Source organism: Pteropus medius, unplaced genomic scaffold (genome assembly GCF_902729225.1).
Source record: "Pteropus medius unplaced genomic scaffold, Ma_sr-lr_union100, whole genome shotgun sequence".
NCBI classification, from domain to species: domain Eukaryota; kingdom Metazoa; phylum Chordata; class Mammalia; order Chiroptera; family Pteropodidae; genus Pteropus; species Pteropus medius.
Window position 1 is genome coordinate 18,726,127 of NW_024349796.1, and position 104,435 is coordinate 18,830,561.

The 104,435-nt window shown below is 55.6% G+C and overlaps 6 protein-coding genes and 1 pseudogene across 21 annotated transcripts in view; 2 read left to right on the forward strand and 5 right to left on the reverse strand.

Annotated features, from left to right (window-relative positions):
- The window catches only part of KLHL12 (kelch like family member 12), a 24,711-nt gene extending 9,314 nt beyond the window's left edge, over positions 1–15,397 (reverse strand). The window contains exons 1-7 of one of the 4 annotated variants that reach the window (XR_005657479.1): positions 15,311–15,391; positions 13,447–13,680; positions 9,699–9,852; positions 9,392–9,478; positions 6,400–6,617; positions 3,408–3,557; positions 2,099–2,213 (exon numbers count right to left, since the gene is read on the reverse strand). Coding sequence is in view for 3 of the 4 variants with exons in the window: in XM_039883605.1 (XP_039739539.1) it covers positions 2,099–2,213; positions 3,408–3,557; positions 6,400–6,617; positions 9,392–9,478; positions 9,699–9,852; positions 13,447–13,641 (919 nt within the window). In the remaining variant the exon portion in view is untranslated. Of the gene's footprint in view, positions 1–2,098; positions 2,214–3,407; positions 3,558–6,399; positions 6,618–9,391; positions 9,479–9,698; positions 9,853–13,387; positions 13,681–15,310 lie in introns of those variants that run through there. The other 3 variants (XM_039883605.1, XM_039883606.1, XM_039883604.1) reach the window with 3 other exon arrangements.
- A 3,868-nt stretch (positions 15,398–19,265) lies between these two features.
- On the reverse strand, positions 19,266–31,791 carry ADIPOR1 (adiponectin receptor 1). Of its 2 annotated transcripts, XM_039883608.1 has the most exons (9): positions 31,648–31,776; positions 31,264–31,461; positions 26,347–26,584; positions 24,987–25,100; positions 23,435–23,606; positions 22,852–23,038; positions 21,720–21,907; positions 20,374–20,567; positions 19,277–20,114 (listed from the first exon to the last, which is right to left on the reverse strand). In XM_039883608.1, the coding sequence occupies exons 3-9, from the start codon at positions 26,485–26,487 to the stop codon at positions 19,986–19,988; spliced, it is 1,125 nt and encodes a 374-aa protein (XP_039739542.1). In that variant the 5' UTR covers positions 26,488–26,584; positions 31,264–31,461; positions 31,648–31,776; the 3' UTR covers positions 19,277–19,985. The 2 variants fall into 2 exon arrangements, with proteins under 2 accessions (XP_039739544.1, XP_039739542.1); XM_039883610.1 differs by lacking the exon at positions 31,264–31,461 and having other exon boundaries at positions 19,266–20,114; positions 31,648–31,791.
- A 2,099-nt stretch (positions 31,792–33,890) lies between these two features.
- Positions 33,891–39,081, reverse strand: CYB5R1 (cytochrome b5 reductase 1). The gene is made up of 9 exons (XM_039883623.1): positions 38,932–39,081; positions 38,547–38,696; positions 38,354–38,426; positions 37,756–37,862; positions 37,383–37,512; positions 36,648–36,731; positions 35,534–35,619; positions 35,003–35,102; positions 33,891–34,685 (listed from the first exon to the last, which is right to left on the reverse strand). Exons 1-9 carry the CDS (start codon positions 38,944–38,946, stop codon positions 34,513–34,515), a joined length of 918 nt encoding a protein of 305 aa, XP_039739557.1. The 5' UTR covers positions 38,947–39,081; the 3' UTR covers positions 33,891–34,512.
- LOC120619378 (uncharacterized) lies at positions 35,964–36,082 on the reverse strand (annotated as a pseudogene).
- Positions 39,082–39,537: 456 nt separating the features above from the next.
- On the forward strand, positions 39,538–56,828 carry TMEM183A (transmembrane protein 183A). 5 transcript variants are annotated; one of them, XM_039883618.1, is made up of 10 exons: positions 39,538–39,776; positions 40,794–41,281; positions 44,255–44,676; positions 44,794–44,883; positions 45,667–45,834; positions 49,513–49,672; positions 50,541–50,721; positions 53,029–53,109; positions 54,665–54,820; positions 56,144–56,828. In XM_039883618.1, exons 3-10 carry the CDS (start codon positions 44,568–44,570, stop codon positions 56,327–56,329), a joined length of 1,131 nt encoding a protein of 376 aa, XP_039739552.1. In that variant the 5' UTR covers positions 39,538–39,776; positions 40,794–41,281; positions 44,255–44,567; the 3' UTR covers positions 56,330–56,828. The 5 variants fall into 5 exon arrangements, with proteins under 5 accessions (XP_039739552.1, XP_039739553.1, XP_039739554.1 ...); XM_039883619.1 differs by lacking the exon at positions 40,794–41,281; XM_039883620.1 differs by lacking the exons at positions 39,538–39,776; positions 40,794–41,281 and having other exon boundaries at positions 42,615–44,676; positions 49,516–49,672.
- Positions 56,829–59,403: 2,575 nt separating this feature from the next.
- PPFIA4 (PPFI scaffold protein A4) lies at positions 59,404–95,925 on the forward strand. Of its 8 annotated transcripts, XM_039883617.1 has the most exons (30): positions 59,404–59,548; positions 67,192–67,790; positions 70,041–70,142; positions 70,459–70,623; positions 70,907–70,981; positions 71,202–71,291; positions 71,731–71,919; positions 72,209–72,355; positions 72,619–72,753; positions 74,509–74,592; positions 74,880–75,011; positions 75,294–75,356; positions 75,968–76,059; positions 77,366–77,474; positions 78,727–78,917; positions 80,212–80,446; positions 80,822–80,857; positions 80,998–81,131; positions 81,367–81,524; positions 83,106–83,199; positions 83,584–83,665; positions 84,034–84,234; positions 84,838–84,900; positions 85,722–85,748; positions 86,726–86,901; positions 88,322–88,419; positions 88,923–89,098; positions 90,709–90,777; positions 93,610–93,727; positions 93,965–95,925. In XM_039883617.1, the coding sequence occupies exons 2-30, from the start codon at positions 67,557–67,559 to the stop codon at positions 94,012–94,014; spliced, it is 3,525 nt and encodes a 1,174-aa protein (XP_039739551.1). In that variant the 5' UTR covers positions 59,404–59,548; positions 67,192–67,556; the 3' UTR covers positions 94,015–95,925. The 8 variants fall into 8 exon arrangements, 7 of the variants coding, with proteins under 7 accessions (XP_039739551.1, XP_039739545.1, XP_039739547.1 ...); XM_039883611.1 differs by lacking the exon at positions 85,722–85,748; XM_039883613.1 differs by lacking the exon at positions 85,722–85,748 and having other exon boundaries at positions 81,421–81,524.
- Positions 95,926–98,628: 2,703 nt separating this feature from the next.
- Positions 98,629–101,275, reverse strand: MYOG (myogenin). Its single transcript, XM_039883654.1, has 3 exons — positions 100,743–101,275; positions 100,269–100,332; positions 98,629–99,799 (listed from the first exon to the last, which is right to left on the reverse strand). The coding sequence occupies exons 1-3, from the start codon at positions 101,247–101,249 to the stop codon at positions 99,678–99,680; spliced, it is 693 nt and encodes a 230-aa protein (XP_039739588.1). The 5' UTR covers positions 101,250–101,275; the 3' UTR covers positions 98,629–99,677.
- Positions 101,276–104,435: the final 3,160 nt, after the last annotated feature.

Consider the following 104,435-nt stretch of genomic DNA (forward strand, 5'->3'; position numbering starts at 1 on the left):
GACGCCCCACGCGGCCGCGACCCGACTCTCCACGCGGCCGCGACCACTCCCCACGCCGCGACGCCCCCGCGACCCGACGCTCCACGCGGTTGCGACCACTCCCCACGCGCCCGCGACCACGCCCCGACGCTCCTCGGCTCCATCAACCACTCACTCCCCTGCGGATGAGATTCAGGTCGTGGTCCTTCCTTCTGGCAATGTTAGCATCTTCTGCGAACATTCTCACACGCGGCTTTACTTGAATGTGACTACTTCCATAAAACATGTTATTTCCATGTAGATCCCCAGAGGTGGGGCACAAAGGGCGTAATGTGTCACATCTCACTTCATGTCCAGGCCTGCTGGCTGGCGGCGCCTACCCTACTGTCCACTCACCCTCCCCGCCCTCTGTGCCGCCTGCACATCTCAATCTTTACCAGGTTCCTGTTCTTTTTCTTATTTGTGGATCCTTTTAATATCAAAAATATTAACCTTGTGTCATATATATTGAATATATTTTCTCCCAGTCCAAGTCTTTTGACTTTGTCTTTTGCCATCAATTGGGGGGAAAAAAAAGGGGCAGTCACCTAACCTTGAAAAGTTCTAGGCTTTCGTTTTAGTTGAAAAGGTCCCTCCCGGGGTGGGGGGTGAGAAGCCAGACTTGTGCTGTGACGGGTCTGATTGTCAGTAATGTAAGGTGAAGGGCCCTGGGCACTGGCTGCTCTACGATGTGAGTGTGTTTAACACTACTACACTGTGCATTTAAAAATGATTAAGCTGGTAAATTTTAACAATTAAAAATAGAAAACAGGCTCCCACCTAGAAGTTATGTATTTTCCTATAATTTCTCCTAATTTTATCACGGTTTTTCACCCTTAGTCCTTCAATCTATCTCGTGCTGACTGTGTATCTTTGTACATAGTATGTGTTACAGACCACGTTTTATCACCTAGTAGAACAGTGTCACATACTACTTCTTTAAGAGTTCTCTTAAAAAAAATAGTAATATCTCTAAATGATGGGATTATGGATGACTTTTATTTTTTGCTTCTCTGTTTCTAGAACTTCTACATTGACATATAGTACTTACACCGTTAGAAAATGCAGGGAATAAATCATAATTCTACTTAAATCTAGCAGTGAACAGCTTAATTATCAATTAGCACCTTAGCTTTCACACACTGTAGCCAGGCTCCTGAAGCAGCGGAACAGGGAGGACAGGAATGGAAGAGTATCTGATACCATGTAGTGCCAGCTACGCCAGGCATCTCTCACAGTGGGCGTATAACCGCGACCGCAGGCTCAGGTAAAGGGAAACCTTGCCCAGAGTCACACAACCAGTCATTGGTGGGACTGGGGCTTGAACCTAGGTCTGTTTGCTAAAATAATAGCTAACATATGTAGCACTCACCATGTGCCAAGCACTGTTCTAAGCCTTTTACATGAATTACCTCGACTATTCTTCATAATGACCTTTGAGGTAGGACCTATGCTGACCCCGTTTTATAAATGAGGCAGTCGAGGCAGAGAGGTCAGGTCTCCTGGCAAAGTCAGTATGCCCAGTAGGTGGGAAACGGGGGCCTGCACCCGCGGTCCGGTTCAGAGCCTAGGCTCTCACCACTGCGTGCCGCTGCCCAAACACCTGTGCCCTCAGCCATGCTGACCCTGGACTTCACAGTGCACTGCTGCTTCTCTCCTTCCTCTTTTCATCCAGAATGGAAAACACACAGGGAGAACGGGAGAGGTGGGTGGGACCATACCACTTACTACGTGGCATTTGAAATAATTTCCAATTCACAGATTCCAAATATATTGAAATAAAATTACAAACTTAGAGTGCATAATACTTGACAACTTTCAAAGTGCTTTCACACACCCCATCTCATTCAATCCTCCAGAGAGACGTAAAATAGGGAAGTATCCTTGGTTTATAGGGGACGAAGCTCAGATGGCAAAGTGATTTATCTGAGATGACACAATTAATAAAAGATTAAAAACAGATCTGAAACGAGTTTTTTTTCTTTTTTTTTTTTTCCAGAATGTTCTTTTTAACTATGTCATGCCACCTGGCGAGGGGAAGTTGAAAAATGTCCCCTCTTGTGCCCAGAGGCCAGCTTACCTAGACGAGCCCGCGTCCTGGGTCCTTGCATCTGACTTCGCAGTTCAGGCCTCAGATGGAACTTCTTTGCCTCATCGACGAGGTCCCTGCACTGCAAACTGCAGCGAATGAAGGGCTGGAACAGAGCAGACAGCAAGGTGGGCCACCGGGGCCACCTCCAACGTTACAGGTGTGAGCGGCACACTCATGATTGAGCTGCAGTTCATTTCTTAATACGGAAACCCAGGACGGCTGCTGGTGATAACCATGCAGGATTAAAAACGTTTTGGAACAAACTGTATGTTACCTGGTTCGAAAGTCAAACGCTCTAAGGTGTACACTGGGAGCATCCCCACCCAGGGTGGCACTGACAATAACCGCTCTTCTCTGTACACCCTCCGGTGACTAAGCGAAGGCAAGCACGTCACGATTAACACCACTTTTAAGAGAAACCAAAAGGCTTGTTATTTCCAGGGACGACAGAAGAGGCCAGTCTTGTCTGAGGCTGCTTTCCTGAGGCTCGCGGCACTGTCGCACTGCCTGGCAGACCACCGCACTGCTGACCTCCCGTCTCCCCGGATGCACCCTGCACCTTCCCCGCGCTGCGCAGGGCCGAGCCTGGTGCCCGTGAACTGCCACAGCGCTCCCGCACCTCGGGCCCCCCCACCGCAGGCAGCTGGTGCCTTTGGGGTCTCGGTGCCAAGTCTGTCTCGAGAGTCCAGGTCAGCGGCATCCGGGTGAGTTGTAAGGGAGAAATCTCGAGGAGGGAGGAAGAGTGAGAGGGGAGCCTGGACGTTCTCACATGGACAGCCGGAACCTGTGTTTGTAGGGAACTCTCAAAGAGACGTGGGCTGGTCAGAAGGCGACACTCGCTGACCTGGGCCTGACCCATGTGTCACAAGCCAACGTCCCCCAAGATATGGTCCAGGTAGGCCAGGCGATGCGGAAAATAAAGTTATATTGGAGAAATTCTTTTGTAAATAAACTAAAATGCATCAACCAACTTTCACCTTAGCTTCGCCAGAGACCAAAAATAAAGAAACCTGATAGCAAAGTACCTTTTTCAGGGCAATTTGGAATAATTTGTTTAATGAAGAAGGGGACAAAATTTATCACCCGATGTTGCTTATGTAAAACAAAAAGTCAACAAAGCAGAACGTTAAATTAAACCACAGATTTTCATCTGTGTCAGCAGCTGACTCGCCAAGCAATGGCCGGGAGACTCCCTAGCGCCACCCTCCTTGGCACTCCCTGGAGAGGGCGGCCAGCAGCCCTGTGCCTGCAGAAGCAAGCTGGGGACAAGGTCCTGGGCCCTGTGGCGGCGCCTCACCTCGGCGTCCACCACGTCGGTGATGTAGCGGGGCGTCAGCAGGGGCATGCGGACGTACTGCAGCAGCTCAGGCAGGCACTCCTCCCGCTCCTTCCCCGCGTGCTTCACCCAGGTGAGGACGGCCTCGAACACCGGCTCTTCAGAGTCCACCTGCGAAGGCACAGTCACACGTCCCAGGCCTCTGCTTCTCCAGTGGTCTCACACCCACGACAGTAGCCATACTTGCTTCTCCTGCCTGGTCCCCACCCCCAGTCACCACGGTTTCCCATCTTCCAGGGACAGCTGGGTTCTCAGGAAAACAATCTCTTCCAACATGACTCACCAAGACTGGGAGGAAAATTATAATCAAATGGGGTAAAATATCGAAGATAGATCATGCCTAATAAACCATCAGTCACAGGCTGGTTTTCACTTGAGAATTTTTCCCATTTTGCAACTTTTTTCTGGTCTCTTCTGAAATTTTCAGGGAGCGGGGGGAGAAACTGTTGTCCTGTTCAAAACTGACTCTTAAAATCACTTTTGTGTGTCCGAGATGAGTGATGACCGCCAGGCCTGCCCCTACCACCTGCTCGAGCCTGTGGGGCTGGAACCTCTGTACGTCACTCAAGGCATCATCCATGGGCACCTGAGCAACCGCGGGGTACGAGGCCTCCTGCTACTTGAGGTAACAGGCCTGACAGTCACTCAGGGAGCTCAGGTCTAAGCTCATGCAGGACAGAGCGTAACCCTGTGACACCCCTGAACAGCGTTGGGCGCAACGACACCAAGGACCTTCCACGGAGACACACCAGGGCGCAGGTCCTGCGTCCTTCCCGCCAGCCCAGTGGATCTGTCCCGAGACGCCGTCCCGCGTGTGACAGCACCCGGGCAACGAAACCACCTGTGACCGCTTTCTAAGAAGTAGAAACACGGAAAACGCTTTGAGGGGTTCACCGACCGAGTGCCGGGAACCAGAGACAGCGGCTCATTCGCCGGTGTGCGTGTCACACGTGGGCACCTCCACGTGGGAGAGAAGGCCAGTGGAGAAAGGAGCATGTGGCCATGCCACACCACACAGGAGGCAGCCTACGAGGCAGAAAACTGGGGTTTCCTAACCTCGACTGAGGGGTGCAGGGATGGCCTCCCTGCAGAAGCGGCAGTTTCCAATCTGGTGGCGGAGCAGCAGTTAGCGGGGGACAGTGGGGAGAGTCCTCCAAGGCAGAGCACGGCACACCCCCGGGGCCGCACTGTCCCATATGGGGCCACCAGCCACGAGCGGCCACATTCACACAAGGTAAAACCAGCGTCACAGCTCGGCTTCTGAGCCACACCGGCCACGTCTCGGGCGCACAACTGCTCCGGGTGGCTAGTGAGCTAAACGGCGCACTCAGGTCCTCCCGTCCAACGGCCCTGTCCTACACAAAGAGCTGGCAGCAAGGGAAATGACAGAAGGCTGGTGCAGTGCAGCGCGGGAGGGAGGGAGGAAAGTGACAGATCAAGCTGGAGAAGTAAACAAGGACCAGACCGCATCACTCTAAGAGCACCTGGATACCACGAAGACGCCCCATGCAGGCTGGCGGTCTGATCGCATCCATGCTGGTACACTCCCCTGGGGAGCACGGGTGGGACAGTGGACAAGGACTGAGAGCTGCGAGGCACTTGGAGGCTCCTCTGGCACTCTAGGCAAACGGTGGCGGTGCACAGACTATGACAGTGGTGCCAGAAACCTACATGCCCTTTGCATGGGAAGCCGAACCAACCCAGCCTGACGGATTCCACGCAGGGAGTGCAGAGCGCTGCCTGGGATTGTCTTAAATTTTTTTTTCAAGAATGACAGGCTGATCGTTTTAAATAGCTAACTGCACGCTAGATTACGACACATTCTAGGTTTAAATCAGACACGTCAATTTAAAATGGGATTTTTCAATCCTTGATCTTACTGAAAACAGAACTAGAATTGCAAAAGGACAGCTAAATCAAGAGGGGAAAACCCCAACATTCGTGCTTTACTGGGGAGAAATTTTTCACAGAGAATTCTTTCAATGTGTCAGGCACTGACGCTCTTACTCAGCGCTCAGAACAGCCCTGGGGACTCAGCACCAGTTACCTACATTTTAAGGGAGAGGAGACTAGAGGTTGGGTGGCACGTGCCACACAGCCAGAGGCAACCTCCATCTGCTTCCAAAGCCCTCGCTGATCCAACCAACATGCTGTGCTGCTTCCCACTGGTTCAAGTGCTATTGTCTTACATAACAGGAAGCGTGAGTTAGCAATGGAGAGTCAGACATCTGGTTCCTATTTCACGCTAGTCTATGAAAAGGAAAAAAAGGTGTCATTCGCTGTCTTCTTAGACAGATGCAACCATACAATGGCGTTCTCAAACTGTTTCTTCTCAGCTTCTGAATAAAAAAATAGGTTAGTATTTGCTCGGCCTGTTCCCAAGTGTATAGATCTGAAACATGAGACTTCTGCGAGCGCCCCTGACTTGCTCAGTTGGAAACAGACTAGCCCGGAGACCAAGTCAGACTAGTGGTTGAGGGAAGAGCCTGGACCAGGCTGCCCAGATCTGAGTCCTGGCTCTACCACTTACTGGCTGTGTCTGATGGCTGACCTCGAAGCCTGTTTCCTCCGCTGAAAGATGGAGCTGCTTTGGAGAATAAGATAAAAAACGCCAAGAACGGTGCCATTAGAATGGCAGATGTCAAAAGATGATTGTAAAATGAGCGGATGGGTAACAGAAAAATCTGGTTCCCTTCCAATTCATGCTTAATCTGCACCGTGCTGAACAGCAATTCTTACCCTCTAGGCTCATACACTTTAGCAAGGAAGGTGGCGAACTCCCGCCCAAACACATGCAAATCAGCCTGGCATGTGATTCAGGGCCGTTGAAAGGGGCCTGTGGAGCCCGCGTGGGTGCGCGCCTGAGAAGCCCGGCCACAGGCGCAGGTGCCTCCACCAGCCACTCCGGACGTCCTGGCCCGGCCCGAGACGCTGCGGGGCAGCTGGCGCGCACCTGAATCTCGTCGCACTTGATGAGCTTCTCCACCTCGCCCTGGCTCAGCAGGATGAACTCCTCGTGCTGCACCACCTCCGGAAAGTGCTTCTGGCTGAACACCTCCGCCGCCTGCATGAGGTCAGCACAGCCGTGCGTCTCGGCGAAGTCCCGGATGCCCAAGCAGTTGGATGGGTCCAGCTGGCTGTCCAGGAACTCGCAGCAGGCCTGCTTCACACCTGCGGTGACAAAGACGGCGACACTCAGGGCGCCCATCTTCTCGACATAGGCCGACACCCAAAATCAGACGAGAAATCACCTTTTTATTTGCTTTTTAATCTCCACTGCGTCTATCTGGGTCTACAGGCACGCGCACATGTGTTTGAGTAAAAGACAGAGAATTTTATTTTTGGCTTGTGTTAACTTCAACGGAAGTAAATATGCATGAGGCTCACTGGTAAACACGAAGAAAATACAGTTTTTGACAGCGAGATAGCTTCATAGTGAAAATGCTTTGACCAGTTATCGTTTCTGATATTTGAGAGGATACACCATGGAGTACTGTACAAAATGTTTCATTTTGGACTTTCAGATATATCTTTCAAATAGATCTATCTACCACAACCTCACCACTAGAGCCTACGTTACGAAGAAAGCAAATCTACGTTAAATGCTGTCAAACACACTGGCCAAGAAGCATAAACAGCTTTGTCGCAACCTTTTGCCTGGGGATACCCTATGCGGTCTTCCTGCCGCTTAACTCGTGTTTAGAACGAAAGGTTAATTTTAAGACTAATACGAGAGATTAGGACACTGACATGCACAGAGGAAAGACCATGTGAAGACACCAGGAAAGGATGACCATCTATAAGCCAAGGAGAGGGGCCCTCAGAACCAACCAACCCTGCCAACACCTTGATCTCAGACTTGTAGCTTTCAGAACTGTGAGGAATGAAATTTCTGTTCTTTAAGCCACTTAGACTGTGGCGCTTCGTTGTGGAAGCCGTGGCAAACTAACGCAAGTACAGTCTCAATACCTGGCTGATAAATACGACATGGCCCCAGACTCCAAAGTGCTCCGAGTCTAGCCACTTGTCACAATCCTCCGGAGACACTTTTCTCCAGGCAGGGAGCAGTATAATTGTGAATGAGGCCATGCCTAAATCGAGAATTCTGGAACTGCCTGCAAGGATGGAGCTGGATACCAGGCCAAGGCCAAGTGGATCGTAAAGGTGGCCACACCACAACAAAGCATCAGGAGGGGTGCCAAGTCACAGAACTGCAAGCAAAACAGGGAGGAGTTGTGCTGGATGAGAAACAAGCCAAATGATCCAGTCAAGAAGAAGGGCCAGGTCACAGAGGCAAAGGATAAAAGGCAAAGCCCAAAGGCACAGGGCAACAGGAAAGGGTCAATAGGACTGCTTTCTGGGTCCGGAGCCCACCTGAGACCCACTTGGCAGTAACGTCCAGTTTTAGAAAACATAAACTGACTTCCCTTTCATGCCTCTTTATCTGAGTAAAACCACTGCATTCAAATTAAATTCTGACATCCCACCAAAACATGGTTGAGTGATAGACCGATCATAGCTGTGTCATGTTGGGTTCCCTAGGAACAGAGGCTGAGAGGAAGATTCTGGAACACAGTAGTTTTTAATTTGAATAGCAGAAAGAATAAATCTCCCCTTATTTTCTACTTTTTCAAAAACATTTTTGGCCATTTTGCATATTTTGTTTTCTTATATACATTCTTAAATCATTATTCTCAATTTAAAAAGAAAGCCTGTTGTATTTGATTGAAATTGCATGAAATTTATACAGTTAATTGAAAAAGATTAACGGTTTTATTACGTTAAGACTTTTAATCCAGGAGCATGGTATATCTCTATATTTATGCGGTTGTTTCATGTCCCTCAAAATTCACAGCTCTCTAAAATAAATCTTATACTTTCTGTTAAAAAAAAAAAAAGACTACTACAAGACATTCTGATAGTAGCAACAGCAAACAGCCTTGCAGCACACTCGAGTGACAGCTTCTTCTGTAAAGTGAAGAAAAATGACAAGGCTGCAGAGTGGAAGTCTTTTGTGCCACACTGTTATATTTACTTATGAAATACTTCTAAATGACCACAGGAAAGTGCGCATTTCTTTAACAAAAAATGTCAGGTCTAATATCCCATGTACTGATTAACAAAATATATTTATATCTTCCTAAGGACATCTGAAGTGTTAAGCAACCAACCGTTTTTTGTTGTTTTTTAACTTTTATAGGAGTTTATGTGAGCTTAACTGATGACACAGGCTGGGAAGCCGGATCTCAAATGCTCCTGAGATTAGAAATCTCATGCTTAAGAAATTCGGATCCCATTTCTGTGCCTGGTACGATGTGCCCTCCACAACAGCTTCTGCTTCAGCGTCAAAGCAAGTGCAGCCAGACCGCTACTTCCCAAACTCCGGCACGACGCCTATAAAACTCTTGGGACTTAAGCTATAAAACCAATTACAACACAGCACTATGTACCTAATTTTTACTCTACACGAAGATTTACTCCATAAGGAATACAAACGTTTAACCACTATGCTGTATAACTGAAACTAGTATAATGTTGAATGTCAACTGTAATTGAAAAAAAATTGTTTTAATTTACTAGAAGACTCCAGTGAAGAAAAAAACAGGATACTAGCAACAAGCTCATATTTCTCTAACTGAAAAGTTCAGAGTATAAATTTAATTTTACAGCTGTGCAGTAATACAGGAGCTTCACAGCTTCAACCATGTAACTAAAACCGAAAATGTTCAATCATCTGTACAGAAAAACTGGAAATAATAGAAAATAATCATTGGCAGTTAAGAAAGACAGACTGGGAGGTGGAAGGGGAACCGCTCTGCTCCCGTGAGAACTTCTACTTTCATTTTTGTGTAGCAATTAAAATTTTAATACATAATTTACATGGTTCAAAAAATTAAAGGTACAAAAGGCCTTACCCCAAAGAGCCCCCTGGCCTTCCTACCCACCTGGCGTCTGGTCCCTTCCATGGGGGCAATGGACAGCGCCAGTTTCTTGTTTCCTCGTGGGGCTGTTTCCATGTATTATTTCCTCCTCTGTTTTTTAAAACACAGAACTGGTGTAAATGTTCTGTTCTGAAGAACCCAACACTCACATCTGGAGAGGTCCCTTTCTACCGTGACTGAAATCTGACCTTCCGTGCCTGGGTGGACACACGATTGCCGTCTGTCTCCACGACCCCGTGAGTAAGGTGGCCGTTCATGTGAGCATGTGCAGGCCACCTTGGCCTGACCGATGCAACTGCAGCATCTGTACCTTTCAGCTGAAGCAGACAGGCTGCAGGGAGCAGCTCCTGCACATTCTCCACGGTCACGTGCACCGTCTCCGTGTACACGAAGTCCAGCAGGATCTCCATGGTCGCAGCGGTCAGACCTTGGATGTCCACGTACGGTTTCCCCTTCTCTGAGAGCTGGAGATTCAAAGGGCATGAGTTATAGCTCCACAAGGTCAAAGCAGCATCTCCTGTCCAAGAACCTGAATGGACATTAATAACACTAATTGAATACGCATCTTTTTAAAAATTATGAGGCATTCTGTTTGATTTGTATAAAGCAAACATGGCACGTAGTTGAAGCTGTTCGAACGGGGGAGGAACAGTATGTAACCCAGGAGCATGCAGTGCGGCAGCGCCCCCCGGAATACCAACCCGACCCGCGAATCGTCTGAAACACCGCTTTCGTAGTAAACATGGCTATATCACTGAGTAGAATGTAGCGGTTCCACAAACACACCCACAGTGTCCCTGAGCTTTTAAGGTAAAGCGTGAAATTTCAAAGACATTTCACGTTCGGAGAGGACCCTGCAAGATTCTCCAGTACTGTCTCATCTGTCCTTAGACGACATTTGGTAATGATGAAAAGATACATGCAGGTCACCTTAAGGGCCGTCTGCTGTGACACTGAACACGACCGAGTTGTCTGATCCTTCTGCAAGGCAGTGGGATGTTTCCACTTTGGGATTACTGAGTTGTGGTGGGATGTTTAGGCCATGGTACGCTGTTGGAGGTGTGCTTCATGAGGCTGGTTAATCACGGGAAACTAGCTCAGGTGAAAACCCTCAAGTTTATAGGACAGTAAACTATCAGAGAAACTGATTACCTTAGGAAAATTTTACTAGATCATAGAAATTCAGATTACTCACAAAACTCCAGGGTACTTCTACTCTGAACTAAATGTCTTTATCGGCTTTGATCCCTACATCAGCCCAGAATAGTCAAAAAGCATTCGCTCCGAAGACCAAGACCAAAACCAGTCCCCAACACTAAAGTCACTAGTGCACTATTTTTGGAAAATATATTTTTTTAATTTATTTAGTTTCAAGTATACAGTACATTGGTTAGCTATAGGGTTCATAAAACTATCCCTCCAATTGCTCCCTCCCTCCCCGGACCCTCCACCGAGCCAACATATTAATGCTGACTGCATTCCCTATGCCGTGCTCCCCCTCCCCGTGACCATCTATCAACTAGTAATTGGTACTTCTTTAACCCTTCGCCACATTTTCGCTGCCCCCAACCTCCCTCCCCTCTGTCCATCACCAAATTGTCCACTATATTTGTGAATCTGTTTTTGATTAGTTTGTTCTTTTTGTTCCTTAGATTCTGCATATAAGTGAAACCATATGGTATTTATCTTTGTCTGTCTGACTTATTTCACTCAGCATGATAACCTCTAGGTCCATCCATGCAAATGGTAGGATTTCATGTTTTTTAATGGCTGAGGGGAAAATATTTTATTAACATGTAACAGTATAAGATTTATAATCAGAGACATATAAGAACACTTATTCCAGAAGTTTCTTATTCAATAAACTATATTCACATCCACCAAATAGCTTAAATATGGAAACTTCACTGAGATAACTTAGAGCAATGACGGATCATCTCACATTTATATCCGCTTTACAAGTTTTCAGAGAGGTTCCGATTCACTATTACTTCATCTCGTTCTCGCAGCAACCTGGTAAGATAGTCAGGTCTGATACTGTTGCCACTCAGGACATAAAGGACCTAAGGTTCAAAGAAGTCATGTGACCTAACCAGTGAGAGAGAGAAAACTTGCTTGGGCCTCACTCTTGTGGTCTTTCAAATGGACCACACTGAGGAGCATTTCAAGGCTAGAAGAGAACAATGAAATCATCTGGTTGAATCACTTTATTTACAGATCATCCGGTGAAGTTACACGGTTGCCAGGCTCATATAGAATTCCTAAGAGAATCAAGCCCAGAATCCAGGTCTCTGGATGCTCACCTTTATATTAATTCTCTTAAAAATAAAGACAAAACCATCTGGTATTTTCGTGCCCAATGTTAGATTATTATTTTTTTTTTAAAAAAAAGACCATAATCACTGATAAGAAAAAAATAAGAAATCTTTTTCATAACTCCATATTAAAGTCTGAATGTGGAGAGAGTGAAGACCAACGTTTTCTTCAGGCTGACAAAGAGGCTGCACAGCAGTGCTGAGCAGGCAGTAGTTCTAGGCCATTAGTTTCCTGCTCAGCAGCTGCTGGGTGACACGCTCCCTACCCACTTGACAGCCAACTCCTGATGCGCCTGGGCAGACACCATAGGGGACAGTAGAGGATGGGGATCTGTAACGTTATATTACACAGGACCATTTAGAGCTAGCTTGCATTAGCTGGAAGCATCTGTCACGTTTCCATGTTTCTCCTACCAGCTATGTGACTGCACACTGGCTCTTACTAGCAAACAGTTTTGGCTTTAAAACTAGATTCTGGAAAACAAAAATCCATATTTCAGAGGCTGAGGAAGTGCGGTAGTTAAAAATCGTTTGAGCTTTAGAGTCAGAAAAGTTAAGATTAAATCCCACCTCTACCATTTACAAGCCATGTGACTTTGGGCAAGCCATCCACTATCTGAGATATGAAAACGAGAACCACTGCTTCGTTCGGACAACGAGCGGTAACATCTAGCCCTACGGCGGTGAACGAGCTCAGCAACCCGCTAACACGGCACCTGGCCCATAAGAGGTGGTTACTGTCATTGTCATGGCACTACCTCTCCTCTGCAGACCCAGCAGCAACACTAAGGTGATGGGACTAACTAAAGAAAATAAAGAAAACAGTGGTGGTTAAAAAGGTTTTTAAAAAAATGTTCCCATCATGAAACATTCCAGGCGTATGTGTAAGTGTAGATAATTGATATAATAAACACTGGTGTCCTCGTCACTCAAGCTTAATAAAAGCCAAGATAACTTATTTAAAAATTAAAAATCAGAGTTGAGATCTTGAAAAACGAAAAAGTCACAGTGCTCATGCACAGACTGCTCTATGACCCTGAGGTCATGGAGACCCAGCCAGACTGACCGCCCGATCCGTCGGAGCGGCCCCCCGCCGTCCCCGTGACCCACTACGCCCCGCTCTGCAGGACATCGTTGGTACACCTCCTTAATAGTCGCTGATGGCGACGGCGCAGTCAGCCTCCTTCTTTGGTCTCTCGTGTCTGGGGAATTTTCCCGACAGTGCTCTCCTGCTCAGCTCTCTGAAAGCACCTCCTAATGTGTTCAATACCTTTCCTTCACTCGTGTTTCGCCAATTACTAAGGCAGCCTTAATACTGTGAGCCTGCCTTTTCTCTCGTCAGGCCAGCTTTCCCTGATCCCCTCTGCTAACTGCTTATACTCCAGAGACAGCCTCTCTTCCCAGTCGGACTCCACTTGGCTGTACAGTCACTCACGGTCCTCTTCCTCCCTCCCGAAATTACTCTGGAATCTACACTGGTAGAATGAATCCTGATTTTCTTTACCTATTGTAAGGAGAGATGGGATGAGGACTGAACCCCACGCCTGTCCTTCCCTCCTATCACCCTAGCGTTCACTTTAAAACATTAAACTCTAGCAAGAGAAAAACAGGAAAACATTTAAAAAACAGCAAGTAAAACCCAACGTCAGAGCCTGCCCATGTACCCCATGCTTCAGAAACTCACTGTCACATCCAGGTGCACGATGTGGTTCCGGGAGCGGGCGACAGGCTTCCGTGTCTTACCTCGCTAGTGAACATGGCGCAGAAGTAATCGCTGCAGGCCGCCAGCACGATCCGATGGGCCGGGAAGTCCTTCTGCTCCACTCTCAGCGTCACGTCACAGAGGGTGTTGCTCTTCCTGAGGGAGTTCATGGAATTGAGGATGGACTTAGCATGAGTGTTCGTCATGATGTCCTTGGGGGCCATAATGCCTCCCATCAGGCGATACGGAGAAAGAATGGAAGGGGTCCTTGGACTCTGCCAATACGAGAAGAAAAAACAATCAGTACATCTATCTGAAGGACTGGGGACAAGGAACAGTTCTGATTAGCTTTACAGCTTAAGGAGGCTTCCTCAGAACCACCCACCAAGTAGAGGGCACCCCTCTTCCCGGCATCAGCCCCACAATGCAGCAAATCCAAGTGAAATGATCTCATCTCCTCTGAATTGTGTGATCACTGAGTGCCCCTACCACTTGACATTTAATATAATCAGTACCAAATGGTATTGTAAATAGGAACTATACACGTCCTGCATATCTTCAGAAGACTGTCTCAAATCATAAAATAATGAAACATAAAATTTCTAAAAGGCATGTATCGCTATTACTTAATATCCATAAGAGATTAAATGGGTTAAGTATTTAGAAAGTGGGGATCCTGTTTCATATGCTTTTTCTATCCGAACAGGTGTACACCAAATGTGCAGTAAATGAATGCAAAAGAAAAATGTGCATTCAACTTAGAGCAGTAAAAGCCAGTCAATGAAAATAAGTTTTTTTCTAAAGTATGCAAAGAATTATTTATGATGACTTCGAAACATATCTAGAGTCCTCTTAAAATGAAACTCCAGATGAAGACCCAGTATCTACACTGAATGGAAGCCATGCAAGCTGTCCGGACTGTCACTTGATTAAGCTACGGAAGCTCTTCCTACTCCACGTTACTAGTAAGTGCCCATCAACATTGGCAAATCAATACTTGCAGTAATTCTATACTGAAAAAAAGAACCTTATTAGGATAGAAACTTATCGAAACTCCACTACTCATTTTACTGCCACAGTCACTTAAATGAACTGTTACAGATTACACATCAAAAAAATCAGTGTAAGAAGTATTTTCTTGATTATCGACAGGCTTTGTCACACTATTTTTTCCTTCAGTGACAAGTTCTGGGGGATGAAATGAGTGGGGTAGTTATTAAGAGTCAAACTTATTCGGAATTCAAAATTTTCTGAAATTATCCAAGAAAAAAAAAATGAAACCAGGGTCTTCGAGAGTCCAAAACTCACAACCATAATTTTGGACTAGTAAAAACATCCTAAATTCTCATCTCGTCCTGTTTACAGTTCGCTTATCACTCTGTGGGCACTCTGGATAATCCCTCGAACTTTGCAAGATCCGTTTCACAGAAAAGGAGATGAGTCATCAAAGCATATGTTTTTCAAAAACATTTTCCTGAAGTCAACTTAATTGCAAGTGCGGAGCCGCAGAAAGGTCTGAACGAACGCCCACTGCCTGTGAAGACCTCCCGAGGGCCCCGCGGGGCTCGGAACGACTGGGGCGCTATCCCTGCGAGCTGACATAACCCTCACGCGGCGTCGGGGTCTCGGACCTTCCTGCGCCCCGCTGCCGAGGTGCTCCGTCCTACGGCCTCCGAGAGCACCTGGCAGACACCGGAAGCGGCGACGCGTCGCGGAACCGCGGAGCCCCGGTGGGAGACGGGGGAGGGGCCCCGCGACGGGACGGGACGCCGGCCGGCGCCGCAGGCGCAGGTCCGAGCGCGGGGCGGACTGCGGGCCGCGCCGCCGCCGCCCCCGCCCGCGAGCCGCCTCCCCGCAGAGGGAGGCGGCGTGGGGGCCGCCGCGCCCCGCTCTGCGCCCGCTCACCTGCGGCCCCGCCCGTGGGGGTGGCGGGCAGACGGGGCGCGCGGCCAGCGGGCGGCTCGGGAGGACCCCAGGCGCCGCCGCCGCCGCCGCCGCCCGGACCCGGAGGCTCGCGAGCCGTCCCCGCGCTCGTCCGGCGCCGTCGCCGCGGCCGCGCGACGTGATGACGTCGCAGGGCAGGCGGCGCCCCACCCTCCGCGGGCCGCGTCACGTGAGGCCGCGGCGTCACGTGACGCGCAGACTCCCGGCTCCCCGCTCCCGGCTTCTGCGGACCCGGGGGTGCCGGGCGGGGAGCGCTGGCGCCCGGTCTGCCGCCCGAGGACCCGCGGACGGAGGACTCCCGGGCCTCGGCCCCGGGACCGAGGGCGGGCCGTACGGCACCTGCCGGGGCCTGGGCGGCCCTCACGTCGACGACTGCGGAGCCTCTGGTGCCTTCCAGGCCGTCGCCGTGGAGAACCGCGACCTCAGCGTTCTCCGCATCACAGTGGGGCCCGCCACCAGCCCGAGGCGACCCTCCTCTGCTGCTTGCACCCCAGGACGGTTAAGTGGAAGGAACTGAGGGTCACCAGAAGCTGGACACTGAGGGGGCGTGCAGAGGGCTCCTTAGAAGGCCCGGGGGTCATCTCCCCTGCTTGTCCGCCGACGCCACCAGCTCGGGGGTGTTGAGCGTTCGCTTTAGGGATTCAGCTCCTGATCGATTTGGGCACACTTACCGGACGGGCTCACAGGGAATGAGGTTCCGGCTCTCAGTTCCCGTCCCTGTGCCAGCTGTTGCGTTTAATCTTACCATTTTCCTCTGGGCCTCTGATTCCTTAGGGGTGAGACCGCGGCCAAGCGGTTAGCAACCTGATTTTACAGTGTTACCACCTTTCACACCGCCTCTGATCTAAAAATCACCCCGTATTTACACACTGGGGGTGGGAGTGCAAGATAGGTGCAAGTTCTGTCGGGGGCATTTTGCAAAAGTTCACCGAAGTTATGAATGCAGAAATCCTTTAAATTTTTATAAAAATATTCTATATATATATATATATATATATACTCTTGCACATATGACGTGTGTGGTGCAGGGTCGTTTGTAGATTAGATTGAAAAACACCTGCTACTAGGGGGTGTAGTATATGCACACACCATGAAGCTGTGAACAGTGTGTCTTGTTTTCTATTGTATAAAAGGCTGGAAGAACATTCATTTTTGCATGTATATGTATAAACGTGTTCGAAAAGATAGGCAGTAAAGTGGTAACTAGTGTCCTTTAGGGGAGCTGGTCTGTTGGGAGACAGGACGGGAGGGAGGTTCCCCCCCGCCCGCCCCGTCTTTTTGTGCCTTTGGAACTTTTCATCATGTGGATTAAAAATCTGTAAATTTAAAATGTGAAAATACTACTTGTTTCCTGGATGTGGATGCTCAAATTTCTTTCCAGTGATGGAGGGAACTTAATAAAAGAGACTTTGTTTACAATATGCCCACCCCTTTCCTGGGAATAGAAGATGGAGAAACTGCCAGCTAGAAAGCCCACACTGAGGAAACTAGTTCAGGCTCCTCCTCTTGTTTCCAGGGGTACAGTCCTAGCACGTTTTGGGTCTTTAAGTCATGGGGACACTGTCCTTCCCATATCAGACTATTTCCAGTTATGTGGATATCTGACCCAATGCCCTATAGCCCAAACTTATTTTGAATTCTTTAGGTCCATTCTGGAGGGCTGGGTCTGGGTGAGGTGAGTCAGCTTCTGTGCAGCGCCTTGCCTTTATGGTTTGGACACCTGGGTGATTCATAGCTTCTGAAGGGTGTCAGTAAAGGAAAACGAAATTTGCTTTGGAACTCTCGATCAAGCATAGAGTACAGGTTTAATCTCTAAACCAGCTAGGCAGAATTGCATGTTCGTACCACCAGAGTGCAGCAGACAGGAGGAATGTACCTCTCACTCACTGAATATAATCAAAGCAGGGCTGTTTTGAAATTTATCATTGTATTTGCACCCAGACCCAGGTAATGCCAAGGGCTAGTTCTTGCTGGACTGAGGACAGCAAATACTACAGCACACCTTTTCTAGGGGAGGTGGGCCTCCTTTGTCAGGTGACTTTGGGTCAGGGACGTCTCCCAGAGGACTTTGCTGAACTGGCTCCAATCTTATCTGTGATCTCAGGGAAAAGTCTTAGCCTTTTGCAACTCTTTTTCCTATGTGGAATGGGATAATGCTACCTATTTCACAGGTTTAAGGATAAAAAGCTATGACATACGGAAAGTACAAAGTGTGATGCTCAATAAATGTTCTCTCGGATCCTCTCTCTGGTCCTGTCTACCAAAAAATGAGCACACACACTAGATTGCACCAGTCTCCATATCTCCTCATGTAGGAAATGGATGGAGTTGGATCAGATGGGATACAAGTGGTTGCAAACTCAGACGCCTCCAGGGGCTTGGCACTGAGCACGGTGACCTGGGGAGCACACATCCCCCACGAAGGACACAGCTGTCACTTAGCCGCAGTTGATAGTTTCCACTGCGCAGGCCAGACAAACCATGTTTGTGAATGTTTGTGTGAATGTTTGCAGCCTGCAGGTCACCCGTTTGTGACTTCTATCAGCGCAAGTTGTTTTTTAAACTTAAAAACTTTTAGTTAAATATACTTAACACATATGCAAAAAAAAAAAAAAAAAATCGTGGTTTCAGGAACATCCAGGTACTCACCACCCAGTTAAACAGAAGCTACACTTGGGAAATGACCTGTGTCCCTCTCCTCCCCCGCTGTTCTCACCTCTTCAGAGGTGACCAGTTTTCTGTATTAACATTTCCTTTGAAATTTTTTACCAGATTTATATCTGAAAAACTTTTCATAAATGCAATCTGACCAGATATATTATCAGTTGCTTCCCTCCTTCCCCCTAATTTTGAGGTTCAACTATTTTTCACTGCTAAACAATGTTTCATTATATGAATAAACCAAGATTTGCTTTTCCATTCAAGTTTCGGACATTTGGCTTGTTTGCCGTATGTTGCTTCTACACACAGCTGCCATGAACCTTTTGACACAAGCTGTTTCTCAAGGGTAGTGTTTTTCAAAGTGTGGGTAACGAATTATGAGACCATTTGGTGGGTCATAACCAGCATTTTTTAAATGAAGGGACCTAGGACAGACTTCAGACACACCTCATTGTAAGGTGTTGCTTCATGAAACATTCCAATGTTCCAGCGCGTGACATCCTCCAAGCGTGTGCATGCACACTGGTCCCACGAGCCACATACAGTCCCAGCAGCAGCACCTACCGTGCTCCAGATCTGCGCCAACACAGTTTGAGGACTGCAACTTGTGCCACTCTGGTAAGAGTAAAATAACTTATTTTGGTTTTAATTTACATTTCCTTGATTACCACTTGAGGTTGAGTAATGTGTTTGTCAGCCTCACTGGCTTTTTAAAAAGGATTTATTCTCCCAGTTGTACAAACTTAACCTTGAAGTGAACCATTCTGTCCCTTGGGAGGACTTCCCTCTCACTGCCTATGTCAGCTGGGAGGTGACGCCTGCGGGCCATTCGCCCCCCACTCACCAGAACTCATCCCAGGTTGAGCACGACTAGTGAAGGCACAGAAAGGCATCCAGTAACCTCCTGATGAGATGCCCCGAGCAAGGCGTTTGAAAAGAAACTCCAAAGTAACACGCAGCAGACCTCTGATATTCACAAGGGATGTAGCCCAACGCCTTGAGAGTCTTCTAATTGTTAGGTAGCACTACGGCATACTAATTTCTCTAACAAAATTCTGTGCAATAAGTAGAGAAATACAAGGCTGTACCGAGGAGCAGATGTCAGGGATTCAGCATGGCTCGCTCAAGGGCCTGCACGTCAGCCCATCGATGGCTGTGATTCAGATTTGTACCTCGGCAGAATCCGGTCTCACTTTCCCGGTTTTCATCCTTTGGAGCTATGTGCAAACAGCTGAGACCACACGTGTTACATCTCTGAACGCTAACTGTCTTCTGTACTTTCTTTTATTATCATCATAGTCTTTGCATCAAGATACATAGCAATGATAGCAGGTTTCTTTTTAAAGCTTAGTATTAAATATTAAATATCTTTCCCCATTTTAATTTTACATTACTCTGCCAAGAAAAAAAATTAAAACTCAAGTTATCCGGAGCCTGGACACACTGCCATGATTCGCGGGGCTACATCGAAGTTGGCGACCCTACTCTTCCTGCTGTGTGAGCAGGCCCAGGCTCTAGAAGGATGGGACCGGGTTTTTTTTTTTTCTTTTTGAAAAGTGTGCTACAAAAACGGATGGCCTGTTATAAGCCAGGTTACAAAGTAAGAACGGGGGTCAGGGAGGGACATTTCCTTCCAGAAACAGAATTTCCGAAGAGTCCCAGTCCATCGTTTTTTTTCCCAAAATGGTTGGAGGAGGTTAAAATCTCAACGTGAGCTTCGAAGTACTCTGTGAGGGGACGCAGTCGCCTTGCTGAGGAGGGGGCTGCAAGGAGGGGCACAGCTGAGTCAACCACCCGCCCTCCTCCGCCAGGAAATGGAAGGCTTGTTGCCAGGGGGCAGCAGGCTGGAGCTCGCTGGACCGAATCCCTAAGAGTTTCTCCTGCAAACAGACAACTCAGACTCTCCCTCTCACTGCAGCAAAGAAGTTATTCTTAAAAGCACTTGGGAGGTCCCTCGCCCGTCAGGTGGCCAGGCTCAGAGAAGGGAGTCGTCGGTGCAGCCACCTTCGAGGCCGTAGCGGAATTCCTGAAGGTTGGAGACCCCGTAGAAGTGGACGAAGGCTGCTGCCACCACCAGGACGTGGAAAATCTGATGAGACTGAAACTGCGGAACGACAAGAGCAGAGCCCTCAGGACACGGCCAGGAGGGGTGGGCGCGAGGAGCGGCGCGCGCCTCTTCCGGTCCCTCCGTAAAAATTTTTATCACCTCAAAATGGTATCTTTACGGTAGAAAATTTTTTAAAAGTCCTGTCAGCAATGTACCAAAATGTTGCTATTGGTCACCCGCCGCCCCCCACGCACGCATCTGCGCCCCAAACCTCAGGCCGGCCCGGCCCCGAGGCCTCGCGGGGCGGTCTCCTTACCCATATGTCGAACTTTCCAGGGAAGAAGCGCTCGGGGATTCGAGCGGCGTACAGACCGGCTCCGGTGATGTACATCACAGCCATGAGGAAGAACCAGCCCATCTGGCCCACCGTGGTGGCCTTGACGAAGCCCTCGGCGATGGTGAAGTGCATGGTGGGCACCACGCCACTCAAGCCCAGGCCCAGAAACACGCCTGTCGGGGCAGACGCAGGGCCGTCAAGGAGGAGGCAGCCACTGCCGCACTCTGGAGCCAAATGTCCACCACGAGTGCTACTTTCAGGCCAGGGAACTCGGCTCCGGGACGGAGCACGGCCACGGCCGGCATATGCGCCTCAGGCATCTGGCCGGGAAGGCCCGGCGAGAGCTGAGGCAGCGCCGCCCTCGAGCGGCGCCGAGAGCAAACAGGCCTCACGCCTCGCTTGTTAGGAAGCACAGGTGCACACGAAGTCAAAAGCCTCTGATGGCCGACCTGGGTACAGAAGCTAGATGGCAAGGCTTTAGGTGGTTTGCGAGCCAGGGAGGAGCAGGATGGCTTTCCCGTTCAGATCATAAAAGCCTGAGGTCACCAGGACTCTGACCCCGAGCAGGCAGACACGCCAGCTCAGAAGCTGTCCGTAGCTCTGGGACACACACGTAAGGGCAGAGGAAGGAAAGAACGGGCACCCGTCTCAACGCCACTGCACGCCACACGCCCGGAAGGCAGGGTCCGCCTTCTCCATTTTCACAGACACCCTGTGAGAGCACAGTGCCTGGCCCGTGCCCAGTGCTCCAGGAGGAGTCCGTCCCTTTATCTGGAGGGTAACACATGCCAGACACTGAAAAGTCTAAAGAGGTAACTGCTGTGTCACTGCAAGTGACAAAGCTTCAGGCGAGAGCCTCAGGATGTCCGTGCATCTCGGTGCAGGCTCCGCCAGCGCCTGCGTGAACGCTGCTCGAGGCCTGCGCCCTGTGAGATGGGGGTGCTGCTTTACTGCTGTCGGCGACGTGGGCCCGCAGCGACACAGTCCAGGCACTCCGCTTTCAGCCCTGCTTCGCGTGCTTAGAGCTCAAGGCACTACAATGGCTGTGCTGTGTACATTTCTAACTTTCTCAACCAAAACGGAAGAGGGGTCATCTCTCTGTTGCCGCTAACTGGCCAGCTTGGTATCTGTGTCCTATCAGGGTTCTACTGCGATGGTACGACACTTCAGGGGGAGTGAGCTCTGAAAATCCACGCTGTTCCGAATGCGCTAAACACAAACCAGGGCCTGGGTGGGGTCCGCCAACTGAAACCTGAGGGCCTGGGGTCCAGCCTGTCAGGCTCGAGGTCCAAATACCTGTAAGGTTACACTGTCCCCCTACCCACCTGCTCTCGTCTGCCGGTGTTTGGGGGTGGCAAACCGGTCCCACTGTGCCACAATGATGGCGGAAATGCCCAGGACACAGACGATGGAGAGGTAGATGAGCCGGGGCTGCGGGGAGCAGTAGAAGGAGTAGTAGAGCCAGGGCACAAAGCTCCCCATGATCAGCAGAGCGATCCCCGAATAGTCCAGCCTGGAAGAGACCATGGGAGCGGGCACGTGGACGGGGCGGGGGGGAAGTGAGGAAGTCTTACGCTCGATTAGCTGCTTCTTTCTGTTCTTCACCTGCTGCCAGATGTGACCATCCCCAGTGCCCCCTGCTTCCCACATGCCTTACATACAGCCTACATCCCGGGTCGAAACTCCACAAGGGCAGGCTCTTCTAGCGTGCAGTGGAAATGGTTCTACGATCCCCGCTCACGGGACTTCCTCTCCCTCCCTCGGAGGTGAAGGGCCACATCCCCAGCGGGCACTTAACTCGGGAGCTGTCGTAAGCCCGCGGCACCTGCTTACACTGAGGAGGGCTCTGGAAGGCCACGTTCTAAATAGCGAACTTTTCAGCTGGGAGTATTTTTAAGGGGCACGGTTCTGTTCTGACTTTTTAACCGATAAAAACGTGTCCCTGTTACTGGTGTTACTGGAAAAACAAAGTCACCCGCCAGCACCACCAACACCAACAATCACAACAAAACAAGCACGCAGATGGCACTCCCAGCTTGGAGCTGGGGACGATGGAAAGCCCTAGATGAAGGACCTCTGTGGCCCCAGCGAGGCATGGGTGGCAGAGATAAGTACGACCCGGCGGGACCCAGCGGAGCACACGACACGCCCTGCCTGGCTTAGGCCGACAAGAAGGTAAGATGCCACTGGGGACGTGGCCTTGGAAAGCAGCCCATGGACACTTCTGAGTTCCACATGGAGCAGAAACACGCCCCACAACTGGGCTCCGGGCATTTTCTGTGAGGGGTTTAAGGGAAAAGCTCCATCGCCCCACGGCACCCACGAGATCGAGAGCCTGTCCTCCGGCACAGCGCGGCAGCACTAGGAGTCACTGGGGCCCCAGTGCTCAGTAGCACGGGGGTCACGAGATGAGACAGCAGCGCGCGCATCTGCCCTACTGATGTCCTCCCATCTCACTTGGAAAAGGTCCGCGAGACTTTCTCCGAGTGACAGTAGACGGTGTGGAAGAGCCAGGAGAAGCTGAGGCACAGCACCGCACCCAGGAAGAACATCCCGAAGACCACCTTCTCCTGCAGCGGGGCCATGAAGTACATGTTCGGCCTCAGCATGGTCAAGATCCCCAGAAAGAGAAACAGCACGAAACCTGGAGGGACCAAGAGGGGACAGGGAGCGCGTGGTGACGCGGATGGCGCCAGACCCGCACTAAAACCGCAGGGCCCAGCTGTGGGGACCGCGGCCTGCACTCCAGGGAAAATGGCACCTGTCGCACAGACCCAAATGAGACCGTTTCAAAATGCTGGCATTTTGCTGTGGGAATTTACGAAAAAGAAGTGTCGCCACGCAGGTCCCTTCTCAGTTAATCACGCCCCGCCCCATAGCCCATGGTCTTAAAGATCAGTGCCAAGAGTCAACCAAGCTCACACGAGGCCAGCGACCACTCCATCAGGACGACTTGTCCCTCTTCCTCCCGGGACAAAGGCTGTCCGACCCCTGGCCCCGCAGCGGACAAGGAGACGGCACTTCCCTCCGTGTCGCTCACCGAGCAGATGGGTCCAGATGTTGCCAGTCTCTGTGTGGATGCGGAAGATGCTCTTGAAGCAAGCTCGGAAGGACGGCATGGGTGGCCGGTGGCCGTGCAGCAGGTAGTCGTTGTCCTTCAGCCAGTCCGGGAGCACATCGTATGGGATGACCCTCCAGCGCCCTTCCCAGACCTAGAGCACAGGCGACCCTTGAACACATGCTGTGAACTGCACGTCCACTTACACACAGATTTTGTGCACTAAACGTGCAGTTGGCCCTTCATATTCACAGCTGTCACAGCCACGGATTCCGCCGACCCCAGATGTAGGGGCCGCCTGCACGCACTGACCTACACCACTCCAGGCAAGGGGCCCGAACACCCTGTGGGGGCCCTGGGACCAAGCCCCCGCAGATACCACGGGGTGACTGACACTTCTGGGGAGTCCAAAGTTACCAACGGGTTCTCGACTGTGCAGGTGCTGGTGGCCCTCACTCTGTGTGGTCCGACAGCCAGCTACACATGCATTCTCTGCTAGCAGGGCCCTCAATAACGCGAGCCTTCCCAAGGAAGAGGCCTGGCAAGGGTCAGACTGGGAGAGCATCGGCCATGCTCTGGATGGCTCAGGTCACGTGGAGACCAGCCTGGCCCTGGGCAGAGCCAAGACAGAGCACGGATGAGCCTGTCACGGTGCCAATCCGTATCCTTAGCACTTTTCTTAAATCCTTTGTCCTTGTGTCAGTTTATCTGAATATACTTCAGCGAAAGTATTTAATGAAAATACGGTAGGACCTCCTTGAAATTTCAAAATTCAGTAAATACAGTAAAGGAAAAGAAATAGAAATTGTATATGCGGCTTTTTAAAATCATACATTTTAGCCCCACTTTGCCCCTCTCTTCCAGGAGATTTTGGCTGCCCCCTGCTCTAAACCCCTTCCCGTTAGATTCTAAATTCTTACTGGGTCACACTGTGCTTTTAGAGCAGGGGTTCTTACCCTAGGGGGTACATGGACAGTGACAGAATCCGGGGAGTAGATGGAAATTCGGATGGAAAAAAAATTATCTTCACGTTCGCTCGCCTTTAACTAAAATTTAACATTTCCCTCAATTACATATGTGAGCAACAAACCATAGTATTAGAACTTGTGACTCTCCCTAAGAGAAATCACAGATATTTTCACACATTAGTTTTGCAGATACTGAAATAGTTTGTACTCATCACTACTTAGAACTTACACATTTTAATAAAATATGTTATAGCTTGTCATTAATGCATATTTAATTTATTAATAAAGGAGCCCGTATTATGAGATCACATTTCAACGTTCTGATGATCGTCAAAGGGATCGATAGCAAACAATTTAAGAACTCCTGGTTTAGAATATATTTTGAGCGACGCCTAGCACATTAGTCAGGAAGAACTTAGCTGGCTTCCCCCGGACTCACTCAAGCAGAAACACGCCCCACGCGTGCACACAGGAGCGAGGCTGCTCCGCCCGGTGCCCGCTGGCCGCGGGGGCGCCCCGAAGCCCGCTGCCCCGCCCACCCCGGGACGGAGGCTCCCTGGCTACACCTTGTACACGAACTCTTCCATCTTCTCCATGGCATGGTGGGCCTGCAGGGGAAGTGTCAGGACCCGCACCTCCTCCTCCTCTTCCGGAGGCACTGGGCATGCTTGCTCTTCAGCCTGTAGGGAAAAGATAAACGGAAACCAGTGCCAGGAGTCATCGCATAAACTGTTTCAGATCGGAGATAAACAGAGAAACCCAAACTCATCGCTCTGTGCCCAGCCTCTGCTCCCAGAGAACAACAGTTAATGAGCTTACGACACTGCAGTTCGAGTCCCCACCCTCGTCTCCAGGATGCTTCCCAAACACTTCTCTCCCCCAGACACTAAATTCTCGAAAAAACGGGAAAGACGGCGTCTCGGAGCTCCCCGTAACAACTGAAATGCGTCCTGGTTCCCGGTTCACTTGACACTGGGGACGCTCCGATGCCTGGATCGACATCTGCAGAGCGGCTCCCAGGAGGCCGAGGGCCTCAGGACCGGTTCTGCGGCAGAGGCAGCATGGCTTTGCACCCGGAGGGGCCCAACACAAAGTGTGCACGTGTGGGAAGCATCTGCCCACCAAGGAGACGTCCCTCTGTGTGCCAGGCTGTGAGCCACAAGCATGGAGAGCCTGGCACTTCAGCACCTTCCCTGAGCAACCCCCTCTCTCCTGGAGATGGTCCCTGGTCCCTCTTCGATTCTGTGATACTGGTTCCTGTCTGTCTACCCCAATGTCCGCACTCTCTGGTCCTCAGTGAGAGTTCTTGGGTGGCAACGGGACTGTACTTTCGCTATGGCCCCATGAGAAGACCACGTTGCCCTAGGGCCGCTGCAGCCGGAGGCGACTGCAGAACCAAGTTCTGGCTGACGGGCTGTGGCGGGGCGCCAGACAGCCCAGGCCCCGCTCCGCCTCGGCCCGCCCGTGCTGCAGGCTGCGGGCGTGATGCGTAACGTATCAAGAACGGAGGAGCTAGAAGGTGCCCAAAAGTGGTGGAGCCTCTGTGTCAGCCTTGGGTTGGTTCCATCTAGAATTCTTTTCCTGGAGAGAGACTTCTATCTTGTCATAGATACAGGGATTTTGTTGGTTACCGGAAGCCACACCCAGCCCTAGCCGCTCCTCACTCGCTCCCAGATGCTTGCTACTTACTGACTTTTAGGCCTGTGCTCAGCACTGGGTTCTCAAGACGAGTGAGCTCGTGAGATTTTACAGTGGGAAAAACAGACAAAGAAAAAGGCGCTCATCGTACAGCAGGGTAAGGACTGAGACAGGCACCCCAGGGTGCCGCGCGTCCTGTCGGGAAGCGGGCGGAAATCTTAACAGACGGAGATGCACGGGGTCTAAGGAGAGACCGATCCAGGGACTGGCTCCGGGGACACCACTTACTTTGGTTGGGGTGGCGATGGCCCGTTTGCCCTTCTCTGTTAGCAGGGGTCCCAGTTCAGCCAGCTCCACCGTGTCCGTGTCCCTGTCACTGGCGGGAGCCCCGGTGCCCTGTGCCACCACGGGTCCTTTGTGAGAGGACATCTGGCTGGTACCTCAATACCCTGCAGCTTCAGTTTGGGGAAAGGCTGGGTTGTCTCAGCCCGAGGGGCAGGGCAGAGAGCCCCTGTGGTGGCAGACACTGAAAGCAAACACAAACACGAAGGCTGTTGACAATTTTTTCCCCTCCCAGTACCACTGCCACAAGTCAGCGCTGAATAAGGCACGAGCTAATGAATGCACAGCCTGCCTCCGGCTCTACGGGACGATACATCGCCAAAACGAAATCGATTTCTTCCTCTCCCTCTTCAATATCACCTTCACTCAGAACCTCACTAATCTTACCAATAAGGCTGAAAATATAACACCTGGTTGCTTGCCTTCAAAGGGCCTGAGTTTTTGTACCAAACTGTCACCACAGAAAAACGGCTACTGACCTCAACACCCTCCCGCAGGCATAGGGCCCATTCAGTGAGAAGAAATAGCCTGTCATTCCCAAAGCTCTTCTGCCCAATAAAGGTCTGGTTTTGAGATTGTGGAGCAAAAATATGAAGTCAGCACCTGGCTGGCTGTAAATGCTACACAACCTCCCGAGCTGAGAAAGGAATTAAACGCCAACCAGATGCAGTCGGCTTTTATCTAGCAAGGCTGACAAGGGTGCCTTGCATGCAAAAGCAGCTTGGTTGTGGGCGAGATGCCCAGTGGTTAATTCCTCTGCAAGGTCTACTAATTCTGTTATAGGATTATAGCCTGGGTTCAATGCTTGGATAACAAGCTTTCATCACAGTCGCTCCTGAAAGTAACCAACAACCTACCTGGAAGCAGGAAGCTGAGGACGAGGAGGCAGCGCTGCCCCTTGCCTGACACATACCAAACAACCGGCTTGGCAAGAGCCCGCCCCTGCCACCGCAGGTCACGCCTGAGCCCCGCTCAAATCAGGTTTCAGAAACCAGAGACAGGCACACAGATCCTTTAGGAAAACCAAAGAAACTCAGACCTTGGTTTTCCAGGAAAAGTCTTAAAAAACTTCAGGTTTTCCTGAGTTAGGGTCCAGACAGTTGTCTTTAATCAGGCCTCAGGGAGATGAAAATAATATTGAAAAGAGGGGAAAGTGCCCAAAGTGTTCCACTACCTAGTGTTTTTCTCCCAGAAACAAAGGGGATCATCACCGCCAGCCACAGCAGCAGCCAGGACGTTGGCGTTTTCTTGCGCCGCTTAGGGCCGTGCGAAGAGGGCCCGGTAACACCTGCACACGGAGCGAGCTGTCACGGGAGTGGACACGTGAGCTTACAGAACCCGAATCTTTTACAGCAGTGGGCAGTGAGTGTGACTCTGTTCCCAAGGGGGAGACTCTCTCCCATAGCTGGCCCCTGTACAAATGACTTCACCATCACATACCAGTTCTTTTTTTCAGCCAAGAGTAATCGCAAGTCCTTGTCAGGGACTATAGTTGTGTTCACGTGGCCAGGTGAGGGCAACCCTCAAGTTTTAAGACCGTCAGTCGTGCAATGCTCCACTCACATGCACGGCCGAGAGCGACAGGCACATCTAGCCCGAGACATCTAGCCACTGGACCGCGGACCTTTGCACGTGTCAGCACAGAGGAGTTCCTCTTTCTTCAAGTGTGCAAGACAGACACAGTCGCAGCTGACAGTGGAGCTCACGGAGAACAGAAAACGGGAGGCCCCTGAAACCTCTGGAGACAGGCAGCCCCCGTGAGAAGGAACAGGGGAAATCTTTTTCAATAGGCCGACCACAAAACCTATTTTCTCAAAGTGAAGTACTGCCGAATCAACACCTTTACTAAGTAAGAATTCATACCAGAGCAAACATCCATAGCTTTGGCATCTCGGAGAGTAAGTCATGAAAGGGGAACGCACGTGGCGTAGCTTACTGCTGGCAGCGCTGCGGGCGCAGAGAGTCTCCCCAGGTTCTGGTGCACACGACTACATGGGTGACCAACTCATACATGAGGTTCTTTAGGGAGAACCTCTAAACCAGAACGGCCACAGCTCAGTTCAGTTTTGGTCCCTGGGTGACCAAAAGGCTATGAGAATAACAGAGGCCAACTTGAAGTTGGGCAACTGGGGCCTGAGGTCAGATGCGGAACCTAGCTTGGTATTGCTGTAACTTCCGCTACTGGTCTGAAAGGTTCTGTGCTCCCAAGTCCAGTGTTCTCTTAGGGTGACCTTAGTCTCTTGGCCATCATCAGTCCTTTCTCTTTCAGGCCAAATCACTTTCTGCTCATTCTTCGGAATCCCTCCAGCTCCTCCGTCACTAGCTCCTACGCTCCCTAGACCCAGAGTCACTAAACCTAAAGCCCCAGTTAACTCACTGATCAGCTGCCAGCTCTAAGTCATCACACAGACACGTTATCATGCACTCGAGTATGCCCGAGGACGCCACCAAGGGAGTAAAGTCCACCGCCCACTTTGGTCTTCTGAACTGCAGCGACGCAGACAGAGAAGGGAGAGACACGGATCAGAGGTCTGGCAAGAAAGAAGGGCAAGTAAGATTAGGACCTGAAGATGGAAGCTCTGCCGAGAGGGCCACTCGCAAACAACTGGCAGCCACGCAGGGCCCGGATCTTCATTCTATGAAAGCTGCGGACTCTGTGGGAGCATTCCGGAGAGCCACATGCACTTCAGCTTCCCGCCAGCCTTCTGTATCCTCCTTGGCACTTTAGAGCAAACACATTTCACCTCAAACTCACCACACCTAACACAGCAAAATATAACCGGGTCAAACTCCGCGGAACGCATTTTAGATGGGATTTCTCCAATTTGAGCTAATAAACTATTACCACTAAGCTTTCCCACTGGATAAACGACGATATTAGCGAACGAAGCTGGGGAGCCAGGGAGCTGTTTGTGCTCTTGTAAGTAAGATAGTCTTGTGCCAAGCCCGGGACAGGGCTGATTCTTAATCTCTAGGCAGTTAGCTGGAGAGTTTATTTTGCTCGCAGTTTTTGAGACATTTATCCAGTTCCTAAGTTTTCCAAGCTGGAGCACACTCCTTTCCTGGAGTTAAAGGTACAAAGAAGTTCCTAATTTGGGGTCCCTGTACCCTTAGAGAGTCCACGGGTTGGCTGCACCTACGTCTGACTCTCACTGTTTTAAAGCAAGACTAGTGTAGCAGTAAAGACAAAGAATACAGCCATCTTGTCCACGTACTCTCTTCGTCAGGAAAGGTGGTTTCGTAGCACTGCTCGGGGAAAAATGGTCGAGGCAAAAGCCTATGTTTCAAAATTAGCCATATGCAATAACAGGGCCTCCTACTTGACGCCGAGAGTCACCGCCCTATTTCCCTTCCTAGCTCTTCACCAGTTAAAGCCATCCCAACAGAAATGGTCTTTTTGATCCTGAACAGATTAGAAAAAACTCCACTATAAGGAATAAAGCTTTGGGATGTACAGATGCCTGTTTAGTTCACCAGTGTGACTGCAAGTAGATGGGACAGAATAATGTGTCAGGAGTATTAAAAGAATTTCAGTTTGGCTTAATTATAGAAAAATAGAGATCTCCTAGGGAAATTGCCTACCAAATAGAGAATGAACCTACTGGCCAAAAAAGGAGCACAAATTCAGTGGGAGATTTCAGAAAGGGCCCTGACAGGGAACGCTGGGAGCAGGGCATTCTAGGAGGGTACAGCGGTATGAACACAGCACCTTGAAAGAACAGCCCCCAGGGCAGCGAATGACCTGCTTTTCCATAAGGGAGTCTAGAAAGGTAACAGGAGATCAGACTGAAGAAACTCAAGGGAGCCTAAAAGCCCCCCTGCAGGGGCACACCCTACCCATCAGCAGCGGGGCTGGTAGGGTACTGCTGCTTCCTGAGACTGGCCTGAGATTCTTCCTACTTGCAGGCAAAGTGGCTGGTTCATTTCTTTTCTTCTCTTATTTATTTTTTTTTAATTTCTCGGGAATCACGTCATTTCTTGGCCACTGAGAACAAAATGCTTTCAGATCCTACTTTGCAAGTAGGTAGTTTCGTGGCGGTCTATTCTATCACGGACCTTCACAGGCAGCACACAAGCTTTGAAGACTGCTTCCCCAAGTCCCATCTACAGGGGAACAGAAGTTACTCCTGGAATAAAGAAATTTAGTGGCTGGAGCTGGGACCTGCTACCCTGATACTGCAATCTGTTAGCACCACCCATTCTGAATTCCTACTACTGTACAGACGCTACAAAAGCATCAGGAACAGCAGCTGCACCACGACAGGTGACCCAACCCCTATCGAGAGACAAAAGCAGTGAACAGAACACACTACTTCATTTCAGAGAAGAACCAGCCATTACAGTGTTTACTTGATTTAAATTGGCCGCTTAAATCCCTGCTGTTTTCCAGTCTGCCTTCTAAATACGCGGGGGGAAATACCACGGTGTGTCCAGCGAAGTACTATGTAGCCCTCCTATCGCCCCACTGACACCTGAGACTGTCAACTGAAATGCGCGTCGCCAGTTTCCGACCGCCTGCGAAGCACGAGGGACTGAGGGAAAGTGCATAGCCCTTAAAAATCGCAGGCGTGAAGCTCAAGTCTCAAACGTAAGACGGCTACATCGACACGAGATTTCTGAGGGAAGGTGATGCCGATTTCCCCCAAAGTAGTTTAGATCTTGCTAACATTTCCGCCTTTACGGCTACCTTAAATAAAGGTAAATCGTTCACCAACCTCCCCTTCTCCAACAGCAAGGTGTGAGCACTGTTACGGTCTGGTCTGCCAAAGACTGCTGGGCGAGGAACTCAGGGCTCCCAGGCCACCGAAGGCAGGCAGGTGCTCCCCGGTGGGACCCAGGCCCGCACCCCCACACCCCACTTGCCTCGCGCGGGGGCCTGGGGACCAGCCTTAGCTCGGGCCTGGCCGGTCCCAAGCCGGAGCCTGAATCCAGACGTCTCGCCCGCCGGCGGGGCTGGGGAGACACAGAGCCCAGCAGAACTGCCGGCCGCTGGAGAAAGCTGGAGGACGGGCAGCCGACCCGCCCTATGGTGGCTTCCGAGGTCGCCTCGGAGGCGGCGCGCTGTGGGAGGGGCCGGAAATGTTTACAACCCTGACAGCAGCGAAGCCGGGAGGCCCGGCCGGCTCCAGGACCGGGGTCTCGGGACGCTCGGGGCGACCCCGCAGCAGGCCTGGTCCGAGACGCCCGGGCCCCCGCGCTGCACCGATTCCCTCCCGCTCGCTCGCTGCGGCGTCCCCGGGAACTTACGGCCGGGCGGCGGGCTCGGCTAGGGGCGGGGGCCGCGGACCGGGCGCTACATCCCGCGGCGCTGGAAGCGGCCTGCGGCCGAGCGGCCCCGAGCCTTACGCGCTCCGCGCCGGAAGGGGCGCACAGCCCTCGACGTCACCTCCGCGCGCGGCCCCCTGCGGCCCCACCACGGCCCCGCCCCTCCGGCCCGCCCCCGCCCCGGCCCCGCCCCCGCCCTGCGGGACCACACCCCGGCGGCGCCCCCGAACCCCGCCACGGCACGCCAGCTTTCCCGCCGCGCACCCGCCGTCTACGCTGGGCCATTTCCTGCATCTCCTGTGACCGACGCCGGTCGCCCGGCCTTCGAAACACTTGATCCTTCTTCAACCGCCTGGACCCTCCCTCCCACAAATATTTATTGAGCGCCTATCACGTGCAAGGCACTGGGCCAGACCTAAGTTTGGCTCATGTTATTTCTTGTCATGAACACTGACTAGTCTTGCTTGAGAACTCGTGCTCCCACCTTGCGGCCGGAGTGGTGGCCCTGGAGTGTGCGTCTGGGAGATGACAGAGGGATATGGCCCTCCTCTGAAGCGTACAACACATGATCTGCGGGACAGACCATTTTCTCAGTTCTCTGAAGGCCGGTGCGTAACCAGCGCTATCCTGATGCAGAGAGGTACTAGATTATAGCCTCAGGTGGGTGCCTCGCAGCAGCGGGGGCAGCTCTCTTGGGGCGGGTTAAAAAACTGGGCTCTGGACTCACAGAGACCCAGCTTTCTGTCCCTGGCCAACCATGATCCTGAGCTGCTCAAAATGATAATTACTGAACTGCTCAAAATGGTAATTACCTCTTTGGAAAAATTGGGATTAAATCACTATTTCACTGGGTCTATGTCAGGGTTAAGTGAGATAATTTATGCAAGCTTAGTACGATGCCAGGCAAATGCTTCATAAACATTAGCTATTATGTGTTGCTCGCTGTACAAAACCCTCAGAAACACTCATAGTCCACATGACTGAGTTTAATTTTCTTCAGAGGGAACAGCTGTATGACCTTTGCCAAATCCTTAATCTAAGACTCACAGGATTATCATTAGGATTACATTACATGACGGCATTTAGCAGTGCCTAGCCGATGGCTGTTAACTTGGCAACGTGAATTCTTTTCTTCCTCTTCCTCTGAGTCTCTGCAACCCACACCTTGTGTCTCTACTATGGTACCAATCACACTGTGTTGTAACTATCACTTGTCTATCTTACTCCAGACGAGTTCTTTGGCAGGGTCTAAGACTACTCTTGGTCACATTCATATCCTCAGGGCTGAGCACAGTCTTGGCACGTGGCAGGTCCTTAAATGTCTGTATGTTGAGTGGATGAGGCAGAAACCAGTGCAAAACAAGGCAGAATGTCCCACCTGGTGAGCAGGTGGGACATTCTCTGTGCTGGGTTGCTTCACTATCTGAACCCAACCACCCTAAGCTAGATTTCCCTTTCTGGAGGTGAGAGAGTCAACTGTCTCTCACTGTATACACAGCTGGAGGCAAACACGTACTGACCGATCAAGAGGTGTTGGATGGAAGTGCAAGAACAGAATTTACTGATGACTCTGCCCAGGGGAGAACAATACGTAGCCCATGCAGAAAAACAATGCTGACATTCCTCCTGAGCCAGATGCAGCCAGATGCGCGGTTCTGTCACAATGGAACCAGCAAAGCAGATCGGAAGAAGCTGCCCTGGCCCAGCCCTGGGAGAAGGGAGTGGGCCGAGTCATGCTGCTGCAGCAGAGAAGGGCAGACGGGATGGACAGGCCTGGGGGCGGCCAGCTCTGTCCAGGTACCAGCAAGTCTGTCTGGGGCTGGTGACGTCAGGTTACTTTTTAAAGGCTTCTCTTCCAAACAGGAAGACAATACTCCGATTTGTTTGCTAAGTGCCCTTAAGGATACATGTGGTGGTGAAGCAAAGGCCAAGAGAAGAAATAAGGAAAAGAGTGGCCAAACCAAAAGACCACTGTGAGGGGGATCTGGGCTCAAAAAGCTCTCCCTGTCATGTGTATTCTCTCCCCTACCTTAAAAGACTCCAGGGAGAAGCTGAGCTTCTCGTTCCACTGAGACAGCTGCGAAGATGATCATATTTCGTCACATGGTACAACTCTCAAAAGGTTCTCTGGAAGACCTAGAAGTTGTTCTGTGCTAGGAAACCATTCCTCCCAAGATTCTCAGCATGAAAAGCCTTAGAAACAAGGACCCCAGACACGACAACCCTTTAAGGATAACACTGGGGCCTCGGCCCCCTTTATTCGCACAGCCAGAAGTTCCTGCCACAAGCAGCAGTCTTAGACTGTGGATAGCCACTCCCCTCCAGCCTGGGGAGGGGTGGAGAGAGACAGACACACAAACTTGTATTTCAGATTCCTTTCTCTGAGGTCTGCAGGTCTGAAGAAACCGTTTCCTCCTTTCCTGCAATCTCTGCAAGACTAACTCTAAAAGTCTCCTCATCTGGCACTCACACACAGAATCTGCTATGAGTTTAAGCACCGGAGGTTAAATAAAACCCATTACACTGACTGTTCTTCTCATCACAGACACAAAGAACAGTGTGACGCTATCAAGGAACTAGCCAGTCCTGGAACAAATGTAATGCTTCTTTCTGACCCACAGTCTAACACGAATCTTTTATCACAGGGAGATTTGGGGCCTTCCAGGAACGGCTCAGCCCTGGCCCTCGTCCAGGGCTACAAGATTGCTATTCCAGCACGTACCGTCCCGTTTCAGCTCCGGAGAAAGAAAACAAGCTGACCGTGTCAGGAAGGAAATCTAGGGCTCACAGAGTGTGAGTGCTGATTGGGGACAGTGGCCGGAACAGACCAGGGAAGCTACGAGACACTCAGTACGTGAATCGCATCTTTTGTGAGTAGCCCAACCTATCCAAGTTGGGGTGGCAAGCCAGCTGCACCATGGGGGGAGGCCCGCAGAGCAGCAGCAGCACGTCATCTGCTGGGGCGGGCAGGTGCTCCCGGATCATGTCGGCAGTCACAAAGCCCTTGCTGTAGGCCCAACCTGAAATACCGAGGAGAGGAGAGAGCTGACACCCCGGATGCCTGCAGGCAAGGGGGTGCCGAGCCGTGAGGTGGGGAGGGCCGAGCAAGGCTCTCGAGGAGGCATGAGGCTGTAGCAGCAGCCGTGTGGCCACCCTCGGCCTGCCTCAGCAGCACGGCCACTCCTGCCGCCCCCCCGGTAAACAGGAACCGGAGGGAGAGGGCCCGGGGACCACCGCGCCCCTGCACTCAGACTTGGGAGTGTGGTTGGCTCCACTGAAACCAGAATGGCACAGGCGCGAGGCCCTGATTTTTGGTTACCCAATACGGAGAGGGTACCTTCTGGAGGGTGATCCAGAGTGAACCAGAGCTTGAAGCGACCGGGGTGTTGGGCCTGCAGCTCCTCCAGGTCCTCACGCAAGATGATGTCCTTTTCAGTCTGAAACGGAAAGGGGAAGCAAGGTCCTTGGGAACCTCCCCAGGCCCACGGGCGTTCTCTATTGTGGCAACTTTCCAATCAGAAAGAGAATGCTGAAGTTCTCGGGAACAAGCAGGACTTACAGGGCGTGAGGAGGGCCTTTAGTCACACAGTATGAAGAAGCACAGATGGCAAACCAAACAAAGGAAACCCAAGCAGAGAGTTTTCATGGTTGGGGTGAAGTTCCTTAAGTGTTTTTTCTTCTTTCCTCGGGGCCAGAGAAGGAATGGGGCTCCATGCTCTGTCCTCCTTACTGGAGGGTCCTCTACTTTGCAGGAGGACCTCGGGCAGCAGCAAGAAGAGGCACCAGGCCATTTTTGCCCATTGGTACCGCAGCTCCAAACCCAGCTCACTCAACTTTGATGTCCCAGCGATGCAAAAAGCAAACCAACCTGGTTGGCGAAAAGCAAACAGCACTGAGTTCGGTCTTCAGGGTCTTTCAGGATGGCCCGGAGCAGCTGAAGCATCGGGGTGATTCCTGCACAAAGAGGTGTGGTAGCCACATCCGCCCGCCCCAGCTCCCTAGCTGACCAACCCTTTCATCCGAATCCACTCGTTCAGTACCGCACTGTTTCCCTTTAGGGTCCCTTCCCGTGTAGCCTCCAGCACCTATGCTTGGGTAGATGTGTCCTTTATCCTGAACTCACGGAAATTCACACCTGTTGGGTAGTTTTGCTCAGTGTTCGCCTGAGTTCACATTGCTGAAATCCTTCTAAGTAAGACTCCTCTTCTCCCTTTTTTTTTCTTAAGGTGAGGCAACTGCTGGTTGACCTCACAGATTGTAAGGACCTTGTCAGCTTACAGTCCTTTTTTTATTTTTTACGCCTACTGCACCTGGCCTTCCCAGGCAGTCTCCCATCCAAGTACTAACCATGCCCGACCCTGCTTAGCTTCCGCGATCAGACGGGATCGGGCTTGTTCAGAGTACTATGGCCATAGACAAAACTCCTCTTCTCAAAGTCCCTTGTTGGCTAGGACTCGAGTCACAGGTGCTACAAGTACCTGCTGATTCAATGTCAGGAGTGCTGGACTTGCAGGGCAAGTGCAACTGCTTTGGGACTGGGCAGAGCTGGGTATCAACCCGTTACCACTGAACTCTGTGGGAAGCACCTTCCCCTGTCCGAACCCACATTTTCTCATCTGGTAAAGGGGAAGACTGGTACCCGCTTTACAAGTATATACTAAAGCGAGGAGAAAAGCGTCTAAGATACAGAAATGTCCGGTGCTAATTCCCTTTCCTCTTGATGATCCTACTTCTAGCTGCTTTTCTATTCTCACCTAAAAGTTACTAGATCCATTTAACGTGAGGTCTTGGGAGAACCCACACAATTCATTTCTCTTTGTGTCAATTAAAGTTTTTTTTTTGTTTCTGTTTACGAGTTTGCTTCTCAGGTATTGGGGAGACCCAGGCATTGCTGACGATGACTGCCAAACCTTCCGAGGATCACTTGCGAGTTTTCATGGCAACATCGGCAATGGCGGGAGGGTGGCTCCAGCGACACGCACCTGTCCCACCGGCAATCATCCCTAGGCTCTTGGCCACACGGGGCTCCGCTGGAGACTTTTTGTCGGGCTGAATGCTAAAAATCCCTGAGAAGTGAAGCGAAGAGAGGGCAAGAGAAAGAAGTCAGTGAGAGAAAGCCGAGGACGGACGCAGAACTGAGAAGCTGCCCCGCGCCAGTTTAGCAGCTGTGATGAAATCTGACCCAGGGGCATGGGTGGAGGTTTCAGTTGAGCAGTCCTAATAATACACTTGAGGGACAATGGGGACAGGACTACATGTCCCCTATTATTAAGGACCAGTCAGTTTAGGGCTACATGGTGAGTCATCAGCTGCCTCCTGCATAGGCTCACTCCCTGGTAAGGGTGACTGGCATGGGGCCAGGTGTGCATCAACTTTCTCAAGCGGCACAGAGCAGCTCAAGACGCTAATGCACCCAGCTGTTCCCATGGGAAGGGAGGAAAGCCACCTCTAGCTCTCCAAACAGCTGAGCCTGAGAGGCGAATCTGAGGCAGGGGGAGAAACTGGGGCGGCTTTACTAACCTCTGCAGCTGTCATGGCTGGTGAGTCAAGTGGATGGGTGATCAATGGGCCGAGAAACTCGCCCTCCCATGAAATCAGAGCTACATGTGCAGAAGGGCAGCTTTGGCCCTCACACAGGTGCGCTCGCAGCCCCCGTGCCCCGTGGACCATGGCCTGGGGGTGTGGGAGACAGGCTCAGGGAGCACAGAGGCTGTCACCTTTCCCGAGGTAAGTGAGCAACCCGTTCGGGCCTCGAAACTCCACCACATCCCCAATCTTCAGGCTGTTCAGGTACTGAGACATCTTCCCTCCCTCAGGAAATTTGGGGTGCACGCCCTTCAGATACACCTGACAGGACAGAATGGAAAGCACTTTATTTGGAATGTCACTGATTTCTGAGCCCCCACTGGCTGAGCCTTCCTGCACTGGGGCAGGGGCCCGCACGTGCCATCTTTCTCCAGCCCACGGACTTGACTTTCTTCAAACCCACAAAGGACATGGGTCTCCTGCTCTCAAAGGAACCCTGGAAGTTTCTGCAAACCCCAGAAAGAGTAGGGTAAGGAGTTCCGGGAACCCTTCCTACCCCCTTACCTTGACGACAAGATCCACGTAGCCTTGGTCCTCATCACTGGTGACGGGAGTGTATGGCCTGATGACCAGGCTGCCATCGATTCGGGCAGAGAGATAGACGTGTCTCCCTGGGGGCCATGTAGAGAACTACGTAAGGGCTGCTTGTTGCCGTGCCGCATTCCTGTTACCTTTCAAAAAACTCTTGGAGGGTGGAGAGAACAGAGGCATCTTGCTTCCCACTGCAGTCCCAGTGAGCTCTACCAGGCAGGGACAATTCACCTTTGAGCCCCCAGTTGGCTCCCTCATAAGCCCCCACTGGCAAAGCTCTCATCAGTTCCTGCCAGTACGTTAGCAGCAGTTGAGTTAGGAGCTGGGCAATGGGTAAAAAACTAGTGTTCGTTCAGGGGTAGATATGAGCAAACCCCGCAGGCAGGAGGGAGGGCTGCTCAGTGTCACAGAGGGTCCAGTGGCACCTCACAGCTTGGAGGATCAAGCCAGGTAGGGAAGGGGAATGGGATGTGGAGGAAACAGATTAAAGCAGCGCCCTTCCAGAGACTCCAGAAGGAGACTCACCCCCTTAGGGTACCAGGGAAAGGAGCCCACGCCACACTCTTCTTACCCACAGGCAGCCCCAGAACGTGGTGGGGGGTGGGCAGGGCAAAGCGGAACCTCGTGGTGTTGTGGCTCAGAGTCTGGAGGACGGATGACACAAGTGCTTCACCAGGACATCCCAACCACGGTGGCTGCTGCGCACTTCACACCGGGAGGAAAACTCTGGCCCCGCCTCTACCCCCTCTTCCTCCGCAACTCACCGTCTTGTCCAGCAGTCGCAGCAGGTACTTCTCATTGGGGTCCAGAAGAGTGACCCGCGGCCGGCGGGACCTCCGAACCAAGTAGGAGCCCAGAGCCAGGCCGAGCAGAGTCAGCAGCCCCACCCCCAGGGAGGCCAGGAGGCCTGGGCTCTGTGGGGAGAGAAGGCAGCGTGACCGCCCCGCGGAGGAAGGCCCCCTGATAAAGGTGACCGTCCTGCACGTCCAGCCGCCCGGAGGGTGGCGACCCCAAGCTCCAACACCCGGCCAGGCCCAGGCCGGGGGTTCCTCTGGACAGGGTCACCGGACACTGGCATCTCTGGAGCGGAGTGACCAGAACCAGATGGAATGGAGTCCCTGGGTACAGGGCACGAAGCGAGGGTCTCACCGGCTGGAACCCCATGACCGAGCACCGCGTCTGCCGCCGCCGCCGCGCCCTCCAAGGCCGCGCAAGCGGAACGCTGCCACAGTGCGCCACCGGGCGGGCAGAGGTGGGGCCTGGCTGGGGGCGGGGCCTGCCCCGATCGGGCGGGGCCTGGCTGGGGGCGGGCTTGCGAGGGGCGGGGCCAAGAAAGAGCTAGGGGCCGGAAGGGCCGGGTCAGGAAAGGGTGGGACCCGATAACTGCGGGCCGGAAGGGGCGGGTCGAAAGAGGCAAGGAGGTGGAAAGGACGGGGCCGGGCCAGTGCTGAGGTGCAGGAAGGGGCAGGGCCTGGTAGGAGCCGGGGTCGGAGCGGCGGTCCAGGAAGGGGTGGGACCTGACAAGTGCGACCCGGAAAGGGCGGACGCGGAAATTTCGGCGATCGGAAGGCCAGGGACCAGTCGGGCGGGGCCTAATGGGGCGGACCGGAAGGGGTGGGTCTGGAATGGCGGGCCTGACGAAAACAGGGGATTGGAAGGGGCGGGGAAGAAAGGCCGGGCCTGACAGGCGACCAAAGAGGACGGAGTGGCGGGCCCGGAAAAGGCGGGTACTTTTAAGACCCAGGGGGCCGGAAAAGGCTAGCGGGGGGCGGAAGTGGCCGTGGACAGCATATTGACCCTGAGGGTGAGGGTCTGATCACCAGATCCCGGCACCAGGCTCCTTCCCTCGTGGTGCAGGCAGACCGCGGGCCAGGAGTCTGGAAATTTATCGAAGCGCAGCTGCGGCCTTGTCTCTCCAGCCTGTCTCTGCACTTGGACCGGCTTAGCCACGAACAGAAGCCTCTATAAGCACTCCCATTCACCATGTCTCAGAGGTAACCACAACCCATACTTCTTTCAGGAATTTATATAAATGGGGTCATACAGCACGTATTTTTTTTATTGCTTTCTTTTGCGTTCCGTTTGTGAGATTCTTCCATGCTGTCGTGATAGCAATAGTTTATTTTCATCACTGATTACAGTTCCGTTGTATGACTAGACCAAATATATTTACCCAATCTGCTAACGATCTCCATTTGCATTGTTTCTACTTTGTGGCTATTACAAATAATGCTCCCCTATACACTAGTAAACATGTCTTGGTGCACACGTGTTTGTATTTCTGTTGTGTATATACCCAGGAATGGAACTGCTCCAGCAGAATACTTACAGGTATTGGACTCTGGTAGGCACTGCCAGTTTTCCAAAGCGATCGTGTCTGTTTGCATTACCACCAGCCGTGATGAGAGTTATTTCTTCACATTGGGGGTTGACCAGACAACAAACATTTTAGACTGGGAAATAAGATATACTGCCTTGGCCCTTGCTTCGTATAAGCATCCATAGACGATACATGAGCAAATGAGCATGGCTAAGCAAACTGCTCCAGCGAGGTCGCAGCCTTGGCACACTGGAGGTTTGGGTCATTCTGTGGTCTGCATGTGTCCTCACAGATTCGTATGTTAAATCCTAACCCTCGAAGTGATGGTGTTCGGAGGTGTAATGTGGAGAGCGGGCTGTAAGCCGACAAGTCCTTGCAACCTGTGAGGTCAACCAAGGGTTGCCTGGCCTCCCTCCTAAGAATGGGGAAGCACAAACTGATCGGGGGAACAATGCGGTGTTGCCCGGAGGCAGGGAGTACGCAGTACATAGTGGCGAGAAGGAATGGTAGCAGATGCGGGTTGGGTGATTGTGCAGAGGATGATCTGATCCTAGCCAGCAACTGTATGCTCTTGTATAAAAGCAGCTTGCAAAGATAAAACTGCCATTACTCGCCCTTCAGTGGACAGTGACCTCCTGATCCCAGCTTTCTGTCTTCTTTCTTTTCTTCATCTCCCACCGTTCCCACTCAGGTACATTCTCCAGAGCCGCGCTGGACATGGCAGGATTTACCACTTGCTGGATATGGCACTGTAGCTTTAGGGAAATGATTAGGCCTTGAGGGCAGAAGCCCTCATGAGTGGGATTTGTGCCTTATTAATGAAGTGAGAGCTCCCTCACCGAGTTCTGCCAGGTGAGGACACAGCAAACAAAACAAAACAAAAAACCCTAGCCCTCTATGAACCAGGAAGTGGGCCTTACCACACACTGATTCTGCCAACACCTTGGTTTTAGACTTCCTAGCCGTCAGAACAGTGAGAAATAAAGTCGTTGATAAGCTTCCAGTTTGTGGAATTATTATAGCAACCCGAACTGACTAAGATAGATACATGGACTTGAGCCAAAGTCCATTCCTCCTTCATGATCAAGTCCATTCCTCCTACTGTCAAGACTGTTGCCACTCCAGATAGGGCAATAACGCCTTCACGGAAGGACTTCAGGATGTTACTTTTGGGTGTAGGTAAGAACTTTCTGGCCTTCAGAAGCCAAAAGGATTGTCTTGTGTCTTCCCTTCACCAGACTGTCATCTGTCTTAGCCTACCAAAATCAGAATTAGGAAGCGCATACACCTCTGCTTGCCTGGGACAGTCTGCTTTACATGTGGAGAGCCTCTCCTCTCTGCCCTGCCACTATGCCAGTGCCCGTGACAAATTCACATTTCCTTTCTCTTGGAGAGTATGTTCTGGGTAAGAGGTTACTCTAGTCAGGGGCTATGGAGTGGCTTACTCCATCTGTCCTGTGAAAGGCTGTTGGGGTCTTTATGAAGGATGAGGCTCTCTCTGGCGGGGAAGTTGCTGGCGTGGCAAATTAACCTGGCTTTGACCAGAGTTATCTCTGCTGCCATGGGTCAGCTGGGGCTGGGTTCGAGTCTGCCCAAGGGCTCCGGCAGTCCAGTGCCCAGCAAGTCCTTGTCCTTCTGCGCTCGGCCTCCTCCGGGTCCCCTCCTGTCCTTCCTCCCCTCTCTGCGGGCCTGCCATGAATGATCTTCACGATGGGATGGCTCCTTAACGGGCCTCCGTGGACCTCTCGTCTTGTTAGTCATTCAGGGGGCAGCAGGTGGGAAGGACCTGCACCCAGGAGCGTGAACTGCACCAAGTTCCACAGCACAGCCCTCCCACCGAGCACCCTGCTTTTGTCACGAGATGCCGGCCCATGCTCCCTCCCTACCCCCTTCATTTTCTGGTGGGAATACCTCGTCTGACCTCCCAGTCCGAACACCCCTCCCACGAACTCACTCTTTGCCTGGGCAGGGGCTCCAGAAAGGGACTCGGAGGTGGCGTGTCGGGGTAAAGGCATGTTTCTGCTTGTCCCTGAAGGTCCCCAGATAGGCCTCGCTTTCAGAGATGGTTGGCCCCTGCCCAGCCGCTGCAATACCCTCCTCCTCCCCTCTGGCCAGGGACAGGATAAGCATCAGCCTGAGCTTCAGCTAGCTCCTCTGCAGATAGCTGAGGGCACGTCCCCTGATGAAGACAGGCCGGGCAAGCCCCAGGATCTAGTCATCAGGGGCCCGAGTCTCAGAGCTCAGTTAACCGCTGGCCCTGCCTTGGCTTTCCAAAGGGCTGTGGGCCCTGGAGTCGGGACTGTGGGCTCTCTTGCTGTGTGTGGAGTGCCTGCAAGAAGTCTTAGGCCTGTGCAGTTTAAGTAACAACCACCACCATCACAATTTTAACTGTCACCACCACAAAATAGCTGACATTTATTGAGTGATTACTATGTGTTTTTAGGTACTTTTCATGAATTAATGAATTATTTCAATAACTCGGAAATGAGTTATTACTATCTGTAATTCATAGACAAGGAAACTGAGGTCCAAGGAGATTAAGTTTTCCAAAGTTAAGTACATAATAAATGGCAGAGACTTTTCGAACGCAGGTAAGTCTGGCTGCAGAATCCATACTTTTTAAAAAAACTTTTCTATATTATTTTGTTACACTACACTATAGGAAATCCTACTATTATATATATTTTTTCAAATCAGAAGGAATACTTTCCAATGCCTCCAAAGCAATGGTTCCTAGGCGTTCGGATTTCACAGGCTATTTCAATTTAAAAGACTTCTGGCAAACATATTTTTGCCACCCTGAAGTTTTGACAAAAGACCTTAAAAAAGAAACACTACCCCTGTCATTTACTATAAGCACAAAATAAAGGCCGATATAATATAGTATCATAAAAGTACGATGGATGTAATCTAGAAAGATAGCATCCTAATGCTATGTGCACTTATGTGTTGTCCTTAAATGTGCCTCTTTGTTGAGGACAAAGCTTTTAGAACATTGTCTTTCCACCCTCTTCCTAATAGCTAGGTTAAGAACTAGATGCCACTTGCATTTAAATATAAAAGCTCTTTTAGTAACTTTTACAATTTTTCTCTCTAGAAAGAACCTGTATCTTTGGGTCTGGAAGCTAAAGTGCCATTAATTAAAAATCGTTGCTTTTTAATAAAAGGCGGGATAAAAGATCTATGGGTGAATTGTTCCACTAAATTGGCCAAAGGACTTTAAGAGTCTGAGGGGCCTCGCTTAAGATCCTATTCTTGAAATTTTGAAACATGAAACAAATAATTATGGAATTATCATTTCCTTCAATCCAGTATATTAAAATAGTAGTTATACTGTTGAAAATGAGAGGACATTTTCAGTTTTAACCTTTGTGATGGTGATGGTATATTAATGAGATCTGTCTTGCACCTTTGGCTTCCTCCAGTCCTGATGCCTGAGTGCTTTCAACAGGGTGCCACCAGAGCAGAAAGGTACAAGCATTGGGCCTTATGAATTTTTTATTGATAACTGAAATGAGAAGGCTCAGCACTTACTGGCTGCATTTTGAACTGAACTACAACATGAATTATGTATACGTGGAAAAATTATTTGAAACAATTTTAACAGTCTGTGAGAACCTTGTTTTGTTATGACTTTTAGAATAGTTCAGTATTGTCAATTATATTCAGTTTCGATTATAATTTTTAATTGATTCAAGCCTATCAGCATGACCTCTGGTAACAGTCTGTTTTGCAATGTTAGTTTAAGGCCCGTGGTTTACTCCTAAGGAAAGTCTGCTTACTAGGTAATTAGATTTTAAAAGGGAGTGTCCTAAACACCTTAGGGAGGCATCCTAAGGTGGATCCCGCTGGTTGGATACCTGGTTCCTAAATACTGTGCTTCTCAAGACGGTCTGAAAGCTGCAAGAGTTAGAGGGACAAAGTACATAACTCGGGACAGCAGATACCTTATTCGTACTGGTGATACCACTCGGGTCCTTCACAGTTCTGTGATCTTCATTAAGTGACTTTCCTGTCTCAATACAAAGGAAAGACAATATTCTTCCCTCATCAATCTTTCTAGTGCTTTTTGTTTGAAAGATGGTAGTAGATCGAAAAGATTTTAAGACCTCCCCTCATTTTGAGAATTCAGTTTTATACCTTTTGAATAAGAAATCTGAAGACAAGAGACCCACGTTGGACTAGCAGGCGCTCGGTCTGTGGGGCCTCCGGACCTGAAGCACCAACCCCCTGACACGAAGCGGCAGCCGCCGGGGCGCAACCGGACGCGAGCGGGCGCGCGGGCGCCGGGGACTGCGCATCCCCTGGGCCAGGCGGTGATTGGTTCCCGGCAGTGACGTCACGGGCGACGCGACGCGGAGCCCTGCCTGAGTCCTCGCGAGAGCCGCGGCCTGCGGTGCGGGATGGCTGCGGGGCCGGGCGGAGCAGTCCCGCGGCTGCCGGAGCCGGCTCTGACGCCCGAGACATGGCCCGGGGGCCCGGCCCGCTAGGCCGGCCTCGCCCTGACACGGCCGCCATGCCCAAGCGAGGGAAGAGACTCAAGTTCCGGGCCCACGACGCCTGCTCCGGTCGAGGTGGGCGCGGGGCCCGGGTGCCGAAAGGCTGGGCTGGCGGCCGGGAGGGGGCTGGACGCGGCGGGAGGGGGCCGTGGACAGGAGGCCGCCTCCTTTGAGGGTTGCTGCTTGTTTCAGTGACCGTGGCGGATTATGCCAACTCGGATCCGGCCGTCGTGAGGTCTGGGCGGGTCAAGAAAGCCGTCGCCAATGCCGTTCAGCAGGAAGGTAGGCTTCCGACGGGTCCCCTCCGACTCTGGCCGTGAGGACGGAGCTGGGTGGTTTGCTTGCCCGGGGTCCGGCCTCGGCGCTTTTCCCGCGGCCTCCTCCGTAGACGCGTGTGACCCCTCGGTGGCTGCGCACACGGATTCCGGGGAGGGCAGGGGGGCGCCCGGGGCAGAAACGTCGTCCTCCTGCCTTCGCCCGCTCTCCTGGGCTGCCCACCACTTTCTTCCTGGCTTCTAGCCCTCTTTCCGTAGTTCGCATAGACTCTCCACTTACGCTGCAGTTTGCTTTTTTGTGTAATCATCGCCTTGGAGTGCTTTCCTTCTCCTTTGCTTCTCTTGCTTTCAAGCTTTTTACTTACGTATCCCTGTCCTCCCTGAGACTTGGGTTTTTATGACACCTACGGTCTCCAACCCAGGAACTCGGTAAAATGGGCCCAATTCCTGCCAAACGTCGGTCCTCAGAATTTGTGTAAATGAAAAAAGCAATTACCTTTTTATCCTGCGGGGTTCGTAGTGGAAGAACGATGCACTCCCGTTTTCTTCAGGAGTCAAGTTTCTTTGGAGTTACTTGGCCCATTGCTTTTCAACTTTTTGTATTTTAAATGCTCAGTTTTCTTGCTTTTTAGATCCTTAGCTTTTTTCCAGCAGACTCTCAACACTGCCTTTGCTCTTTTTTCTGTTTTTTTTTTTTTTTTCTTCGTGGATGCTGATACCCTGCCTAATCCATTTGTATGTCTGGGTGGGGCTGGCTCTGCCTTCTCACTCTCCCTTCATTTTCTTCTAGTAAAATCTCTCTGTGGCTTGGAAGCCTCTCAGGTTCCTGCGGTGGAAGCTCTTTCTGGGGCTGGCGAGCCCTGTGACATCATCGACAGCAGTGATGAGATGGATGCCCAGGAGGAGAGCATCCGTGAGAGAGCCATCTCCAGAAAAAAAAAAAGCAAGAGGCACAGAGGTACAGGGCTTGTGCTTTCTTTGGATTAATAGTCTTGTCCGTGACGATGACTCGAAGCCGGCGCTTTCTCAGTAGCACCAGAGGTGATCGATAGCTGGGGGGAACCACAGTTTGGACCTTAGCAGGGGGACGTGGTTTACTATACCGGGCTTTCCATTTTGTCTAAGTGGAGTGGAAAGGGTCTTGCTACAAGTCAGGAGCTTCCTGGAGCTGTGATCTCGATTGTGGTGGCCATTCACTGAGAACATGTCATCTTTGGGTCAAACCCATGTGGCAACAGGAAAACAAAAAGCCTTTGTATTTCTGGATTTCAGTAGGTATAAGGAAGCAGAGATGTGACAAAAAATGTTTTCCCACATATATGGATTGTGGATAACTAGTTACCTTTCAGCTGAGGCTAGATATTATGCGCTTTTAAGTGTCTTGAAATGATTAATGTTTACTTTATGTCTAATAGGTACTGTGGGAAATAGAAAAGTATGTGACATTTATATCTTAATGGCAATAAAATTTACACAAATGATAAAAAGAAAATAAACTAACAGTATACAATGTGCCAAACCGTCGTTCAGTGGTTTGCTCTAGGTTTAATGAATCAGACTCTCTTGGGATAGAGCCCAGAATAGCTGTTCTTAAAGCTAAAGTGGTTCTGATGACCAGCTAGAGTTAGGGGGAAGCTAATGAATAAATATGTGTCTCAGATTCTACTTGAGAATCAGATAATAGATACCTGTATGTGTTAAATATGCTGAAATAATCAATAAATTAATGAACCGATATTGCTTTGCACTTATATCAATTCTTGTCAGTGATACTGCTCTCTTCCAGAACCTGAAATTAATATTGACATTCCTCACACTTTTTCATTCTTAATTTCTCTCTTGAAATCTCTACTCATCATCACCATTCTATTAGAGATTTATCTTGGTCTTTTTTTTTTTCCTTTGGACACATTCCACAGAACGGCTTACAGATTTTTAAAACATCTCGATTGGGATAAAACACTCCTTTAAAGCGTACAAGTCAATGGCTTCAAGTATGTTCACAGTTGTGCAGCCGTCAGTGAGATCTACGTTTAGAGCATTTCTATCTTCCCAACCTTATCAGCATCATTCCTCATTCCTAGCAACCACTGGTCTACTTCTGTCTCTATAGATTTGCCTATTTTGGACATTTTATATACGTGGAATTATGTAATATAAAAGATCTTTTTGCGTCTACCTTATGTCACTTTTACAGCGTTTTTAAGATTCATCCATATATAGCACGTGTCAGTATTTCATTCCTTATTGTTGCTTTTTATTTGGCTATTATAACTAAATAATGTTGCTGTGAACACATGGACAATTTCTGTGTGGACATATATTTTTATTTCTTTTGGGTAGGAGTGAAATTGCTCGATTACATGGTAATTCTGTGTTTAACTTTTAGAAGAATTGCCAAACTGTTTTCTGAAGTTTCCATTTATATTCCCACCAGCAATGTAGCAGAGTTCCAGTTTCTCCACATTCTTACCAACACTTGTTACTGTCTGACTTTTTAAATAATAGCATCCTGGTTTTGATTTGCATGTCTTTGACAGCTAATGATGTTGAGCACCTTTTCATGTGTTTATTGGCCATTTTTATGTTTTCTTTTGAGAAATGTCTATTCAAGTCTTTTGCCCACTTTTTAAATTGGGTTGTTTATTTCTTTATTACTGAGTTGTAAGAATTCTTTATGTCCTTAGGACACCAGTAACTTATATGTGATTTGTAGCTTACAGACTCCTCAGTGTAATTTATCTTTTAGGTTCCTTCATTCTAGTCAGACTGGTTTTTCTTTTTCCTTCTTTCTTTTAACTTCTTTCTAATGAAACATATATAAAAGAATAGAGAATAATATAATGAATCTCGTGTGGCTCTTACTCAGCTTTAAAAGTTACCAGCTCATGGCCATTTTTGTTTCACCTCCCCCGACCCCCATCCTAAAACACTACACACAGACACACACACACACACACACACACACGTGACACACACACACACACAGACACACACTAATACACACAGACACATTACACACAAACACAGATACACACACACAGACACACACAGACACACACACACAGAGGATTATTTTGAAACAGTTCCAGATAGCCTGTTATTTCTGTAAATATTTTTGTAGTTATCCCCAAAAGATACTCTAAAAAAAAACCCATTTTTCACATTTTAAATAGTTGATAGTAATTTCATAATAACAAAGTCTTGTTAGACTTGTCTCTTTATTGCTGTTTCATATGTTTTGTTTTTCTAAGTATCTGGGCTTCATGTCAGCTGTTTATGTGGCTTGGAATACTTTCCTCTTAACCTGTGCCTATCACAATTCTTTGTCTTTCATGGCTTATTTCCATGATGCTCTTCTTTACTGATTCCATTTTCTACATTTTTAAATTTCTTAATGATTATATATAAGAAACAGCTCTTCAGTAATTAGTGAATTTTGTCCCAAAGACAAAACTTTTCGTGTCTCTCTGCTTCGCCAAAGTTCTGACTGGTCTCCGTGGAGGAAATTCTGATAGTGGAGGAAAGTCATTTGCCTTCTCCTTCAGAGAGAGATTTAATGTGGGAGAAGGTGGGGCCCAGACATGGTAGCTCGAGCCTTAACTGGTCACTGGAGATAACTAACTAGAAAGGGGAGGGACCCAAAAAAAGGATGTCGTCTTCGAGGCGCCAGCTGGTGTTACGAAGCAGCTGACGCAGGAGCCTGGTCGAGCCCTAGAACTGCAGGAAGCAGTTAGCTGGACAGGCAGAGGCAGGGGCTTTGGGCCAGGAAAGAAAAAGGAGAAAGCTGGATTTTGGATAGTTCTATGACTGAGTCTGAGTTAAACATTAGCACTAGGATTAGCCCAGACGCAGGGTCTCTATGGAGTGTGAGTTTTTACCTGAAACTGAGATGTGTAATGAACCCCAGAGTCAGGAGAACTAACACTGATGAGATCTGGAGGAGGAGGAGGAGGAGGCGGGGTGCATTGTCACAGTATCTGAACACTGAGCCTATGGCCAGGATCACAGTTCAAACTGACGATGGAACAGGGAGAAACCAGAAGAAAAGAAACGTGTCTGCAGGCAGTTACTGAGTAATGAAAATCACGCTGTAACTCACCTGGTGTTCTTTTTAGTTTGCGCTTTGATGTTTCCTCATACCATCTTAAGATTTTTTTTTTTTTTTTGCAGTGACTGAACCGAAGAAAAGGTTTGATGGGTGCAGCTGTGAGGAAAATCAGGGGCAGAGTTTATGGTGCAAAGCTGGAATCAGGGGCCAGAAAACTTGGGTTCCATTTACTTTGACTAGGAGGCAAGGTTCTGTTTTCTTGATAGGAAGATGGCACCGTCAAATTTTCCTCATGTCTGTTGAAGAATCATTAGAATCGAATGATTTAACGTATGCAAGGTACTCAAAGTAGCATATAAATAGTTGTTAGATAAAATCCTCAAGAGCAGACCTGTTCACTTGGGCAATAGGAAGCAAAAGTTTCCGGCAGCTGGAGTAAGCAGGAAATGATGTGTTTGAGATGCTTCCTTGGACCTGTTTTAAAACCTTAACTGTGTAAGCCCTGGGAGAATTGAAATGATTGATGATCTTTAGGTCCATGTATAATGGACGATTGAAGGTGATAGCTCTTTTTTTCTGTTTCAGAAGACCTGGACGGGGCTGGAGGAGAAGAGTACCCCATGGACATTTGGCTCTTGCTGGCCTCCTATATCCGTCCTGAAGACATTGTGAATTTTTCCCTGATTTGTAAGAATGCCTGGACTGTCACTTGCACTGCTGCCTTTTGGACCAGGTTGTACCGAAGGTGCGACCACAGTTTGCTAACTCTGTTGTCTGCGTTGCTGATTTCATGTGGTTTATTGGGGGAGGACCTGGCAATGGTGACTTTCCAATTTCTACTCTGTGCCTGGGTGTGAGCCTGGCTTTGGACTCCTCGAGGCCCTCTCTGATTTAAAATTGATGTTATTAATTCATCCAGGTAATCGTCTTCCCTGTGTTTGACTCCACCCCTGATCCTGTGTCCACTTGCAGCAAAGAGTCTTCAGGTTTCAGAAAAAACTGTTTTGGACTTTCTTCAGGGGTTATCTTAGCTAGAATTTTCAAAAGCTGCAGGTGCCTACTTGTCTTTTCGACTAGATTCATTTCTTAGATTTGCTAGTCATCTTAAAGTATCATGTAGTTTTGGTACTTATGCTGCCCTACATGCAGGGTTACTGCTGAGGAGAGAGTGAACAAACAGTATGGTTAGCGAGAGGGCTGGCTCTCGATCTTGGGTGAAGAAGTATAGACCGTAAGGATGCGATAGGAAGGGATGTTGAGGTAGCAGGGAGCTGAAGCATGTGACAGGAGGACTGGTGGCTCTTCTCCGGTACAGGTTCTTTCTGAGGGTCTGAAGTATGTCATATCAAGGTAGAGACCTGCCCTTTTTTAGGGTGAAATATTGAGGATTAGAAATGTTGAAATGGGTGTAGTAGTGCTGGGTTATAAGATGTGTGTGAACTGGGTTGTGTGTGGCAAAGAAGTACAACTAGCTGAGAAGTGAAGGGACCATGTGCGAGCACTGGGGACAAGCTACGTGCAGTTCAGTCATACAGAGACCAGGAGTCCTAGGAGACTGACCTAGAGCAGGAGGACAAGCCACACGTTGGTAGGAGTAACGTGTCTTGTTTCAGGCACTACACGCTGGATGCCTCTCTGCCCGTGCGCCTGCGCCCAGAATCCATGGAGAAGCTGCGCTGTCTCCGGGCATGTGTGATCCGATCTCTGTACCATATGTATGAGCCATTTACTGCTCGAATCTCCAAAAACCCAGCCATTCCAGAAAGCACACCCAGCACATTAAAGAATTCCAAAGTAAGTGAGAGTTGGTTTAACTGATGGGCTCTTGTGCAGCGGGCCTATTATCTTGGCTTATCCCAGCTTCCTTGATGGGGAGGGAGGTCTAGGTCTCTAGGTGGCAAGCTGCTAGGGGACTAATGCAAATTTCCAGGGCTCAGGGGTTTTACTTCTCCAAGATGTTCCTGCTGTGTGGGCCTGGCTCACGTTGTCTTTACTTTAAAGCTTTTTGTGCTTTTAGCACGTTCCTTATTTTCTTTAATTTACTTTCGTGCATTGTACGTTGGACCACTTTGGACGGTCCTGATGGTTTTGGTTAGGAAGAGCACAGCTCACATGGTAGGTGTAAACCGTAAATCTGAAGAGGTGCTTGAAGTCACGATACGAAAGTATAACACGAACAGCTTACTGATTTTCTCTTTGTGACGTGACCTTGACCCCTGGGATTCCCCTTTCCTGTTGACCTCCTTCAAAGGCTCTCATGTGGACGTTGCTCCCTTACTGGTTTTTGTACCTCTTTTTGTGCCTTGGGATTTCTCAGTAGTTTGTACTCAGATGTCACATTTAGGTTGGTAGCATTCTGATTTGTAAGCAGGTCTGTCAGCCTTTGGTCCATTCTCTTCCTTTTCTCCTCCCTGATGAAATACCTAGTGAATGCGCCTTTGTCCAGCTAGACGAGTATGGCAGATGCAGTTATTTGGGCAAGTCGATGTATCGTCCCCCCTTTCCTTTCGAACGAATATCACTGTCTAAATTTTATAGCTTTTGAGTTCGTGGGTAATTTTTATTACTCTGTACCTGCACATAATCTGGGGTTCTGTAGCACTTCCTATTCCTTTGTATTTCGTTTCTGTGCTTCGGACGTTATAAGGATTCTCCCCAAGTCTGGCTCGTGTGGTAATGTTACCTGACACACATTGGTTAAAGGGTACTGTTCATTTCAAGATTATTTTTTAAGGTTCCTCCCAGGGTTGCAGACCGAGGCGGTCAGGGCCATTGGCTGAGCTCAAGTTTGTGTCACGCTGGCTGATGGATACAGGGCAGGAGTAGAATTTCACCCAGCAGCTGTTCCTGCTTGTAGTGCGAGCGGACAGCACATGACGTCACATTTACAGTTGCCCTTCCTCGGAAACATTTGTAGTAGCAGACTGTGATGAGGCGGGGGTCATCCCAGAGCTAACCGGCCAGGTGCGAATCAGTTGCTGGAAGCAGAGCGGCATCGGGCAAACTCATGCTTGACACATCCTAGCGGCTCCAGTGCACAATGCAAGTGCTGCTGCCTCAGCTCTGAGTGCCAGTCTTCACGCTCTTACCACTGCAATTAAGTTTCAAAAGTGGGCGCCAGAAGCCAATGTGGAATGATGACCGATGTGTTCATCCAGACGATAAGCCCAGGCCACCTGGCTGCTGCGAGATCTCCTGAAGAGGGTGTGGGACCTCATGCGGTGGCAAGTGGCCCACGCATGGCCTTGCCACTTGTATAACCACAACCGCCTGGCATTCAGGGAGTTGCCAGCATGCCTAAAGGAAGTTGTCCCATGTTCCTGGACTCCAGCTTTTCGTATATGATTCTCCCTCTCTCTCTTTTCAGTAGCATAGCTTGTGTGGGACACTGGAGCCGTTGTGATGGCAGCAGAAGTGTTTGCCCCTTAAAGCCAAGCCCATTATTTTTGATGGAACATCAGGACGTGCAGGGCATGTCTGAAGGGCAGGACAGCTGGCACGGCGGACGACCCACCCCTTATCCCCTGGGAGGTACTTAACTTCTTGTGCTTAACCTTAGCTGTAGCCTGACTTTCACTGAGGGGCTCACTCTAGATGGAATTCACCTCGGCTCTGTCGTTTCCACACTGGCTGTTTGTTCTCAGCAGGTCCCGGGCGGCTGCCCCTGTTACAGGGCCGGCCCTCTCTGCCTGCCGTGGTTATCCTCTTGCCTGGTGGCTACTGGCCGCCCTTAATGTTTCGATACAGAGGAGTGGCCTGCGATTCAGAGACTGCCCCAGTCTCTAGAGACCGCGTTTCTCTCTTTAAAGATGAGAACAACAGGGGTTGACCTCAGCAGCCTCTGAGGTTGACTGACATCGGTCCCTCTTCCCTTCCTGAATAGCCCTGCGATTGTCTCTTTTCCATGTTGCACCAGTGTCAAATTGGAGGGGGTCTCTATCTGTGCCAAAGTAAAATCCCAGCTCTGGGACTGTGGCTGGCTTTAGAGCTATCAAACAGAAAGGTTTTTGCTGATTATTTTTTGTTACCTTATTTTGATTATTTTCTTTTCTGTCTTTTATTTGTTTATTTTTGGTTTATTTTGTTTTTATTTTCTTACAGTGCTTACTTTTCTGGTGCAGAAAAATTGTTGGGAACAGACAGGAACCAATGTGGGAATTCAACTTCAAGTTCAAAAAGCAGGTATGTGGTTGCATCTCCTTTTTGTTTTCCATGTAATATTTTGTTCTGATAAGTTTTACTCGGCATACAATTGCCTTACTCAAATCAAAACTTGTAATTTTGCCTTGAAAAGGAAACGAAGAGGGAACTATTCTGTATCAAAGATACACAAAGATATAGTAGCTTAATGCAGAGAGAACCTTGAGTAGATCCCAGATCAGGGAACAAAGAGGTATACGAGATATTTTGGGGGACAATTAAGTTTGAATACGCTATGGCTAATACATGCTATGAAGTTATTGTTAATTTTCTTGGGTGTGATGATGATATCGTGGTTATATGTAAGTGTGTTTTTTCATGCTGAATAAAGGTAGAGTGTCAATGTCACTTTCAAATGGTTTTGCACTTCCCACCCCCAAAGTGCACGTGATTTTTATAAGTGCACATAAAATGAGTGGGGAGAGAAAGCAAACATGGCAGAATATCCAGTGCTAGGATGTACACAGGACTTTATTGCACTGTTAACTTTTCTTTATGTTTGAAGACTTTTAAAAAGTGAGGAAAAGGAGAAAACTTGTTATATCAATGTACTGAGGTTATTTGCCTAAGTTTGTTTTTTGTCATTCAAAGCAAATGTATTTGTAAGCGACACTAATTAAGCTGGTTTTATGTCAGGCGATCTAGAGAAGTCGTGAGGAGAGGGACTGCCCAAAGGCCCTAGACAGGAAGAGCAGACACTGCCCCGCTGTCTCTGCTTTCTGCTGAAACTGCCTGAGGTCCAGACTGCAGCGTGCGTCTGTTTCGCATCGCTGCCTGTCCTCACCGGCCTCCTTTCTAACGTCTCTCCCCCTACTTACCATCTCAGTGCTGAGACGCATTACAAGTACAATTAGTCATCCCTCACCTGATGGCAGGTGAGCTACAGATAAGTTTGTAATGAAAGTAAATCATATTTTTCATTGATTTTTGGAAAACGTGGTTCCAGAGAAGAATTTTGGCTTTGATCATTGTTTTTAACAAGACGTACACGATCTCTGGTAGCCATTAGATATTGGTAGGGAGTACACCATAGGGCCTCTCTGGGAGGGGCTGCGGTGCGGTCTGGTGTATACCCTGAGACCAGAACTCCTCCTGCAGGGGAGCGCGTACGATTTCCTCTAGTTCTGAGACTCGTGACCCTTGTTTTATGGTGCCTGGCATTAGATGGCCACTTCTGCTTCCATCTCTCTTGTGCAGCAGATGTTCTTTGGAGTTTGACAGATCACAAGATATTTATAGTCTCTCAAACACCGGAGCCTCTGATAGAGCTCTGAGTCTCCAGTTCTTGCCAGATGGCAGGAGATGCCGTAACTGAAGCATCACACCACGGCCACCATGCTCATCCACAGGGGTCGCCCCTCCTTTCAAAGGCCCGATTTTCCTTGATCTCTATAGAAACCAATATGGACGTAATGAAAGAAGAGAGAACAGAAAAGCGGGTCTCAGCGTTCGTTGAGCCATAGGACTTTCATTAGTGGAATCCTAGAGCCATAAAGGTTTCCTCTGAGCCATTAGGTTAATTCTCAGTTCTCCTCAGTCCCCTAGATTAAAGAGCAAGTGCGGAGCGGGGTTGCAGCCTCCTATTCAGTATGAAGATGTTCACACCAACCCAGACCAGGACTGCTGCCTTCTGCAGGTCACCACCCTCAATTTCATCTTTATTCCCATCGTCATGGGAATGATATTCACTCTGGTAAGTGGAGACGAGATGGCATTTCAGCTCTTTCACAGACTAACTGTACCTGGGGTTTGAAAGAAATCTATAAGTTTAACTACTGAAGAAGTTGTTTTTGACAAAGGATAAAAAGAGTCTGAAAGCAGACTGGCACGTTAGGAGCAGAGAGATTTGGGGAGGAGTTATTTATGTCTGACAGCATTTTGCCTGCTTGCTTCTCTGTGGCCAAGCGAACGTGTTTGCTTCTCCTGTGTAGTGATCGTTAACGTCTGAGGAACATTGTTCCACAGGGATAATGAGGATACTGCACGTGAGCACTGTGCGTGGGTACCTTGAGGCAGGCATGTGGTGTCATAAATGCAGTATTAAAATGTAAAGCGACCAGCTCTGTCCCAGGGGGATGCTTTGACCCTTCAAGGCCTAGCTAAGAAACAGCAACTACGCCTCTAGCATATTTTTCAGGTTTTTAAAATTTTTAACTATGTTGACAACTGGAGAGTTCATGTAATTTATCTTCTTTGTCTTTTGGGTTTACGTTCAGAGATACATGGGGTTCCCCCTCCACATCGAACACAGCTTATTCTTTTTTTAATGGTAAGGTAGATAATACGTATTTCATATAAAGAATTTAACTAATGCATAAATACATTGAGAAAAGGTGACTTAGTCTTCCAGTAACCTAAGACTGTCATGAACCGTTTGGGGACTGTTCTTTAATGTGCCCATTAGCATGTACATGTGTGCACTCAGTCTCTTAAGTAACATGTTTCTGAGGTGATGTCATGCACAGTCCTTTTATCGTAGGGGCCTCTCACCTCCCTGTAGGTTAAGCCACGTCGGTGACCCAGTGACCCAGTTGTATATTCCTCGTACTCCATGTACGTCAAACTCATACAGTCCTTTGCAGATTTACATATACGTAAACATATTTAGAGATTTTCTGGTGTATTTTACCAAACATAAAAAAGGGATCAGGTATATGTTTTATGCATCCTATTTTACTTGCTCAGCAATGTCTTCTCAAAATCCTTTCAAGTCGTCCCTTATAGCTCTAACCTGGTTTTTAAAAATTGGCCTTGGTGGTAGTCATTGCGCATGTACCCCTAAATTTGCCATCCACTTGAGAGGTGTTCTTTAGTATAGTTTACATAGTCGAAGCTAAGAAGAACTTATAAAATCACCCTTAATTGTTTGTATCTTTGCAAAGGCATTGGTATTATAACTTAAGATTATCTTACGGCCTGGCCAGTGTAAATATCGTCTAGACTGTCTCATTTCACAGTGACTCGTATGATAACAAGGTTATTTATTTCGGGTGCCGAATTTGCTTCTCCCTCCCAGTTCACTATCAATGTGAGCACGGACATGCGGCATCATCGAGTGAGGCTGGTGTTCCAAGATTCTCCTGTCCGCGGTGGTCGGAAGCTGCGCAGCGAGCAGGGCGTGCAGGTCATCTTGGACCCGGCACACAGCGTTCGGCTCTTCGACTGGTGGCACCCTCAGTACCCGTTCTCCCTGAGAGCATAGTCACTGCTTCCTGTCCCTGAGGGCGGGCCTGAGCTAGGCCAGCCCACTGGTAACCAGTCCAGTGTGGAAGGGGCAGCTGGATTGTGTATCTGGTTAGCGATGCACGTGCTCTTTGGTTCCTGGGGCTCCTGTGAGGGGAAGAAGGGTTGAATCAAGAGGAAAAACAACTATGATTTCTGAACATATTTTAATGTAAAAGTTTTATTTGAAAGGAGAAACCTGGCCCTGTTTTCTGTGTTAAACCTCATTTGGTGCTATTGAGTTTGTTCTTTATTGTTTTATCCTAGTGAAAATGGATGATCTTGCTTTAGGGAAAATTAAACTCTTCAATCTCCAGACAAGGAAGTTGCAGCATTCCCTTATGATAAGAGGAACCTGAGAGGCCTAGAATTGTTGCTGCTGTTGCTTCCAGTTCAGCTGCCCGTCCAATTCATGTGAATATTTTCTCCCTTTACCCTTCTCCAGAAATAAAGCAGGTGACAGGGTTTTCAGAATCTTATAAGATTGCCTTGTGTATCTTTCTTTAAAAGTAATTTTTGGATATTTATCGCATAAATGTTCATTTGCCAACTTTGGATTTTAGATATTTTTTTGCATGAGGCTGAGAGTAGTGACAATAATGACTTTGTGTCCTTGGTACTGCACTGGGAACTTTACATAATATCTCTAATTTTCACAGCCCTGCAAGGTAGGTGACACTGTTCCCATTCTGTGGTTGAGGAAACGGAATTGGTGACTTATCCAAGGCCGTAACAGCCAGTAAATGGCAGAGCCAGGATTCCTACCCAGATCTTTTTTTCTATACCACAGTTAGAAGGATCAGTCTCTCTCTCCTTCCCTTCTCTCTCTCTCTCTCTCTCTCTCTCTCTCTCTCTCTTTTTTAATGGTAGGTAGATAGTGGCAGAGTGCATGTAGATGAAAAGTAAAGGTGAGTAAATATTTGATTTTGGTATACCTAATCCGTAACCAGCCTAAAAGGTATATACAGTTGATGAAAGAGTCTTAAATATGTGTTTCTAAGTAAAATGGAAGAGAAACCAAGAAAGTTACTGCAGGAAAGATAGTGGTATTTTCATTAAATTGTTAGATATTTATTATACTGAAGGTCATTAAAAAAATGCATCCCGTGTCGAAAATAGCGTCTTGAGCTCTGAGCACATTGTGACTTCGTGTGGCCCATCGTCATGCGTGTCGTCCCTGCAGCAACGCGGCCGGCCTGTCGGTCAGAGGACTTGCTGTAGCCGGCAAACTCTGAGAAGAGCAGCGGCACGGGCGCGTTGCTTTGATTTTGCTCCCAAGATAAGCTTGCTGCTTTCTCCCCCTCCCACCCTCACCCCAGATTAGCCAGTGCACTGGATCTTAGCTGGGTATTGCCGTGAGGCGGGCGTTAAGATGATGATAATCTTTAAATGGGAAAGTCCTGTGGGGCAGTCGTGACCATACTGCTAAGTGGATGTGTTGTTTCCTCCCCAGCACCCTCCCTGCCCTGCTGTTTAAGGGGCGTTCTCAGGACGCACCTGCTTAACGCTCTTGCTCACAGCTGACCTTACCGCACGCTGAGGCTGCTCCTGGAGAAAGTGAGCCTGGGTCAGTGAAAAACACAATTTGGGCATTTAAATGATAAAAACAAAACCCAAGGACTGTGAGCCCCTTGCAAATCTGCAATGGAGAGTTTCCTCTCAGGCGAGAGGGAAGAAGCGCAGATCCCTGGTTCCCTGAACCGAAGGTGCCGTTGAGCGGAGGGCGATGTCCTGGTGATTGCCTGTCTCCCATTTAGTGGTTACCTGTAAAAGGGGGGTGCAGTCGATTTGGCTTGATAATTGTGTTCTGACTCAACCTCCGAGCTTTTTCCTCAAACTCCGCGGTGCGATGATAGACATGTTCGACACGTCCTCAGCCGTTCTAGCGGTGGTGACGGACGGACACCGGGCGCAGGGTGTTCGCAGCAGCAGTCCCGGCCTCGGCCTCCCCTCTGCGTTGGCCGAGTTGCCTTTGCTAGGCTGTGTCCTGTTCTGTTAGTGAAAGGAGGGAAGTGTCTCGGGGATTTTTTCCTGATGAGACCCTCACACCACCTGGAGAAGAGTTGGATCTTTCTGGACTACTTCTGTGAAATCTGTTTTGTAATTTTCACTTCCCTAAATACATACCTTGATTTTGCTCTGAGGGTCAGACAAAACAACATAAATTTAGCTTCATTTCTCACCCCCCAAATCAGAATTCCTCCGATTTTCCTGCTTCCTACCAAAGATATAAGGAGACTAAGCCAAATAGTGAACATATTGGAAAAAAGGGAAAAAAAATGAAAGGTTATACGTGCCAGTGATGTCGACTGCAGCATTCTTTGCTGGAGTAGAATGTGTCTATAAATATGTGCACATTGCATGTGCACAAAAAATCCTCACGCCTCTTGTAGTGCTCCCTGGGCCTCGGGAAGGATCGAGTGGGCACAGTGACAGCACTTCTCACACCAGATGGGAAGGAGCAGTTCAGGAGAATGGGGAGATGTAAGGAAAGCTTGTCAGGAATTTTGGCATTGACACTGTCTTCATAGTATGTGTGTATAATAGACGTTTCGTTTTGTAGTGACAGTGGTAGCACAGCCAGGTGCCTGAATTCAGGCAAGTGACTTAAGTGCACACTATGGTAACGTATCTGGATTTCAAGTTTCTCCACTTAAAAACGGGTATGACCAAAGGAGAACTAATAAAGGGGCGCGAGGGAGCTGATGCGAGAGGTGACAAACCACTGGCAACAAGGACGGGACCGAGGCCAATTTGGGGACCGGGTTGGTTCAAAGAGAGGTGGGTGTGCGCTGCGCCCCCTGGAGGGAGGCTGCGGGCCGGCAGGAGACTGCGCGCAGCCTCTCAGGTCACGTGCCACGGCGGGGCTCGGCCTCGGGGGTGGAGCCAGGGCCCTTTGCTGAGGGGCAGGGGCTTGGGGGCAGGGGCTCGGCCTCGGGGGTGGAGCAGGGCCCTTTGCTGAGGGGGCGGGGCTTGGGGGCGGGGCTCGGCGCTGGGAGGCTGCAGTGGCCTCTGGTCACGTGAGGGGTGGGCCGTGCCCCGGGCGGGGGCGTGGCCTGGGGGAGGAGGCGGGGCTCATGCCGCGGAGGCTGCAGCTGCTCGGAGTCCGGCTCCCGACGCGTAGGGCCTCTGCGGTCGCCGCGGCTCCTGGCTGCTGCGGCCTCCGAGTCGAGCTGCCCTGTTCGAGGACCGTTGTCGGGTGAGCGTCCAGAGCCTGGGCTGGGGGAGGAGGACTTCCCACCTCCAGCTTTAGCGTAGTTCGGGGAGCCTCCTTCTGGTGCGCCTCGGGCAGCAGACCCTCTTCACGCTGCAGGCGTAGATGCTGCCCTTCTGCCGCCCCTCACCGGCCTTGGCAGCCCTGTGCCCTTGGGGTGAGCACGGAGGCGGTGCCGGATTTGCGGGGGTGGCATGGAGTTTGCACTCATCCGTCTGCCTCGGAGGAGGGTGGCTGAGCTGGCAGGATTCTGGCGGAAACTGGACGGTCTGCGTCCTCCACCCCCAGGAGATTCCGAGAAGAAGCGCCTTCTAGCTCCTGGGCCACTTCCGCTCCGAGGGGCACAAGAGGTGCTGAGGCCTTGGTGCTTCCCTCGAGGGGGTGGATTTTCATCCTGCGTCGCTCACAACACCCCTTCTTAATGTCTCTAGCTCTCCATCCTCCAGCTGTCAGATGCGGGCTGTGCCGGAGATGCCTGTCTGCGCAGTACCAGCCTGCGGCCGTTGAGGTGGGGGGCAAGGGTGGGTGCAAGTGGAAAAGAGGGCAGGAATAGCGGTTCCTGAGCTGGTAGGGTGAGAGTGGGCGCTGGTTTGAGCACGCAGGTGTCTCCCAGTGTGCGTCCGGCAGCCCTTGGTGGCGGCTGGGAAGAGAGAGGTTGGATCGCACTCGGAAACGCAGTGTGGGTGCTTTTCTTGGAGAAGGAGGAGGGGCGGAGAACAAGTGCCACTAGGTGCTGATGTCACCTTTGGAGACAGGCATGCTGGCGGTGTCCATGAGAGGGGCAGGAAGTTGGGGCTGCGGCTCTGCCATTTACACCACGAGCAGGTGTTAAGGGGTCTCTGCTCCCGTGAAGACTCCCTCTTGCAGAAGACAGGGCTCGGGGACTCCCCTCAGTCTTCACAGAGGTGCGGGAACCGGTCCCTGGTACTTTGTTCGGCATGCCGTAGGCGTTTGCTGGGTACCCACTGTGTGCCAGACGCTGTGCTGGGTGCTGGGTCTTCTGAAGGCAATTTGGGGCGATGGGAATATCGAAAGTGCACACCACTACATGGGCACTCTGCTGACACCCCCCTCCCGTTTCGTTACGTTGCTGTGGGATTAGACAAAGCTGGGGCGTCTGAACTGGTTTCCATCCCACCCACCCCATCACTGCTAACAGCCCGGTGGTCCCAGGGGAAGCTGCCTCAGCAAAAGGAGCAGTTTGACTGATTTCCCCTGGCTATGTTCTAGGACTTCGTCTTGAGGTCTGAGGAGGCTGCCTAGGTTGAATGGTATCTCAAATCAATAGCACAGTGGTTTTAGGGGGCAAGAATGTACTGGAACCCGCGGCAGACTTGGGCTCTGGGAGCAGGGTCAGAAGGGAAATCGCACCCAGAGTGCTGTGTGGGCACGTGCTGCCGAGCACGTCGTGATGTCCGAGCCGTGCGGTGTGTGTGGCCTGGCACCTGGGTACTGAGGGGTTGGAGGGGCAGGGCAGGTGCCTCCCTGAGGTGGTCACTGAAATCTTAGAGGTGGGAAGAGTTGTCAGGAATTGCTGAGGTCCTTTCAGAGCCTCTGAGGATAACTGGGTGAGAGCTAGGGGAGAGGACGAGGAGTCGGGCTATGGTTGCATGAGGCAGGGTGCAGGCTCAGCAGGTCCGGGGCACAGGGGGCCAAGAGGACCTCAGGATATGGGGGAGCCAGCTGAGGCCTTTTTATGCCAGGGACACTCTGCCCTGGGGCTCTGGGCCCCTGGATGGGTTGCTGTGGAAACACGACGTGGTGTGGAGTGGTGTGTGGGCCTGTGCTGGGGAGGAGTCGGTATGGGGCAGGGAGGATGGAGGGAGTGAAAGCTGTCTCAGAGTCTAGGAGGAATGGAGGGGAGGGAGTGTACTGCAGCCACAGGAAGTCACCATCTGTGCCCCTCTGGCCCGCTATCTCACTGACCTATAATTAGCTCTAGAAAGCATAGGGTGCTGGCTCACAGGAACGTGGCCCTTTGTGAGGCCATCACAGTAGGAAGTATTCGGAGGGGCCTCGGCACTGGAGAAAGGCCGAAGGGACTGCCGCTGGCGCCCCCTCAGCCTTCGCTGTGCTGAGAGGGCCTCTGGGGCCTGAGAACGTCCTGGGGCAGGGCCGCTAGGGGAACCAGCAGTGGGTGGGAGCCCTGAGCTGGGCCGGTATGACTGGAGGCCCCAGCAGAGAGAGCCTGAGGACTCCTCAGTCACACAGTGCTCATCGTTCTGTTCTCAGCACTGCGTGCTGCAGCCCCCACCGTCCTCAGGTGTCTTCTGTCCCCCTGGCGAGGTCAGCTCTGGCACGGAGCAGGGGCTGCTTCGTTCTGGCCAGTTTAACTGGTCAGACTCCTAATGGTGCGCAGGCTGTGCCAGAGGCTGGGCGTCCGGTCGCATGCTGCTACGCTGTATCTGTGTTCGCTCAGGGAGACTGTGCGCTTCTTGAGGGTGGAGATTCCTGTCATGTGCCTTTTATTTCCTTCACAATTCCTAGCGCGGTCCTGGACTCCCGGCAGTCAGCTGCGTAAGGAAGCGGTGGGTTGAATTGAGGTCTGTCTTCTGGTCCCCTGGGCTCAATGAGGCAGGGTCTCCCTGCACCCAGGACTATTTCACCTGGAGCAGAGGGGCCCCTGGGGGCCCTGTGCAGTGGTGTTCCCTCTCAGTGGGGAATCAGATTCTGTGGGCAGTGGAGGTAGGGAACATTCCTAAATCTCCCGTGAAGCATGGTATATGGGTTTAGGTTTAGAACTCTGAACAGATACAGTATACGTTATATAGCAGTTACATAAATGTATAATGTATACCATGATTTTAAAAAGTAATTATGTACAGTATAACTTCGTAGTTACCTGTCAGAAGGAATAGCTGGTTTGCACTTAGAGGCCTTTATTGCTTCTTTTGCCCAGTCGGCAGAGTGGGATTCTGGTAGCCGCATGTGTGATATAATGTCATGGCCAGTGTCTTCAGATAACTGTCATTTCAAGGGGGAGATAGGTTTCTATTCACTTTAAGAAACAGCTTCCTTAGGACAGTGAGGGCTCCCTCAGGTGGTGCTGAGTTCCTGCTCCCTGAAGGACAGTGACGTGTCGCGTGGGGGTGGGCATGCAGGGCCTCCAGAGCCCTTCCAAGCAGGAGTCCATCCTGGTAGGGGCAGGGATGGGCTGAGCGCTGGATGTGTCTCACAGGTGCTGCAGAGGTCTCTGCTGTGGGTCAGAGGAGAGGTGCTGTGAGTGGAGGGCCTGGGGGTGGGGCTGGGCCAGGGGCTGCTCCCCAAGTAGTGGACGTTCTGCTCTGCGAGATCCTGGGGGTGCCTGCCGCTGTCACATGGAGCCCTGGGCTCCGTGGTGCCGCTGCATCGAGGCTCTGCTGGTGGCGGTAAGCGGAAAGGTGGCCAGGCCCAGCTCCTTGACCTTGGGTTGCACTAGGCCTGGGGGAGCACCCAAGTTTCTGGACCTTGTTTGGTGCAGAGTGTCTGGAACAAGTAGGATTTTCAGTTCTTCGCTATCATCCCCATCCTTCCTTCTCCCGCGTTCTCGCCCGGCGTCAAGGCCACACGTGCGCTTACATCTTCCGTGGTCACGCACACTGCATAAGCCCCATGGCGCTTGGAGGCATATGTGATTCTTAGAGGCATATGTGATTCCATGACCCCCAGATGCTTGTAAGACCACCGTGTACACTCGCGATGGTACACACGCGCGTTCTCATGACCACACTTGTCCACGCCCAGTCTCCCACTGTTCGCCGTCTCATGCACACGTCTCGCACCCCATTTTCTTGTGCACGTACGCGTGTGCCCCCCCGACCACACACGCACACCACACATTCTCAGGAGTACACTCTCACACTCTCGCGTGAATGCGCGTTCCCCCCACATGTAATCTCTCTCTCTTTCGTAACCACACTCACTCACACTTTTTATGACGCCTGTGTTTCTCTGGGCAGTTCTGTGCACTCTGGACCTTTCTCGCCCTGGCGCCTGCCGTGCTCCCCCTCGTGTTCCTGATCCCTCCTGGGCCGTTCTGTCCTCTGCGGCGTGACGGCTCCCCAATCTGATGGGTTGCTCTACTCATGCGGGGACTTCTGAGCATTTTCCCCCAACATCAGAAGACCACAGGGGCCCCTATTTTGAAAGATTTTTATTCTCCAAATACACCAGAGTTATTACCTGTTTCTTCTTTCGCAGGCATGATTTGAGGACATATATGCTAAGCGTTAATCAGTGGCTCCGCTGAGCAGAAGATGGCTAGGAATGACATCTGTTTGGCCAAAGCCACGTGCTGTGTCCAGTGGTGCAGCCTTGTACCTCGGTGTGTGCATGCGTGATGTCTGTTAGACACTTTAGCTCAGCGGCCCCGGTGTCCCCGGGCTGCCTCCCTCGACCGCCCGCCCTGCCGCCCAGATGCACGGGCTGTCTGAGAAGGGGCGCTTGCTCAGCAGGGCGTCTGCAGACAGCGCTTAGACTGGGGACTGTCTGCCCTCGCTTTAGACGCGGAACCTTCTGTGTAAATGCAGCCAGAACCAGGTGGCCAGCAAGAGCTGGAGGTGATGGCACTGAAGGAAGGAAGGAGAGCGCAGAGGCATGTGCATTGGTCTCGCCTCTGCCATTTTCTTGTCCCAGGCTGTCCCTAAAGGTACTCTGTCACAGAGCCCTCTTTGCAAACCCCTGCCTAATTGAAGGAGGTGTGGCTACAACTTCGGCTGGTTCCGAAGAGGAGCTATTTTGGGCGTGTGCAGACACTTGCGGCCCCCTTCTCCACTCGCCTTTGGTGCTAATCCTCCTGGGGCGGTGATGGTGGCCGTGACAGCCCTGGTGGGCACCTGTGTCCCGCTGTGACTGTTAGGGTGCCTCCATGCACTGTCACGAGGGCCCAGGCTCGTGCAGCTACTTGTAAGCTCACCTAGGTGATGGGCTGCGCCTTGGGAAGGAATGGCCCATAACTAAGTCCTGGGAGCAGCTGGAGAGATGCGCCTCGCAGACAAAGGCCCAGTGGCCGCCACAGGATCACAAAGGCTGCTGGGCAGAGTCCTTCCGCCAGGCCGGAGGAGGGGCATGGGGGGCGGTCGGGCTGCCGTGAGGGGGCGGGTGAGGAGGGCTGTGGCCTGGACCGGTTGTGTCACTCCCATCCCCCGCCCCTTGCCCCTCTCCGGAGTCAGACAGCCTGGAACTGAACCCTGGTGCTCCCTCTTACTTGCTGCGTAGACTCGGTCACGTGACTTTGAGTCCCAATTCTCACATCTGTGAAACGGGAGGGAGAGTTACATCTCCCTTGCAAGGCATCGCGAGGATTAAAGTCAGTTAAACACAGCGCCTGGCACGTGGTAAATACCAAGTCGTAGCTGCCACCGTGATTGTTGTTGTCCTGAGTGAGCACCTCGCCGCATGTTCCCTGCAGTGGGTGGGTGACCTTCCCCTTACCTCTGCGCCGAGGGCCTCTCACGTGGAGGCTGGCTCTCCGTCCCTCCTGTGGGCACTTAGCCTTGAGCACCCCTGGCAGCTTGGCCCTGGCGCTGTGGTCTCTGCCGGCCGCAGCTTGGCCCTCGCAGCGGTGGGCCTGCCATCTGGCGGGGCAGCGGGGAGCCAGCCTGTGTGTGACCGGCCAGAGTGTCGGACCCGAGGGCCCGCCCTCCCGTTGGTTAGGGGGAGATGGGGTAAGCTTCGGGAGGCCAGAGGCCTCACTGCTCTGTGTTTACAAGGCCCGAGGCCTTGCTCGTGCCCCCCCCTCCCGCCCCCCAGTACCCGTCCAGGGCTCACACGCCTCAGCGGCAGAGGCCCCCACAGATGCTGGCTTTGGGGGCTGGCAGCTTTTGCCTGTGAATCAGGGCCATGCTGTGCAGGGTTGAGGAGGCGTAGTTAGGCTGAGCTGGTGGCCGTGCTATTTAAAGACAGCCCCAGGGCCAAGCAGGTGTCCCCGTGCCACGGCCCCCTCTGCTCACCGCCTGCCACGGGGCGGGCACCTGGCTCCACATCATGACATTTTGCCAGGGGAAGCGGAGTAGTGACCCTGCACCTGTTTCAGAGGGAGGCTGGGAAAGGGCTGGTGGCACCAAAGCCAGCCTCTCGGGTGCCAGAATGACCAGGAGGGCTCGGGAAGGCCACGTCAGAGCAGATAGGCAGCATGTCGCGGCGGGCAGCCTGAGGTCCTGTTCGTCCTGAGAACTGCTCAGCCCTTCACTGCCAGGAGCCGACCCCCCCGCAGGCCCCACCAGGGAGTTCGCACTGCCCTGTAATCGTGGGCACCTTCGGCTTTCCCAGGCCCTGTTTATCCATGAGCTCCTCCCTCTAAGGGGGGCAAAACTGAGCTGCGGCTCCATCTTGCAGCAGAGGCTTCAGTAGGTGGTGACAAGCCCAAGGTCACCCAGCTGGTCTCCTCATTGCCAGCTCTGAGCCCCTTCCTTTACTCTCACTGCAGGCTGCTGGGAATCTGTTGGACTGAGGCCACTTTCGGGGTCCCCGAAGCCCTGGGCCCTCCAGGAGTGGCTGCGGTGTGAGCTGGGGCGGTCTCAGGCTGGCACACTACCTCCTCTCTGGTCCAGGCCCACACTCCTCACCAGCCTCTTTTTGCTGCCCCCGTTTCTGCCTAGATCATCAGTACTTTGAGGGACAGGATGACAGGTGGAGGGGGCTTGGCCCTTCTCTAGTTCCCCTGCTGGGTTCAGCCCAGTGCCTGATTTCTCACCTCTGCTGGGTCCCTGTGCCTCCTGTCCTTTCCCCGACCCTCCCAGCTGGCTACCTGAGGGGTGGACAAGAAACTGTCCCTGTGTCTCCCATACGGGGCGGGGGCGAAGGGAAAGGAAGGAAGGCACCGTTTCTGGAGCATTGCCGTGTGGGTGCCTGAGAGCTCGTCTCCCTCCAAAATGGCTTCGGTGGCGGCCCTCCAGCAGTGGCCAAGGAGGCAGGAGCCGGTGGTCGCAGAGATCCCCTGCTGCATGCTGCCTTCCTCATTACACCCTCCTCTGCTCTGACACACCCGGGCCCCCCTGGAGCAGTCCGCACGTGCCAGCCGCCCGAGCTGGTGACCACTGGCAGTGCCATTATGGGAGCTGCGCGGAGGGAGGAGGTACACAGCCACAGGCAGGGCTGCCACCCCACACTGCCCCTGCCCTTCCTCACGTCGTCTGGTCCCTGCTCAGCCCCGGCTAGTCGGCCACGACGCAGAATGGACGTCTGCGTGCCCGGCTCCAGGACGGGGCGACGAGGCAGACTCCTCCCTGAGGACTGACTGTGGCGAGCCTCAGTGCCCAGTCGAGCCTCTCCCAGCGGCCATGTTGTGACCCACCTCCTGGGACCCTGCCACCCAGTCCCTCAGGAGCCCCATCATAGTTCTGCGCTGGTCTTGGCCTGAGTCAGTACAGGACCCAGGGACCCCGTTTCCTGCTGCCCCCTCTCCCCCGCAGGTCTCAGGACTCAGCAGCCTGTGCCGATCAGTTCTGTCTTTGGGCAGAGCCTCGTGCGGGGGCACCTCTCCACTGTGCTGCCAACGGGGGCGGGGCGGCTGGAGGCAGAGGCTGTGGCAGTGGGACAGCTGGGGCAGGCGCCGCCGAGCATTGGGGCTGCAGGGCCTGTGCCGGCTCCGGTCCTGTGCCGCCTCCCCTCCGCCTCGGCTGACCCTTACGCAGTCTCTTCTCCCACAGATTACTGCCCTCCAGAGGCGATGGGTGTCACCAGACCCCACTGGGACCCTGCCAGGCCCCAGCGCTCAGCCTAAGCCGAGGGCCCTCTTCCAGCCCTGCTCTCTGTTGGCCATGGCCAGACTCGGCTGCTGCCCGCTTGCCTGGGGACACAGGGCACCCAGCCCCAGCCCCGAGGGGCTAAGCCCAGCCCTCTGGCCTCACCCCACAGCAGTTCTTCAGGCACCAGCTGCTTTTCAGAGAAACTGATGCCACGGGAGAAGCCCCGGCCCAGCCGTCCACTCGCCAGGCACTGCCTGCTCTGAGACCTGTGTCCTGGGTCCCCGGAGGTGCCACTCCTGTGAACACCTGCCCTGCCCACCCCCGCTATGTGTGAGGTGATGCCCACAATCAACGAGGGGGACCCACTGGGACCCCCGCATGGCGCCGGTGCTGATGCCAGCTTTGAGCAGCTGATGGTGAACATGCTGGATGAGCGGGAGAAGTTGCTGGAGTCCCTTCGTGAGAGTCAGGAGACCTTGGCGGCCACGCAGAGCCGGCTGCAGGATGCCCTTCGTGAGCGGGACCAGCTCCAGCGCCACCTGAACACGGCCCTGCCCCAGGTGAGGCCTGAGCCCAGCATCCTCTGGGCCGTCAGCTCGTCTGCCTGCATCGCAGGTCAGCAAAGGGAACTCACAGGCGTCACCGCCCTTCCTCTCCCTGCATACGCCCTCCCCTGCCACTGCCCTGCCTCTCAGCCTGCAGTTGGCTCCGCGGGAGAACATTAGTCCCGCGGATCCGATGCAGGGAGAACACTCAGCCGCAATGAGGCCGTGTGGCCAGCAGGTGGCGGCCTAGACCAGGAGAGCCTCTGCACCCGGCAGAGCCCAGGCCCTGTTCTTGGGGGCTGTGGGAGGCCTTAGAGATCGTCTGGTTGCCTCTCTTACTGCTCGGATGACAAGCCCAGAGGCATCCTGTAGAAATAGGCAGAGCTAGACCTAGGAGCCAGGTTCGCGACACCTGTCCTGCTTCTCAGGCAGCAGCAGCATGGCCGCACATTTCCATGTGTCGTGTGTCCCTGCATTCAGCATTGTGTATCAGGTTTACCTCCCCAAACCCTCAAAGCTGCAAAGCTAGTATCTCACAATGATGACACTGAAGCTCGGGGACTTAGCCGTTTGCTCATGCCCACGGGACTGGCAGAGGCAGCCCTTGGGAGCCTCAAGACTTGGCTCAGCAGCTCAAGACTTGGCTCAGACCCTGTCCCCACATGTGGGAGGACAGCGTAGGCCCGGGTGGGTGAGTTCCTGCCGGCTCATTCTTGTGATGCTTGATCAGTAGGAAGATGGGGCCCCAGTGAAGAATTGGGGTGGACGTGATCCCACCCTATCCTACCATGCATGGCCCTGAACAAGCCCTACAATGGAGGGGCCAGACCCTGCCCCTGAAGCTCATAGAGCAGAGAGGGGACAGGCAGGAACCCAAGGGATCAGAAGAGAACAGTATCAGTGACACAGATCTCTGCCCTTGGGGGCCTGTGCTCCGTGCTTCCCAGTCACTGGCTCACTGGCCCCTCGTGGTGGGTGACACTTGAGGGACAGCTGTACCTGTGTGTCACGGATGAGCGGCTGGAGGCTCAAAGAGCTTAGGGAACGTCCTGGGAGCTTCATGAGGGCAGCAAGTGTGTCTGTCTTGTCACCCCAGAGACCAGCACAGGACCTGGCACGTGGGAGGTGCTCCCAGTATTTGCGGGCGAATGGTGGGCTCCCACATGGTGCTCTTCACGCTGCTCGCAGCAGATCTCAGAGGAGGGGACTTCGCTGGGGAGCCTGGGAAGGGCCCACAGAGGCTTTGGCTTCCCTGGGGGAAGGAGCCCATGGAGCAAAAGCGTAGGGTTAAGAAGGCTGGTGACTGGAAGCAGCAGGGGACCCCGGCTGACCAGGCCTTAGGCATGTGGAAAGCAGCCATGGGAGGGAAGCTGGGGGCCAGGATAAGAAGTTGTGCTCAGTGCTGTGGGCAGCCTGTGCTTTGGGAGAGCATGTGGCAGCAGCAAGTCCATGGGCTAGGTTGGGGGGAGGTAGGAGGGTCCTGGGGTAGAGAGACCCGAGCGGGGACCAGCAGCATCAGGGCCAGGCCTTCCAGGATGTGAGATGCTGGACTGCCTTAGGACGTGGCCTGGACAGGAAGGCGGTCATCAAGTAGCAGAGTCAGAGGGCCCTGGCTTTTCCGGCCCTGACCTCTCTGGGTCCCTTGTCCCCTTCCTGCAGCCACTGCTCGGGCACTCCCAGACCCCGGCAGCCACAGAACGTGGGCCACCGGTCTGCCCGTCTTTCTGGAGTGAGGCGATGTCTGGCTAGATGAGTAGGGTACAGTGGGCCTGGGCCTGGGGGCCAGCTCCACTGCCGTGGGCTGAGAAGGGCTAGGGGGCTCCACGAGGCGATTTGGGCCTGGGTCTTGGGCAAGGCCAGCAAGTGCAGCCTTGGCCCTTGTGAGCCGGGGCCCCAGCAGCCAGAGCTGAAGCTGCGTGGCTGACTGGGCTGGTCTGCATGCTCCCCTGGGCCCATGTCATGGGTCCTACAGTCCCCGTATTTCATGGGCCACCTGCAGCCTGCCAAGCCCTGGGGGAGGGGACTCGGTCAGGCTCGTGGACAGCTGGAGGCGGAGGGGCCGCGGAGCCACTGCTGTTCTGGCTCTGGACCTGCCCTGCTCCCTCACACTGTGGCTCGGCTCAGACCACGCTGGCCCCTCCGGGGACGCGTGTGCTGGCTGCCGGTCTGCTGTCCTGTCCCGGGGCAGGGGTGACTGAGGGCCGAGAGGGCTGCACCACGGACTCGAGTGAGGCCCGTGCACTGAGGGGCTGTGTGGGTTTTCAGGAATTTGCCACTTTAACTCGGGAGCTGAGCACGTGTCGGGAGCAGCTCCTGGAGCGGGAGGAAGAGGTGTCGGAGCTGAGAGCGGAGCGGAACAACACGCGGGTGAGCGGGCGACTGGGCGCGTGGGGGTCAGGGGTCAGGTCGTCCCAGTGACACGCGGGTGAGCGGGTGACCTGGCGCGTGGGGGTCAGGCTGTCCCACCATCATCACCAGGCTTGACCTGTAGCCGGGTCCTAGCAGAGGCTAGGGCAGCTGGCTCAGGATGTCACTGGGGCAGCACCTGCTGAGCGACGAGGAAGCATTTCAGCCTTTAACAGTGGCATAGCTGGCCGCACTCACGTCTGCCCAGGAACCATGGGGACCCGCTGTCGTCCCTGTGCTCATGCTCACAGCCCCCCTGCTCCCCGCTCCCTGCCAGCTGCTCCTGGAACACCTGGAGTGCCTGGTGTCCCGCCACGAGCGGTCACTGCGGATGACCGTGGTGAAGCGCCAGGCCCAGTCGCCCTCAGGGGTCTCCAGTGAGGTAGAAGTGCTGAAGGCCCTCAAGTCACTGTTCGAGCATCACAAGGCACTGGACGAGAAGGTACCCAGGCTGCCCCCAGCCCGCCTTCCCTGGAGCCTCTCCGTGTCCCTTCCCCGCAGCGTCTGTGTCCTGCATTTGGGGGGGACTGCCTCCTAGCTCCATAACTGGCTCCTCCGACACGGGCCCAGTGGCAGGTGCCACTGTTAGGGTCCTACCCAATTGGCCTTCTCTGTGTCCCACACCCAGCAGCGGCGGACCAAGCCCAGGCTCCCCCAGCCTGAGTCCAGTGAGGTCTGTTTCCCCTCCCTCTCCCCTTAGCATCCTACCTTCTTACCTTGGGCAGGTGCGAGAGCGGCTCCGGGCGGCCCTGGAGCGAGTCACCACCTTGGAGGAGCAGCTGGCAGGCGCCCAGGAGCAGGTACGCGGCCTGCCTACCCTCCGTCTGCCACTGTGGCTCCCGGGAGCCAAGGCTAGTCCCTCCCTTTGCCCCGCTCTGTAGCCCCCTGACTGGGCTGGAGACTGCTGGCCGAGGGGAGGCTGGGCCCTGTCTGGGAGGCGGGAGGCCCAGAAGGGCCTGGGGAATGTGGCAGGTTCTCTTATCTTTGACTCACTCACTGCCCTGGGGCTGTGCCCTATAGGTGTCTGCCCTGCAGCAGGGGGCAGGGATCCGGGATGGAGTGGCAGAGGAGGAGGGGACAGTGGGACTGGGACCGGAAGGCCTGTGGAAGGTGGGTCCTGGGAAGGCGCGGGGCCCCCAGGCGGGAGGCGGGGCCCTGCCTTGCCTGGCTCCCTCGGCCTTTCCCAGTGCCTTCCTGTCCCACCCTGCGCCACCCGTCCGCGGAGGAATCTATAGGTTTTTGTTTCGGTGCTCCATTTGCTGCGAGGCACATAATACGCTTGGTCCCATCGACCTCCCTCGTGTGTCCGCTGGCAAGACCCCTCCCCTCCCTGAGCCTTCGTTCCCCTAGTCATGCCCCTTTCTAGGTTAAAAGAGGCTGAGCCAGCAGGTAAAAATAGGGACCGTTGCTTTTCAAGAGACCCACAAGGGAGCAAGGGCATCTGAGCTCTGGAACCAGGGCTGAGTGGTCGCTCCTCCCACCTGCCCGGGTGGGTCGGGGGTGGGAGGCCCTGAGCTCCGACGGCACGGCTGGCTCGCTGCCCCTGCAGGGTGATGGCCAGGCGGAGGAGCTGCAGGAGCTGCTGGAGAAGCAGAACTTTGAGCTAAGCCAGGCCCGGGAACGCCTGGTCACCCTGACGGCGACCGTGGCCGAGCTGGAAGAGGACTTGGGCACGGCCCGCCGGGACCTCGTCAGATCGGAGGAGCTGAGCGGCAGGCATCAGCGGGACCTCCGCGAGGTGAGCAAGGGCCGCGGCGTGCTGGGCGCAGGTATCCAGCTCTTAGGAGGGCAGCTGTTTGGGTGCCCTGGAGTGGGCGGAGAGCTGGGCCCTCCAGGGCCTGGACGTGTGGGACTGACCCTGGGCGGGGCTCACTGGGGGCAGGAGCGGCAGAAGGGATGGGGTGAGGTCAGACTCTGGCGAGCAACGTGGGGAAGACACAGCCTGCCAGGTGCTGGCCGGAGGGGCAGACGGGAGGGCGCAGGGAGAAGTCGATGACTTTCCCTCCTGTCCCCTTTCTCCCGCCCAGGCTCTGGCCCAGAAGGAGGACATGGAGGAGCGGATCACCACACTGGAGAAGCGCTACCTGGCCGCTCAGCGTGAGGCCACATCCATCCATGAGCTCAGCAACAAACTGGAGCACGAGCTGGCCAATAAGGAGTCCCTGCACCGCCAGGTAACGCTCCTTCTGACGGGGCTGGGGGAGCGGCACTTGACCCTACAGTCTCGATTGTGCTGCAGCCTTCCCTTGGTGACCCAGGAGCCCCTGGGGACCTGCCGGTCAGGTTGGGAAGCAGCAAGTTGGGCGCCTTAGGCAGCCAGGAACCACTGGTTTCTTGCTGCTTCTCGGCCTGTCACCTGCTCTGTGCTGAGGCTGGGCGGGACTAGGGGCGGCTCCAGGGCCCGCCTCCCCGACTCTCCGCCCACCCCATTCACTAGTGTGAGGAGAAGGCACGACACCTGCAGGAGCTGCTGGAGGCGGCAGAGCGGAAGCTGCAGCAGACCACGCGCAGGGCCGAGACGCTGCCCGAGGTGGAGGCTGAGCTGGCCCAGAGGATCACGGCCCTCACCAAGGCAAGCGGCCGGGGCCGGGGGTCTGCCTGGGCACTCCGTTCCTGAGCTCTTGCGGAGCCGGGCGGTGACTGCGGAGTGGAGGTGCGTTGGGCCGGGCGACTGCTTCCCCCTGCGAGGCTCCAGGAAGCACCCTGTGTCTGCCGGTGGGAACCGTGGTTCCTGCCCTCAGCACCCCGCGGAGGGGCGGGGGGCGCAGTCCCATGAGAAGGGTGTAAAAGCACTTCAAGAAGCAGAGGAGAGGGTGCTGCTGCAAGTCATCTTTGTGAGCGCGTCCATCATCCTGGTCGACGCTCCTTTGGTTTGGGTCTGGAGTGGAGAAATCAGGACTTTCATCTCTGGAAAAGTGAAGAGGAGATAGGATTGGACTCTACACTTCCTGAATGGGGAGCGGGGCGGAGCTCAGGCTGAACTTATCTACCTTTATCAAACTGAAGCATTCTAGATCTGGGGACCATCTCTGGTTTCTTGAAGGGTGCAGCTTTAGGACAAATACAAGGGAATGTAAATTTACCCAATGGAAAGTTAACTTTGTGGAGTAGTAGTTCATGAGATTCAGCGTGCAGGCTGAAAGCCCGGTTCTGGAAGAGCCGGTGCATGGGCCGAGACATGCGTGGATCAAGCAAGAAGATTTAGGAGTGCTTGCAGCTGGGCGGGGGCTTCCAGGGGCCTCGTTCGGGGTCACCATTGCAACCCCCCAGGGAGAGAAGGAAGCCAGTGGAGCAGGCATCAGGCCCCTGCATGGCACCTTGGGGGCCGTGGGGATGGAACCCACAGCCTGGCTCTACCTCTGTGGACCCAGGACCGAGTCTGCCTCTGCCTCTGCCTCTGATGGCTCTGTGGCCTGGGAAAAGTCAGGCACCAGGGTCGTTGTCTCTATGGTGCTGTCATGGTCTCCATGATGACGGGGTTAGACTTGGTGGTCTCGAAGGACTTTCCAGCCCCTGAGAATGAAGGGCTGAGTTTAAAGTGCTCCAGAGGATGTCATCATGCTGAATGGCCAGCTTTAGCATGTCCCAAAACTGACCAGAAGGGATCACCGGAAGTGACTGATTTATTCCAGCGAGTCCTAGTAGGGGGGCTTTAAGGAGGGGCCTCCTGACTGTAAGGTGTGTGATGGTCTGGAATATCTCGGCAGAGGCGACAGGATCTCCACCGCTGGAGACACGTGAACGGAGGGGCGCCGCTCTGCCTGGGCTGGGTTAGTCGCAGGTGTCTGCGAGCGCTGACTGTGCCCCAGGCGCTTGCTGTGGGCTGTCCCCTTCAGTCCCCACGGAGCTGATGGCATCGGCGCTGTTACCACGCACATTTTACAGCTTAGGAAACGAAGGCACGTAGAAATTCAGTAACCGGCCAAGGTCACACGGCTGGGAAGAAAGGGAGCCCGGATCTGAACACAGATGGTCTAGCTCGAATCCCTGCACTCAAGTGCAGGGCCATCTACCTGGAGGCGTGCCCGTGCTTTCAAGGGGAGATTTTCCCAGGAGCGTAGAGGATGCAGTCTCTGAGGATGTCTGAAGGCAGGCCCCGAGCTCCGGGAGTGGGCGGGGCAGCTGGCGTGCTCTGCAGTGCTCGGGAGGGGAGGCCCGGTGATGACAGTTCTGCTCCAGGGTGGCAGGAGGAGGCCTGGGCTTCGCTGGTCCCTGAGACTCTAGTCCCCAGAGACAACTCTGGAACCAGGGTGCATGAGATAGGAGACTCGAGCAGGACAGGTGATCTGCAGGCTGCACTGACTGTCACCTGTCCCCCTGTCCCCAGGCTGAAGAACGGCACGGCAACATAGAGGAGCACCTTCGGCAGCTGGAGGGCCAGCTGGAGGAGAAGAACCAGGAGCTGGCAAGGGTGAGGGCCTTGCTGGGCTTCGGGGCCCTTCTCTGCGCCACCCAGAGCCGCCCATGATGGTCTGTGGATGAGGAAGTAGGAGCTGGGGAAGGGCCTGGCTAGGGACAGAGCCACCTAGGGGTGGGAGGAGGTGGGCGGGAGAGCTGGAGAGAGGGGCCCCCAGGGAAGTTGAGGATGGGACAAGCGAACAGGGTGGAACCGCGCTGGGATGGGCGGCCCCCTGGGCAGGGCCTTGGGGTGGCCGGTGCGGGGGGGCGGGCCAGGTGCAAGGCCGGCTGGCTGTGCAGGTACGCCAGCGGGAGAAGATGAACGAGGACCACAACAAGCGGCTGTCAGACACTGTGGACCGGCTGCTTAGCGAGTCCAACGAGCGCCTGCAGCTCCACCTCAAGGAGCGCATGGCTGCCCTGGAGGAGAAGGTGCCGTGAGGGGGTGGTGCTCGGAGGGGCGGGGCTCCCGGGAGGGCGGGGCTCCCAGGAGGGCGGGGCCTGAGGGGCAGGGCTCATGGCAGGGCAGGGTCAGGGTGCTAGGAGGTAGTCTAGGGGCGAGGCGTGCCTGGGACTGGGGACCAGTGTGCACCCGCCTCCAGTGACGGCTGGAGATGCGAGGAGCTGGCCGCCCTGCAGAGCAGACCCAGGGCCAGGTGGGGGCGGGGGGCGGAGCCGGGGCTGGGTCCCTGGCTCACAGCTGTTTGTCCCCAGAACACGTTGATTCAGGAGCTGGAGAGCTCCCAGCGGCAGATCGCCGAGCAGCACCATCACAAGGTACCCAGCCACCGGCCAGCCCGCAGGCCTGGGAGCGTGGCCGGCCGTGTTCCCTGCAGCCGCTGAAACCTGGCCCCGGGAGCCCGTTTGTCAGCCCCTGCACATGCGTTTCACTAACCCCCTAGGGCCCTACCAGTAGGTGCATCCCACCCCCACATAAAGAAGAGACTGAGGCCACAGCTCAGGGCATAGCGTGGGCAGCAGAGCTGTGGGACCCAGTGGAGGACTCAACAAAAAGACTTGGCGAGGCGAGAGTCGGTGGTTCCGGGAGAGGTGGCCGCTGCGCCTGCCTTCGCAGTGTCTGTGATGTCCGGAGGGCACAGGGCCCCTCTGCGCCCAGCCTCGCATGCCATGCGAGGTGTGGAGTGAGGGCTCAGTAGGTCCTCCGGTAGGGTCTGTGCTCAGACAGACCGCCCCGTCCAAGCCCCGCCCACTGCTGACCTGCTCACTCCAATTGGACCTCATCTTTCAGTGTGATCTGGGTCTGGCCTGGGACTTTGCGGGGCCCCTTCTGCTTCTCCCCAGCTCTACTGCCCTCCCTAACCCTGTCTCCCCTCTCTGTCCCTCCCTGGGCCCTACCCACGCCCCCCGCCCCGGTCTGCCTGGCACAGGGCCGCCTGTCTGAAGAGATTGAGAAGCTGCGCCAAGAGGTGGACCAGCTGAAGGGTCGAGGGGGGCTGCTCGTGGATGGCAGCCACGCCAGGTATAGGGCACAGGAGGCCAGGAGTGCTGAGGGGGTCCTGGGCAGACCCTGAGGAGAGAGCCTCCCCTGCACTGAAGGACGGCCCAGCACCTCAGGTCCCTCCTTCTAGTCGGCGGGACACAGGCTGGGGAGCTTGGTCACAGGCCGGGCTCGTTGGGTGGCTTGGGCGCGGCACGCTCCTGCCCTGGCCATGGACACGGGCCGTGGCTCCTGTTTCCTGGGCGGGGCATGCCCGCTCGCGGCCCCCAGCCCCTGCAGTGTCCAGTTTGCTCCGGTTCTGAGCCGCATCTTCAGGGCCTGCAGGGTCGCTGTCTGAGCTGGGGGCTGCCCAGGGAGTGGGCAGCGGAGTTGGGGGGGTGGAAGGAGGCACCAGGGCCCGCTCCCCGTGACGCATGTGGTCGTGGCAGCCTGTCCCTGAGCACCTCCAGGGGTGGTGAGTGCAGCTTCCCGCCCGATGCCCCCCTCCAGGGAGCTCTGGGTTTCCCTCCACGTTCTGTGAAGCAGTCGACATTGGACTCAGACCTTGAGCCTGCCCACAGCAGAGAGGCAGGATGAAGGTGACGGAGGCTGAACCAGGTGAACCCACTCGAGGTTCATGCCTCCGGGCTGTTTCCTCCCCCAGCCAAGGTCGCTTAGACCAGAAGCCTCAAGGTTCCTACCCATCCCATGCTGCCCCACCCACCCTCGGCTTGGGCTCGCTCAAGGTTCCAGACTGGGAAGGCACACAGACCTCCACGGGGTCGTCCCTGGGACCCTGTTGCTCAGCTGGGAGTTGGCCCCCCGGCAGGACGGCAGGGCGGTCCGGTGCAGCATCAGGCCCCTGGGGCTGCCTGGGCGGAGCTTTAGCCAAGACCCCGTGCAGATTACGGGAGGGCCCAGAAAGTTGCTGGGAAGAAGATGCGGGAACAGAGACCCGCAGACCTAAATGGACCTGAGGCGATTGCCCTTCCAGCCTCGTGGCGGCAGGGCCCCCCACACCATCTTGTCCAGGGATGGGGGTCCTTGGCCTGGATGCCAATTTGATGGGAAGTTCAGCTTTTAAAAGCCCTCGGCTGCACCACAAGCCAACTCCTGGCAGTCAAAGGTGCTTCTTATCAATGGCAAGCAGCCTCCCTAGGACGTTCTCGCCAGGAGCGTCAGGGGATAAATCGAACTTGCTCGCCTGGCAGCCCCTAAAATGTTCACGATAGCTCTATGTTGTGCCAAGACCCGTCTAAGCTGAAGAACCCCGGTGCCCTGGGCCAGTGGTGTGAGCTGGGGCTCGTCCTCAGGGCCCGTCTTCTCTCCTCTGTCCCCTCTCCGGCAGGTCGGGCCCGGGCGGTGCTGCCGACGTGCGGTTCTCCCTGAGCACAACTCCCCACGCTGCCCCGGGCCTACACCGCCGCTACCCGGCTCTGCGGGAAGAGCCTGCCACGGTGAGGGCTGGAGGGGTGAGTGGGGGTCTCCGGGGAGTTTGGGGTCAGTTGGGCCGTGTGCCTGGCTCCAGTTTCACAGACGGCTGGCGTGTGGTGCAAATCCTTCCTCTTCCCTCCCCTGCGTCAGCGACAGCTGCAGCCGTGGGCCACCATCAGCTGCAGCAGCTGTGCCCTCTGCCTCGGCCTCCTGGCGGGCAGCCAGCCCATCCCTGCAGCCGACTGACGCGTGTGCACGTGTGCACGTGTGCCTGGGGGCACAGGCGTGTGGTCAGAGCCGGGGATTCAGGGGCAGGATGGGACCGGCAAGCTTTCTGGAACAAACGTTATGGTTTCTGGGGCAGAAGAGGGAGGGATGGTAGGTTCGCTGTCCCTTGGGATGGCACCTGACGTTTGCTGAGAAGCAGCTGTGAGTTGGTGCCGAGTCTGCCTGGGGACACCCGAAGGACAACAGAGACGGCCGGTCTGCCTCCTGGCCCCGTAGTTGTTGTCCAGGCCCTGTGCTGAGCCCAGGCCCGTACATGCTGCAGGTCACCGGAGGACAGGGCAGGCAGACAGGAGGACTTGTCCAAGGGGTCACAGTCTGGAGGGGCCTGTTCCTCTCCGCCCCCCTGTTTATAACAGCTCGGCGCTGCTCAGGGTCCTCAGGGTCCCTGGCCCCTTTGCTTTGCTTCTCCTGGTCATCTGGCTCTCGGCTCGGTACTGTGCTCTCTCCTTTGCTGGACCCTGCCACGTGTTGAAACTGTGGGACAGGAGAGTCAGGCCCGCTTGGACTTCTCTGTTCCCTGGACCTCCTCACCCTTTGTGTTAATGCGCTCGCTTCGTGCCAGACACTGTGCCGGGGGTTCCCGTCGTCACAGCTGCGTGCGAAGTAGGTACTGTGACTTGCCTCGTTTCACAGATGCGGAAACAGGCACAGGGAGGCTAAGCCGCAGCCCGTGGCCGCACAGCCAGCGTTGGGCGGAGCCGGCATTCGCAGCGAGGCAGCCTCTCTCTGGCGAGTCTCTGCACCCTCTGCTGTCCAGCTCCTTGGCACAGCTCCCGCAATGTTCCTTAGACTTTGATGTGCAGACGGATCACCCAGGGGTCTGGCTAGGGTGCAGGTTCTGCACCCCCAGGTCTGGGGTGGCGCCCGAGACTGCATTCCTAACAAGCTCCCGGAGGTGCCGCCGCCGCCGCCCTGGGCACTGAGGGTCCTGCCCCTTGGCAACCGGGCTGTCTGACGGCTGCTCCTCTGCCCTGTTTCTTCGCTAAGGGCTGGGAACCATCTCCACGGCCCGGGGTGCTGGCCGTCGACAGTGACCCTGAGCTCTCCGACATGGATGAGGATGAGCCAGAGGGCCTGGGGGGCTCCATGGATGCCGCCTCCCCCAGCAGCCACTCCGATGCCCAGACCCTAGCCATCATGCTGCAGGAGCAGCTGGACGCCATCAACGAGGAGATCAGGTTCGGTGGGGCGGAGGGCCGGCTGGGGCTGCCAAGGCGGTGCCCCTCGGAGGCGGTGCCCCTCGGAGGCGGTGCCCCTCGGAGGCGGTGCCCCTCGGAGGCGGTGCCCCTCGGAGGTGGTGCCCCTCGGGTCGGGCTCTGTGGGGAATGTCTGCGTGTACTTGCCCTTCTCTTCCAGTGGCTCCCTGGAGCACCACAGTTCAGGGGCCCTGAGTGGGGCATTAGGCCAGGTGCTGGCCTCGTGCTGGCCCGAGGGGCAGGCCCTTAGGTTGGCCTCTCAGGCCGCGTGACCCGCCAGGGCTTGGCAAGCTGTGCCCTTGCAACCTCTGTAGTAGACCTGGTCAGTGCATGGTGCCTCAGCAGGCGGGCTTGGGCAGAGGGCTCTGAGATGCTACTGTCCATCTTACCACCGTCCCTGGGGGAGACAGCAGTATCTCAGCTTTACAGACAAAGGAATGAAAACCCGAGAGGGTAACTGATTTGCCTAAAGCAACACAGTGAGTGTCGGAGCCAGGATTTCGTGTGTGTGGGGGTCTAAACGGGACATGACAGGAAGACCGGCCCTTGACGCTGCCTTTGCAGAGAACTTATTAATGTTTATGATCAGGCCTAGCAAGAGACGTCGGAGCTTCTCAGGGCTATCGAGGGCATCCGGGTCAATGGCACCCACACTTTGGATTTCACAGGCCAGTTAAAAAGAAAATGTCACATACACACACGCACGCACGCACTCACGCACACACAGAAGGTAGCTACCGGACCACCAGCTTTTATTCCACCAAATAAAACTTTAAAGATAACTGCCACCTCCTGTCATAGCCACTCTACAAAAGACAGGATATTTAACACCCTGAAGCTGGAAAGACGTTCGCAGGCGAGCGCTGCTCCCAGGGGCAGGGATGTGTTTGCGCGGCCGTGCGTGGCGCACATCACTCCCTCGGGGTGTGCCCCCAGCTTTGTTCCTCTCACTTTTCCACGAACCGGGAAACGCCGTCGCTGGCACCCGTCCAGGGGCCTGTGTGTGGGGACGCAGACCTCTGCTTACCTCGAGGTCAGCCGTGCAGTTAGCAGTGGGCCTGGAGTTCGGACATGTCCCACTGGCTAGACTCCCCGCTTTCGTTAGAGTGGGGGGTTCGGGCACACCAGGCCGCCGGCAAGGAGGCGAGGAGCTCTTCGCTGCAGTGGAGTAGACGCGCCTGCCCACCGGGCTCGCGTGCCTGGCCGCGCCCCCAACGCTCGCCTCCCGCTGGCCCTTGTGGGGCCGATGGCGAGGCCGGTGCTGCCTGCCTCTCAGGGCGATCCAGAAGGAGTCCACAGAGCTCCGGGCTGAGGAGGTAGAGACGCGCGTGACCAGCGGCAGCACGGAGGCCCTCGACCTGACCCAGCGACGCAAACGCAGCCCCATCCCCACCTCCCTGACGGCCCTGTCCCTGGCCAGTGCGTCCCCTCCGCTCGGCGGCCGCACCACACCCAAGCTCGCCTCCCGCAGTGCTGCCCAGGACCTGGACCGAATGGGGGTCATGACCCTGGTGAGCATCCTGGGACAGTAGAGAAGTGGCCCCGTCATCGCTGGGCTCTGCTCTGGGGGCTGGCAAGGGGACTCAGCCTGGCTCCACGTCTTCCCATGACGCACACAGACCTGGCCTACCAGGCCCCCTACGTGTCCAGGGTTTGGAAAGGGCCCGCGGAGTGTCCTTCGTATCCTGTCCCTCCGATGAGCACAGACTTCCTGTCTCCCAGAGGTGGCCCTGACCTAACTTTTCCAGGCCAGCTTTTGTGGGCTGAGATGTTCTCTCCGGCCTGTGGGCGGCACTGCACCCTGTTGTCCTGAGACCACTGGGTTCCCTTGGGGTTGACTGGGCATCCAGAGGTGAGTGTGAGCTCACCCTCACTCTCTCTTCCAGCCCAGTGACTTAAGAAAGCACAGGAGGTGGCTGCTGGTGAGTGCTGCCGGACGCGTGGGTCCTGCCTTCCCGGCTCCTTCCCGCCCCAAGGCTCCCGCTGCATCTCTGCTCCCGCCTCGTCCGGGCTGGGCCGGCAGATGCGCCCTCTACCCCTGACGGCTCCACTGTCTGTTCAGTCGCCAGTGTCTCGGGAAGAGAACCGAGAGGATAAAGCCACCATAAAATGTGAGACTTCTCCTCCTTCCTCACCCAGGACGCTGCGGCTGGAGAAGCTTGGCCACCTAGCCTGGAGCCAGGAAGAAGGCAAGAGGTAAGTGGAGTGGCTCCCACCTGACAGCCGTCCCACCTGTCCTGGTGTGTGATGGCGCGTTTCTCCTTGGGACACCGCCAGGGGTGGACAGCCCCACGTCTCCCCCGGCCCCCTGCTCTGCTGATGCCCCTCACCCTTGCCCCGGCTCCTGTACTTGTCGGAAGCCCCTCCTGGGCTCTCGCGCCCACCCCTGCAGCTGTAACTCAGCGTCTTCTCCCCTCGCGGTCCCCTCCAGCGCTCGGGATGAGCAGGGCAGCGACCCCAGCAGCAGCGAGGACTCCTTGCACAGGGGCGCCAAGCGCAGAGGCCTCAAGTCGTCCATCAGCCGCCTGTTCGGGAAGAAGGACAAGGGCCGGCTGATTCAGCAGAGCAGGGATGGAGCCACGGGCCACGGTCTGGGGCCCTTCCCAGTGGGCGGGCACGGTGCAGGGGCCAGAAGCAGGAGGCCGTGGCGGGGTCTGGTCCCCGCTGCCCGTCTCCCTGGCCAGCGAGCAGGCCCTGTCCATCCCTCCGCCTTCAGGAGGCGGCCCTGCCCAGGGGAGTCAGGCGGAGGCTGTGGGGCTCGCAGAGGGGCCCGGCCAAGTGCAGGTGGGACCACCGAGGCGCTTTCTGGTTTGGAGGGTTTCTCGCGGAGCCCGCTCAGCACCTTTGGCAGAAGTTTCTCAATTCTTTCTTTGGGAGAGTCAGTTCTTAATTAGAGGTTGCCTCTGCTCCATCTGGCCTGAGGGACTCGTTTCATCCTGCCTCATCATGGCTCTGTAGATGCTATAGTCAGGTAGGGGCCTGGCCAGGGTAGCGGGTGGCAGCAGAGGCATGACCTGAAGTCCTAGCACACGCTGGGCACGTGGTGGGGGCACAGGCCCCGCCCTTCTCCTACTCCCCTCACCCGTTTGTACGTCTGTGGAGTGACCCCTGGATACAGGCTTAGTATTTGGTACAGTCATTCGGGGAGATCCAGCGACGAGGGGAAAACAGACAGCTCTGGGGCGATGTGGTGACAGTGTCGAGCCGGGGAGCCGCTGGCACTTGGTGCTCAGCTGCGGTGTGGTCGGCGTGACACTGGCTCCCTCTGCCACGCAGTGTGTGGGTCGACTTGAGTCTCGCCGAGTGGGGAGGGGAGAGGTGGAGAGGTAGGCTGGACCCCAAGCTGGGGCCAGCTCCTGAGGGCCTTGTGGGCGCAGCAGGTCTGTGAGGCCCCAGGGTGGTGGGCACAGCAGGGGATGAAGCTGAGCAGGGAATTCACAATCATGCCTTCCTGGGGTGAGGCGTGAATCGGAGGAGGCCAGTGGGGAGCAGAGAGGCACCTCTGCTCAGTGTATGGGGCTTTGGAGCAGCCCGCACCCCACACGGGGTCAGTGCGGAGGGAGTTTTCTGTGAAGCTTCTGACTCCTGTGTCCCCCATAGTGCTGGCACTCAAACCTGTGACAGCATCTCGAATCGGTCCCCGTGTGAGGCCCACCCACTGCCCTTGGTGCACCATGCACAGTGACTGGAACTTAGACGCGTTCTGAGATGCTGCCCCTGCCACGAATTCCGGGGTTCTGGCATCCAGTCCGGGGTCGCTTGGCAGAGCTGTGCATGGTCCCTCGTGGCTCTGTGCAGTTGAGGGCACCCCGAGAAAGGCTGTGTGCCCGGCCCAGGCCCGGGGACCCTCTCAGTCTCGAGCCGTCACATCGCCTCTCGGGACTCTTTGGCACCTTGGTTTGGAAGAGGGACAAGTTCTGTGTAGGGTTCTGCTGCTGTCGGGGTCCCAACGTCACTCCACCAGCTGGAAGCACCCCAGGCTGAGACTCCTGCGGCAACTCTGCGCGGGGGCGACCCACTCCAAGTCTCTCTGGGACCACCTGGGTGCAGGGATGCCAAGCAGAGGTCCCCTCAGGCTCCTGGGTCGTCGCGGTCTGCTGCCCAGTCCCGGCCCAGGCCAAGGGAGGAGCAGCAGAGGGTCTAGCTGACACGCCATCTCTCCCCTTCCAGTTCTGCTAACGGACTCCGAGCTCGGCGTGCAGGAGCCCCTGGTGCCTGCCAAGCTGGGGACCCAGGCAGAGAAGGACCGGCGGCTGAAGAAGAAGTGAGAGCCTCGGGCCGCCTGCTCCCTTCCTCTGGGCTGCCAGCGCCCAGCCAGGCCCTTTCTGAAGCACACGGCCTGGTCCACAGGGGCACGGCAGGGAGGCGGTTCTTGGGCTGACCTGAGCAAGGAGGCCGGGGGCTGGGGGTCTCTGCAGAGCAGACTGCAGTGTCTGCTGGGCATGTGCTCACAATGAGTCACCAGCCCCCGGGGATGCAGAGGCATTCCTGCCCGGTGTCTGCCGTCACTCTGCCTCAGGCACAGAGCAGAGGTGCCGGTCCAAGGGTGGGGAGCACGGGGAGGGGGGCCAGCACGAGGCACAGCCGCGGCGCCTGGGAGTCAGCACAGTGGAGAGACACGGCGACTCTGTTGTCCCCTTCCCGCAAGACACCAGCTGCTTGAAGATGCACGCAGAAAAGGGGTGCCCTTTGCGCAGTGGGACGGCCCTACTGTGGTGTCCTGGCTGGAGGTAACGGGGTGGGCAGGGCTTCTGGGCACACTTCTCCCAGCATGCTCCCCGCCAGACACCAGGCGCTCCAGCACCTGCCCCTCGCCCACGCCCCAGGACACGCTCTGTCACTCTGATGCCCCTGATTCTGAATGACGGTCATCGCGGAGCCGTGATTTCAGAGGCGGTCTGACCCTTCCTGTGGGCCCTCACCTTCCCAGGCCCCTGACCGTTGTAGAACAGGAAGCAGGCACTCGCTGCCAGTCGCGTCCCCACGTCTGATCCCGCTCTGCGTTTACTCTTCTGACACTGGGGACAAGGCCTGGCCTTGCCTTGCGGTGTCGCCCAGCTCTTGGGCACGGGGCTGAGTGACCGTCTGCCCTCTGCAGCTGTGGGTGGGGATGCCGGCCTGGTACGTGGCAGCCTGCCGGGCCAACGTCAAGAGCGGCGCCATCATGTCAGCCCTGTCGGACACAGAGATCCAGCGGGAGGTCGGCATCAGCAATGCCCTGCACCGGCTCAAGCTGCGGCTGGCCATCCAGGAGATGGTGTCGCTTACCAGCCCCTCTGCTCCGCCCACCTCCAGGACCGTGAGTGGCCTCCCCTTCACCCTGGACATATGGAGGCCCCGGGATAGTGTTTGCAAAGTCTCCCTTTGCAAAGTCGCTCTGTGGGGAGACAGTACAGAGTCTCACCCCATGAGGGTCCTGCCTGGCCCCCAGGCGGCCGGGGCACTGAACCCAGCGGGACCCCAGCAGGCCTCATCCTGCCTCTGCAAGGCACTGCAGGCTCCGGGTCAAGGTGGGCCCACCTTGCTGGCCCTCCCTGGCCTCTGGGTGCTGGTTTCAGCACAGACTCCTGGGCAGCAGGGGGGTGTCCACGCATCCTGTGCTCGTCGGGCACGCTGACCCCTCTGTGGACCTGGGGTCCGCCGTCCCACGCGATCCATCCCTGTGACTGCTCGGCCTCCTCCCAGAGCCACCGCGTCGGTCCGTGTTCACCGAGGAGACGTCGGCTGCACACGGCCGTGTGCCGAGCCGTGAGACGCAGCGGGGGCGTCGCTCCGCGCCTGACCGTGCGCGGAACTCCGGGCGGGGCCGTGAGGGGACTCAGGAAGGGAGCGTCATCCTCGTCCGCGGGCTTCCCACCCTGCGAGACACACGGCTCCAGCCACGTTTCCTCTCTGCTCACAGTCTTCCGGGAACGTCTGGGTCACCCACGAAGAGATGGAAACGCTGGCAGCCCCCGCCAGGACCGTGAGTCTGGCCCTGGGCCCGGGGCTGGGGCCGATAGCCTTCCGGGGTGAGGGGACGGTTGCGGGGACTTGATCGAGGATGAGGCTGGTGGCTCCGGTGGGTGATTAGGTTTGCGCTCAGGGCGGAGGGTTCCCGGGAAAGAAGTGAGGCTGCAAGCGTGTGTGCGCGTGGTGTGTACGTGTGTGCGTGTGTGCACGTGCGTGCACATGTACAGGAGTGCGTACACGCGTGGGTGTGTGCATGTGTGCATGTGGGTGTGAATGTGGGTGTGTGCATGTATGTGCATATGTGTGTGCACACACACCTGTGTGCATGTATATGGTATGTGCGTGCATGTGCATGCATGAGTGTGTACATGTGTGTGGTGTGTGTGGGGTGTGTGCATGGCACGTGTGTGTGCACATGTGTATACATGTGCATGCACGTGGGTGTGTGCATGTGTGCATATGTGTGCATGTGTGTGCATTGGTGTGTGTCCGTAAATGTGTGTACGCTGCACGTGCACATGTGTGTGTGTGCATGTGCGGGAGTCCACCCCAGTGTCACAGGCCCACCCCAGGCCGCTGCTACTGGAGCCGGAGTCGTGCTTTGCGTTTGACCCTTGCGGGGAGCACCAGGGGCTGGGGGCCTGGCTCCCACGCACGCCAGGAGGTGTGGAGATGTGTGTTTGCCGCACACAGCGCTGCGCCCTCTCGCCACAAACTCGGGCTCACGCAGCAGCCTCTGTTGTTTCACCTGTTCGGACACCCCTTCCCGGGTCAGCCACCCAGCTGCTGGGTGTCAGCCCCTCTGACTTGGCCTGTTCCCTCACATGCCGCCAGGATGGTGAGGAGGGCAGCTGGGCTCAGGTAAGGCCTCCGTTCAGGATGCTCAGGGTGGCGTCCGGCCAGGCTCTCTCCTCTGCGGGCACCTCCGCCCTCATTCCCCTCAACTGTGGTCTCAGGCTGGTGGTGAAGATGGGTGTGCCCGCCCCCCCAGGCTTGCCTCCCTCTGTTTGACCCCTTTCCAAGGAGTGCAAGACTTAGATGGGGAGAACCCCTGTCAGGGACTGGTGACCTGAGCAAAGGCCTCCCTTCCGTTTACTCAGCGAGCACATCTTCACTGAGCAGCTGGCAGGCCCCAGGCTTCTCCAGCTGTTTGGATACAGAGTGAGCAAGCTGGTCCTGGGGGACAGACACAATCGACAGGGCCATGAGTCAGGTGTTATGGACAAAAATGGAACATCTCTGTGTAAATGCACAGGGGCCATCGACAGGACGGCATGTCGGTCCCAGTGTGTTCACACAGTGGCACCTGCAGCAGCTGCTCCGTGCAATGCCGTGTCAAGCGAAAGTCTCGCGAGATTCACAGAATGTGCCCTAACTCACAAAAGCGAGGAAAGTAAATGGTATATGTTTAGAGAGGCACACACTAGTGATTGTAAAAAGTGTGAACATCTTTTCAAGCAGAGGACAGAAAGCTCAGCACTGTGGTCACCTCCCGAGGGCTGGAGGGCGGCCGGCAGCAGGCGGGAGCGAACCACCGCCTCTGCTTCTACGTCTGGCTGCCTCGGCCCTGGCGGTCAGGAAGGCAGGCTGTCGCACTGCCACGATGTGCTCAGAGGCGGGCAGGCTCACACTGCTGCTGCCTGGGTGCAAATGGCCCATACTGAGTAGAACCGTATCTTTTCGGGATCCTAAAAAGTTGCGTGTCAAAGCCCTGCCTCCCACCACCACCAGCCCGAGGGAAAATAAAGCGGAGTTTTATTGAGCTGCTGTGGAGGGTGCAGTAATGTTTACGTCAAGCAGACGGGCCAGAGGCAAGCTGGTGCTGCCTTTGTCCCCAGACCCTGGCTTACGGGGACATGAACCACGAGTGGATTGGGAACGAGTGGCTGCCCAGCCTGGGGCTGCCCCAGTACCGCAGCTGCTTCATGGAGTGCCTGGTGGACGCCCGCATGCTGGACCACCTCAGCAAGAAGGACCTGCGTGTGCACCTGAAGATGGTGGACAGCTTCCACAGGTGAGCGGGCAGGCGTGGGCCTGGTGGTCACAGGCCCCCCTCTGTGAAAGCCGATCCCCACCTCATCCTGCAACCGAGGATGCGATCCAGGCCTCGCCCAGCCTCAGACACCGCATGCCACGTCTCTTCAGCTTCACTTTCCCAGGGGTTTCTCCCTGGGGCCGAACGTCATTGCTTGTCGCCGGGCTTGCTGAGTTCTCGGGGTGACCCTGAGAAGACGTGAGCTGAACCCCCCCGTCTGGGTGAGGTGACCAGTCCCTTCCTGGAACGGCAGTTGGAAGGACCTTTTCTGACATGGGGCTTCAAGCAGCGCGGGTTGCTCATTCCTAGAAGGGGTGTCTCCGAGCTGCCGAGGGGTCGTCCAGGCAGAAGGGCTGAGTGCAGCTGAGGGACAGAAGGCGGAGCGACCTGCACACTTTAATGTCGCCAAGCTCGGCCTCAGGAACAGGGCGAAAGGCGGCTGCAGTTGGCAGCTGTGGAGGTGACCCTCGCGGGAGGGCCGGGTGGCAGCGCTTGTGCGTGAGGGAAAGGTGGCTGCCCGCGCGGCGGTGGCTCTGTCACCAGGTGTGTTCAGCACAGGAAGCACACTGCTCAGAAGCACGCTGCACAGTGACTCCTGCATCAGGCGGGAGCCTGGACTGATGGCCTCTGGGGTCCCATCTGACCCGCAGATTTCGTGGCTCTCGGTCTGGCTCTGTCATTACTTAGTGGGTGCTTCCCATGCGCCCGCTGCGTGTGGGTGTCGTGCGTCCGCATGGGTGTCACACCTGGACTGCTTGCTGCTTCTTTAAGCTCATTAAGCCCGCCGGGTGCTGGGTGCCCGGTGCTGGGTGCTGGGCGCCGGGCAGCCTTTCAGGATTTGAGACCCAGCAGTTAACGAAACAAAGCTGCTGCTCATGGAGCTTCTGTGCTTACGGGGAGAGACAGACAGTGGGTACTAAAGGTGGCAGGAAAAAGTAGGACAGCATAAGGGGCTTGGGGTGTGGGCTGGGGTGGTGATGATCATGTGGTCAGGTGGGCATGGGGACATTCGAGCCAAGGTGGCTGATGGGAGGAGCATTCTAGGCAGAGGGGGCACGCCACGCTGCAGCTGGGGGGCAGAGCCCTGGCTGCACTGAAGGCCATTGTGAGGACAGGAAATGGGACTGCAAAGGGGTGTCTTCATTTTGCTTTTTCTGCCTCAGAGGCTGTAGGCATCTTTGCCATTCCAGTGCCTGGAGAGGGACTGGCAAAGCTGCTTTCATTGCAGGAACTTGCAGGCCCACCCCCTGCTGGGGGGGAGTGGCCTGGGGCATGTGGGAGCAAGCCCTGGGGGAGGGGTTCAGTGGGGGGGCGCTCTTTGTGCTGGAGGAGGCAGGTCTGGACACGGGGCCACGTGGTGGGAACGTGGCCGGAGGCTCTGGGGGCTGTGTGCCTGCAGGACCAGCCTGCAGTATGGCATCATGTGTCTGAAGAGGCTGAATTACGACCGGAAGGAGCTGGAGAAGAGGCGGGAAGAGAGCCAGCATGAGATCAAGGGTGAGCGGTCAGCTCTGGAGCCTCCTCTGGAAGCTGGGGTGCTGCTGGGGAGTAGGGACCTGGCTGAACCCCCAGGCCTTGGCGGTGTAGAGGCAGAGGCGGAAGGTGCAGCCCAGCTCCTGAGGAACTGGGGCCCCGGTCTGCGGGAGAACGCTCCTGCCCAGCCACCCGCGACCCCCACAGTGGACAGTGCACTGCGGGGACCAATGCAGTGTGTCTCCAGGACAGGGCCGTGGACTGCATGGAGGAGGTGTCCACGGACCTGGGTGGTAGACAAGAAAGACCGCGAAGGCGGGAAGAGTGAGGGGCCCATTCCAGCCTGGGGACGGGATGGCCTGTGCCAGCGCTCGGAGCCAGGGGAGGGTCAGGAGCCGGCTGGCCTGACCCTGAGCCACACAGGCTGCGGGGAATGGAGCAGAGCGGGCTGGCCGTCCGGGGAAGGGGGCCCTCCTGCCCGCCCTGCCGGGTTCAGCCTGGGCCCTTCCGCCCTCTCCCCGCCTCAGATGTGCTGGTCTGGACCAACGACCAGGTGGTTCAGTGGGTCCAGTCCATCGGGCTCCGGGACTACGCGGGACACCTGCACGAGAGCGGCGTCCATGGCGCCCTGCTGGCCCTGGACGAGAACTTCGACCACAGCGCGCTGGCCCTGGCCTTGCAGATCCCCACGCAGAACACGCAGGTGGGCTCCTCACCGTACTGCCCCGGCCCCACCCTCATGCACAGGCCTGGGGGTTGTGGGGGGCTCCTCTGGGGCCTGTCCCCGAGGGGACCACAGAGTCCACATCTCCTTCGTCTCCCACCTTAGGGCTCTGTCCCCAGGCCCAGGCCTGAGAAACCGAATCGATCCAGTAGCCGAGCCCCGAGCCCCTGCTTGGTGGCCTGTGTCTCCCTGGCACCAGCTCTGAAGATTAGACGTCCCCTTAACTATGGGGCTGTCACCCAAGAACGCATCTCAGTTCGCTAGAGCCCTCTGTGCTCGGCCCTTCTAACTCCAGAGGGGCCACCTGCTGTGTGCAGTGCCGCCTGACCCTGTACACGCGCGGCAGGCGCTCCTGGGCAGGGGACTGCCCCCGGCCAGTCTGCGGGGTTCGGGGACGATGTTCACATCCCACCGGTTCTCTGCATCTGTAATTTCATGAGCTCTGATTCTGCTGCCTCTGGGCCTCCGTCTTGCCTCGTCCGACGGAGCAGCCTAATCTCAGCCCTCGCTCTTCTCGGCTGGCCACACTGCACGTGGCTGTCCAGTCTCTCGCACTTCAGCCCCGGAGCCGCAGGGCCTGTCCCGGGAGCAGATGCACCGGGCTTGTGCGAGGGCAGGACTGCGGCCTCGTGATCCCGGGTGGCGCGATGGCCTTTGGGGGTGACGGCAGCGCATGCGGCCAGGGCCCCTCCCCGACCCCTGTGGATGGCGCAGACGCCCGTTCTCCGTCCCCCAGGTGCCTTCCCTGCACCGCCCACGCTCCGCGACCCATCTCATGCCCCGAGTGCCGTCTGGCCACTCGCAAGTTCACTCTGCTTCTCCTTCCCGGTCGTTTATAAAGCCCTCATGGCCCCAGTACGGCGAGGACCGTCCTCGCTGAATGGCGTGGGGGGCGTCTTCCCCGGGAACGGGCTTCGTTTTGCCCTCTGTCTGCGTTTCTGCGGGCAGCGGCTCACCCGGGCCCAGGGGCTGGGCCCCTCTGCTGCCGTCCGACCGTCCGTGTTTTCCTGGCCCCTTCGTGTCGCTTAGCAGTTAGGGGCAGGGGGTCCGCCCCGGTTCGGAACGCGTCGTTGGGAATGGGCGAAAGGATCTGGCGGCGGTTTTAGAAGCTCTCCCGTCTCTGGCCCGTCCCAGGCCTCCCAGGCTGAGCTCCCGGGGGCCAACGTGCCACGCAGCCTACGGGCCGCCAAGCCCGTGACTGAGAAGCCTTCCAGGGTTAAGTTGTTCGTGTTCAGCTTTAGGAAACATGTTTCTTTTCCCTGAATAAATTAAATCCCTATTTGCGACGGCCTGCTTGCTATTTGTCCCCACAGAAAGGCATGATTTTCACTTATGGACAACACACGTGGTTGAAACCTGTCTACCCATGTGTCCTGTGGTCCTACTTTTTAAAAAGTGACAGTTGTCTAATTTGCTTCATGTGAAAGAGCTCTAAGGTTTACAGTTGACATTTAAGGACCCTAAGGTTTGCTTGAAGGAGCAGATCAGTTACTGGGTTAGATTCTGCCTTCAGACCCCTAGAGAACAGGTGACAGATGGCACCGAGGTCCCTAACTACGGCTCCGCCTCTCTTACCCGGTGGATTCCAGGCTCGCCAGGTGATGGAGAGAGAGTTCAACAACCTCTTGGCTTTGGGCACAGACCGGAAGCTGGATGACGTGAGTGCCCATGATTTGGGGCCCTCGGGGTTCGGTCATTGTCAGTTCACTGGATTGAAGGTCACGGGTTCTGCTTTCCTTGGGTAGATGGTGGCAGGGCCATGGGCGGGAGGGTGGGGCTGACGCCAGGGCAGGGCCCGGCCCTGCAGTGGCTGGAGATGTCTCCGTGAAAAGGCTCCCTCAGACAAGAGCTGGAGGCGGTGTGTGTTGTCCCTATACCTCCTCCCGGCTCTGTGCCCGCCTCTGGCCACGCAGGGTCCACGGTGTCCCCAAGGGCCACCTCTCTGGGATCAGACCTTTCTCTTCATCTCTCGGGCCCTGTCCCTTCTGTGCCATCGGCACAGCATGTCCCCAGCCTGCTCGTCGAGATCCCAGGCCCTGTGGCCGGGCGGCCGCTTGCAGGCAGACGTGAGGCTGACCTCGCTAAGTGATAGGCTTGCCGCTCACTCTGTCGTGGACGCTGCTGAGCGCTGGGCGTGGCACGAGCCCCTCCCGTGCTTGCGTTTGCCCAGGTACCAAGCGAAGGGCCCTCCCACAGCCTTGTTGCTGGAAGCAGCGCCTGGCGTCAGGTCTGGTCAGGCTGGCCCCGAGTCAGGCCGCATGTGGTAGGAGACTCTGACGCTCCCTCAGGCACACGTGCCAGATGCACCTGCTTCCTGAGAACACGGCCCCTCTGCCCCGCCACCTGCCCATTCAGCCTCTGGTCCCCAGCCTTGCTGGCCCTTCCCTGGCCCTTCCCGACGCGTCTGCCTTAGCTCCTTGGCTCCAAACAAGTTCAAAAGGAGCCCAGATTGTTCCGTCTTAGCTGCTCTGTGTGTGCTCTGGTCCCCATTTTCTGTCGCTTCCCTTTCTCCCTGCTGCCCCACAGTGCCTCTGCTGACAGCGCTGGCCTCTGGGACAGCCACAGTGCCCCCTCTCATTTGGGCTGAGCCGCCTCTGTGGGCCGCTCCTCCGTCCCACAGACAGGACATACTCGGGAGCACCCAGAGCTGGTGGGGCCTCTTTCCCAGAGACAGTTTGGAGTCGGACGTTGCTAACAGGTGCACACGGCCGTGTGCATGCTCCGGTCTGGGGCACGGACTGCAGAACCCCACCTCGGGGACCCTGGTTCCCTTGTGCCCCTGCGTGGGCCCCCACTCACCCTGCGTCTTCGATGCCGTCAGAGGGAAGGGCCCCCCGTGCATCTCGCTGTGCTTCCTTCCGACGTCTAAGCTGCTTATCCCTCCACCTCACAGAAATGTCTTCACAGGCCTCCCCCGGGCCAGGCCTGGTGGTGGTGAGTGACAGCTCACTCTGTGCTCGCAGCCATCTGTGTGACAGGGCATTGTGACATTTGGCAGGTGAGGAACCCTAGCTGTTGTCACAGGCTGATGTGTGGCAGAGCAGGACTGGAGCAAAAGTGCACCTGGTCCCTGTGCCTCCTGGAGGCGTGCGAAGCCGGCCACCCGGTCACGCCTCAGGCACTGGAGTAGAGCTGCTGAGTAGGCGACGCCAGGCTGGGGGCACCAGGGGACTTCTGGGGTGCACTGAGGTGCCAGGCTGAAGAAGACTGTCTCGCAGGAGCTTCATCAGGTCTGGGAGTGGGTGGCATGTGTGGGCACAGAGCAGGCCCCGGGAGGCCCCTCCCGTCCCGCCATCCAGCACCCTCCAGCACCCTCCAGCACCCTCCAGCACCCTTGAGCCGTCTCTGCGACTCTGGCTCCTGTTTCCCCTCAGTGTCCAGTCCACCTTCACGGTGCAAGGGCACGGGGCAGGGCAGGGCTGTCCCTGGCTGAGGGGGTGGGAGGGGCAGGGACACCCTTAGGGCTGGCAGAAGGTGGGGCTGGGGGGGGCGCAGGCTCAGTTATGGGGAGGACAGAAATGAGGCAAGTTCCTGGTACTCACGGAAAAGGCACCTGCCTAGAAAGCCCGTGCCACCGCGGAGCTGAGACTGCTTCTCCAGCGCCCGCAGTGTCCCGGGCACGACTCGGGGGCTGAGGGACGATCTCAGTCTCTGTCCCAGGGAACACAGACTTTGACGGGGAGAGAGATTAGTGACATAATCTCAGGTGTGCGTACAATGCTGCTCGGACCACAGGTCCAGCGGAGGGCTAGGGCTGGAGAGGGGCACTGGGCCCACTCAGGGCCATAGGCCCTAAGGAGCCAGGCAGCAGTAGTGGCTTAGAGTCCCCCGTTCCTGCAGGGGGCCGTCTGCCCAGAGCAGTCTGAGGGTGCAGGCGCCAGAGGGGGCCGGGCGGGTACAGCGCTCCTGTGAGAGCGGAGTCTGGGGGGTGTGGCATGGGCTCCGTGGGGGGTCCGTGCACAGCGCATCTTGTGTGCGTCCTGTGTGCGCAGGGCCCGCGCCTTCCGTAATTTTGCGGACTTGGCTGGCACTGGGGAGGGGTGGACAGCTGGGGTTGCCCAGCGCAGCCGCCTGCCCGGCCACCACACGGCGTTGTCCCCTGGTCCTGTCAGGGTGTGCGGCCTGAGGAGGAGACGGGTCATACTCTTCAAGGGTCCTGTTGCCCGGTGTCCTGACTCCCCACCCACCCTGAGGCCCCCTCAAGAGCGGACGGGGAGCGGAGCGCTGCCTGGTGACCAGTCCCAGGATGGGACTGAGAAGAGGGGTACTTGGAAGGTCACCGGGCATCCGAAGCCAAGTTGGAGAGGTTGGGGACATGCCATCAGAGGGGACCCTCCAGCCCGAGCCGGAGCGTTCAGAGTCACAGGGTGGTCACCCACCTCAGCAGGTTCATTTCACAGGCGGAAAAGCTGAGGGCCAGGCTTTTGCCCCCTTCTTTCCAAAAGGGCAGGGGCGGGGGCTGGTGGCATCTCTGCTGTGTCCCTGCGCAGGGGGACGACAGGGTGTTCCGCCGCGCGCCGTCCTGGAGGAAGCGCTTCCGGCCGCGGGAACTCCCGGGGGGCATGCTGGTGTCCGCGCCCCCGCCCGCGAGGAAGGTTGAGCCTGAAGGTGAGTGACGCCCCGCCCCACGCCCCGCACCCCGCCCCGCGCCGCGTGTTCTCCGGCTCTGAGACCCGAGCCCTGGCGGCGCCAACCTGCCCCTGCCAACCCCTGCCTGGCCCCCTGCACACGGCCCTTCCCGCCTCATCGCCGGCGCCCGGCTGGGCTGTCACCGGCTGTCACCGGCAGGTCCCCTGCAGCCCCGCCTCCCACGCCGACCGGCTCAGCGCTTGCCTCTCTCCCCAGCTCGGTCCCACTATCTCTACGGACACATGCTCTCCGCCTTCCGGGACTAGCGCGTCCCCGCCGTGGCCCCAGTCTGCTGTGACTCCTGTGGCCCCAGAGGACGGAGTGTTCCCGCCCTCCGACTCGGCGCCCTGAGACCCCGCTGTCCTGTACATCTGAGGACGTGGCCGGCCATCTGGTGCTGTGCATATTCTGTGGGAGGGACAGCGGCCACCTCTGGGTGGGTGTGACTTCCCCCTCAGCTCCTGGACCTGGTGGGCCTAGACTGCCACCCACTGGGGAAGAGAAAGATGTCAGACGGTGCCTTGTGGGCCGGTCTAGCCTTCTGGTCCCTGTCCCCGTCCCCATCCTGTGCCAAACAGCCTGCGTCTGGTGTGGGCACCCTCAGCATTCTTCTTCCCTGGAGCACCCCACAGCTGCCTCCAGCACCACCTGGGGCTGGGGGGGAGCAGCAGGCCCCTCTGCCCAGGATGGCGAGGCTGAGGAGAGGGAGGCTGACCAGGACACTCCAGGCCCTGGCTGAGTGGGACGCCCGCGCCCACTGTGCGTTTGAGAGGGATCTGAGGGGCCGTGGGTTGGGGAGGAGGGAAGGGAAGCGCTCCACTCCATAGGCAGGCAGGGCCACGGGAGGTGGGGACAGCGGCCTCTGGTGCCTTAAGCCCCAAGGGCTGTGGGGTGGCCCCGCTGCTGGGTGGGTACAGGGACTGTGCGTCTTCGCTCTGGGGCTGATCGGCTGTGCACTGCCAGCTGCTCCCAGCACCCCTCCCCTGGTCCCCGCGCCCATGCTGTGGCACCCCCAGGCGCAGCCTGGTGAGCGGCTTACACACACATACATGGACCTCGGAACCAGCTTTGGGGTGGTTGACCGAGGCACCCTTCCCCGACCCCCGTGGGAGAAAGCAAAGCTTTCCTGTCTGTGGGTCAGGCCCAGGCCAGGTGACTGAGTGTCAGTGAGGCCGGCGCCCTCCTGCTCACGCCCAGAGCACCCCACGTTGCTTGGGGCTCCCATGCTGGGCAGGGACTGCCTCCTCCGAAAGCTCAGAGACCCGCCAGCTTCCGCCACGTCACTTAGTTTCCCCAGCAGCCAGCACGGTGGCGGCTGCAGCCGGGGCCGCAGTTCCTGGTTCGCTAGGAATAACATTCCCAAGAAATCTCTGCTTCACGCATTTCCTCACCCTGCCAAGGTGCCTGGGAGGCTTTGGGACCCAAGTTCAGGATGAGCGGGCGGAAGCCAGGGCGTCATCCTAGTGTTTGCAGCACGTTTCCTGGAGGGGGGCTTAGCAGCTGGTTTGCAACCTGATCGACTGAGGTTCTGAGCAGGGCAGGCGAGCAGGTGGCGTAATGGCTCAGAGCACCCCGTCCGGGAGAGATGGAGCCTGGGGCAGTGCCAGGGTCTAGAGCCCTTGGCCACTTTTCGGTGGAGGAGAGGTCCCCAGGTGCAGGCAAAGCCACCACGTGTCATGCCGTCTCTCGCGGTCCCCTGCCCTCCCTACTGATCCTGCCACTGCAAAGGGGGCAGGAGGGGTTGAGCAGAAAATGAGTGGGTGAGAAATGCCCTGAGCCTGGGTGGTGGGTAGTCAGATCATGGGGAAACCCCAGGTTCCTGAGATGGTGGAGTTAGGGACCAGGACGCCATCTGGCTTCATCAGGGGACTCGATGGGCGAACCCCTTCTCTGCACCTGAACCCTGCACAGTGGTCGTGTCATAAAGCAGCAGCTGGTGGGACCCGGGTCCCCTCAGGGCATCTTGGGATTGCATGGAGGTGACCAAAGGCTGCTGTCCTGGTATATCTGTTGCCTCGTGGCCAGTGTACTTGGAGAGTCACCAGTGGCCCGAGCCCCTCACCGGCCCCCTGTCCTTGCCAGGCCCCTCCTCAGTGCCGTCCTGGCTCAGTGCAGCAGGAACAGGTGTGTGGGTGAGTGTGCGTGTGTACGTGCCAATAAACAAGCTGGTTTTGAGACGCCCTGCATGTGGCTCTGGTGTTTCGAGCTCACCTGGCATGTCCAGCTCCCTCCACAGCCCTCAGGGCAGTGAAAGTGGAGTTTAATGCCCCTTGCACAGGTGTGGAGTGCTGGGGAGGCGGCCGCTGGGGCTGCCCGTGGCCCAGGAGCTCTGCTCACCTGCTCCAGCGCCCCCTCATCCCCCCAGCTCTGGGTCGGCGTGGCATAGGAAGCTGCAGGGCCCCCTGTCCCCACCCCCGTCCCAAGTCCATCCCGCTCAGCAACTCCGTGTCTGCCGAAGCCCAGCACTGACGGCAACTCCCAGACCCTGTCGTGCACCACCTGGGAGGTGTCCCTAGCCGTCCCTAGCTATACCCAGCAGAATTAGCGGCGGCCACGCTTTGCCCCAGCTCTCTGCCAGCTGAGATGCTGTCTGAGTCCCACCCTTGGGTCAGCCTTGTGCCCTCTCTACCCCTCGATGTGCAGCCTGGACTGAATAAGCAAGCCAGCCTCTGCCAGACGGGTTTTATAAGGGTTAGTATTTAGTGAGAGTGAAACTCACTGGGAACTGGCATGTGCCGGGCGCTGCTCTGTGCTGGCTTAGCGTGTCCGCTCGTGTGCAGAATGTGCTCAGCTGGCGAGAGGCAGGTGGGGACCCCAGAGCCAGGCCCTGACTGCAGTGCCCTGTCCTTCACTACGACACGTATTTAGATAGGGCCTCTGAGCCTGCGAGTGGCACACGCCCCGATCTCCTCTCCTCTGAGGCTGACTGCGTCCTGGACAGTCTGGGATGGCAGCATCCTTGGCACGGAGGACGACATGGGAGCACATCAAGGGAGGGCACGCAGGCGAGGGAGGCGTGGCCTGGTGCCCGAGCCTCTGGAGGCCCTTCCCATTCTCTCCATGATCACGGCGAGACGGCCCGGGGTGGTGATCCGCCGGCTACGAGAATCTGAAGGAATGCAGAAAATCTCCAGTCCCCCAGTCCAGCGGGAAGGGAGAGGCAGAAGGAGCAGGCTGATGTGGGTTCCGTTTCGGACATGCTGAGCTTGAGATGAGACCCGAACATCACATTTCTGTGACAGTCGTGGGGAAGAAAGGGATCTATGTTTCTTTCCTGGGCCACCTCCTTTTGCCCGTCCCAGTGAGGTTCCACGCTTCTGGTCGGTGCCTGTGGCTGAGGGGGAGGTATGGCCAGCATCGCCATGGGGTGAAGGTTGGGGTCTCCCTTTGGCCTGGGCCATGCCTCCTTAGCCAAGACCCCAGCCCAACCCAAAGCCCTCCTGAGCTTGAGCTCACTTCCGGGGGTCTCCGCCCTAGGCTGAGGCCCGGAAGCCAGGAATTCAGAGAAGCAAATGGGGTGATGAGCTGGGAACTGTGTTCCACCTGTGAAACGCCCTCGGTCGTCCCTCCCACCTCCTCCTTCATGTGGCCCAGCACCTGCTACACCTGCAGCACTGAGGTTTTTCAGCTGCCAAACAGCTCACTTTGAGAAGTCAGGTACCTAAGAGTATTTATCGGGATCGGCAAACCGTACCTTAGGCATTCCGCAAGTCGCGCTAATTGTCGACACTCTCCACGGACTTCCTGTTTACACACTGACGCTTGCTGTGTCAATTTCAAGTCATTCTTATCTTTCCCTGTGGGGTTCCCTGGCGGCAGCTTTTGATTACCCCGGTTCGCTTCGCTGCAGGTGCTTCCACTGGAGATCTGAACTGAAGCGCCTTTCCCTAAAGAACGACCACTCAGTGCTCATTAACCCTCATCTGTAATTTAATTGCGAAAGCTAAGCTCTTGCTGAGCTAGGAAAGTCCCCGTGCTTTGAGGATGGTTTCTGCCCCCACCTGGCGGTTTCCCGTCACGCCCGTGCAGTCCCAGCAGCTCTTTCTCCCTGGGGGGAGACGTGAGGACCTGGGGAACAAAGGAGCTGACGAAGGGCAGGCCTGACCGTAGCCGGCACCCCTGACCTAAGTGGCCATCTCTGAGGACTGTCCATTCTCACCAAGTTATGAATATGGACCGCAGTTTCCAATGGACATGGCAGCTGAGGAGGGATAAGGAATGTGCCCAGCAGCCCCAGAGCCTACCAGCCCCTCAGTGGACGCGAGCCCCTAGCAAGAGGGCAGCTGAGGCAGTGGGACTGTGTCGGGGTTTGGGGGTGCCAGACAGAGGACATGGACCTGAGCAGCCATCAGGGAGAGTGGGACTGGGTTTTCCAGATGAGCAGCCCTCCCGGCTTCTGAGCCTGCTCTGAGCCCCTCCCCCTGTTCCCTCTGCAGAACTTCTGGGGAGCCCTGGGGGCTGCCTGTTGAGCCCCGCTCAGGAGCAAGTCAAGCAGGGGCTGGGAACATGGCCCAGCTGCGTCTGGTGAGTAACCGTGGTGAGGGCCCACGGGACCAGGCTTTGTCCAGACGTCTCGGCTTTGGCAGTGCCTCTGAAACCGGCAACTTGCAGCATCTGACAGCTGAGCCTGAAGCACTTGGAATTAGTCTCTGGTGGCTGTCGAGGGTCCGTTTAGATTCTGACCCTGGTGCTTTCCACTTAATCCTATGTGGTCTCTGCCCCAGACCTTCGCTCCCTGTTCTCCACCTGCCTCTGCCCTCAGAGCCGGCTTTCGGAAAGCAGCTTCCCGTCTGGAGGGGACCTCTGCATTGTCCTTGTGAGCCCCTCCCCTCGGCCTCAGCAGAGCTGCCTTCTCTTCTGAGTGGTAGGCAGGGGCCAGACTCCCTGCAGTCTGGAGGGATGGGAGGGTGTGGCAGGGGACACGCTGGCTGGCCGCAGGGAAGTGGCAGTGTCTGACCCCAGCCAGCCTGATTCAGTCGCCCCCCACCTCCCTACGGGGCTCCGGGTGGTGTCACGCCAGAGACGAGGCGGGATGAGGGAGAGGGTCCCACAGGTGCCCCTGCCTGGGGCCGTGGGCCGTGGGCCACGGGCCGTGACCTGCCCAGTCAACGGCAGGGCCTGTGGGATGTGAGAATCGGTGTGGTGAGCGCTCGGCGGCGGGTTTTCCCACGTGTCCCACAGGGTTCTGTGGACCTGGCGTCCCAGGGCCCCAGCCGCTCCGGCCATCGGACGCCATCCCTGGGTGTGTCTGGACTGGGGGGGATGCAGGTGCAGCAGCCCCCACCCCATCATCTCGGACACTGTTCTAGCACCCAGTCTTTATTCATTTTTTAAAAAAGGAAATCCAAATAAGTTAGAAAAAAATACAAAACAATGGCAAAACCACACGATGCTTAGTTAACCAAAGAAATCACCCCAAGAGTCCCTGCCCCCCCCACCTGTCCCTGGCAACTTCGCACAGGAGACCTTGGTCAGATGGCAGTTTCACAAACAACACACAAACACAAAACGGAACAAAACATAAAACCGCGTGAAGGTTCCCAGTGTTCTCTGCAGAAGCTTGGCCCCCAGGGACTTGGGAACAGAGCGACGTCCTGTTCTTCTCTCCCAGCTCAGGGCAGGCCCAGCCCAGCCACTGGCAGCAGGAGGGGACAGGGACAGCAGGTGTGCTCGGCTCGTCTGGGCAGACACGGGTGCCCGAGGGGTGCGCTGAGCCCCGCTTCCTCTCCCTGGAGATGCGTGCCTGAGCCCTGAGGAGCTGGCCAAGTGAGAGCGTGCGTTCCCTCTCTGGGTGATGGGTTAACCTTACTTGGGCGAGGAGGGGGTGGGCTGGCTTGTGGCCGCCCCAGGCAGGAGGCCTCTGCTGCAGACATGGTGGCATCTGTGGCCGGCTTGGGGCCCTCCCGGGCACCCGGCCTGGCACACGATCTCAGTTGGGCATGGATTCGTCTGGGAAAGCCGCAGAGACGTCCTCCACGGTCATGCCGTCCACGATGGAGCTGAGCGAGTGCAGGTTGTGGGTGTCTGTGGGGTCGGCTGTGAGCAGATGGTCTGCAGGGAGAGAGGGCAGGTGTTAGTGGGCAGTTCACAGGGTGAGGCCTGGGGTGCCAGGACAGTCGGCTGAGCAGACTCAGGTCCTGCTGTCGCCTGAGCCGTTCCCCATGGGGCACGTGGCCCCCAAGCTCCGCAGCGGCCATGGGTCTGAGGCCACTGTTCTGGCTGCCGTAGGTGGCATTGGGCCCGGGCTGTCCTTCGCTGGCCCGGTGAGGGGCTCTGACTCAGCGGTTCCCAGGGGCCCCTGGGACAGGGACAGTCTCCTCCTCGGGGAGAAGGTCAGCACCAGCAGGGCGGGGGTGGGGGCAGCAGCAGGCAGGACCTCTGTGCTGGTCAAGACTTCAGGGAGGCACAGGGCCACCCCGTCCGCTGTCGGCAGGTCCCTGGAGGGGCCACGGGGAGGAGACTGGGCCTGAGGACAGCTGAGGGGTTCGAGCCGAGGGCACCGGGGTCCGGCCTCACTTACCCCCAGGGCTGGGGCCAAAGTCCAGTGCACTGCTCCACTCTGGGCTGCAGGAGGCGCTGGACACCTGTGAGACGCAGAAGGGAGGTCAGGGCACGTCCGAGGTGCCCTCTGTGGACAGTGGGCAGGAGCCCCCTCGTGGGCACTGGGAGAAGGTGGCCGCCCAGGCTGCCCCAGCCTGGACCCGTAACAGTCGACCGCGGAGCCCCTGCTTCCTGGCCTGCCCTGGCCTCCACCCTGGCGGGGCCTCTGCCTCGCTGGGCACGGGCCTAAGGGCTTGGGGTTCTTGGCCCACGGCTAGGGGCTGGGGTCTCGGGCCGGCCAGGTGGGCCTGTCCCCAGGCACTGTGGTCACCGTCGCCCCCACACGGCTGGCGCTGGCCAGGCCCCTTCCGTGCTCTGCCGCCCCCCCCGCCCCCCGCCCCCCCACAGCCTCTGTCTTGTCTGGAAAGGACACGGGGACTCAGGCGCTCGCCACACAGCCTGCTGGGCCCCGGGGGCTGGGGCCACTCACCGCCGCGGGCTGGCCGCTGGCGCCCCGGCAGCGGAGGCCGCGCTCCTCCTGGTTGAGGGCGCGCAGCAGAGCCTGCAGGCGCTCGATGTACTGGATGGCACTGCGCAGGATCTCGACCTTGGGCAGCCGCTGGCTGGGATTGGGCAGTGCGCTCCGCTTCAGGGCCTCGAAGGCCTCGTTCACCTTCTTCAGCCGGCGCTTCTCCCGCAGTGTGGCCGCCCGCCGCCGGTCCACCGACACCGACTTCCTCTTGCACGCCTTGCACGCCCACGGCAGGCACTGGCCCGGGCAGGGCTCGGGTGGCCCCAGGCCCTGGTCTTCAAGGGGCCCACGGGCCTCGGGACCCAGGCCAAGCTCGGCCCGCTCGTAGCCTGGGGGCTCGAAGCCCTGCAGGTGGACGGGCAGGTAGCTGTCCCCGTCGCAGAAGTGGGGCTCCTGGTAGAAGTAGGGGGGCGTCTCGTACAGCTCCATGGGGTCAGAAGAAGCTTGCTCCTGCTGCTGGCCCCCGAGCGCCTGCAGCCCCTCACGCCAACTGCTGGGTGCCATTTAAACCCTCCCCGCTGGCACGGAACCAGGGATAAATATAGCCAAGGCCGGGAAACCCGAGCCCCGCTAAGCTGTTGCTGCACATCAAGACGCTCGCAGTGGATCAGTGTGACTCGGCCCTCCCTGGCCAGCCCCCGGGGCAGGGAGGCCGTCTGTAACTTGATTAGTTCTCGGAGCTCGGCAGCCCCCACGGGCGGGGTGGTGGGGGACACACGCCCCTCTCATCTGCTCCTTTCAATTACTGCTGGCGGGGGGCTGCCCGCCCTGCTGGCCGTCCCGGACAAGCAGAGTGGACTCCAGGGAAGTCAGGTCACCTGGCCCCCTGACTCCTGACAGCACGTCACCCCACTCAGGGTCAGAGGACCCTCTTTCACAGACCACCCCCCCCAAAGGCCGAGGCTGCTGCCGTTTGGGGTACATGTGGGCTCTCAGTGTCTGGGGCCGGAGGGCTGAGGGTTCGAGGGGCAAATGGATCCATCGGCGGGTCAGAGCAGCCTGACATCGTGTTTCTCTTGGGTCTTGCGGGCCCGGTCCTCTTTTCCTTGTTGGTGGACTCAGGGGCTGCTTTCACTTCAAAGCCCGCATCAGGGTCAGACCAGCTACAGGGGCCGCTGTCCCCACAGTAACAAGGTGGAGACCTAGTAAGCCCTCCGTCCCCTCCTCGCTCCGGACCCTTGTCTGTGCTGCCCCAGCTCCTCCTCGACTGTCCCTGGCCCCTCACTGCATGTGGGGACGGGGTCTCTGAACTCAGCGGGTCCCCCCTTCTTGACCCTGGGCTTGGCGCCACGTCTGCCCGCGGGGGCTGTCGGTGTGACACGCACCCTGCAGGCTTCGCGCGTCAGTGGGGAGGGACAGCGTCCTCTCTGGGCCTCTCGGTCTGTGTCACCTCTTAGCAGGGGCCCAGGAGCCGAGAGGGCCAGCACTCCCCACCTGGTGGCCATGCCTCCCGGCCGGCAGCACACGGGGCTCATCTTGGGCAGGAGGGTTGCTGGGATGCCCACGGCAGGGTCTCTGCCCTCGGGGACACTGCCACCCAGTAGACTCTGATCGCCGCCCAGCTCTACCTGAAGCCCAGGGCCAGAACCCCCTCCCAGGTGGCCATCGCCCAGCTCCGCTGACCTTGCCCGCCCCACACCGACGCCCGCGCCGGCTGCAGGTGCCTCATGGGTTCCGGACTCTTCTGTCTTTTTCCTTTTGGTCTCAGTTTCCTGTGAGGACCCAGTGGACTAAGTCTGACCCCTGCTCCTGGGACAGACGAGGCTGACGTCAGTCCCAAACAGCGGTGGCGACAACGGAGCCGGGTACTCGGGGAAGATGTCACAGGGGCTGTGCGACCTGAATGCGGCTGTCCTTCCTCTTGTCCACGGGGAGGAGCCAGGACAGTGCTGGCGTCCTCTGGGCAGGGCGCAGAGATGAGGGTGACACAGCTGGACTACGGAAGGGCCCAGCAGGCTGAAGGGGCCGTGGGGTCTTTTTCTGGCTTCTGGCCTCAGCGCCGGTGGACAGTGGCAGCATGGGAGCTGGGCTCTAACCTCACTTTGGCCCCGACCAGCTGGACTGAAGGAGAATCTAACATCCCCGCCCACCAAAAAGGAAAAGAGAAAAAGAGAACATTGCCTCAGTTTACACTCGAACCCTCTGATCCCTGAGAATAGCAGGGATGTTGAAGTTACTATGGAAACCCAGAAATCGCATCATGTTGTCCTTTTGGGATCCATTCTGCCTCCCCTCCAAACACCTGTCCAGTCCTCTAAAGATGGGGCAGGGACCAGGCTGGTTCTGTGACAGTTTCTAGGGTCCTACCGTCTGGCTGGCACGTGCGGACACTGATGGGCGACGTTCCGTCACAATGACGGGAGGGCCACCGAGGTCAGCAGCACGCGCGGGGCCTGGTCCGCAGCAGAGGAGCAGGCTCGCCCAAGAGCTGTGTCGGGTGGGGGGCACCGAGGTTTGGGGGACCGGCTGACCAGAGGTTTGGAAGGGAGAAGAGGAGGGAGGGGTGTGGGGACAGGTGGGCTCAGCGGTCGGAACCCACAGATGTGACGGCAGGAGGCCCTGCCGGGCACCTAGGGACCGAGAGGCGGCCACGTGGAGGACATGGCAGTGACCCTGCAGTGACCCACTGAAGGTCCCAACACCGTATTCAGGCCGGAGGATGCTCAACCGAGAGAGGATGGTGTGGTGTGTGTGCGGACCGTGGCGCGAGTGTGACGTGTGTGTGTGGTGTGCGTGCGTGTGTGCGCGGTACGTGATGTGAGTGCGTGCGACAAAAGGCGCGGCGTTATGGCGGCGCCGGGCGCTGGCACGCGGATGAGTGCTGCGCATCGCAAAGGCAAGGCGCATACGCTGCTGCTGCAATGCGATGTGAGTGCCATCCGCAGGCCGCTATTACGCTACGAGGCTACAACATATAACGCGGATGATGTACGACGCAGGCCGCTATTACGCTACGCTACGCCTACGCCGCACAAATGGTAAGACCGCGGATGCGGATCCCGCCGCGATCCGCAGGCTGCTACGCGTTACGAAAGATGTCGTGGCCGCCACACCGTGGGCACCTGACGTGAGCGCTGCGCCACGCCACACGCCATACCGGCTGCGCTAGCCGCCGGGCGAACGCGACGTGATACGCGACGCGGTGGCTGCGCTACGCAATATCGGGCCGCCAGCCGTGGCACCATGACGTGAGCGCAAGACCGCAGGCAGGCGCGCCGCGCAGGTGCCGCCGAGTACGCCACGGCAGAACCGCGGATGGCGAAAGATCGCCAGGCGCGCGCCGCGTTACGCCAGCCGCCACCGCAACGCGATGTGATGTACGCCGCAACGCAGCAGCCGCTACGTTGGCATGCGAGCGTGGATGACGATCACGCAATGGGCGAACGCGATTTATACGCCGCGATCGCCAGGCCGCTATTGATGATGTCGGCCACGGGCGCGCAAGTAACGCGACGCGGAGTGCCGAGGCGCGCGCGGCATGCGGCCGCTGCGCTACGCGCAGCGGCGAACGCGGATTTGGGGAGCGCCGCAGCACGCCGCAGAAATGCCACAAGCAGGCATGCAACGGGCAGCGCGAGTGTGGGCGTACTGCGGCAGCTGAGCCAGGTGAGTGGT

Bases quoted from the DNA above. Each gene is read 5' to 3' on its own strand.
- CYB5R1 (XM_039883623.1), bottom strand. The intron at 38,427-38,546 runs GTGAGTTGCGGA...TCCGTCCTCCAG, and splicing joins TGCGACTGCTGGACAAGACG to ACTCTGAGCCACAACACCAC. The intron at 34,686-35,002 runs GTACCCTCTCCG...TCGGTATTTCAG, and splicing joins TCTGGATCACCCTCCAGAAG to GTTGGGCCTACAGCAAGGGC.
- ADIPOR1 (XM_039883610.1), bottom strand. From the start codon at position 26,487: ATGTCCTCTCACAAAGGACCCGTGGTGGCACAGGGCACCGGGGCTCCC. The intron at 25,101-26,346 runs GTAAGTGGTGTC...TTTTCCCTACAG, and splicing joins CCATCGCCACCCCAACCAAA to GCTGAAGAGCAAGCATGCCC. The intron at 20,115-20,373 runs GTAAGGAGACCG...GTCGTTCCGCAG, and splicing joins CTGGAAAGTTCGACATATGG to TTTCAGTCTCATCAGATTTT.
- MYOG (XM_039883654.1), bottom strand. From the start codon at position 101,249: ATGGAGCTGTACGAGACGCCCCCCTACTTCTACCAGGAGCCCCACTTC. The intron at 100,333-100,742 runs GTGGCGAGCGCC...TGCGTCTCACAG, and splicing joins CCCGGGGCCCAGCAGGCTGT to GTGTCCAGCGCCTCCTGCAG. The intron at 99,800-100,268 runs GTAAGTGAGGCC...CTCTCCCTGCAG, and splicing joins CTTTGGCCCCAGCCCTGGGG to ACCATCTGCTCACAGCCGAC.
- PPFIA4 (XM_039883617.1), top strand. From the start codon at position 67,557: ATGTGTGAGGTGATGCCCACAATCAACGAGGGGGACCCACTGGGACCC. The intron at 70,982-71,201 runs GTACGCGGCCTG...TGTGCCCTATAG, and splicing joins TGGCAGGCGCCCAGGAGCAG to GTGTCTGCCCTGCAGCAGGG. The intron at 72,356-72,618 runs GTAACGCTCCTT...CCCATTCACTAG, and splicing joins AGGAGTCCCTGCACCGCCAG to TGTGAGGAGAAGGCACGACA.
- TMEM183A (XM_039883618.1), top strand. From the start codon at position 44,568: ATGGCCCGGGGGCCCGGCCCGCTAGGCCGGCCTCGCCCTGACACGGCC. The intron at 44,884-45,666 runs GTAGGCTTCCGA...ATTTTCTTCTAG, and splicing joins CAATGCCGTTCAGCAGGAAG to TAAAATCTCTCTGTGGCTTG. The intron at 54,821-56,143 runs GTAAGTGGAGAC...TCTCCCTCCCAG, and splicing joins TGGGAATGATATTCACTCTG to TTCACTATCAATGTGAGCAC.